The sequence below is a fragment of the Tamandua tetradactyla genome, chromosome 13 (assembly GCF_023851605.1).
Source record: "Tamandua tetradactyla isolate mTamTet1 chromosome 13, mTamTet1.pri, whole genome shotgun sequence".
NCBI lineage: Eukaryota > Metazoa > Chordata > Mammalia > Pilosa > Myrmecophagidae > Tamandua > Tamandua tetradactyla.
Window position 1 is genome coordinate 16943761 of NC_135339.1, and position 142858 is coordinate 17086618.

A 142858-nucleotide genomic window follows, 5' to 3' on the forward strand; every position below is an offset into this window, starting at 1 on the left:
TTGGTTACTGTCCTTGTAACCTGAAGTAAAGGCGGCGGTCAGCCTACACTCCCCACTTTCTGAAATGAAGCCATTAATGCCTCTACCCTACTTGTAAGCTCTAAAACAGTCATTTTAGAGACAGCTGGAGAAGAGCAAAGTGAGGTGGTGTACTTCAGAAATGGGAGCTGCAGGAACACAGGGAAAGGGGAGGAAGAGGCGGGATTTGAACTTAGGCTTTTCGGGTTGTGACCCTGAGGGCGGCAGCGGGTCAACCTACTGGGTCCTGTCTGTAAGCACTGACCTGCAGTACCTCATCTCAGACACCAGGGGGCACTCATGCACTCAGCTGGGACCTCTATCCCTCAGCACCCTGCCCCCGCCTCGCCACCCTTTTGAACAGGGGGATGGAGAGCTGGCTCTAGGCCCACAGCCTTCTACCTCACAGGGGCTTGAGCCCGTGAATACGGTCTAGAGCTGCGGTTTCCAGACCTTCTGTGCATTGAGATTGTCTCATCCATACTCCAGGTTTCTCAAAGTGTGGTCCCTTGGGCCCTGGCCCGGGAATCATTTGCATGGGAACCAGCTTGTTGAATCTGCAGATTCCTGGGCACTGATTTGATTTGGATTTCTTGTCGGAAAGGCCCAGGAATCTGCATGTTTAATACTCAGCCCGCATTCCTCTCATACACAAGAATGACTGAGAACCTCAGATGCAATGTTTTCCACGAACTGATCCCCTCACACCTCTCTCCCTTTTTCTCCCCTTTACTCCGTAACGGTTTCTGAGTAAAGGGTCTGTAATCTGTTTTGGGTAACAGCATATTTGATCACTGGGGACTTGGTGTTAACAGTCCCCAAGTAAGGAAGCCTATATGACTATGTTGAACTTAGCATTTCTCCAAATTATTTGACACTGAACCCCCTTTTCCTTTGTTAGCAACTTAACATCACACATAGCACATCCTGGGAAAGTTTTCCTGAACATCTTCAGGCCTGACCCAAATCTTCCCTCCACAGCCCCCCCAGACACTTCCTTTTGCCACTTCTACACCACCCCCTCACTCTTGCCCAGGCATAGGGGCTGTAACTTGCCAACCCACCTCCTCCAGGCTGTCTTCCCAGATCACTATGGCACACCCAGACTGGGGCTTCATGGGACCCTACCTTATAGTCCATTTTTGTCACATATTGGATGCATTTTAGTATAACAAAACCTCTTTCCTCCCTTTATTCTGGGGAATTACAGGGGACAGCATCCCCAAGATAGGAAAAGACAAGACTCCTATCCTCACATGTCTGGCCCATTCAGCAGCTTGGGTCTCAGGAGGTCTTCCCTGGTCCCTTCCAAATTCACCATCTCATCAATCCATGCTACCTGGTGCAGCCACTGTCCTGGGCTGAGAAGGTAACTGCACATGCTTAGAGAGGACAAAAAGTCATCTTAGCTGAAGTCAGAGGCCACTTGGATTTCCATTTTCCATCCATTTATATCACGGGTTCCCAGACTTTTGGATTTCAATGGTTTGTAAGCAAGTCCTGCCCCTGCCTCCGTGCCACCAAGCATATAAGGGCCAAATAGTTTCCCAACTTTTTACTTTGCTAAGAATCCCATTAAAATACTTGCTGAGCTGCACTTCAGTTTTCCCAAAATGTGGTTCCTGGACACTTTGAGTGGGAATCTCCTATCATTTTATAAAATAATTTAAATGCAAATATTTTTAATATCAATATTTTGATTTTAATACAAAATGAGAAAATGAACTGAATCTCAGAATAAAGGAAAGTCCCTAAAAATTAATAAACTTAACTATATGGAAGCTCACTATATTGTCCTCATTAGACTATTCTGTATAAACCAGTGAAAACTTCACCGCAAGCCATCTTGTGTCTGTGGGCCAAGTTTGAGGAGGAAGCCAAGATGGCAGGCGTACTCTGAGCCCTGCTCCATGCAGGGGGTTGCGCTGTGATTGCCACCCCAAGGCAGAGTGTAAATACTAGGCCTTCAGGACATATTTCACATATTCTCAAGACCTGACATTTTATGTGAAAGGAAGATACTGTTGCTATTATTTTCTATCCTTGTGCCCCATGCCATTCCAAGATTTGCGGGCTTAAGAAAATGTAAGAAAAAAATACGAATTCCAAGCTGCATACCTGGTATCCACGTTGAGGGTTGGACTAGACCAAGGGTTTGCTGGCATGTGGACGCCCTAACCTTCAGCAGCACAATCAGGACGGTAAATGTTGGGGACTCAGCATGGTGGAAAGAATGAGGCAGGGGGGCTGGAAATGCCTGTCCAGAAAGGTTGTGATGTCTCTGAAGGACTGGCCCAGGAAGCAGTGAACTGCCTTCACTCTCCGAGATTCCGGAAAGAAGCATGAGTTCAATGTGGAGAAGTTACAGAGAGGCAAATTTAAGCTTACTAGACAAATTCTAGGAATCAGAGATGCTTCTAAAGATAAAGTGAGCTTCTCATCACTGGATGTGTGAAAACAGAGGCCGGACAGCCATCAGTCTGAGAGGTGATGGAGAGGATTACCACACTTAAATAAAAATAATGAAAAGGATAATTTTATCTTTATAGCACTTTACATGTAGCAAGTTATTTTGGTAGAACTGAGTTTCAAAACAGCCTTGAGAGGTAAATCAAGATTCTGACTTCAAATTCTAGAGGGCAGATTAAGGACACACAGCAGGAAACAAAATAGACAAAAACCCCTGCCCTTGTGGAACATGCAGTTCAGAGATTCCATATTTTGTATTATCCTTGAGACATTGGAAGAACTTAAGGATGGTGTGAGCAAGAGTAAAAAGAAAGGCAATCATAAACTACAAGGAAAAAAAAGGGCAAGAAAAGCAATGTATTCATGACAAACTACCGATTACATAGTGAACAAAAGTTACATAGCATGGAAGACTAATGATGATTAAAGAATAGAACATAGATATTAACAATCTTGACAATATAAAATTAAATGCATAGCTGATGGAATTCTCAAGTTAAAAGGTGAAAAATTAGAAGAAAGGGTAGAGGAGTTAATAACTTAATCCTCATATGGGTTTTTAAGATATTGAATAGATTTGAAAAAATAAGAAATAGAAGTACAAGAACATTATCTAAGTGTTCAAATATAATCAATGGAGGACATAGGTAGGTGATATAGATAGATGGATGGGTGGACAGATAGATTAAACAGAGAGGAAAGAGAGAGTTTATATGAACTAAATTCTCATTTTTCATACCCATAGAAACAATAGATACTATTTAAAGTCAATAAATCATATTATTCTTTAATTTAAAAACTATCTTCCCCATTAAACAGATGAAGAGACTGAGGCTCAGAGAGGTGAGTGGCTCTGTTCAGGTCACACAGCTCAGAAGAGGAGGGACCAGGAAAGATGTCCTATTTCCTGACTTCAGGAACTCGGAGATGAATGGGGCTGCTCCAGATAACCCTGAGAGCTGAGCCCTTGCTCACCTGCCTTCCTGATTCACCAGCCTTTCAAGCCACAATGCCTCTGTGCCTGCTCTTTCCTATGCCAGGTGTGTCTCACTCCCCACCCCACCCCCACTGCCCCCTTCTTTCCCTGGTATGTGCCTATTCTTTTTTTCTTCTTCTTTTTTTTTAGAATATGGCAAATCATTTTTTTTATTAATTTTTAATTTTTTTAAATACCAAAAAACACCAAACAAATGCAAACATCCATAACTTTTGATTATTCCATTCTACATATATAATCAGTAATTCACAATATCATCACATAGTTGCATATTCATCATCATGATCATTTCTTGGAACATTTGCATCTATTCAGAAAAAGAAATAAAAAGAAAACAGAAGAAAATTCGTATATACCATACCCCCACCCCTCCCCCTCACCGATCACCAGCATTTCACTCTAAATTTATTTTAACATTTGTTCCCTCTATTATTCATCTTTATTCCATATGTTTTACTTGTCTGTTGATAAGGTAGATAAAAGGAGCATCAGACACAAGGTTTTCACAATCACACGATCACACTGTGAAAGCTATATCATTATACAATCATCTTCAAGAAACATGGCTACTGGAACACAGCTCCACATTTTCAGGCAGTTCCCTCCAGCCTCTCCATTATATCTTGACTAACAAGGTGAGATCTATTTAATGCAGAAGAATAACCTCCAGGATGACCTCTCGACTCTGTTTGGAATCTCTCAGCCATTGACAGTTTATTTTGTCTCATTTTGCTCTTCCCCCTTTTGGTAGAGAAGGTTTTCTCAATCCCTTGATGCTGAGTCTCAGCTCATTTTGGTGGTTTTCTCAATCTCTTGATGCTGAGTCTCAGTTCATTCCAGGATTTCTGTCCCACGTTGCCAGGAAGGTCCACACACCTGGGAGTCATGTCCCATGTAGACAGGGGGAGGGTAGTGAGTTTGCTTGTGTTGGCTGGAGAGAGAGGCCACATCTGAGCAACAAAAGAGGTTCTCTTAGCAGTGACTCAGGCCTAATTTTAAGTAGGCTTGACCTATCCTTTGTGGGGTTAAGTGTCATATGAACAAACCCCAAGATTGGGGGTTCAGCCTATAGCTTTGATTGTCTGCACTGCTTGTGAGAATATCAAGGATTCAACCTGGGGAAGCTGAATTTTCCCCCTTTCTCATCATTCTTTGCAAAAAGACTTTGAAAATACTTTTTTTAGAATATGGCAAATTATAATGGTCAAATTGCTGAGCAATTTCAATGAGTAAATAAGAATAAAAAGAGGTGAACATTACATGCAGGCTGAGAGATTTACAATACACATCTACTAAAAGCCACAAGGATACAGTTTGATCCCGGTTACAATCAAAGTGTCTTTAAAAAAAAAAGAGCACATCTTTTGAGACAATTGATAAAATTGAATGCTAAAAGATATATTAAAATATTTTTGTGTGAGGTTATTTGATTTATGACGTTCTTACATTTAGAAATGCATATCGAAGAGATTCTGCATTAAATGACATGAAATGATGTTTGAGATTGAAAGAAAAATAACCTTGTTGTATGCATGGAGGTATATGATACAAGATCCACTAGGAAATCACCAATAGTGATGTAATAATGGAGATGGGTTCATGTGGTTTAATGAACTTTCTTTTCCATTTTTGGATATATTTGAAAATAGCCATTACAAAAGGCAGAGTATGTTCATGTATCACTAATTTTGTATGTTGAGAGGATGAAATAAAAAAAGGGCAGGAAAATGCTTCTGGAGTCAGAGGCACAAGTGTGTATTCAGACATCAAAAATGTACATTTAAATACTTGGCGTTTAAGTCAATTCACCTCCATTTACCGGTTAAAAAGAAAATTTCAAAACTGTAACTTTCTAATCATTTTACTGTATTTTATTATTATCTATAATTTTGGGTTATTTGCAGCTACTCTATCAGCATAATGGCAGCATGTATAACTCCGTGCTTAGTAATATGATGGCAATTTGACATGGGCCATAGCAAAAAGATTTGCACCAGGAAAATCGGCAAACACTAAACTATGACCTTGTTTATTTATTATTGTATGTCCACTCTTAAGAAAGCGGTGGAAAATATGTTAACACAGTTTAAATAGATTGCACGATGTATATTATGGATAATACATTGTGCATAACCCGAACAATGAGGAACAAACCCTGAGATATTTAATTGTTAATGACAAGGAAAGTAGCCAGAATTCACAAAGAAGAAATTAGGCAAAGATACGAATAGATATTTTACTAAATATATATGCAAAAAAAAAAAACAAAACAAAGTTCAACATTATAAATCCTTAGAGAATGCAACTAAAACCACAGTGAGATACTGCTACACAGTTACACAGCTGGTGGGAATGCAGAAGGGACCAATCAATTAGGATCACAGTTTGGCAGGTTCTTAAAATGTTAAGTAATCACCTACCCTGTGACTCAAGCACTGCCCTCTGAGCTACCAACATAAGAGATATGATGCATATATTCGTAAAGAATGGTACACAAATGTTCATAGCTACTTTCTTTGTTAAAACCAAAATCTATAAATAACTCAACTATCCAATACATTGTTATGCACAATGTATTGAATAGTGGTATATCCACAGAACAGAACATTACTCAGCAATTAAAAGAATGAACTACTTATGAAAGCCTCACCGATGAATCTCCAAATAATTATACTGCATGAGAGAAACCAGAAAAAAGAGAGGTTGAACATTTATGATTCCAGTAATATAAAATTCTGGAAAAGGCAAACTAATCTACTGTAAATGAAGGTGAATCAACAGTTGCCTGGAAGGCTGAGGAAAACAGGGACAGAGATAATAAAAAGGCACAAGGTAAATGAGAGTGACCAATATGTTCATTTCTAGGACTATCATGGTTTCAATGGGTTTACACATGTCAAAATGTATCAAATTGCATATTTTAAAAAGCAGACCTGTATTGCATACCAATTATACCCTCATAAAGCTTCAAAGGGTTCCAAATCAAAATCTTGATCTACTTTTTTTCTAGAAAATCACGTTTCGCCACCTTATATTGACCCACCATCTCTCTCCTCATGCCCTGGGAGGACCAGCCTTTTCTCAGCGGCAGGTGAGGCGTGAAGACCGTGTGCATTGCTGACCGGTCACAAAAGCAACATCTCTGGACTGTAAGTTCTCCCTCTGCTCTATCCTTGTTTTCTCTCCTGGGCAGCAAGAGTCCAAAGCCCAGCGAGACCACGAGTGCAAAGTTCTCCAGCATCACATCACAGTACCCGTGTCTCTGGGCCTCATCAAGGAGTCCCCACTTCTCCCAGGAGAAGCACACGCTGCATCCGTGAAGGTCACACTGCCCTGGAGAGGCGGGGGGCGCGGCGGGGCCGCAGGGGGCGGTAGGGGCTCGGGCACCCGCGCGGTTCGCCCTGGACTGCGCCGCCACCGCTCAGGCCCGTCTCTGTGCAGCGACAGCGGCTTCCCCACGCCTGCCGCTCCCGGTTCTTCGGTCCGACCCTTCCGCTCCAGGCCTACCGAGCGGTGATGCCTGCTCATTTTTGATGACCCAGCTCAAATGTCAATTCCTCCATGACAGTGATTCTTTCTTTTGTCCTCACCTTGTACTTTGTACCTGCTTCTATTGTTATGTTTATTTTGATCCCACCAGGTCGGAAACATTTGGCTTTCCATCTGCCTGTCCCTCTTATGGTCTCGTTCTGGGCAGTGAACCCCTCAAGGCAGAGATTCGTGTCTGATTCAACATAGTACCCCAGCTCCCTCCCCCATGCCTGCCACTGATGGACATTCAGGAGTGCTTAAAATTTGTGAAAGGGTGGAGTGCATGTTCTTGGATGCCAAGAGTCAGGGCTGGTGGCCCAAGGCCCCAAACTCTGGCCACAGGCCTGACAGCTGTGGCAGAGGCCGGCCCATCAGATTTAAACTCATCCCTAAGGGGTTCTCCCACCGCCAGCCTTGCTATTCTGTCACCCTCCTGTTTCCTTGCCCTCCCCCCTCATCTCAAGCCTTATCTGCACATCTCAGCACTCCCCAAGGCGGGCTCTAAGAGAGCAGCCTTCCATCTGGATTCATTTAAATCACTGACAAGAGTTATGTCCCCAAGTCAGCAGGAGCTGCAGGAAGGCTTTGGGAAAGGGAGGAGACCTTTTCCCCTTAGGGGTGTTAACTCAGAAGAAAACTAACATGCTGGCAAGAGCTTCCTAAAGGGGCAGATGCAGGGAGATAGGATTGAGCAGCTCTTGCTGACTGTGTGTCTCCAGGCAGGTTCTCAGCGTCTCTGGGCCTTTGTTTTCTCACTTGGAAACAGCTTCAGGGTCAGGGGATCAGAGGAGACAAAACACAAGGAGGTGCCCAGAGCAGTACTGGCCACTCACTGGTGCTCTGCGCATGTGCAGGCTTCCATTCCTTGCTTATTCTTTTTCCTTTTCTTCTATTTTTGTTCTTATTTTTATCACAGTTGCACATGCACATAAAGAGTATGTTACAACAATACCAACTTCCTACCCTGCCCCCACTATTTCTTTTTCCCCAGAGGCAACCACTTTCAATTCTCCTTAGCCATTCTTTTGGTATTTACCTTCATATCTTGAGATAACTTGCTTTTATTGCCGCTTCTTGAATTTTCCATTTTAAGCCTTATCAATTGATTTCTTACTATGGAAAATGAGGATCTGGTCTTTTTGACATGCTTCTCTCCCCAGCCTCAGCCCCCACCCCCATATACACACACTCTTCCTGGGCCATGCTCCTTTAATCCGTTTCTGTGGGGGCAGATCTGTCATGGGTGGGAAACTTCTGATTAGATTGTTGCAATTGGGATATGACCCACCTAATGCAAGGTGTGTCTTAATCCTTTCACTAGAGTGCTTTATGAGAGGATAAAATGCAGAAAAAGTTCCCAGAGGAACTGAGAGAGAAAAGCCCCGGAGATATTAAGAGAGGAGCCACAGAAGCTCACAGAGGAGGCCACTAGAATCGGGAGCTGAAAACAACAGAACCCAGGAGAGAAGGACCAGCAGACACCAGCCATGTGCCTTGCTTTCCAAAAGGAAACTAGGATGTCAGTGACTTTTCTTTAGAGACGGTCTCTACCTCTTGATACCTTAATTTGGACATTTTCATAGTCAAACAACTGTAAATTGTAAGTTAATAAATCCCCATTGTAAAAATCAACGCTTTTCTGGTATGTTGCATCACAACAACTTTAACAAACCAAAACAGATTTTGATACTGAAGAAGTGGGGATATGTGAGATGCAAATACCAAAAAAAAAAAAAAAAAAAAAAAGCTGAAACAGCTTTATGAATGGATAAGGGAAAGATTCTGGAAGAATTGTGAGTATCTTGATAGAAAAGGCTTAGATTGCTCTGAAGACACTGCTGGTAGAAACATGGACCCTAAAGGTACTTCTGATGAGGACTTAAGAGAGAAATGATGAATGTGTCATTGCCATCTGGAAGAAAGGCAGTCCTTGTTTTAAATTGCCAGAGAATTTGCAAAATCGAGCCTTGGTGTAGGATGGAAGGCAGAATTTGAAAATGATGAGCTTAGATATCTAGCTGAGGAAATTTCCAATCTAAATGTGGAAAATGCAGCCTGGCTTCTCCTTGCCAATTATAGTAAAATGTGAGAGGAAAGGCATAAGCTGAGAACTGAACTCTTGGGTACAAAGAAATAAAAAATTGACTGTTTGAAAAAATTCTGAGCTTCCAGAAAGTGAGCTCCCATAAGCTAGTACCCCATATGAGGATTTAACCAAATATGGAAGAACCAGTGAGCTATTTCAGTGCAAGTCAAGCTTGGAGATGGAATTAACCAGAAGGGATTTGTGAAAGCTCCTGTTATCTGATGGCTGGGACCCCTGGGTGCTGCATGTAAAACCAACAAATTTTTTTTGCAAGATCTGGATGAACAAAACCACTGCCAGCCTGGATTAAAGTGGAAAGAAAAGGGACAGATTGAAGGGAAAATGACTTCAAAAGCAGAACCATGGAAGCTGAGGTCTGGAGCAAAGAAACCATGAGCCAGGAGGGTGAACCCATTCATGTGCGTGGAAAGGGTGAGTTTGAAGAAGGTGGGGCTTTTTACCTATTGTTCAGGAAGAGTGCTGCCACCCCAGGCCTCAGAGAGGGTGAAGCACATATGTTGGGGATTGGGGAGAGCCTGGCCACCACCACTGTTTTGAGGGGGTTGAAAATCTTTCCCAGAGATGGCAGAGAGTCCAGGTGCCACTCAGATGTTTGAGGAGTGTGGGGCTGAGAACAGTGTGCAATCTCCTCAATGCCTGGAGATCTTAGAACCCTCACCCCAGTGTATGGAGAGAGCAGGGTCACTGTGTAAGTACTTGGAAAGGGTGGGACTGCCACTCTCTCAAGCTCTGAGGATACAGTATCATTCTATAGATGACTTTCAGACCTGGAAATCTAATGAACTATGCCTTTCAGGTTTTTTGGAACTGTTTGGGACCCATGACCCCTACTTCCAATTTCTCCCTATGGGGATGGGAACGTTTATCCTATGATTGTCCTCTCTTTGTATATTGGAAGCAGGTAACTTTTCTAAGTTTCACCGTCCCCTAGGCAGAGGGGAATTTTGCCTTATGACAGACCACACCTGATGATACTTTATACTTAATACTGTTACTGAAATAATTTAAGCTTTTGTAGTATTGTGATGGAATGACTGTACATTGCATGTGGAAAGAACATTACTTTTTGAGGTTCAGAGAGTGGAGTGTGCTGCTTTGAAGCTGTTATGTGCCCCAGAAAAAGCCATGTTCTTTTTTTTTTTAACTTTTTTTTATTGTATAATATAACATATATACAAAGCAAAGAAAGAAAAAAGCAATAGTTTTCAAAGCACTCTTTAACAAGTAGTTACTGGATAGATCCCAGAGTTTGTCATTGGCTATCATATGATCCTCTCATAGTTTTCCTTCCAGTTTCTCCAGAATATAGGAGGCTAGAAGAAATAAATACTTTTTTACCATCACAATCAACTTTTTTTTCTTTTTTGTGAAAAATAACATATATACAGAAAAAAAGCAATAAATTTCAAAGTACAGCACAACAGTTCTTTGTAGAACAGATTTCAGAGTTTGGTATGGGTTACAATTTCACAATTTTAGGTTTTTGTTTCTAGAGGCTCTATGATACTGGAGACTAAAAAAATGTCAATTTAATGATTCAGCAATCATATTCGTTTGTTAAACCGTACCTTCTGTGTCTAACTCCACCATCACCTTTGATCTTTCTATCCCACTCTTTAGATGTATTTGGGTTATGCCCAGTCTAACTTTTTCATTTGGAAGGGGCTGTCAATAATATTGGGTAGGGAGATGAAACTAGCTGATGTTCTGGAGAGGCTGGGCCCTCTAGGTTTCTGGACTTATCTGGTCCAGGGACCCATCTAAGGCCATGTTCTTTTTTTAAAAAAATTTTTAATTTATTTATTAATTTAAAAAAATTAACGAACAAACTAAAACATTAATATATATAATCAGTAATTCACAATATCATCACTTAGTTGCATATTCATCATTTCTTAGAAAATTTGCATCAATTCAGTAAAAGAAATAAAAAGACAACAGAAAAACAAATAAAATGAAAACAGAAAAAGAAAGATTATACATACCATACCCCTTATCCCTTGCTTTCATTGATCACTAGTATTTCAAACTAAATTTATTTTAACATTTGTTCCCTCTATTATTTATTTTTATTCCATATGTTCTACTCATCTGTTGACATGGTAGATAAAAGGAGCATCAGACACAAGGTTTTCACAATCACACAGTCACACTGTGAAAGCTATATCATTATTCAGTCATCCTCAAGAAACATGGCTACTGGAACACAGCTCTACATTTTCAGGCAGTTCCCTCCAACCTCTCCATTACATCTTGAATAACAAGGTGATATTTACTTAATGCATAAGAATAACCCCCAGGATAACTTCTTGACTGTGTTTGGAATCTCTCAGCCACTGACACTTTGTCTCAATTCACTCTTCCCCCTGTAGATCGAGAAGGTTTTCTCAATCCCTTGATGCTGAGTCTCAGCTCATTCTAGGGTTTTCCTCAATCCCTTGATGCTGAGTCTCAGCTCATTCTAGGATCTGTCCCACGTTGCCAGGAAGGTCCATGACCCCTGGGAGTCATGTCCCATGTAGACAGGGGGAGGGTGGTGAGTTTGCTTGTTGTGTTGGCTGGAGAGAGAGGGCACAGCTGAGCAACAAAAGAGGCTCTCTTGGGGGTGACTCTTAGGCCTAAATTTTAAGTAGACTTGACCTATCCTTTGTGGGGTTAAGTTTCATATGAATGAACCCCAAGACTGGGGGCTCAGCCTATAGCTTTGGTTGTCCACACGGCTTGTGAGAATATCAAGGATTCAACTTGGGGACGTTGAATTTCTCCCCGTTCTCACCATTCCTTGAAGGGGGCTTTGCAAATACTTTTCCACTCACTGATCGAATCACTCTCTTCCAACTTTCTTATACATCCTCCTCTTATTTTTAATGTCTTTTATGTATTGATTTGCTGGTCAGGCAAATAAAAGGATTTCTAATGTCTTTGCTATAATTTCTATGGTCTTTGGGAGAAGGGCCAGCCAGGGGTGTGACCTGAAACTAGAAGACCACACATTTCCTCTCCTGGGGTTCAGTTTTGAAGGATCGAGTAGCATTGCTTCAGCCCCTAAACCTCCTTCTGATGAGTACACATCCACCTTCTTTGGAGAAGGCAGTTTCCCAAGCTCCCACAGAGCAACAGCTAAGGGTAGCTTCGAGTTTATTTTAAACTATTGCCCTGTATCTTTAGCTCACCACTCACTAGGGTTTAAGAACAGCCCCTCAGCTCTGTGATGACTCCTGATTTCTCCTTTGAACGATACACTAGAAGTTCTGTTCCCATGGAAAGGATGGGATGAAAATCTGTTGCCCAGGATGAGTCCGTAGTTTTTCAAACAATTACCAGGGAGTTCTGTGATGTTCTCACCATCCCCAGACTTGTGCCAATAAACCTTTCCTTCCTGCAGCATAGGGCCCAGTTGCATCTTTTCATTAATGCCTCTCATCATCTGCAGCATTAACCTTATCTTGGGGCCATAGCAGAGAAGTAAGGAATGCAGGCTTAGCAACCAGCCTGCCTGGATTAGGATCTGCCTATGCCACTTACTTGCTGTGAGACCTTGGGCAAGTTACTTAACCTCTCTGTGCCTCAGTTTCCTCCTGTGTAAAGTGGGGATGTGATATTAGTATGTGCCTCATAGTTTTTGAGAAGATTAAATGGGTTAATACATGAAAAAGATTCATGGCTACATGAAGTACTCAGAAAGTGCTCTGTAGATGGAACCTACCACCAGTACCTCCTTCCCTCCCCAAGATAGACCCCCCTCCCCCTCCCGATGGATTGGGCGTTCCCTGTTCCCTTCTCCATCTCTGAACTTTTTTCACTAGTGCTTTCAAGGACACAGATTAATTCCTTCTCCTTTTTTCTTCGTTCTCCTTTTCCTTCTTCTATTATTATGGTAACTGTCATTTGTTGAACACGTGTTACATGCTAGCTGCTTTTAAATATTATTTTTTCAATCCTCATGATAGGCTTGTAATATTGTCTTATTCTATAGATAAGGAAACTAAGTCTTAAAAAAAACTAAGTGGCTCAGGTCACCTAATTGCTTTATCAGTCACAGTTCTCCAGAGAAAAAGAGCCAATAGAGAGTGAGAGATAGAGTGACAGAGAGACATATACATGTAAATACATATATATATATACACATAGATGTATGATTTGTTATAAAGAATGGCCTCACACAACTATGGGGGCTGGCAAATCCACACTCCATAGGACACGCTGCCAGCTGGAAACTGATATAGGTAACATAGAAGTTCTTAGTCTGAATTCCCCAGGGGAAGCTGGCTGGCTGGAAATTGCAGCAAGAGCCAATTCTGAAGTTGAATGAGAAATTCTTCTTCTGACCTCTGAAACCCTCCGTTCTGGCTTTTACAACCTCTAACTGATTAGGTAAGGAGCCTCCCCATATTGCTGGGGCAATCTCTTTTATTGATTGTAGATGCAATCAACTAAATTGTAGATGCAAATTCCATCTATAAAATGCCCTCACAGTAACAAAGCAGGCCAGTGCTTGACCAAACAACTGACACACACATAAAATTAACTGTTCCAATTGTTAAGTGGCAGAGTTGAGAGTTTAATGGCATCTTGTTCTCCACAGCAGGCTGCTTCTCCCTGTCTGATTATCGAACACTCCCTGCCTGCCACACCAACCTGCAAGGCTGGGCTTGGGGCCCTCCACATTGCAAGTTTCATCACTTAAGATGCTTTAGGTTGCAAGTAATGGAAAATCAAACTCAAATTGGCTTAAAGTAGAAACAGAATTGTTACAACAGTGAGGTGTCCAGATGTAAGGTAGACTTCAAACCAGGGTGGCTTCAGCAGCTCCCCTAGGGCCCCAAGGACCACCTTTTCATTTCTCTCTGCCTTGCCTTCTTCCGTGGTCTTGGTCTCGTCTTGGTTTCATGGACTTAAATCATCAGTAAATTGATTGGATCCATGGCTGATTACATCTATAATCATCAAAGGAAAGCATCTTCCACAATGAGAGACATTTAATCCAATCAACTGAAGGCTTTGAAAGGAGAAGTGAAAACTTCAGCAGTCAGAAGAGAGAATTTTCATCTCTACTTAAGCCAGCCAGATTTTCCCAGGAATTTGTTGAAAACCTTCATGGGAGTTGCCAGCTTGCAGCCTGCCCTGTGGAATTTGGATTTTTGCATCCCCACAGTTGCATGAGACACTTTTATAAAAATCTCATATTTGCAGATATCTCCCGTTGGTTCTGTTCCCCTAGAGAACCCTAAATAATATGAGGGGTTTATTTGGAAAGTGATGCCAGGAAACACTGGTAAGAAAATGGGAAACTGGGATGGAAAAGGGACACAGCCCATAAGGGGTTATTGAGAAAATTACCTCTGGAAAACCAGAGTGCAATCCTATTGAGGAATTTTGGGAAACAGTGTACAACCTTGTGTCAGAGTTACCCCACCAAGGGGCTAGGGAGCTGGGCCCCTGGGGTATCTGGCCTGTCCACAGGTCAGGCAGAATGGGCTCCAGTGGCCAGAAAAACCTCAGGCAAAAACAACAACAAAAAAAGCAAGCACTGACGGTTGGAAATGGGACAGGGGATACGGATGGGCATGGGGAGAATCTGGTGGGTGCTTCCTCCTCATGGTCTATGGGGTGGGGACACTCCTTCCCGCAGCCATCCCATGAGAGCCCTGGCCTGCTGGGATGTCAGAAAAACCTGCGTCCAGACACATACCATGCCCTGTCTGCCTTAGTTACTGCCCATCCAGCACCCAACCACTGTGCCGAAAGAGGGGCTCTTGCCGATGCGTGAGACAAACCATGGCCTCCCCACTAGTGCTGGAGCCAGTCCCTCCAGAACTGCCCGCAGCTGTTCCCAAATGCTAGGAGGGTGGGAAGGAAGCTGGGAAGTGAATGGCAGCTTTCGTTGTGTATATACTCCCTAAAACAGAAGGTAATAGAATGGAAATAAAGCAGGGAAGAGGAGGGATACAGAAGCCTGGGAGCTCAGGGCTTGGGGAGGATCTTGAGTATCGCATAGCCCAGTGCCCCCAGGCACCTTCCACACCTGTGGGGAGTGACGTCAGTCTCAGCTTGCACGCCTCCTGCAACAGGGAGCTCATGGACTCACAGAGTGGCCCGCATTTATTCCAGAGACACCTCTAACCGCTCAAAGTTTCTTCTTGAGTGGGGTGGAATCTTCCTTCCTGTGTATTTCCCCACGGGGCCCAGCTCTGCCCTCTGGGATTTCCAGGACACATCTGCTACATCTGCCCTAAATCCGAGCCCTACAGGATTTTGTAAACAGCTACTGCATTTCCCCAAAACGTCTCTGGAACAAAACTACCTCTCCCAGGCCTATTGCCTTGAGATGTGGCCACAGAAGGGCCCCAACATCTGGCGTGGGGGTGCTGGGAAGGTCTTCAGGGCCGGTGTCCTGGGTCTGGTGGGCACCAGATGAGCTCCTTCCTGGGAAGCATTGGTTCCCCTCCAGGTCAGCTGCAATGTGCGGTCGGAAACAAATGGCCTCAGTCACAGGGAGGCACCCCCGCCCCTAAAAGATGTGTTTATTTGAAGGACATGACCTCTCAGATATACGAGCACCCTGCTTGCCCCTCACCGCATGAGGCCCACAGGACAGGAGGAGCTCCGGGATGGCCACATGCCCTCTGGCTTTAGTCCCCAAGCTCGAGGCTCTTACCATCTGGCCACATGCATGCAGCCCCCATGCGCTGCACTAACCCACCCCACCGCCTCCACCGCCACCTCAGAGGTCTGGAAAGGATGAGGCAGCACATGGCAATGGGGGGAATCTGAGCTGGAGCCAGAAGTTCTCTGTTGGATCCTGGCTCTGCTGGGATGAGTGACTTGGCCTTTCAGAGCTTCAGTTTTCCCTATCTGAGAAATGGGGATATGCTCGCAGAGGTGCTCTAAGGATGTGAAAGTATCGGGCAGACAATAGGTTCTTTTATTTTAACTTAAAATATATATATATATTTTTACTGAGAAATCTCTGCACACACACATACAGTCCATACATAGTATACAATCAAGGGTGCACGATATCATCACATAGTTGTGTATTCATCACCACAATCATTGTTAGAACATTTGCATCAGTCCAGAAAAAGAAATAAAAAGAAAAAGGAAAAAACTCATAGATACTATACCCCTTACAGCTCCTCTCATTGACCACTCGTATTGCAATCTGCCCAATTTATTTTACCCATCTCCCCTCATTATTTATTTATTAATTTCCATATTTTTTTACTCATCTGTCCACATCCTGCATAAAAGGAGCATCAGACACAAGGTTTTCATAATCACACAGTCACATTGTAAAAGCTATATCATTATTCAATCGCCTTCAAGAATCAAGGCTACTGGAACACAGCTCAACAGTTTCAGATACTTCTCTCCAGCCACTCCGATACACCGTAAACTAAAAAGGTGTAAAATATACACACCTATATATTGCATAAGAATAACCTCCAGGATAACCTCTCAACTCTGTTTGAAATATCTTAGTCACTGACGCTTTATTTTGTCTCATTTCTTTTCCCCCCTTTTGGTCAACGAGGCCTTCTCAATCCCCTGATGCCAAATCCCAGATCATCCCAGGAGTCCTGTCCCATGTTGCCAGGGAGATCTAAACCCCTGGAGGTCATATCCTACGTAAGGGGGAAGGCAGTGAGTTCACCTGCTGAGTTGGCTTAGAGAGAGAGAAGCCGCCTCTGAGCAACAAAAGAGGTTCTCTGGGGGTGACTCTTAGGCATAATTATAAGTAGGCTTAGCTTTTCCTTTGCAGAAATAAGTTTCATAGGGGTGAACCCAAAGATCAAAGGCTCAGCCTATTGAATCAGTTGTCCCCACTGCTTGCCAGAATATCAGGAATTCCCCAGATGGGGAAGTTTAATATTTCCTCCTTTCTCCCTAGTTCTCCAAGGGGACTTTGCAAATACTTTTTTATTCTCTGCCCAAATTACTCTGGAATATGTTGGGCATCACACTAACCTGTACAAACCAACAAGGTCTCATGCCCTATTCAAGATTCCTTGTAATTTTGGGGTTCAAATACAAGTTAAATTAGATAATGCACTACCCAAAAAATAAATTTTGCACCAAATAAACATCCCTTCCTTTGGTCTCACACAGAAGTTGAAGTTTTAAAATATGGACCATATTATCCTTTACCCTTTATGCTGATTTGCTTTAGTACTATCCAAATCAGCTTCATTCATAACTCGAGTTAAAGTCTGATCACTTTTTCAACTTTTTAGACAGTTGCTGTATGGGGAACTGCTGATTTTCATAGCTTTGGTGCTCTAACTCAGGTGTCACATACATGAAGTGTCGGGGAATGACCAAGTTATACACAAATAGCTCAGTATCTCAGAATTTAGAAATAACAGTTACAACTCCTGCATATACGTGACTGCCGTAAGAGTTTAGGAAGATGATAGGTTCTTAACAGGTGTGTACATTTGGGTGTTTTATTGGTGAAAGCTTCGCTTGGGGCTCTCCCGGTTATTGGAATCTGGTGGGAAGGTTACAAATTCCAAGTTCTAGCAATCCTGCAACTTCGAAGTTCCCAAATGGTAACTCTCCTATCATAGAAATCCTCCTGAAACCCTGCCTTCTGTTAGGAAGCCCTTCCTTGTTGGTCAGATAGACTAATAAGCCTATTGGCCCCACCCCTCTAACTTCCATAGACCTGGTAGATATCTGTAGATCTGTCATTCCCTCCCTCTTCTTGGGTACTACCTCCACCCCCTTCACGTGACTGTAGAGAGAGCTGCCTTGCTGGGTCTCTGTTGGCTGGCCCAGGACTGGACTTTATCCCCACCCCAGTGACTTAAGCTAGGTTAGACCGAGTGAAAGAATCCTTCCTTCTGGCACAGGGCGAGTCAACCTAGAAGTCGGACTGTCCTAATCTGACTCTCTTTCCCAGGAATTTAGAACTGGAGCATGGAGTGTCAGGGCCAGATATTCGTCAGGGCTGAACTGATGAGGTAGAAGACTGAGTCTTACCTAAGCAGAGAGGAGAAGGACAACCCTGGATCCTCAGGAGGAAGCCTGGAGAGCGATCCCTTTTTGCTCAGGCTACTTTGGGAAGTCTCTGCTCCAGGCCCCTGACTGTCCCACTCCCTAAACATCATCCACGACTGAAGGCAACAAATGAATCTGTGATCACCAATACTGGGTGCTGGAGAATGGGTCTCTACATCACCAGAGGTTTGCTGTCTTTTTTTTTTTTTTTTTAAATCAAGATATAATTTACATAACATAAAATCCACACCTTTAAAGTATGCAATTCCGTGGCTTTTAGTGTATTCACAGAGTTGTGCAACCACCATCATTATCTAGTTCCAGAACATTTTCATCTCCCCCCAAAAGAAATCTGCATTCTCTAGCAGTCTCCATTCCCTCCCCTCTTAGTCTCTGGGAATCACTAAACTACTTTTTTCCTCCATGGATCTGCCTATTCTAGACGCTTCATATAAATAGAATCATATAATATGTGGCTTTTTCTGCCTGGCTTTTATCACTTAGCATGATGTTTCCAGGGTCCATCTACAATACATCATGTATTGGTATTTCATTCCTTTTTATGGCTGCATAAGATTCCATTGTATGGGAGGCCACGTTTTGTTTATCCATTCGTCTGTCATGGACATTTGGGCTTGTGGTGGTTTGAAGCTGTTTGTACCTCAGAGTGTTCTTAAATTTAACCCATTCCTGTGTGTGGGAACCCATTGTAAGCAGAACCTCTTGATGAGGCTCTATCAGTTACCGTGTGACCCTCCTCATTCAGGATGAGTCTTTTTTCTTACATGGGCAGGCACCAGGAATCAAACCCAGGTCCTCGGGCATGGCAGGCAAGCACTCTTACCTGCTGAGACACCGTGGCCCACCCTCAGGATGAGTCTTATTCCTATTACTGGAAGTCTCTATAAGAGAATGAATACAGAGAGAGAAAAAGAAGGCCAAAAGGCAAAAAGCTGAAATCAGCCAAACCTAGAGAAGGGAGAGAGCATAAGACAGGAGAACCAGAGACTGACGGTAGCCTATCTTTGGGAAGAAAGCATTGCCTTAATGATGCCTTGATTTGGACAATATCTCAGCCTCAGAACTGTAGGCAAATACATTCCCACTGTTTAAGTCAAACCATTTCATGGTATTTGCTTTAAGCACCCTAGGAATCTACAACGGAATTGCCTCTGCCCTTAGCTGTTGAGAACAGAGCTGCTCTGAACTTCACATACAAGTATTTGCTTGAGTACTCCTTTTCACTTCTTTTGGTTATATACCTAGAGTGGAATTGCTGAGCCATATGGTAATTCTATGTTTAAGTTTTTGAAGAACCGTCAAGCTGTTTTCCACAGTAGCTGCGCCATTTTACATTCCTATCAGCAATGTATGAGGGTTTCAATTTTTCGTCTTCATCGACACTGGTTATTTTCCATTTTTACTTAACTTTTTAAATTATAGCCGTCCTAATGGATGTGAAGTGGTATCTCATTGTGGTTGGATTTGCATTTCCTTAATGTCTGTAAAGGAATGATTTTTCCTTAATGAATATTTTTTTCAGGTGCTTATTGGCCATTTGTGTATCTTCTTTGGAGAAATGTCTACTCAAATCCTTTGCCCATTTATTAGTTGGGGTATTTTTTTTTTTAAGTTGTAAGAGAGTTCTTTACACATTTTGGATACTAGTGTCTTGTTAGATACATGATCTGCAAAATTTCTCCCATTCTATGGGCTGTCTTTTCACTTTCTAGATATTGTCCTTTGTAGCACAAATGTTTTTAATATTGATGAACTCCAATTCACTGATTTTTTTTCCCTTTTGTTGCTTGTGCTTTGGTGTCATATGTAAGATAGACTCAGGATTTTTACCTTAAGTTCAGATTTTTTCCATCTGCGGATTTCTGACTCTGCCTGATGTTTGCAGGTGTCTTTTCGACTGCTCACATTTTGTTTAAGTCTCGCTGTGTCAGATTACAAATTTCCCCAGGGGCAGCAACCGACTCTGAACCACAAGCCCACACTGTGCAATTCATTAAAGCTTTTAATGATGATCATGATAATGACCCAGGGGTCAGTAAGTCCTCCCTTGGGTCTAACCTCATATTGCAGAACACACTGTTTCCCCTGATTGTGTGAACACAGTGGAGGGAGTTGGGGAGCTGCTCACTGCCTGGAGTATGACCACCAGAGGCAGGAGTTTCCATTCAGCCTGGCTTTCCACCAAGCCGAGGTTAGCGGTTTGTGCTGGGGCAGTGGTGGGGGCTGGGAGTTGGCACTGCTCCTCCAGTTCCAAGAAAGAGAATTGTGATGCCTGGGCAGGATCAAGTCCCTGGCGCTGAAAGCTCCAGCAAAGGGTAGAAACAAGGGTAAGGCCGGCAGAAAGCAGGGAGCGAGGAGGGCAGCTCAGCCCCTGGCCTCCAGAGACACTCTCTGTGGGCTACAGCCCTTCGTGGTCAGCTCAGATTCAGAGTCCAGGCTGCCCACTACCCACGGGCTTTGGCAGAGCTTACTAGCACATTCCAATCCGTCATCACTTAAAGAGCTCCTACTGTGCGCCTGGGCCGGGCTCCACAGACCCCTCTCCTGGGCCTCAGGGTTGGGCCTGGCACACTGTGCGTGTTTGGGTTGGTACTTGAGAGTGAGATGTCCCTGCTGGACTCAGAAGCCATGGGCGTTGGTGTCAGAGTGGTTTGCATGTTGGATTACCACTGAGTCCAGTGTGATTTGGGGCCAGTTACATAACACTCTGAATGCCACTCCCACATCTGGGAAAATGATGCTACTGGTGTCACAGGGTGGCTGTGGGTGCCAATGAGGTAAGGTAAATAAGTGTCTAGGTCAGTGCCCAACTGCGAACGGACTTGATAAATGGAAGATAATGTTGTCATGAACCCCAGAGCCAGCTTTCAGTCCTGATACTGATTTAATATCGTCTATCACCACTTAACACAGCACTGCTAGCCCAGATCTCTCACCCGAAGACTGGAAATCAGTCCCAGACACATCTATCTGGGGGTCTTGGTGCACCCCAAACTCATCACACCCATGCCAAACTTCTCCTCTGTCCCTGAACAGTTGTTTCTGCTCCTGTTTCCAGTTTCAGAAAGGCCCCGACATCTAACCAGAAGGCTGGGTGTCGTCCTAGAGCTTTGCCATCAGTTGCCAAGCCCTCCTCGATATCAACTAGTTCTTCCCTTCCCTCTCTGCCTGTACAACCCTTGCATGGTACAGGCACCATCAGATCTGTCATTATTGACTCCCTCTGCAGCATCTCCCCACCATCTCCCTTGTACCAACTCCACTGCTTCCCCTAAACTGCTCTCATCAAGGTCACCAGTGCATCCACGATGGTCAATTCAATAGCCAGTTCTTAGTCCTCGCCTTCCCTAACCCATCAGCAGTGTTGGGTACAGTGGGTGACCTCCCTTGTCTTTGAGATACTTTCTTCGCTTCGTTTTCTCCAGGACACCTCCTTGGCTTGACTTCTCTCCATCTCTTTTGCTAATTCACCCTCATTTCCCCAACTTCTAAAGGTTGGCATTCCTTTATTCACTCCTATTTTCTAAGTATACCTACTCCAGTAGTGAATTCATCTTGTTTCATGGATTTAAATGCCATCCATATGTTGACGGGGTTTCCACCTCTGTCTTGAATCTGTGGGTCTGACTGCCTAGTGACTCCATTCTAAGAAACATCTTCAATGAAACATCTGCAGATGAGCCCCTAATTTTTCCCCCAAACCTACAGTCTGGCTTCTCCATCTCACTTAGTGGCAACACCATCCTTCCAGATGCCTTGTTAAAAAATTATAACAAAAACAAAAATCTTAGTACCTTCTCTCATACTTCACAAGAAATCTGTCAGCTCCACTTTCAAGATATATCCAGAAGCCAACCACTCCCAAACACCCCTGTTGTTTTAAGAGACAGTCACAGGAAACTACTAGAGGAGTCATCAGTACAAAGAGGGTCACTGGAACAATAAGAGTGAATGAGGCTCCCCAAGGACAGTTCAGCATCCTGCTGGACAACACTTACATCTGGGAAGAGAAAAACCTATGAAGGAGATTGCCAGGCAGCTGCCAGAGAAGAAGAAACCACAGTGGCGATGGTGAGATGAGCTATGGTGTCAAATGCTTCTCAGTCACAGCTGAGACTGGCTAGACTATTGAACCATTTAACATCGTGGAGGCACTTTTGCCTTTCACCGGAGCATTTTTAGTGAAGTGGCAGGGTTAGAAGGGAGACGACAGAGGATTTTGGAGTAAGTAGATGGCTGACTCGGGGAAACAGCAAATGTAGAAAACTGGTGCAAGTTTGGTTGTAATGTGATGGAGACAGAGTAACTAAAGTAAAGCAGAAGAGTTTTCTCTAGCTGGTAGAGACTTGAGGATGCTCAAAAGCATCACGAAGGAGATTGGAGAGAGGAAGAGGTTGAAGATGCAGGGTGACAGCAAAGGGAAGGTAAGGGTACCCAAAGTACCAGAAGAGGGTCACCCCTTCCATTGTAACAGAGCGTTGGGAAAAATGGATCCCAAAGCAGGTAAATCTGTGGGTTGGGTGGCAAGATGTTGATGGACCATCCATCCAATGACTTCCATTTAGGTTCTGATATGAAAAAGAAGCTCACCTTCCTAGAAGGAGGCAATTATGGTACGATAGGAGGTTGCAAAAAAGGGAAGGAGGTTTTAAATAGCCTTTGAGCAGCATGAAGAGAGAGATAAAGGCTTGCTAAACTCTTTTGAGGGTAGGTAGAGGCTGGAGACCAAGAACTGAGTGGCCTCAGCCTGCGTGAGTATACAAGGTTCTCTAGCACCCCTTGGCAGCCCAGGCCTGGTCCTGATGGAGGACGAATCCAGGCAGGTGGATGTCAGGCCAATGGAACTATGGGATGCTAATGAGAGTGATTGACTAGATGTACCAAGGCATGTTAGGTGGACGGGGAAAGAAAAAGAGAAGGGAGTGAGAGAAGCTGGGTAAGAGAGTTGGCAGGGAAGAAGCTGGGGTCCAAGAGAGATGCTTGCATTTTTCAACATCAGAGGTAAACAGTTTGGAGTGGCATGGCTCAGCCTGGGACCAGGGGGTGTGAGGACTGGAGCGCAAGAAAGTGATGGTCCTGGAGGTGAAAGGAGCCACTGCTAGTTTATCCTCCACATTGGAATAAAAGTCATGAGCCTGGGCTTTCCAGAGTTAACAGAGACATAGGGTCATCTTAATGGTTAACTCTCAGGAAGATGACTGGCCTTGGCAGAGAGAAAAATATGGCACCCTGGTGTGGAGCCATCGGGAACTTATCAGAAGTGCAGGCGGGTGAGTACGGAGTCGGGGGAGAGGCTCAGCAGGCAGGGGCAGGACCCAAGGTGGGGAGACTTTGCTGGGTGGTGGCGGTGAAGGATGCAGTCCCCATCTCTGGGCCATGTCGGGATTGCTAAGCAGAGAAGGAGGCTCGCTCGACCTCATGTTTGGTTTGCGCTGTTTTGGACGTTCTCAAGCAGTTCCTTTTCCCAGCCTCATAACTCTCTTGAGAGTTATCTATTGTGCTTCCCGTTTTCAGAAAGTGAAACTAAGGCCAACTGTGGTTTAGATTATTGACCCGAGGCTGCAAACTGAGGAAGCTCCAGAAATAGGGCTGCCAGACAAAATATGGGGTGCCAGTTAAATCTGACTTATTTAATGCTAACTTCAAATAAGCATTAAATAATTTTTGAAGTATAGGTATGTCCCAGATATTGCATGGAACAGACTTAGACTGAAACAATATTCATTTTATCTGAAATTTAAATTTAACTGGGAATTTCCTCTTTTTTTTTTTTTGTTTCTGTTTTTGTGGTGTCCTGTGCTCTGTTTTGCTAAATCTGGCAGCCCTTTCCAGAAGGAAAGGGAGCAGGCCAAGGGGCTTTATAATTAGGGGCCTTAGGACTGTAGGGGTGGGGGCAGAACCAGGTCTGAGCATGGCTGAGAGCGGGGTGCCAGCCTGGAAAGATGCTCAAAACCACGTCTAGTGTGGAAGGCCTGAGAGCCTGGCAGGGCCAGCCTGCTCCCAGCAGGACTAAGGGGCAACTCTGGCTTCTTGCCCGTAATAGCAGCACTTGACATGTTGCAAATAGAGTCAGGGAGCCCACAGAGGGTATTCATATCCGTTATTTTAATTGGAGCCTGACCCGGCCCTGGAAAGTAGGCACAGAACAGATTCCTAGGTCCAAAGCACGGATGAGGAAGTTATGTTCTGGAAGGTTTTGCTGAGGTTCTGGAGTGGGAGCCCACAAAGCAATAGGTCTTGAGGAAGGACACTGGTGCCCAGGCAGGGGGGCAGGGGGTGGGGAGGCTATGCCCTGGCAAGACGCTGAGCAAGACTGGCCTTTCTCCCGGTAAGGGGCGGGCAGGGTGCTGGGGGAAGGGCGGTAGGCCTGAGAGAGCCTTCATTGGGGAAATGGGAGGGAGGGAAGGGCAGGGAAGATAAATGACCAAAGCTCAGGATCGGCTAGTAAATCATTAGCCTTTGCCAGAACACATGACGCTGGATGGACTGTTATAAAATAATGAATTGATATGTAGTAAAATAATAATACAGTATTGTCAAATAAAATAACAAGACAGAACGGAATAGAAAGTGCCAAACCATTGGGTGAAGGTACAAGAGATCCAGAAAATCCTGCAGGGCTAGGGATCGGTGACCCCAGGGGCAGCAGGGGACAGTGGCATCAGGCTGCACACCCCACCCTGCCATTCCCTGCATCTGTGACCTTACGGCAGCTATTATCCTCCTGGGCCTCACTCTCCTCTGACATAAAAGGGGGCCAAACTAGATAGCAGTTGGCAGCCTGGGTTCAGCTCATTTGCAATTGTGAGGGGACACACATGCTCTTTCTCCAGGTGTTGGGTTCAGGGCATTCATTCACCAGCAAGCACCAGTCCCCTGCTGCGTGCTGGAGGAGAAAGACGCAGTCCCTGTTTCCATGGGGCTTGCAGTCTAATGCAGGTGGAGGGAGAGAGACCATAAGTGAGTGAACAAGAAATGCACAAGATGCTTTTAGATGCTATCAGGTGCCATGAAGGAGAGAACTGTGTAGTCAGAAGTGGCCAGAAGGTGAGGGGCTGTTAGGAAAGGCCTCTTTTGGAGTAGGGGGGGGGCGCGCACAATGGAATTGAAACCTGTGAGATCTGTGTGCCCAGGCATATATTGGGGGCTGAAGGGTCCAGGCAGTGGGGACAGCTCATGCGGAGGTCCTAAGGGGTGAACATGCTAAGGGCATTAGAAGAACAAAAAGGCCAGTCCCTTCTCTCTAAGCCAACTCGCAGATGAATTCACTGCCCTCCCCGCTACATGAAACATGACTCCCAGGGGTGTAAATATCGCCTGGCAACGTGGGACATGACGCCCAGGGATGAGCTGGGACCTGGCATCATGGAGAAATGAGACAAAATAAAGTGTCAGTGGCTGAGAGATTTCAAACACAGCTGAGAGATTATCCTGGAGGTTATTCTTATGTATTATACAGATACCCCTTTTATAGTTTATGGTGCATTGGAGTGGCTAGAGGGAGTACCTGATACTGCTGAACTCTGTACCAGTAGCCTTGATTCTTGGAGCCTTCCCCAGATAGCTTCAAGAACCAAATAGCTTTTACAATGTGACCATGTGACTGTGAAAAATTTGTGTCTGATGTTCTTTTATCCAAGATATGGCCAGATGAGTAAAAAAATAAGGAAAAATAAGTAGATAAATAATAGGGGGGATAAAGGGTGAAAAAAATGGGTAGATGGAAATACTAGTGGTCAATGAGAGGGAGGGGTAAGGAGTTTGGGATGTATAAAGTTTTTTCTTTTTATTTCTTTTTCTAGACTGATGCAAATGTTCTAAAAATGATCATGGTGATGAATATACAACTATGTGATCGTATTATGAGCCATTGATTGCACACCATGTATAGAATGTTTGTGTGTGAAGATTTTTCAGTAATAACATTTAAAGAAAAAAAAAGCCAATGATTGGAAAGAGCTCAGAGAGGGAGGCCTGGGGCTGACATTGTGGGGTCTTGTGGATTAGGTAGAGTCCAGATTTTTTCCACGTGTCGTGGAGGCTATTGAAGGATTTGGAGCCCAGGAGTAATAGCATCTAATGCATATGTGTGTGTGTGTGTGTGAGTGTGTGTATATATATATATATATATATATTTCAAAGTACATTGTAGCAATTAGTTGTAGAATAGATTTCAGTTGGTATGGGTTACAATTTTAAGTTTTTATCTCTAGCTGCTCTAAGGTACTGGAGGCTAAAAGAAATATCAGTAAAATGATTCAGCACTCATATTCATTTGTTAAACCCTACCTTCTCTGTATAACTCCACCATCATCTTTGATCTTTCTCCCACTCTTTAGGGGAATTTGGGCTTTACCCAGTCTAGCTTTTTCATATTGGAAGGGGCTGTCCAATATGAAATATGTGATAGGGGAATGGAACCAGCTGATGCTCTGGAAGGGCTGGCCCCTCTGCATCTAATGCATATTTTAAAACCGTAGCCTCACACTACACCCGTAGCAGGGCACACCATGTATATATACATGTGTATGCTTCCTGTAAATGAAGCAAAGTATCACAAAACAAATACTTTGTGTAATATGTTCTGCTATTCTCAATTCTTCCATTTCATTAAAATAAAAATCAGGTCATGATCAATTGATTTCACAGCCCACCAATAGGCTGTCGCCATCAGGTTGCACGGCTGTAAGAATATTGCTCTGGGCCCTGTGGTAAAGCAGTTTGGGAGGGGGTTGGGGGAGACAAGAAAAGCCACTGGAAGACCTGTGGGGAGGATGTTACCAGGCAAAAGAGGATAGGGGATCGGACTCGAGCAGTTACAGGGGGCAAAGGCAGGTGGACAGGTACGGGATATATTTCAGAGGCAGCATGGAAGGGATTTACTAATGAATTAGATGTAAGGGGAGAGAGAGGGAAGAATTAGTGATGACTTAGATTTTGACAGGCTTTCCAGGGAACAGCAGCATGCCGAGTACTGATCTGCCACAGCCTGGAGAAGGAACAGATTTGGGCCGTGTCAATTTCAGGCCTATTGCATCTATTTTAATTGTGCCTGCTCTCTGCTCAGGGAGGTTAGAGTCAGTGGAAGAGAAGGTGCATGGAAGGGAAAAAGCAATCCCACAGTGAAATAAATTAGGAGAAACAAATAATTTACTGCCTAGTCATGGCTTGTTCTGTCAGGCACTGTACTAAAAGTGCTACATACATTCATTTAATTCTCAGAATGACCCTAAGACATAGGTGCCATTATTATTTACCCTTTTTTTTAATTTTTCTTTTTTTTTTTTTCTTTTTACATGGGCAGGCACTGGGAACCGAACCTGGGTCTCAGACATGGCAGGCGAGAACTCTGCCTGCTGAGCCACTGTGGCCTGCCCCATTATTATTAACGCTTTATAGAAGCAGCACAGAGAGGTTATTTCCCCTGTCCTCAGTCACACAACAAATAAGTGAGGCAGCTGAAGATTTGAATTGGGTGTACTTAATTGCAAACCCGTAATACAGCTCTGTCAGAGGAAGAGGTGCCAACCTCCTGGAGAAGGAGCTATCTTTTTTGTTGTTGTTGTTACATGGACAGGTACTGGAAAGTGACCCAGGTCTCCAGCGTGGCAGGCAAGAATTCTGCCTGCTGAGCCACTGTGGCCCACCTGAAGGCGGTGTCTTAACTTGAGAAGAAGTCCATATTACCTTGCAAAGCTGAATAAGAAAAGCAGGTTTCAGATCATAAACAGGACATGCAGTTTAAGATCTGCTTTTATAATAAAGTCATGGAATTGGCTACTGGAATCATGCATATCACAAAGTTAACAGTGGCTATCACTGGCTGGTGGTTTAATTTTTGACAGGGATATGATGCAGCCTTGTAAAATGATTTTTTTAAATTAACGAAAAGAATTGAGACCACGTCCTGTGCGTCTCCTACCTGGGGCGTGTGTGACATGTACACCCAGAGAAAAAGGGGCTCCTGGAGGACAAGGGAGGGGTGAGTTGTGACCTCTGAAGACCCAGGCTCTCATCCCAGCACTACCTGTGACTCACTGCGTGGCCTTGGACAAATCTCAAGCCCTCTCTGGACCGTAGGGTAGCTGGTGTGCTGGCAAATATTTAACAACCAGTTCTCCAAAAACAAAATGCAATTTATAGCACTGGCAGATTTCCGTGGTGTAAATACTCCTACTGATTTCAAGGTACTTACATGACAGACACAGATTGGGAAAAGCTGTGCAGCAGCAGAGCATTATATAATATCTCTACCACACAAACTCAATGGACATAAATCCCTTCAAGAGGAAAGATAATAGTAAAATATAGTAAAACAATTAGGACATGAAAAGATTTGAGTATTTATTACTTTTGTTTTTAACTTTTTTTTAATTTTCAATTTTTATTTTTTTATTTCTATTTTTTTTTTAAACATAACAACAAAGAAAAACGAACATTCTTACCATATGATCATTCCATTCTTGGTACATAATCAGTAATTCACAGTATCATCACATAGTTGTATATTCATCACCATGATCATTTCTTAGAACATTTGCATCAATTCAGAAAAAGAAATAAAAAGAAAAAAGAAAAAAACTCATACACACCAGACCCCTTACCCCTCCCTCTCATTGATTGCTAGTATTTCCATTTACCATATATTTCCATATATTTTAGCCTTTGTTTCCTCTATTTTTTTTTCTATACCCCTTACCACTCCCTTTCATTGATTACTAGCATTTCAATATAACTTAACTTCTAATATTGACTGTTAGGTTACCAAATTCCTGAAACTGCAGCAGTTGGCTCCAGCGGGTGGTATGAAGCTGGCTTGAGCACACCACTTCCCAGGAGCGTTTTGGGCTATGACAGTCTGAAGGTCCAAAGTCAAGAAGGTGTTAAAAACCCTCTGAGGCAAACTGAAGGTGAGAACCCCAACTTCTACTTGGTCCACACCCCTACAAGTCGTCTTAGCTCGACTCATTCCGGAAGGTGGGAGAGGAAGGAGCACAGGCAGAGAAGGACTCCAACCAGGAAGGGCTGGCGGCATTAGTGTTATCACGGGAGCTGATTTTCTCTGTCTTATCAATGGCAGAGAGCGGGGAAAACAATACTCCTGACTCTCATATCAGGAGCCAACAGGAAAGCCCCCCCACCACGTGGGTCTGTGATGGCTCGGCCCATCCGAATGGGCTCGGAATCCTGTCCCAGCTCTGATCTCCTATGTTCTGTCTGCTTGTCTTTCCATATTTCAGCACACTGGTTACACAGCTCTGAGTCTCAGCTTTTCATCTCTGAAATGGCCCTACCTGCTGGTTGCTGAGACTTCAGAGGGCGCAGCTGCCTGCTGCTCTCCTTGAAGACCACGGCAGCGTAAGTCCAGAGATCCTGCTTCTTGGCTCTGTGTGCCCCACGTGGACCCCACTCATTTCCTGGGTATCTTCCCTTTGGGAGTTGTGTAGATTCTGGGAGTATTACACCCTCCTGCCGATTTGGAAACAGGCCCAGAGAGGCCAGGGCAGTCTGCAAGAATAGTCAGAGGACTAACTACACACACATTTGGCAAAACTAAAAAGTCTAATGATATCAAGTGTGGGAGAGGGAGTGGACCCACAGCATCTCTTATGCATTGCTGGAAAACACCTGGAGGCAGACCTCATAAGTAGACACAAGTTATCACCAAGGTCCCAGTTCTTATGTTGGCTGATTCCTTTGCAGGAGCTTATTACATTAAAAAACAAACAAACAATGGTATTATGAGCTGAAGGTTTGGGCTAATGCCTTTCCACACGCTGGGACTGAGAGAGATGGAGCAGGTCGGCACAGGGAAGCAGGAGACTCAGGCTGCTGCCACCAACCCGTTTTTAGGGGACAACTCAAAAATCACAGAAGCGGACACGAGGTGATTTTCCCCTTTTAAGCCTCAGTTTCCCTATCAGTGAAATGAGGTTTTTAGATCAGATCATCTAGGAGCCCCTTTATGGATTGGTGGTGGAACTTAGGAAGGTTTATTTCTGAAAGGTTTAGGAGGCGAAAGGGTGAGAAAGAAGGATGGTAGACCGGGAAATTTAAAGCGGGCAGGTTTATTTCTGCGCTCTCGGGTTGAGCTCACCAAATCCAAGATGGAGGGAGGTGAGTGAGCACCTGGGGATGGTGTGGGCGGTTTTTAAGCAAGGGGGTCAGGTGACTTCTGGAAGGGGTGGTTCTCCGGAAGTCAGGTGCCCCGAAGGGGCGGTTCTCCAGAAGTCAGGTGTCCAGAAGGGGCGGTTCCAGAAGCCATGTTGGGAGGGGCAACACAGCCTCCACAGCTCAAGTTGCAGTGCTCTTCCCGGTTCCCCCGACCTAACAATTTCTAGCCCTCTTCACAGTCCAAGAAGGTGTCCTTGTCAACTGCCCTCCAGGGCTGATATAGGAACCCAGCCTTTTCAATCTTTCAGACACTCTTCTAGTCTCAAGAATGGGAGAGAGAAACCATGCAGAACCCATTCCCTACCCCCACAACTACCTCCCCCATCAGAGACGCTGCTTCTACCCATGTTCCTACTGCTGAGTAACTTGGCCCCAGCCCTCCTGCAAGGAAGCTGGGAAAGGAAGGGAGGGCAAGCATCGGCTCTCCCTGCCAGAGCCCCCTCCGTTTCTGTAATCCTCTGTGTCTCTGAGTTGTCCCAGACCAGATTTGACAGTGTCCTATCTCTGGGCCCAGAAACCAAAAAGACTTTTCTGAGTTCAGTCATTCCTTAAGTAAACAGAGGCTCTGCTTTGTTCCAGCTCTGGAGTAAGCAAAGGGGATCCCTCCTGCTCAGGACTAGCCATTTTGCCAATTTTTATACTTTCCCTTCCATTAACTTATTTTTAACTTTTTACTGTAGTAACATGTATATAACTCAAAATGTTCCATTTTAACCGCTTTCAAGTGTATCGTTCAGTGGTATTCATTACATTCACAATATTCTGCTACTATCACTAACATCTATTACCCAAACTTTTTCATCACTGCAAGCAGAAACACTGCGTCCATTAAGCAATAATTCCTAATTCCCTTCACCGCCCTCCCAGCCCCTGGTAACCTGTAAGCTACCATCTGTCTCTATTGATTTGCTTATTCTAGGTATTTCCTATAAGAGAGATCATGCAACATATGTGTTTTCATGTCCGACTTATTTCAATTAACGAGATGTCTCCAAGGTTCGTCCATGTTGTCGCATGCTTCAGGACTTCATTCCTTTTTATGGTTGAGTAAGATTCCACTCTGTGTATGTACCACATTTTGTTTATCCATTCATTGGTGAATCGACACTTGGGTTGCTTCCACCTTTTGGCTTTTGTGAATAATGCCACTCTAGACAATGGTGTACAAATACCTGTTTTAATTCCTGCTTTCAATTCCTTTGGCTCTATACAAAGAAGAGGGGCTGTCAGTTTGGGTGGTGACTCTTTGTCCACCTTACTAAGGAATCACCAAACTGACCTCCACTGCGGCTGTACCATTCTACGCCACCACGAACAATGCATAAGGGTTCCAATTTCTTCACCTCCTTACCAACAATTGTTATTTTCTTTTTTTTTATAATGGCCATCGTAGTAGTATTTCTTGTAGCTTTAATTTTTATTTCCCTGATAACCAATGATGTTGAGTGCCTTTTTGTGTGCCTGAGGGCCATTCATATATTGTCTTTGGAGAAATATCTATTCAAGTCCTTTGCTCTTTTTTTTTTTTTGTATGCTCTATGGCCAGGGTCACATTTCATTCTTTTTCCATGTGAGTATCCCATTATTTCAGCACCATTTGCTGATTTTTTTTTTTTTTTTGAGGGGAAGTGCATGGGCTGCGAATCAAACCTGGGTCTCCCATGTGGCAGGCAAGAATTCTACCACTGAACTACCCTTGGACCCCTTTTGCCTATTTTAAAATTGGGTTATTTGTCTTTTTGTTGTTGACTCATGGCACTTCTTTCATAGATGGCTCGTTTATTATTTTAAGAACAGTGGATGTGAAATTGGAAGGAAGGGAGCAAAGTCATTACCGCCTGTGGCTCCTGGGTGGAGAAGGACCAGCTCCCCCCCCACCACTTCTGTGCCGGCATTCCTCCAGTTCCTTCCAGAACAGAGGACTGGAGGGGTTTGCCATTTTGCCCTAGACCACACGTGAATGGCTGGACCCTGACATCCAGGCCTGTGTCCAGTCTTAAAGTGAGCACTTCCTGAGGACCTTCAGGAGAATGGGGCCAAAAGAGCATATGCTGTCTCCCTGTACTCTGGGAGTCACACAACAGCAGAAACAGTCCAGGGGGGAAGACTCAACTGGCTGATGTCACACTGCTAGGTAGAGGACTATCTCCAAAAGCCCTGCCTTTTCCACAGCTCAGAACCTGCACGGAGTGGCAGGATGAACTTAAGGTTCAGGGATCCACTCACTTTTTGGGGGCCCCTTAGGGGTTAGCCGATGGACTGTGGGTGCAGCCTGGAGGGGTCAGGCTGCTCTCCAGTCTTACTGTTTGTGCATTCTGCAGAGACATCTGGGGTGACTGTGGGCTGAAACCTAGCAAGTGTTCACCAAGCTGGATGTCCTGGAAGGGGCTGCATCTATAGGAGAGAGTGCCTTTTCTGTGTGTGGGCAAAGGCTAGTTCTGCACAAATCACCATATAGGTTAGAGAGCACCTGGGAGGATGGGTATAGGGCTGGAATGGTAAATAATTTTCATCTTTTCGGCCAACTCCAGCTGATTGTTAGTGGCGACATGGAGGGCTGTGTTGAGAAGGAATCCGAAGTCTCATCTCTGCTCAGTGATGCCTGCCATGGGTGGGGGGTGGGGCAGCGGTCCGTGCAGAGAGAGCTGAGCGTTTGCCATTTTGCCATCTCTGCTGTAAACTGACACCTTCCCTGTCAACACGTACTGCAAAGGAACCCAATCCCAGCCCTGGCCCAGAGGAGAGAGAAATCCCAGCCTTCCCTCAGTGTCCTTTGCTCTTCATTCCTGAGGTATGCAAGCAGGTGGGTGGGTTCAAGATGGTTTGGGATTCCTTTGCACCATAAATTACCTTAAAGAACTTTTTAGAAATTGGCAAATTAATTTGCACAGAATTGTGAAGGCCTGCGTTCTTCCCCGGTGTTCTCTGCCTGCGTTTCAGGCCCAATTGAAGGCTGATGTCTCCAAGCACATCCTCTGTTTGCTTCTCTCTCCCAACTTTCCCCTGTGTCTCTGAGATGGGAGATATAGACATGAAACTCAACCAAACACCTATCAGACTTGTTGCCGGAGCAACTTTAGGGGCAGGACGTGCCACTACGTGTTCCCCATCATCCACCTGGCTCCAAATAAAGTGAACGAATATTGAAATTATCAAAACCCCTGCTCCCCCATGACCATAACTCATAGCTAGCAGAACACTTTCCTCTTCTTGTCCCCATTTGTCCCTGTTATGTACGTAGAAATCGATAGGGATGGGATCAACATTCCCATTTTATAGCTGGGAAAAAGACCTGCAGAGAGGGGAGAGACCTGTCCAGGGTCACTCAGCCAGGTTCCTATTCTCTCATTCCTGTATTCTTTCCATTATCCCAAGATGAAGGCCATGGGGTGGATAGAGCCACTGTCAGGGTGGGGCAGGGGTACCTAGGAGCGCCTCCCCCTCCTGTCCCGACTGCCAGAAGGGCTCTGACAGAGTGCCTAGAGCAGGAGGGAGGCTTGGCCATCAAGTTTACTCTGTGAGCCTGGGCAAGTCCCTTTTCTTCTCTGGGCCTTGGTGCCTCCTCCTCTGTAAAGCCAGGGCTCGAACTAGGAACTCTGACATTTTTTTTTTTAATTGAGAAAAATGTTTTCTTTAATTTGAATTATTGGACAAATTGCAAAATAATCCTTTCTGTTTTATAGATTTGGAAATACCAATGAGCACTTAAAATTGATATTGTTCCATTTTGAATGTGACTAGGAACTATCTAAAAATCAGTGTGTTTGCTTTTGATTATCTAATCAATTGATTAACCCGAAGCCATTTTCAAATAGGGGTGGCAATATCAGATCCCTTCTTTAAAAAAGAGTCCAGTAATTTAACTTTATCGTACTACTACTACATTTGAACTACTGGTGGCTTATGTTCTTGAACAACAAAAAAGGTGACTAAGGATTCCTTCTCTGATTCCTGAGAAACTAACCAAATGAAAGTACTCTTTGTTATAAGCTAGTGATGTTTCTAAATGTTTTACGCTTTAAAACCCTATTTTCTTCATGGTAGATAACGTGTCTGTGGGAGCAAAAATTAAGACAAATCAGTTTAGATTATTTATTTGCAAGTTTAAAATGAACACAATTAATTGCAGGAGTCATAAAACTTGGATATTTATTCTTTTTTTAAATTTTTAATGTTTTAATTTTATTTTTTTAAATACCAAAAGACACAAAGCAAATGCAAACATTCCTATTTTGATCATTCCATTCTACATATATAATCAGTAATTCACAATGTCTTCACATAGTTTCATATTCATCATCATAATAATTTCTTGGAACATTTACATCTATTCAGAAAAAGAAACAAATGAAAACAGAAAAAAAAAATTATACATACCATACCACTTATCCCTCCCTTTCATTGATCACTAGCATTTCAAACTAAATTTAACATTCGTTCCCCCTATTATTTTTATTCCATATGTTCTACTCGTCTGTTGATAAGGTAGATAAGAGCATCAGACACAAGGTTTTCACAATTACACAGTCACATTGTGATAGCTATATCATTATACAATCATCAAGAAACATGGCTACTGGAACACAGCTCTACAGTTTCAGTCAATTCAGTCACTCTAGCCTAATACACCTTACTCCAAAAAGGGGATATCTGTATACTGCATAAGAGCAATCCCCAGGATAACCTCTCGACCCTGTTTGAAATCTCTCAGGCACTGACACTTTATTTTGTCTCATTTCACTCTTCCCCCTTTTGGTCGAGGTTTTCTCAATCCCTTGATGCTGAGTCCCAGCACATTCTATGATTCTGTCCCTTCTGTCCCACGTTGCCAGGGAGGTTTACACCCCTGGGAGGAGTCATGTCCCATGTGGAGAAGGGGAGGCTAGTGAGTTTGCTTGCCTTGTTGGCTGAGAGAGACATAGGCCACATCTGAGAAACAAAAGAGGTTCACTGGGGGTGATTTTTAGGCCTAATTTTAAGTAGGCTTAGTCTATCCTTTGTAGGGATAAGTTTCATATGAGCAACCCCCAAGACTGAAGGTTCAGCCTATTGATTTGTTTGTCCCACTGCTTGCGAGAATATCAGGAGTTCTCCAAATGAAGAAGTTGAATTTTCCTCCTTTCTCGCCATTCCCCCAAAGGGACTTTGTAAATAGTTTTTTATTCACTGTTCATATAACTTTGGGATTTATTGGGGCATCATTCTGAGGTTTATCGGGACATCCCTCTGGACAAACCTACAAAATCTCATGCCCTAATCAAAGTCCCATGTACTTATGGTGTTCAATTAAACTGTCCATATAAGTTATATTAGGAAATGCACTAGTTAAAATATAAATTTTCTACCAAATAAACATTTTTTTGCTTTAGTCTTATATATAAGTTAAAGTTTTAAAATATGAATTACCAAAAAAAAATTACTATTTTCAACTATCAATTCTGATATTCCTTCTGATATTGTTCCTCGTGCAAAAACAGTTTTTTTTTCTTTTTAAAAATATTTTTATTGAGAAATCTTCACATACATACTTTCCATACATGGTATACAATCAGTGGCTCACAATATCATCACATAGTTGTGTATTCATCACCATGATAATTTTGTCAAACATTTGCATCATTTTAGAAAAAAAAATTAAAAGAAAAAACTAATACTTCCCATACCCCTTACCCCCCTCATTGACTACTAGTATTTCCATCTACCCAATTTATTTTAACCTTTGTCCCCCCTATTATTTATTTTTTTATCCATATGTTCTTACTCATCTGTCCATACCCTGGATAGAAAGAGCATAGGACACAATCACACAGTCACATTGTAAATGTTATATCTTTATACAATTGTATAAAGATTGTATATCTTTATATAATCATCTTCAAGAATCAAGGCTACTGGAACCAGCTCAACAGACTCAGGTACTTCCTTCTAGCAACTCCAACAAACTAAAAAGGGATATCTATATAATGCATTAAAATAACTTCCAGGATCACCTCTCAATTCTGTTTGAAATCTCTCAGCCACTGAATCTTTATTTTGTCTTATTTCTATCTTTCCTCTTTTGTCAAGAAGGCTTTCTCAATCCCTTGATGCTGGGTCCCAGCTCATCCCAGGATTCTGTCCAATGTTGCCAGGGAGATTTACACCCCTGGGAGTCATGTCCCTCATAGATGGTAGGGCAGTGAGTTCAACTGCCAAGCTGGCTTAGAATGAGAGGCCATATCTGAGCAACAAAAGAGGCTCCCTGGGGGTAATTCTTAGGCCTAATTTTGAGTAGGCTTAGCCTATCCTTTGCAAGAATAAGTTTCATAGGGGTGAAACCCAAGATCAAGGGCTCAGCCTATTGATTTGGTTGTGCCTACTGCGCAAAAACAGTTTTTAATTCGTACATTTAGTGACTATCATTGTACACTCTCGGCATTCCTAGATTATACTATCTCAGTCTTTACCATCTACTTCCCTTCTGGTTTCATTTGCATCTCCCACCCTCCTCCCTCTATCGTTCTCATATTCAGGTTCATTTGGTGTACTAACATTATGGTGCTACAATTAGGAAATACTGTGCTATCCATTTCTGAATTTTTATAATCAGTCCTGTTGTACAATCTGTATCCCTTCAGTTCCAATTACCCATTATCTACCATATTTCTATCACCTGATGGCCTCTGTTCTTAACTGAAATTCTCCAAGTTCATTCACTAATATTAGTTCATATCAGTGAGACCATACAGTACTTGTCCTTTTGTTTCTGGCTAATCTCACTCACCATGCTACCAATTTTTTTTTTAATTAAACATACCAACATATAAATACAAACATTCTTACCACATCATCATTTCATTCTACATATATAATCAGTAACTCACAATATCATCACATAGTTGTATATTCATCATCATCATCACCTCTTAGAACATTTGCATCAATTCAGAAAAAGAAAAAGAAAACAGAAAAAAATTCATACATACCATACCCTTTACCCCTCCCCTGCATTGATCACTAGCATTTCAATCTACTAAATTTATTTTAACGTTTGTTTCCCATATTATTTATCTATTTTTAATCCATATGTTTTACTCATCTGTCGATAAGGTAGGTAAAAGGAGCATCAGACACAAGGTTTTCACAATCACACAGTCAGATCGCAGAAGTTATATCATTATACAATCATCTTCAAGAAACACGGCTACTGGAACGCAGCTCTACATTTTCAGGCACTTCCCTCCAACCTCTCCATTACACATTAACTAAAAAGGTGATATCTATATTATGTGTGAGAATAACCTCTAGGATAACCTCTCGAGTCTGTTTGGAATCTCTCAGCCATTGACTCTTTATTTTGTCTTATTTCACTCTTCCCCCTTTTGGTCGAGAAGGTTTTCTCAATCCCTTGATGCTGAGATCCAGCTCATTCTAGGATTTCTGTCCCACATTGCCAGGAAGGTCCACACCCCTGGGAGTCATGTCCCATGCAGAGATGGCCCGAGGGCAGTGAGTTTGCTTGTTGTGTTGACTGAGAGAGAGAGGCCACATCTCTGCAGGTACTCGCCATTCACATCTTCACTTACAGAGGAGCGAAGCCAGGAAAAGGTCTCACCAAAGCTCCTTGGCCAGCGGGGTCCATGTCCAGGCGGCGGCCGGGCCGCAACCCGCGTCGGGGTCGAGGTCGCGGGCGCTATCGGAGCTGAACGGGCCCGCGTAGACCTGGATATTTATTCTTGAGGAATAAATGAGTATTCTATTCTAGATGACATTTATCCACGTTTTGGGTGAGTTTTCAAAAATTAAAATAAAAAAGCGTGGGTTTTTCAAAATTTTTACTACACTGGTTTTTAAAACCATATCAAATTTATTTAGTATTCTCATACTATTACCACTCTGGGGGAGCATAATTTGTCCATCTGTCCATCCAGTCATCAACCTAGTAAACATTTTTGGATACTGTGCACCTGGCCTTATGTAGAAAACATGGAGGGGAGGGAAGAAAGGGCCAGAAGCCATGCATGTGGCCACAGGTATGACAAGCACCCTTACAGCATCAAGCCCTTCTCTCTGCAATGGTTTCAAAGAAGGATATGGGAACCCCAGGGAAGGAGTCTTTTCAAACAGGCAAACTCGCAGCCTCAGGCTGGGACCTGTGACAGAAGTGTTCTGTGTGGCTGGCATGCTAGTTCTCCACAGCCTCCATTACTACCTGTGGCCTTATACTGGGTGTGTGGTTACCTGCCTGACCCCTGAAGGAATTTGAATTTGCAGCCTGAAGCAGGGGAAAATGCCAGCACATCAAAATAACAGGGCTTAGCCATCACCCAAAAGGAGTTGGGATGCAGAGATAAGAGTTCCAGCTTAGGGTCTCGTTTGGCCCCACCTACTGCCTGCCGGTGTCACTGGAAGATGCTCCCTCTCTGAATAGCAATTTTCTCTAAAGAATTGAGAGGAAGCCTAGATCAGTGCTCTAAGTCCTAGCCCCATCCTCCACCTAGGAACCTCAAGGTAGTAGCAGAGTCCCAAAGATGACCCCAAATATTTTCAAGAATGAAATGTTGTCACGTTTATTCCCAACAGATGTGTACCTTCTCGTGAAGCAAAGTGGTTCAACACTGTTTAAAAATAAAAAGGGTGTTCCCATAGACACGTTTTTTGCTGAAGAAAAATAGTAAGATAAGATGGGTATATGCACTATCGTTAGTGGAAATAATTGCAAATTGTTTGATAGACAAAATCTTTGAAAATGTGGAGATCTTGGCAGGAGGAAAATCAGAGGGATTCTTGATCACGGTGGGAAACGCTTTCTGGTTCAAGCGTCCAGAGATGTACCTAGGAGTCCGACGTGGAGCAGGCAGTGGGGGACGGGGGCCTGGCACTGGTCTTCTGATTTCCAAGCCCAAGCTGGTGAATGCACAGACATCGCCGCAGGTAGGTCGGTGGCTGTCCCCACTCGGGAGGAGGAAACAGGCCGGCTCGCAGAGGTTGGGCGCCACGCCGAGGTCACTCAGTTGGAAAGTGGCCGAGCTGGCGCTTGACGTCGGGCAGAGGGCTCTTCAGCCAGGTGGGAGATGGGCGCGGTGACTCGGGTCCCCGCTGGCCGCAGCGCAGGCGCCCGATAACCACTCCGAGACCGAGAGGAGGAAGGACTGAGAGTTTCGGAGAGTGTCAGGAGGGGGCGGGAAGGCTGGGGCTAGCGGGGCCGCCCCGGGCGGTGGGTGGGAGCCGCCTTCCCGCGCTGGGTTCCTGGCGATCCGCCGAAGCACCCGGGCACCCGGAGAGGGGCGGGCGGGGGTCGGGACGGAGGGGTGGGTCAGGAGGCGAGGCGGGCCCAGAGCAGAAATAGGAGACGGGAGAGGGGGAGGGGGCGGCGAGGGCAGGGGGCGGGGAGTCCTTCCTGGGGCAGGAACCTGGGCCCCCCCCTGGGCGCAGCCAGCCCGCCAAGCGATTCTGCAGATGGAAGGAATTAAGTGCGAGGGGGAGGGTCTATGGTGATAGCGGGAGAGAGGGAGAAGTGTGCGCGCGCGGGGGCGTGCGTGTGTGTGAGAAAGTGTCTGGGGCGGGGGGGACAGACAGACACTCTGGACGAGATGGAAAGAGACTGAGCCAGGGCCCTCGAGAAAGACGATGAGGCGAGGGGCACAAGGAGACCTTAGTCTACGAGAGAGGGGAGGGCATATGAGAAAGGAAGGAGACGGGAAAGGAAGAACGAGAAAGAGAAATGAAATGCTGGGCGAGGGCTTTGGAAGAAAAGCGAGTACACAGAGGCCGTCCGCAGTGCGAGAGGATATTGCTCAGGCTGGGGCGCCTTGGAACTGCGGGACAGCTGGGGTTGCTGGGGCGGCCCCCGGGGGGCGGGTCGCAACTGGGCGGGGTTGGGCGGCCAGCAGATCCACTCTCCAGAGGCCGCATATGTAGATGAGCTTTCGTTTCCGCCCTCGCTCCGCCCCCACTGCTCCATATTCAATGAGATGGCCAATGGAAGGCGAGGACGGCACCAGGCGGGGCGGGGCCTCAGAGGACCCCACCCCAGGAGCGGCCGCGGGTGGGTCTGTGCTGAGACAGATAGCGGATCGCCGGGCAGGGCGGGGCGGGGCGGGGCGGGGCGGCGCGGGGGGGCGGGGCCAAAAGTTTCCTGCCCAACTTTCGCTGCCTCCTTCCAACGCCGGCGCGCGCCCGGGCAGCAGTCGGGGGGAGGCGGCGACAGCGGCTGCGGGCAGCGCGTGGGGCACCGGGCGCGGGGCGATAGCCGTCGGGGCTCGGGCGGCGGGCAGTGGGCGCAGGCTCCCCGGTGCCCGCCCCTCCGCTGGGGGGGGTGGGGGGAGGGCGCGAGCGGGCGGCCGGGGAGGGGCCGGCGCTGCCGCCGCAAAATGAGCCTGCTGTCGGCCATCGACACGAGCGCCGCCTCGGTGTACCAACCGGCCCAGCTGCTCAACTGGGTCTACCTGTCGCTGCAGGACACGCACCAGGCGAGCGCCTTCGAGGCCTTCCGGCCCGAGCCGCCCGCCGGCGCTGCACCTCCGGAGCTGGCCTTCGGCAAGGGCTGCCCGGAGCAGCTGGGCTCGCCCCTGCACTCCAGCTATCTGAACAGCTTCTTCCAGCTGCAGCGCGGAGAGGTGGGTGCCCCCACGCGCCCTCGCCCCACCGCGGCGGGCCCTTTCCTATCTGCCCCGCTTTTCCGGGCCCGGCCCGGCCGTGCATGGCCCGGCCCGGCCCGGCTTGGCTTGGCTTCTGTCAGCTATGCCAAACTCGCAGCCCGAAGTTCCCGGGGCGCTGGGAGCGCGTCACCTCCAGGCTGAGCCCGGCCCGGCGCAGCTCGGGCCGGGCGGAGCCCTCTCGTTCCCTCTCCCGGGGCGCCCGGCTCGGTGGATACGAGGGGGCCCCTGCGGGGCGGGGACTCCGGCTTCTTTCCAGACTGCCGGGACGCTGCCAGGACGGGGAGCCCCTTCCAAGTGTCCTTCCCACGCCCAAACCCATCCCCCTCCGGCCGCGGCTGGCTGGGACCGAGAGTGCGGATTCTGCTGCGAGTTCTTCGGTCGGGGGGGCCTGAAAATCTGTTTTCTCCTCCGACCTCGGCGGTTCCCGACCTGAACGGCACCCTGGAGAATTAGTGATTTGCTCAGAGGACTTTTCCTGCTGTACTCACACGGGGACCCCCAGATACATCCTCCAGCTGCACGCCCTCCCCCAACCACATAGGAAGTGGTTTTTGAGGGCTTGACCCCGCAGACTGCGCTGTCCCCCGCCCTCCCAGCCTGGAAGGAAATGAAAGGGAAATCCTCTTGAGCTCTTGGAAGGGGGGCTCGGTGAGGGGGGAGAGGTTCCAGCTGCCCAGCGCCTTCTCCAGAAACCTGGGCAGGCTGCGTTGCGAAGTCCGCCTGTTCAGTGGATTCAGTTACAAAGTCGACGGGGCCTTGCCTCCTCCCCGGCTGGATAAATACGCAGGTTTGCCCTGCCCTCCCAGCCCGTTTAGAGGGGGTCTTCTCCAGAGCCCCTTTCTCCCTTCAGCTGGACTTCTCCTTCTCCCCCACCTCCACTCACTCCTGCTTCGTCTGAGAATTGCAGACTCCCTTCCGTGCCCTCGCTCCCAAGCCGGCACCTCTCTGCAGAGGTGCACGGTGGGGCAAGGGGAGGACACCCATGGGGTTCACTTTTCTTCTAGACCTGGACACATGGGCCTGTTTTAGAATGAACTGGGTGGGTGAGAAGAGAAGGAGAAGGAGGGGGAGACTCGGGAGGAACAAGCCTACATTCCACTCTGCCGTTATTTACTAAAACTCCTACTGTGTGCCAGAGCTGGGATTAGTGTCCTCCAGATGTTCCCTTTGGGGTGTGGGGTGTGGGGGTGGGCTGAGGGGCATATAGTCCACTGGGGGAAGGCCCGGAGGTGAGCCAGCTCCAGCCAGGCGGAGAGAAGAGCGGGTTGGTGGAATGGATAGAGCTGGGGTGAGGTGAGGTGGAGCACGGGATGTGGTTGAGGGAGCTGAGCCTGGAAAGGTACCCTTTGGGGCCAGGCGGAAGCATTGGATAGCCAAGCTCTTTGAAAACTGTAAAGTGGCAGTTCTAAGTGAGGAATGGTTCTTGGCTGGGAATCTTTTGTAAGAGACTTTGCTGCCTCTTCAGGGAACTGGCTTCAGGGGACCAGGACCTTTGGAGGACTGCTTGCTGGGTGTTTGTTTAGGGCCTGGTCTTTTTGGTTGTTTTTTTCTTACTGAGCATTTCCTTGGGTTGGTGAGTCCCTGGGCTTTTCAGGGTCATGGGCCGTAGGGGCCACAGACAAGCAGGATGATGCAGTGTGAATGGTGATTTGATGGGGGTCCCTCATCCAAGGAGGAGAGTGACCATGGCCACAGGTCAAGTAGGGTCCCAAATCAGCTTCTACGGTCTCCTCTGCCCCTGCCCTGTAGTGGCTTGTTTCCTGCAGGGGGAAGGGGTTCTCCACTGAGAGGGCCTTGGAGGTTTTGATTATCAAGAGTCCCCAGTTCCTGTAGGAATTGGACATTGTGCCTCTTGAAAATTTCTGGCATCCAGGGTCCCATCTGGGTCTCACTTTGTTGCTGCTTACATCTGTTTCCCCATGAAAGGGCACTTTCTTTGCTGGGGCCAGTGTAGAAGGAGCTGGAAAAGTTTACCTGGAGCAATGGTGGGAAAAACTTCTTGCCCCCTTGACTTTGGAGAAATTCCTGTTTCTCTCTGGGCCTCAGTTTACCCATCTGTTAAATTTAGTGTCTACTTGCCCCCAAGGGGATGCCTATGAGAGCTGTACAAACATGAGAAGATCTGCCTCCGGACAGACTGTGTCAGAGGAGGCAAGAGGGGCTTCTCTTATGTGCTCACTGGCCAGTGGCTTCCTTGGCGGGCCAGAGGGCAGTGCTTGCTGACTTCCGGAAGGCTCTTTTGGCTTCAGGCTCACTCACTGTCACCCCCCCCCACCTGCTTTGCCTCCTAACCCCTCTAGGAGCCCCAGCTGTGTTCCTGGGGACAGGCGTTTCCTGCATTCAGGGCTTAGCCAGTGACCTAATATGGCCCCAAAATAGCAACTGGCTGAGAAGGCAAGAAAAAGATACCCCCCACCTTAAAGCTGCCGGGGGGCTGGTCGGAGAGGAAGCAAGTCGTGTGTGGGCCGGAGAGGACTCTACAGGGGGACCCAGGGGGCCCAGGAGTGTCGCCATTCTGTGCGAGGCTGGCAGGCCCGGTGGCAGTGCCTGCGGATGTGACTTGAATGCTGACCGCTGACTGCGGCCTGCCTGTGACAGCCCCTGTGCCAAGAGCCCACCTCCTCCTCCACCACCCCCAGGCTGCTCCCACCACAATTGCAAAATACCATGAATGCAGCTGGGTTTTGGGGGTGGGGTGTGAGGACGTGGGGGCACAGAAGCCCATTGTGCCCCTGGAACCTCGGCTCTGGAGGCTGAAGATAAGCCAAGGGTTCTGAGTGGAACGCTGGCTGGGGAGAGGGACGAAGGGAGATGTCAGGGCTCGCATGCATGTACAGCAGCAAGCACCAGGAGGTGGCGTGGATGCTTGTTGGAGGTCCTGGGGTCGTAAGGGTGCCATGCCAAAGCAGGTTCCTTATACAGTCTTGAAAGGTCACTGGGTCTAGAAACTGGGCCCAGGCCTCATGGGTCCCCCAGAAATCCTGCTGTCTTTGGCCCTGGTCTCAACACTTGGGGTCCCAGATCCTCTGCGAACTGTCGAAAGTTGTAGCCTTCCCCCCAAAACATGCCTGTACATACCGACTTGGCACATTATTTCAGGGTGACTGTGAACTCCAGATTCAGACCCTCACCTGTGGCAACAGCTATATGTCCTTTGAGAGAGACCCCTAAGACCTTTGGGGGCGCTCCCCCTCACACCCCGCCGCTCCAGGTACCCGAAGAAAGCATTTCTTAGAGGAAGAAGGGGTTGGGCCAGGTAGAGGTCTCATCTTTTCTGCCACTTTTGTTTGTACTGGCAATGCCCTGCATTGTGGGGCTGTGGGATTCTGCCTCAGGAAAAGTAGAGCTCCCTCCCTGTTGTGCATTAGCTCTTGGGCCCCGTGGAGGGTTGCCCAGAGCCCACCCAGGGCAGTCCCTAAACCCTGTTGGCAGGAGCCGTGACTGACCCACTCCACTCAGGCTCGATTCCTGGAGCAGTTGTTTGTTTTACCCTCTTCCTCAAGGGACAGCTGTGGCTTAAAGATGTGACTCTACTGTCAAAGGTTGCTTTCTGGAGGGTAGAAAGGGTTTGGGGTCAGATTAGTTTGGAAGCACAGTGTACCATCCTTTCTTTGAAAATATGCGATGCTCACTAGCACACCAAAGGCTCTGAGAAGTCCTGCAGTGCAAAACCTGGTAACTTTTTTCAGCCCAACGTTTCCCACACCTGTTCGACGAGAGAAGGAGTTTTTGGCACAGAAACCTGCCAGTGTGCTTCAGAACGTCTCCAGGCCTGGGGACTGCCCCTTTCTCTTCGAGTCTGGTTCCAACCCTTAGGAAGCTCCTCCTGAGCTGTTAATTCAGGTGGTCAACCTGGGTGCTGGCCCTGTCTGCCGCAGTGCCAAACACCCCCTCCAAAGGGCTGTGGTATACCCTCTGGAGATTGGAAAACAGCAGCAAGGGGGTCACGGAGCTTAACAGACAGCCCCTCTCCAGGCCTCCAGCCCTTCCTCACGGGCATGGCTGTTTGAACCCTCAGAGGAGCCACTGGAGTGTCCTGCCCTAAATAGTCCCCAGGTCCAGACAGTTCTCTAAGGTTTGGACGTGTTACGTCCTCGATGGGTGTAGATGGACCTGACCAATGTGGAAGGCTAGAATAAGCCCCAGTTCTGCTCACCAATAGGGTTTGCTTCACTGAAGGTGATGCTAGCTCCCATCAGCTTTCTCTTGCATAGCCTGGATGGAGTTCAGGGGGTAGCCCCAGTCCTGGGAGGAATGGCCATCCTAGCTTAGCCAGGAGTTTGGGAGGATGCCCTCAGCCCCTTTTGCTGAGCTATGACTTCCCAAGGGAAGCTGAGTTATGACTCAGGCGAGGAGGACTTCTATTTGAGAGTCTGTTGGCCATTTGGCCTGGCCTTCCCTCCATCAGATGAAGTTAACTGGGTGGGCCCTGGGCTTAGGGTCCTTCTAATTCAGGTGGGAGGGAGGAAGAAGGCTGTACTGGCCATCAGTAATTAGCAGGAGAGAGCCAGGAGTGTTAGCACCAAGAAGAGGGGCCCCAGGGAGGAGGTGACCCTTCAAGTCCCTTACTCTTGCGTGGAGCATCATTCTTGGCATCTGTTTCCTCATAGCTCCCATTATATAGAGGAGAAAGTGGACGACTGACGAGTTATCCAGCGAGCCGCTGCAGAGCTGTGTCAATGGCCCTTCTGGGTTCCAGCTACAATTGTCACTGGCCCGTCCTGCAGTGGGTCCCCAGCTTGGCTCTCAACTTGGTCGTTACCTGGGCCGCAGGACAGGCAGTAACCAGGGCCATTCTCTAGAGCCTCTGGGCCTCTGGAGTTTTGGCCCTGATCCCAAACCCTTTGAGGAGCATTGGTCGTGGCTACTAGGTTTTCTCCCACCAATGCCTCTGCTCCAGCCACTCCTCAAAACCCTGGTACGGGGCTCCTGAGACGTGAGTCCAGAACTGGCCTGGCCTGAGAGAGGCAGAAGGGGAGGGACACTGAGTGCTTCTTAGAGCTTTTGTCCCGTGTGTGTAGCACCTCTGTTTTCTAGATGGGGGAACCTAAGGCCCTTTAAGAGGAGGATGATACATTCAAGGAACCTGGCAGAACGAGACTCTTATCTAAAGTTGAGGATGCTTGAGCTCTTCTATGTGTGGCCACAGCTGTGTGTGTGTGTGTGTGTGTGTGTGTGTGTGTGTGTGCGCCTCCTTTGGCCATACTGGCCTCCTTGAGGTTTCTGAACATCACACGGTCCCACTCCTCCAAGCATCTGTACTTGCTGTTGCTTCTACCTCAAAATGCCATTCCCTGCCTGGACAACTGACAGGTTCCAGCTCACTTCTTTTTGACCCAGCCAGATGACGCTTCTCTGAAAAGCTTCGCTTGGTTGACTTGGGGAGCAAACCTCTCTCCATTTTCTGTGTCCCTGTAACAAACAAGTTGTACGTGCTTCTGGTAGGCATGGCCCAGTAATTGGTCTTGCTGTGTCATCTGCAACACATGTGTCTGTCTTGAGAGCTCAGTTGTCAGCACTCTGAAAGGAGGAATCTTGCCATCCCCCTCCTTAGGAGTCCTGGTATCCGGTGCTTAGTCAGTGCCTGGGGCAGTCTGGGTGCTCAGTTAACATTTATTGGATGGATGGTGTTTTAGTTTGTTAAGCTGCCAGAATGCAATATACCAGAAATGGAATGGCTTTTAAAAAGGGAATTTATTAAGTTACAAGTTTACAGTTCTAAGGCCATGAAAATGGCTAAATGAAGGTACCAACAACAGCTTATCTTTACTCAGTAAAGGCTGATGCCATCCGGAACCCTCTGTCAGCTGGGAAGGCACATGGTTGGCATCTGCTGGGGTCTCTGGCTTCTGGACACCTCTCTCAGCTGGGAAGGCACATGGCAAAGTCTGCTAGCTTTCTCTCCTCACTTCATAAGGCTTCCCCAGGGGTTGTTTTCCTTCTTCATCTCCAAACGTCTGGACGGTCTCCTATTGATTCTATTGTCACTGAAGCTTTTTCCAAAATGGTTCCCTCTTAAAGGGCTCCAGTAAGCAACCCCACCTTAAATGGAAACCACCTAATTAAAAGGTACCACCCACAACTGGGTGAGTCACATCTCCATAGAAACAATAAAAAAGATCCCACCCAGCAATATTGAATACGGATTAAAGAACTTGGCTGTTCTGGGGTACACAACAGTTTCCAGCATGGATAGATGGATGGATGGATGGATGGGTGGGTGGGTGGATGGGTGGGTGGATGGATGGATGGATGGGTGGGTGGATGGATAAGAGCTCTACTGCCCTCTTCTGTCTCTGGGCTTTTGGCTATGAGAACTCTCTCCTCAGTCTCTTAGTCTTTTGTTTCATCTCCCAGGAGACATATTGACTGATTCCTTAATTCATTGGAATGGGGTGACTTGAGAGATAATGAATCCCTCATCCATAGAGATGTCCAAGCAGACGCTTAGATGTGTTAAGGTTTGGGACTGTTTTTAGTATGGACCCCTAAGAATTTGAAGATGGCTAGAGTTCTTCTCTTCAGCAAGATGCATGGAGCACAAGATAGGTGTCAATGCACACACACATTACCACATGATTTTGGGGGGCCAGGGACACCTTCATGTCTCCAGCAGACCCCAAATCGAGGCCTCCCTGCTGTAGAGATTGCAGGCCTCAGTGAGAGCCCAGACTGGCCAAATCTCAGGGTTCCTTCCTATCCTGAGATTCCCAGATTCCTGCTTCTGCATTCGTTCAGCGGATGTATTCTGGGAGCTTGGGGCTGGTGCCTGTGCTTCCACGGGGCCAGAGCGGGCATTTCACTGTGAACCAGGAGCACGGGTCAGGTGAGTGGGGGTGGGGGGAGGCCAGAGGTCTTCCTGGCATCTCTTCTGTGTTGTCCCATCACTGTGTGCTCCTCCATCCTCTTGCCCTTTCTCCATTTCTCTCCACTCACTCCTCTACTAAAATGAATGTGGACTTTTTATTTCAACTTAAGCCCACCAGCACCGGCTGTGTGCAGGGACCTGTGATTGTCAGGCCGTGCGTGAGTAGGCCTGTAGGAATCCGGGGCCCCTGGGGTGAAGGGCTGCTATCTCTGCATTGGTCAGCTCTCTAGCCTTCCCAACCCACAGGTCAGCTTCGGACCTCGGAAACGGGAGCAGGGCCCGGGTCCGACCGTGGCTGGGGAAACCCTCAGTCAGGTAGTGGCTTCCACTTTCTCATCGGCCAACTTCTTGCCTTGTCCACCAGTTGTCTCCTTCTCTCCCTCCCAGTCCACATGTGCCTCCGTTGGTGTGTGTGGGGCGTGTGTGTGTTTCCTCCAGGGGCTGACTCCCCAGATAGCCCCAGGCGGGGAGAAAGTGCTAATCACTATGGGAGAAGTCGTGGAGTCATCTTCCAGATGAATGGTTTCTTGTCCTGAGCAGTGTGAGTGTGTGGGTGTGTGGGTGTGTGCATGCGCATGTGTGTATGGGGTGGTAGGAGATTGGGGTGGCTTTTGGGGATAAGAAAATAGCTAATGAACCCCACTCTCCTACCCCAGAGCTGGGGACTAGAATCAGAGATTTCTTTCCCCTGGGCCAGTTCAAGATTCATTTGCTTTTGCCAGGCCTCTCAGGGCTGCCCTGTCCAGTGGCACGGCCCAACTCCATGGCCTTGCCTGCTGTCATGTCCTCTGCCTGTGGACGCTGCTCCCCATCTCTGCCTCTCTTTGCTTTGATCTCTTCTCCCTCTGGGCTGCCCTCAGAAGCTTCTGCCTATCTTCTCGAACTCTCACCTGCCCCCTCTCCTCCTGTCCTAGGAGTAAAGGGGAGGGGAGGAGGGGAGGAGGAGCACGGCTCGCTCCTGGGAGAACTGGAGTTGGCCCTGGAAATCTCTGCCTCCACATCCGAAATTCTTCAGCAAAACCACCAACCCCAATGCCCACACCCCTTCACACAGCCCAAAGAAGCCAGCGCTTTGTCTTGCCAGGGCTGAGGGGCTTGGCAATATGATGTCCCAGGGCCCTGTGCCAAGGTGAATGGTCTATGTCTGGCATTTTCCTGTGGCTCCCCTTTCTGGAGGGAAAGCCAGGCCTGGGTGACTGTGTTGAGGCTGAAATGCGACTTGCCAACAGATCTGGATGTGACTTTTAACTCTGTGCTTGCTGTGTTACCTTGGACAAGTTACTAACCTCTCTGGGCCTTAGTTTCCAGCTCTATAAAAGGGAGCCAATAATGCCCATCTAAATAGCGTTCTTGCCAGGTGCAAGGGGACTAAGGAAGGGAAAAGATCGAGTCACACATACGACACACAATGTAGGATCAGAATCAGCTTCTGTATATTCCCGTCTATGTCCCCTGACAGCCAAGCCAGAACCTTGGAGAAGTTCCTGCGATACGCAGGAGTCTAAAGTTCAGTCCCTCAGGGATGGAGTCAGGGTCCCATGCTTCCTGCTTGTGCTGGGGCCACTTTCCAAGGGGAGAAGGACAGCTGGTCTCTTCCCCTAGGCTGGCGATTTGGGCCTAGATGGTCCAGAGGCTGCCCACCCTTGACGCAAGTGGGGCCACCCTCCAGTAGTGCCCAGAGGAGCTTCACTGGCGATGGGACCTCTGAGACCCCAACCTGAATTGTCTAAGGTGTTGGGGTGTCCCTTACCTCACCTGTCCCTGGGCTCCCAGGCTTCCCTGCTGGTGATTAGATGCCCTGGACAGTAAGGGACCAAGGAACAGCAAAAACTGTCTGGGCTCTAGGGCTGCGGACGGCTGCGGAATCTTTGCTTTCGGGGTGGCCAGTCCTGTGGAAGAGATGGGGAGCAGCACTTGTACAAAGAGATGAGAGAGAGACTTCAGCACCCCTTTAGGCCCCTGCAGGAGGTGTCTCCCTGTGGTCCTGGCTGCCACCCAGGCCACATGGCAGAGGTCAGCAAGGGTCCAGGAGGAGACCAGAGCCCTGTGACTGGCCGGGCCCTCAGGGAGCCTCTGAATCAGGGCTCATCACACCTCCTTGCAGCCTGAGGCCATGAAGGGGCAGAGGTGTCCTTGAGGCCACAAAACGAGGGTAGAGCTATGTCTGGGCCCAGAGCCTGGACCGAGAGAGAAAGACTTTGGGGTGGGGGCGGGGGCGCAGGTAGAAGAGCAAGCGCAGAGCTGGAGGGAGAACGACTTGGGAGGATGCTGGGAGGAGCGGCTTGGCTGCTGCAGAGCCTGGGGGCTGACTGGTGCAGCTCTGTCCACCAGCTACAGACTGAAGGACTTTTGACAGCTGGCACCCACACTTCTTACATGCCCCTGCACCACAGACCCTGGGAGTGTCTTTTCTGTACCTGGTGTCTTGACCTTAAGAAAGCAGGAGTTTGGCAACCATCACGTCGGCTCCCTTGAGAGGCCAAGCTCCAGCTCTGCAGCCCGGGAGGAAGGCGCGCTGGGCCCCGGCCTCTGCTCTGTCCAGGCTGTGGGAGCGGTGGGGAGCGTGGGGGCATAGACTTGCCTTTCACCTCCATGGCCGGAGCTCCTCTGGGACTTGGGAGAGGAAACAGCTCACTGCCCCACCCGCCCTTTGCTGTGGGCCAGCAGGCAGGAGTCGGGCCTGCACGCCTGGCCAGGTGCCCGGGCTCTGTGTCCAGGACCTCAGTTTTTCCGTCTGTAACGTGGGGATGAATTTGAATCAGCTACCCGCTCTCTTCTTTTCAGCTCTGGAGTGGTGGGCATGTTGAATTGGAGTTGGAGGAGGGGGACAAGGAGCAGCCATTAGGGACAGACCAGGGGACACTGGAGGTGGGGGGGACAGTGGAAGCAGGAAGAATTCTGGCTTCACATCCCTCACATTCATGGAGCTGCCTGTCGGACGGGGCAAAGCTGTGGCCCTCACGACGTCGTGGTGGGGCTGCTGAACTGCCAGCAAGGGGACGGCCTGCTCAGAGATGTCCATCTGCCCAGGGCTGCCCATGGGACCCTATGTGGGTAGGGGGCATGGTCGCAAGACGGGAGAGCCGTTTCTCTGGGTTAATTAGTATGCTTTCTGGCACCCACCAAACTTCCCTTTCCTCTTGACAATTTACTGCCAAAACAGCTCTGATTCCTTTGGACTTGCTTAAATCTTATCCAGAAAAAAAAAAAAAAAAAAAGAAAGGAAAAGAAAAAAAAAAACAAAAAGATGGTTGTTATTTGTGAAATTGCATTTCCCAGCCGTGAGGGTGAGACGCCATTTGGAGCTTCGGGTTTCTTGTTTGGATGAACTTTTCTTGGGAGGCTGGGGCGGGGCAATCCTGCCCTTCCCTGGGGCCAAACTGGGAGGGGAAAGGGGTTTCCTGGTTTGGGGAGAATCCTAGATAGCCAGGAGAGGAGAGCTTAGTGGTTGGAAAGTCCAGGGGTTGCCTCAGGCCAGTGGGGCTGGGCTGGCTGTAACAGAACTGCTTGGGAGAGCTTTAAAAATGCAGATTCGAGGCCCTCAGTTCCTAAGAGGCTGCTTTGGTAGGTTCTAGGCAGGGCCTGGAAATCTGTATTTGTGAAATGTTTCCTGGTTCATTCCATGCAACTTTGGACACACTCACCTAATCTGGAAAATAGGGACCGTGATTCACACGGTTGTAGTGAGAACCATCTGTCTTACACTATGTCAGGTTTCCAGTGCCTGGGATTTAGGAAGCATTCAGAACACATCCCTATCATTTCCTAATCAAGTTTGCATCTGAATGCTCCCTGAGCCCGGTCAGGTGTTCCAAAGCTGGCTCACTTCCCCCCACCCCAGCACGGGGACCCCCTGCCTCTCCAGATGGGGTCTAGGTTGGGGTCTTCTGAAAACTGGAGAGTCACGCTCAGCCCAGAGGCAGGTTTGCATCGCATCGTCTGTTGGTCCTGTATTCCCCCAAATCCTAGAAAGAAGCAGGCCAGGTAGAGCAGAGACGGCTGCTAGGAACTATCGAGCTCTGTCCCCCTCACCGTAGGCCAGCTGCCTGCTTGGGCTGGGCTCTCCCACATGCAGTGTTTGAGTCTTGCCCTCCAGGTCCCGGCCTCCAGGTTCAAACCTCCACCTGGATATTCAAGTGAACAGAGGCCCAGAGAGAGGGCTGGCCTGGGGCGTGAGACAGGGCATCCTGGGGTGCTGAAAACAGTGGCACACACCAGCCAGGAGGAACTGACTGTATCTGTATTTTAAAGCTCTCCCAAGCAGTTCAGATACAGAGGAGGGTTGGGTGTACATGTCTGAGGAGTGGGACTGCCCAGAGTGAGGGGGCACAGAAAGAACTGCCCCCACCCTGGGCTCCTGCCTGTCCTGCCGATGAGAGAGAGCCCTTCCTTGCAGGAGCCCTGCTTCCTCTCAGCCTGGAGACTCCCTATCCTACCCAAGCCTCTTCAAGGCCCCTAGTTCCCTCCTGGAGCTGGGGCCAGGGAACGCCCAGGTCTGCTACTGACCTGGGGAAGCCACCTCCTTCCAGCCCTGGTCTTGCCCCCACTAAGGGGAGCCCGCGGCCATTCCTTTCCCGGTTCCCCGTGGGCCCCTTCTTTGCTAAATTCCGGCGTGCTGGCTGTGGGGCCCGTGACTCCTATAAATAGAGGCTGCATGCACCAGGAGGGGGCCTGGCCACGTGTCTTCTGTGAAGCCAGGAGAGACGTCTGGTTCCTGTCATCTGGAGGTGGGAGAGGTGGGTACCCTAGAGGTGGCCTGGGCCTGGCTTTGGGCCCCGGACACAGACTGCATGGGTCCTGTCCTGCAGGAAAGCTGCTGAGGCCTCCCGAGGACCAGGTGAAGGGCTGGACTTCAGTTCTCTTTTCTGTAAAAGGGAGACAATGCTGCAGGCCCCTGCTCCTCCTCCTTACAAGATGGGGAAACTGAGTCAGCTCAGAGATAAGGGACTTGTCTAAAAGTCACACCACCAGTAAGTGGCAGAGCCCCTTGATCTAACAGACTCCTTTCCACTGTATTTTCCTATTTCGTGGCAGTGTATAAAGAACCATCATTATCATCTTCTGGAAACCCGATGCGGTAGCCGTCATATACCCATTTCACAGACGGGACCACCAAGGCCCAGAGCAGTTAAGCGATTTGCCCACGAATGCACGGTTAGAGTCAGGATTTGGGCTCAGGCCCAGTGTGATTGCGTGTGTGTGTGTGTGTGTGTGTGTGTGTGTAATTTCCTCCATGCCGTAGCTGCAGGTGCGTGTGCCCAGGCCTGCTGAGCCCTCACGGCCTCTGTCTCCCCCAGGCGCTGAGCAGCGGCGTGTATAAGGCGGCCTCGCCCTTCGGCTCCCTGAACAACATCGCCGACGGCCTCAGCTCCCTCACGGAGCACTTCTCCGACCTGACCCTCACCTCCGAGGCCCGCAAGCCCAGCAAACGGCCCCCGCCCAACTACCTGTGCCACCTGTGCTTCAACAAAGGACACTACATCAAGGACTGCCCCCAGGTAAGGTGGCCTGGCCCGGGCAGGGGCTCTTGGGCTCCCTTACTGAACTGAGGACCCCCTTCTGTGGGGAGGGCAGGTGGAGCTCCCCCCACCCCCACCCCAAGGGCCCCTTCCATGGCCGCCTGGACACCGCCTTGTTGTCCTCTCTGTTGTTTCCGGGGCAAGGCTGGCTCGGATGGGCAGGACAGGGCCAGCTTGGGTCCGCGCTGGGAAGCCAGCAATCTGGGTGGGGGATTCTGGACCCAAACTGGACCTCGAGGCTCTGGGTCTGCTGCTGGGGTGGGGCCTGTGACCACAAGCGGCCGCCTTTCTCCCTGTTCTCCGGAGGCCGCGTCTCCTCACACTCACGGGGAAGGAATGCCGGCCCTGGGCCGGGAATCCAGATGTGCGCCCCTCCCCCAGACCCCACCTCTGCCTCCTCAGCGGCAGCCACGTCCTTCTTGGTCTGTCTGCTGTGGGGGAGAGGGGGAGCCCACCCCGACTCTACCCCCAGAGAGGGCCGGGTGGAGGCCTTGGGCCCTGGACGGCTGGGCCAGGCCTCTCTCCCTTGGGGCTGGAGGAGGTCAGGCAGCCCCCAGTCTCTCACCCAGGGCTTGGCTGTGATGAGGTGGGAATTCTGGGGCAGATCCCACTAATGGGATATCCTCCCAACTCACTTTGGCACCACTTTGAGATCCTGAGGAGAAAGGTTAGCACGTATTTTAATAAGGTTGTGAGATGCTCAGTGATTTCTCGTCCCCCTACCATGTGGCACATTTTAATTTTAGACATATGATGGAAATGGATTCTGGAAACCCCTCTAATACCCCTGTAGCCTTTCCCTCCAGATGTTGGAAGCTGAGGGCATTGTTGGGTGGAATTACGGTCTTCGAGGACCAGTAGGAGACCGAGAGGTCATTGTCACCCACCCCCTGCCCGAGCTCTCTTCTCGGGAATGGCCCTGCCATCTTAGGTCCTTGCCGCTTAAACTGTGGCCCAGGGACACCTGCATGGGCGGCACCTGGGAACTTGTTAGAAATGGCAGAATCCCAGGCCCCACCCCAGAACTGCATTTTAGTAAGACTCCCAGGTGATTCCTGTGCACCAGTCACCTGGGCCCGCCCCAGCCCTGGGCTGGATAACGTCCTCTAGATGCCTACCCCTCGGTACACCCACTGAGAAAGGGACCCTGGGCAGGAGGCGATCTCAGCAGAGGGGGTCCCCATCCCACGTGTTCTCTGGATAGGAAGAGGGACAGATGGGCAACTGAATGCGTTTATTAACTATCGTTGTTTTGCTGTAGATTTTTCAGGTTTGTCCAGATATGAGATCACATCATCTGCAAATAGGGAAAGTTTTGCTTCTCCCTTTCCAGCGTGGATGCCTTTACTTTTTCTTTTCTAATTGCTCTTGCTAGAACTTCCAGCACATTATTGAGTAAGAATGATGACAGGGGGCTTCCTTGTCTCGTTCTTGAATTTAGAGGGAAAGCTCTCAGTGTTGCACCATTAAGTATGTTAGCTGTGGGCTTGTCATCTTTGCCCTTTATTATGTTGAGGAAAGTTCCTTCTATTCCTAGTTTTCTAAGTGCTTTTATCAAGAAGGGCTGTTGGATTTTGTCAAATCTCTTTTATGTATTAATTGAGACGATCGTATGTTTTTTTCTACTTTGTTCTCTCAATGTTGTGTATCACATTAATTGATTTTCTTATGTTGAACCACACTTGCATCCTTGGGGTAAATTCTACTTGATCATGGTGTATAGTTCTTTTAATGTGCTGTTAGATTCTGTTTGCTAGGATTTTGTTGAGGATTTTTGCATCTGTATTCATAAGACATAGTGGTTTGTAGTATTATTTTCTTGTGGTATTTCTTGAGATATGAGGGTGATGTTGGCGTCATAGAATGAGTTAAGGAAGGTTCCCACCTCTACAGTTTTTTGAGAGTTTGGGCAGGATAGATGTTAATTCTTAATGGAATATTTGGTAAAAAATTCACCAGTGAAGCCATCTAGTTCGGGGGTTTTCTTTGTTGTGGTGGGGGTGTTTGATTCAATCACTTTACTAGTAATTGGTTTGTTGGGATCTTTTGCTTCTTGAGTCAGTTTAGGTAAGTTGTATGTTTAAAGAATTTGTTCATTTCACCTTGGTTGTCTAATTGATTGGTATACAATTGTTTATCCTCTTGTAATTTAAAAAAAATTTCTATGGGGTCTGTAGTGTCCCCCCTTTCATTTCTGATTTTAGTTATTTGCTTCCTCTCTCTCTTTCCATTTTATTTGTTTAGCTAAAGGTTTGTAGAATTTACTGATCTTTTCAAATAACGAACTTTTGGTTTTGTTGATTCTCTCTACTGATTTTAATTCTTTATCCTATCTATTTCTGTTCTAATCTGTTATTGCTTTCCTTCTGCTTGCTTTGGGTTTAGTTTGCTCTTCTTTTTCTAGATCCTGTAATTGTGAATTAGTCTCTGTTTGAGATCTTTCTTCTTTTTTAATGTAAACATTTAGAGCTATAAATTTCCCTCTCAGCACTGCCTTTGCTGCATCCCATTTGTTTGCTATGTTGTGTTTTCATTTTCATTCACCTCAAGATATTTTCTAATTTCTGTGATTTCTTCTTTAAACCATTGATTGTTTAAGAATATGCTGTTTAATGTTCACATTTGTGAATTTTCCATTTCTCCCTCTGTTACTGATTTCGGCTTCATTCCATTGTGGTCTGAAAAGATAATTGTATGATTTCAGTAATTCTGAATTTATTAAGACTTGTTTTCTGACCCAGCATGTGGTCTATCCTGGAGAATGACCCCTTGTGCACTAGAGAAGAAGATGTATTCGGCTTCTGTTGGATGACATCTTTTATGTTTGTCTGTTAGGTCTAGCTGGTTTTTAGCCTATTGTTCAAGTCTTGCATTTCCTTATTGATCTTCTGTATAGAGTTCTATTCATTACTGAAATTGGTACATTGAAGTCTCTTAGAATTAAAGTAGAACCATCTATTTTTTCTCTCAAATCGGTCAATATTTGCTTCATATATTTTGGGTCTCTGTCATTAGGTGCAAGATATATTTATAATTGTTATGTCTTCTTATTGAATTGACCCCTTTATCAGTATACTGTGAATTTCTTTGTCCCATATAACAGTTTTTTACTTAAGGTTTTTCATCAAATTGTAATATAACTACCTCAGCTCTCTCTTGTTTACTGTTACATGGCATAGTTTTCTGTCCTTTGGCTTTCAACTTTCTGGTGTCTTTGAATTTAAGGTGAGACTCGTATAAACAGCATATAGTTAGATCATCTGCTTTTATTCATTCTGCCAATCTAGGCATGTTTTTTTTTTAAGAGTATTTTTTTTTTTTAGCATGGGCAGGCACCGGGAATCGAACCTGGGTCCTCTGGCATGGCAGGCGAGCATTCTTGGCTGCTGAGCCACCGTGGCCGGCCTGGCATGTTTTTTTTTTTAATTAGAGAAGTTGTGGGTTTACAGAATAAACATGCATAAAATACAGAATTCCCATTCACCTCCCCACCACTGATTCCTTGCCTTGGTGTGAAACATTTGTTAAACTTGATTGTAGCACATTTTTATAGTTGTACTATTAATTAAAGCCCATGGTTTAACTTAGGGTTCCCTGTTTGTGTAGTATAGTTCCATGGATTTAAAAAAATTTTTTTTTCTACTATCATATATATGATATAATATTTCCCCTTTTAATCATATTCATATATTTATTTCAGTGCTGTTAATTGTGCTCATAATGTTGTGCTCCCATCACCACCATCCATTACCTAAACATTTCCACTATTCCAAATAGGAACCCTGTACGTTTTAAGCCTTGACTTCTTATTACTATCACCATCCCATCTCCTGGTAACCTATATTCTGGATTTGACTCCCAAGAGTTTGCTTATTCTAATTGTTTCATATCAGTGAGATCGTACGATATGTGTGCTTTTGTGTCTGACTTTATATGCTGTCATCAAGGTTCATCCATGTTGTCTCATGGATCAGGACTTCACCTTTTTTTTAACATCTGAATAATATTCCGTCATATGTATATACCACATTTTTATCCATTCATTGGTTGATGGACACTTGGGTTGCTTCCATCTTTTGGCAATTGTGATTAATGCTGCTCTGAATGTCAGTGTGCAAATATCTGTTCAAGTCCATGCTTTCCATTTTTGGGGGTGTGCATATAGTACTGGGATTGCTGGGTCATATGGTACTTCTGTAGTTAGCTTCCTGAGGACCTGCCAAACTGCCTTCCATGGTGGCTGTACTGTTTTACATCACTACCATATCCTTTCCAACACTTCTTATTTTCCTTTTTTTTTTTTTAAATAGCAACTATTTTAATGGGTGTGAAATGGTATCTCATTGTGGTTTTGATTGCATTTGATGACTAATGCGGTTGAGTATCTTTTCATGTGTTTTATGGCCATTTGTGTGTCTTCTTTGGAGAGATATCTGTTCAAGCTTTTTTTTTCTTTTTTGCCCATTTTTAAATTGGGTTGTTTGTCTTTTTGTTGTCCTTTATTGAAGGATTTCTTTATATATTCTGCATATTAATCTTTTATCAGATATGAGGTTTCCAAATATTTTCTCCCATTGTGTAGATTGCCATTTTAGTTTCATGGTAAATTCCTTTAAGGCACAAAAGTTTTTTTTTTTTAATTTTTATGAGGTTTTTCTAATCTATTTTTTTCTTTTTGTTGCTAGTACCATTGCCTAACACAAGATCCTGAAGATGCTCTCTATGTTTTATTTTGGGAGTTTGATAGTTCTAGCTCTTACATTAGGTCTTTGATCCATTTTGAGTTGATTTTTGTATATAGTATGAGGTAGGGATCCTAATTCTTTCTTTTTTTTTTTTTTTCTTGCCAATGGAGATCCAGCTTTCCCAGAATCAGTTGTTGAAGAAACGTTGTTTCCCTGATTGAGTGGTCTTTGTCACCTTGTCAAAAATCAATTGACGATAAATGTGAGGTTTGATTTCTGAGCTCTCAATTCGATTCTGTTCATCTGTATGTCTGTGCTTGTGCCAGTACCATGCTGTTTTTAGTCTGTGGCTTTGTAATAAGTTTTAAGATCGGGAAGTGTGAGTCCTCCAACTTCATTCTTTTTCAAGATGACTTTAGGTATTTGGGACTCTAAACCCTTCCATATAAATCTGATGATTGGCTTTTCCATTCCTGTGAAGAGTGTGTTGGAATTTTAATTGGGATTGCATTGAGTCTATAAATGGCTTTGGGTAATATTGACATCTTTTTTTTTTATAAATATTTTTAGTGTAAAACCTTAAAAACAAACATACAAACATTCGTAACACACAAACATTCTATACATGGTGTAGAATCAGTGGCTCACAATATCATCACATACTTGTGTACTCATCACCATGATCTTTTTTTTTGAACATTTGCATCACTCCAGCAAAAGAAATAAAAAAGAAAAAACTCATACATACCATATCCCTTCCCCCTCCTTTTCATTGATCACTAATATTTCAGTCTGTTCAATTTATTTTAACCTTTGTTCTCCTTATTATTTGTGTATTTTTTATCCATCTGTCCATACCCTAGATAAAAGGAGCATCAGACACAAGGTTTTCACAATCCTACAGTCACATTGTAAAAGCTATATCACTATACAATCATCTTCAAGAAACATGGCTACTGGAACACAGCTCTATAGTTTCGGGTACTTCCCTCCAGCCACTCCAATACACCATAAACTGAAGAAGGGGATGTCTATATAATGCGTAAGAATAACCTCCAGGATAACCTCTCGACTCTGTTTGAAATCTCTCAGCCACTGACACTTTATTTTATCTCATTTCTCTCTTCCCCCTTTTAGTGGAGAAGGTTTTCTCAATCCTTTGATGCTGAGTCACAGCTCATCCCAGGATTTCTGTCCTGTGTTGCCAGGGAGGTTTACATCCGTGGGAGTCATGTCTTGACTTATTCTTTTTTCTTTTTTTTTTAACATGGGCAGGCACCGGGAATCGAACCCAGGTCTCTGGCATGGGAGGAAAGCATTCTTGCCTGCTGAGCCACCGTGGCCCGCCCTCTTGACTTATTCTTGATCTTACAGGAAAAGCTTTCAGTCTTTCACCATTAAGGAAGCTGTTAGCTATAGGCTTTTCTTATATATCCTTTATCATGTTGAAGTTTTCCTTCTATTCCTAATGTTCTAAGTGTTTTTTATCAAGAAGGGGTGCTGGAAGGAGAGGCTAGGCGTACTGATAATTATGCTTAAGAGTCACCCTTGGAGGGGTCAAGATGGCGGCTTAACAACGTGCGTGTTTTAGTTCGTCCTCCAGAACAACTACTAAATAACTGGAAACAGTACAGAACAGCTCCTGGGGCCACGTCAGTGACCGGACCGAGTCTGGACCAGCTGGACCGGCTGTGAGCACCCCCCAGAACTATGAGTTCCCAAAGCTGCGGCGGCCAGCGCTCCTCCCCCACAGGCCGCTTCCCAGACGGGAAAGGAAAGGACTTTACCAGCAGCAGGGACTGGGGACAATCAAACACCAATTGTGGAACTAATTAACAAATTCTGACTACTAAAAATAGGCCCCCAACTTAGGTGAACCTGATCAAAGCGGAGGTTGCTCATTTTTGCCCCAGCGCCAAGGGGGCAGGACTGACAGAAAAAGGGGAAAGAAAAAAAGAAGGGGACAGAGGTTTTTGTGGCTTGAGTGCCTCTGGATACAGTGGCAGGATTTTTCAGGCTGCAGCTGCCCCAGGCATAGGCAAAATGAGCTCTTTTGGGGGCTTATCTGGAGCCTGTGCCTTCCCCAGGGGAGCGGTGAAGGCCCACCCAGGTGGAATCCCTCCATCAAGGAATTCAGACACCAGGGCTTGGTAATTTGAAGCCATTAAACCCAGCCTACAACCTCTCCTCTGTCTCCACCATGCCCCCAGCAGGGAGAGTCTGCCAAAGTTAAAGGTACCGCATCATCTTATGCTGGTGGGACCTGCAGTCAGACAAGCGCCACATACTGGGCAGGATAAGAAAAACAGAGTCCAGAGACTTCATAGGAAAGTCTTTCAAGCAGCTGGGTCTCACCCTCAGGGAAAACCGATGCAGGTGATTCTTTCCTCCTGATAGGAGGCCAGTTTGGTCTGGGAAAATCTGGCTGGGGTCTATAATATCTAAGTAGACCCTCCTAAGTGTGTGGGGGGAAAGGCACCACACAAGCAGGGCAAGAAACAAGAACTGAAAAATTCTCCTCTGTTAAACAAAACTTAAGGTAAAGGTCCAGATAAAGCTGAACGGAATGTCAAAGTACAGATAGACAACAAATTCATCCAGCAAGAAAACCCTAGGTAAAAGAACTGAAAGCAATCTCCAGAATAAACTAATTAAGGTAGTTAAATGCCTAGACATCAGCAAAAAATAACAAATCACACTAGGAAAATTGAAGATATGGCCCAGTCAAAGGAACAAACCAACAATTCAAATGAGATACAAGAGCTGAAACAATTAATTCAGAATATACGAACAGACATGGAAAACCTCATCAAAAACCAAATCAATGAATTGAGGGAGGATATAAAGAAGGCGAGGAAAGAACAACAAAGAAGAAACTGAAAGTCTGAAAAAACAAAACACAGAACTCATGGGAATGAAAGACACAGTAGAAGAGATGAAAAAAACAATGGAAACCTACAATGGTAGATTTCGAGAGTCAGAACATAGGATTTCTGAACTGGAGGGCGGAACATCTGAACTCTGACAAGAAACAGAAACTATAGGAAAAAAATGGAAAAATATGAGCAGGGACTCAGGAAATTGAAAGACAATATGAAGCGCACAAATATACGTGTTGTGGGTGTCCCAGAAGGAGAAGAGAAGGGAAAAGGAGGAGAAAAACTAACGGAGGAAATTATCACTGAAAATTTCCCAACTCTTATGAAAGACTTAAAATTACAGATCCAAGAAGTGCAGCGTACCCCAAAGAGAATAGATCCAAATAGACATAATCCAAGACATTTAATAATCAGAATGTCAGAGGTCAAAGAGAAAGAGAGGATCTTGAAAGCAGCAAGAGAAAAGCAATCCATCACATACGAGGGAAGCCCAATAAGATATGTGTGGATTTCTCAGCAGAAACCATGGAGGCGAGAAGACAGTGGGATAACATATTTAAATTATTAAAAGAGAAAAACTGCCAACCAAGAATTCTATATCCAGCAAAATTGTCCTTCAAAAATGAGGGAGAAATTAAAACATTTTCAGACAAAAAATCACTGAGAGAATTTGTGACCAAGAGACCAGGTCTGCAAGAAATACTAAAGGGAGCACTAGAGACAGATACAAAGACAGAAGAGAGAGGTGTGGAGAAGAGTGTAGAAAGGAAGACTATGAGTAAAGGTATAAAGAAGGAAAATTAGATATGACATATAAAATCCAGAAGGCAAAATAGTAGAAGAAAGTACTACCCATGCAGTAATAACACTGAATGTTAATGGATTAAACTCTCCAATCAAAAGACATAGTCTGGCAGAATGGATTAAAAAACAGGACCCATCTATATGCTGTCTCTACTCAAAGGACACGAGGCCAAGGACACAAATGGACATTTACACACCAATGTTTATAGCAGCATTATTAACAATTACCAAGAGATGGAAACAGCCAAAATGTCCATCAACAGACAGTTGGCTAAACAAACTGTGACATTTACATAAGATGGAATATTATGCAGCTGTAAGACAGAATAAAGTTATGAAGTATGTAACAACATGAATGGACCTTAAGGACATTATGCTGATTGTGATCAGCCAGAAACAAAAGGACAAACACTGTATGGTCTCACTGATATGAACTGACATTAGTGAATAAACTTGGAATATTTCCTTGGTAACAGAGACCATCAGGAGATAGAAATAGGGTAAGATATTGGGTAATTGGAGCTGAAGGGATACAGATTGTGCAACAGGACTCAATATAAAAACTCAGAAATGGACAGCACAATATTACCTAACTGTAATACAATTATGTTAAAACACTGAATGAAGCTGCATATGAGAATGATAAAGGGAGGAGGGCTGGGGCATAAATGAAATCACAAAGAAAGATAGATGATAAAGATTGAGATGGTGTAATCTAGGAATTCCTAGAGTGTATAATGATAGTGACTAAATGTACAAATTTAAAAAATGTTTTTGCATGAGGTAGAACAAAAGAATGTCATTACTGCAGTGTGCTGAAAATAGATGGTACTTAGTAGTTTAAAATTTCAACCAATGTGTGAGACTAAAGCAAAAAATGTTTATTTGGTACAAATCTATACTTTGACTAGTGCATCTCCTGATATAACTTATGTAGATAGTTGATTGAACACCTTAAGTACATGGAACTTTGTATAGGACATGAAATTTTGTTGGTTTGTCCAGGTGATGCCCTGATGAATCCCAGAGTGATCTGATCAGTGAGTGGAAAAGTATTTGCAAAGTCCCCTTCGGGGAATGGTGAGAATGGCGGAAAACCCAACTTCCCCAAGTTGAATTCTTGATATTCTCACAAGCAGTGTGGACAACCAAAGCTATAGGCTGAGCCCCCAGTCTTGGGGTTTGTTCATATGAAACTTAACCCCACAGGGGATAGGTCAAGCCTACTTAAAATTAAGCCTAAGAGTCACCCCCAAGAGAACCTCTTTTGTTGCTCAGATGTGGCCTCTCTCTCCAGCCAAAACAGCAAGCAGACTCACCACCCTCCTCCTGTCTACGTGGGACATGACTACCAGGGGTGTGGATCTTCCTGGCAGCGTGGGACAGAAATCCTAGAATGAGCTGAGATTCAGCATCAAGGCATTGAGAAAAACTCTAGAATGAGCTGAGACCCAGCATCAAGGGATTGAGAAAACCTTCTCGACCAAAAGGGGGAAGAGTGAAATGAGACAAAGTGTCAATGGCTGAGAGATTCCAAACAGAGTCAAGAGGTTATCCTGGAGGTTATTCTTACGTATTAAGTAGATATCACCTTGTTATCCAAGATGTAATGGAGAGGCTGGAGGGAACTGCCTGAAAATGTAGAGCTGTGTTCCAGTAGCCATGTTTCTTGATGATGATTATATAATGATATAGCTTTCACAGTGTGACTGTGTGATTGTGAAAACCTTGTGTCTGATGCTCCTTTTATCTACCTTGTCAACAGATGAGAGGAACATATGGAATAAAAATAAATAATAGGGGGAACAAATGTTAAAATAGATTTAGTTTGAAATGCTAGTGATCAATGAAAGGAATCAGTAAGGGGTATGGCATGTAAATGTTATTTGTTATGTTTTTCTTTGTTATGTTTTTCTGTTGTCTTTTTATTTCTTTTTCTGAATTGATGCTAATGTTCTGGGAAATGATCATGATGATGAATATGCAACTATGTGATGATATTGTGAATTGCTGAGTGTATATGTTGGGAATGTTTGTGTTTCTTGTCATTTTTTTTAATTAGTAAAAAACTAAAAACAAACAAAAAAAGAGTCACCCCTGGAGAGCCTCTTTTGTTGCTCAGATGTGGTCTCTCTCTCTAAGCCAACTTGGCAGGTGAACTCACTGCCCTCCCCCCTGTGTGGGACATGACTCCCAGGGGTGTAAACCTTCCTGGTAATGTGGGACCTGACTCATCGCGATGAGCCAGGACCTGGAATCATTGGAATGATAAAGTCTTCTTGACCAAGAGGGGGAAGAGAGAAGTGAGACTAAATACATTCTCAGTGCCTGAGAGATTTTGAACAGAGCTGGAATGTAACCCTGGAGATTATTCTTGCGCATTGCATAGATATCTCTTTTTAGTTTGTGGTGTATTGAAGTGGCTAGAGGGAAGTACCTGAAACTGTTGAACTGTTCCAATAGCCTGATTCTTGAAGACAACTGTATAACTATATAGCTTTTAAAATGTGACTGTGATTGTGAAAACCTTGTGGCTGATGCTCCTTCTATCCAGGGTTTGGACAGATGAGTCAACAATAAATAAATAAATAAAGGGGGAGATAAAGGGTAAACGGATAAATTGAAATACTGTGGATCAATGAGAGGGAGGGGTTAAGGGGCTTGGGATGTTTGAGTTCTTTTTTTTTTTTTCTTTTTTTTCTGGAGTGATGCAAATGTTCTAAAAATGATCATGGTGAAGAATATACAACTATGTGCTAATATTGTGAGCCACTGATTGTATAATATGATTGGACTTTATGTGTATAGATATTTCTCAACAAAAATATTTTTTGAAAAAGAAAGGGTACTGGATTTTGTTAAAGGCCTTTTCTGCATCAAGTGAGATGACTTTCATTTTGTTAACATGGTGTATTGCATTAATTGATTTTCTTATGTTGACTGAATCTTGCGTACCAGGGGTAAGTCCCACATGATCATGGTGTATAATTCTTTAAATATGCTGTTGGATTCAGTATGTTAGTATTTTGTTGAGGAGTTTTGCATCTATATTCATAAGAGGTATTGGTTTGTAATTTCCTTTTCTTGTGATATTGTTATTGGGCATTGGTATAAGGGTGATAGTCAAAGAATGAATTGAGGAGTGTTTCCACCTCTTCAATTTTTTTGGAGGAGTTTGAGCAGAATTGGAGTTAAGTCTTCTTGGAAAGCTAGGTAGAATTCCCCTGTGAAGCCATCTAGTCCTGGGGTTTTCTTTGTTGGGAAGTTTTTGATTACCGATTCACTCTATTTACTAGTAATTGGTTTGTTGTGATCTTCTTTTTCTTCTTGAATCAATTTAGGTAACTTGTGTGTTTTAGGAATTTGTCCATTCATCTAGATTATCTAATTTGCTGGTATACAGTTGTTCATAGTATTTTCTTATAGACCTTTTTACTTCAGAGGGGTCAATAGTAATATCCCTCTGTCATTTCTGATTTTAGTTATTTGTATCCTCTCTGTCTCTTCTCTCCTTTGTTGGTCTAGCTAAAGGTTAGACAATTTTGTTGATCTTTTCAAAGAACCTACGTTTGGTTTTGTTGATTCTCTGTATTATTTTTTTTGTTTTCTATTTCATTTATCTCTGCTCTAATCTTTGCTATTTCCTTCCTTCTGCTTGCTTTAGTTCTTCTTTTTCCAGCTCTTCCAGTTTTGAGGTTAGGTCTCTGATTTGAAGTCTTTCTTCCTTTTTTTTTTTTTTTTTACATGGGCAGGCACTGGGAATTGAACCCGGGTCCTCTGGTATGGCAGGCAAGCATTTTTGCCTGCTGAGCCACCGTGGCCCACCCTCTTTCTTCCTTTTTAATGAAAACATTTAGAGCTATAAATTTCTCTCTCAGCACTGCCTTTGATGCATCACGTAAGTTTTGGTATGTTGTATAGTTGGTATGCTGTATGTTATGTTTCCATTCATCTCAAACCTAATTTTGCTTCTGATGTCCTCTTTAACCCAGTGGTTGTTTAAGAGTATGTTGTTTAATTTCCACATATTTGTGAATTTTTCATTTCTTCCTCTGTTAATTAGCTTGTAGCTTTACTCCATTGGGGTTGGAGAATATGCATTGTATGAATTCAATATTTTTTAATTTATTGGGACTTGTTTTGTGATCCAGCATATGGCCTATCCTGGTGAATGATCCATGTGCACTTAAGAAGAATGTATATTCTATTTTTGTTGGGCAAAGTATTCTATATATGTCTGGTTGGTTTAGAGTATCATTCCTATCTTGTATTTCCTTATTGATATTCTGACCAGATGTTTTCCCCATTATTGAGAGTGGGATATTAAAGTCTCCTACTAGCAATGTAGAACCATCAATTTCTCCCTTCAAATCTGTTGGTATTTGTTCCATATATTTTGGGGCTCTGCTGTTAGGTGCATATATATTTATTATTGTTTTATCTTTCTGTTGAATTGTCCCCTTTTTCAGTTTAGAAAGACCATCTTTATCCCTCATAACTGTTTTTTTAACTTATTGTCTATTTTATAGGGTATTAGTAGAGCTACCTCATCTCTCTCCTGGTTACTACTTGGATGGTATATTTTATCCCTTTTTTCACCTTCAACCTGCTTGTATCTTTGAATTTAAGGTGAGTCTCTTGCAGACAGCATGTAGTTGGGTCATACTTTTTTATCTATTGTGCCATTCTCTTCTTTTTTGACTGGAGATTTAATCCATTTTTTTTTGGGGGGGGGGGTCATGGTCCAGGAATCAAAGCATGATTCCACATGAAGGTGAGCATTCTGCCACTGAACCACATGTGCACCCCTTCCATTTACATTTAAAATTACTACTGATATTACAGATCTTTCTTCTGACATTTTGCTATTTGGTCTCTATAAGTTTTTTTTTTTAACTTTTTTATTGTATAGTATAACATATATACAAAGCAAAGAAATAAAAAAGCAATAGTTTTCAAAGCACTCTTCAAAAAGTGGTTATAGGATAGATCCCAGAGTTTGTCATGGACTAACATACAATCCTCTCATATTTTCCCTTCTAGCTGCTCCAGAATATAGGCTAGAGGGCTTAAATACTTTTTTATCATCACAATCGACTTCTTTTCCTTCTTTTTTTTTGTAAACAATAACATATATACAAAAAAGTTATAAATTTATAAGTGCAGCACCACAATTAGTTGTAAACATATTTCAGACTTTGACATGGGTTACAATGTCACAATTTTAGATTTTTACTTCTAGCTGCTCTAAAATACTGGAGCCTAAAAGAGATATCAATTTAAGGATACAGCATTCATATTCATTTGTTAAGTCTTAACTTTTATGTATAATTCCACCATCACCTTTGATATTTACATACCTCTCTTTAGGGGTGTTTGGGCTATGGCAATTCTAAATTTTTGCTATTGGAAGTGTCTGTCACTAATATGGGGTAGGGAGATGGAATTATCTGATGCTCTAGAGAGTCTGGGCTAGGGTTCAGGACTTATCTGGACCAGGGACCCATCTGGAGGTTGTAGGTTTCTGGAAAGTTACTCTAGTGCCTGGAACCCTTGTGGAATCTTATATATTGCCCTAGGTGTTCTTTAAGATTGGCTGGAATGGTCCTGGTTGGGGGTTGGCAGGTTATGATAGGTAGCAAGGTCTACTTGAAGCTTGCATAAGAGCAGCCTCCAGAGAAGCCTCTCGACTCTATTTGAACTCTCTCTGTCACTGATACTTTATTAATTACACTTCTTTTCCCCTTTTGGTCAGCATGGAACTGTTGATCCTACCGTGCCAGGTCTGGATTCATCCCTGGGAGTCCTCTCCCACGTTGCCAGGGAGACTTTCACCCCTGGATGTCATGTCCCACGTAGGGGGGAGGGCAGTGATTTCACTTGCAGAGTTGGGGTTAGAGAGACTGAGGTCACATCTGAGAAACAACAGAGGTCCTCCAGAAGTAACTCCTAGGTGTGCCTACAAGTATCTAAGCTTCTCCACTACCTACATAGGCTTCATGAGAGTAAGCCTCATGATTGAAGGCAGGCCCTTTTAATTTGGGTATCCCTAAGGTTTGACACAGTGTCAGGAGATTCCCTGATGGTAAGATTTAATAGTTGCATATTCTTTCTTCCTTCCCTTAGGAAACTTGGTCTCTATAAGTTTTATATAGCTTTTGTCCCTCAATTCTTCCATTAACGCCTACTTTCATATTTATTTTTTGTATTGCATCACTTGAGCCCCTTCTGATTTCTTTCTGTAAGTATTTTTCATATATTTCCTTTTTGGTTACCATGGGCTTAAATTTAACATCCTAAATCCATACAAATCACTTTTTATTTGATACTGACTTAACTTCAAGAGCATATACATACACTCCTCCTATACCCCTCCCTCCTCCCATATTTTTGTTGTACTTATTACAAATTGTATTTTTATACAATGTGTCCCAAACCATAGATTTGTCATTACTTTTTATGTATCTTCATTTTAGAACCTGTAAGAAGTAAAATTGGAGTTACATACCAAAAACTACAATATAATAGTAATGGCACACTCCTTCGAGTCACTCCCAGCTGTGCCATGGGGGCTTCCAACCTCCTTCTCATTGCACGTGGCATTTCCTAAGCCAGGAGCGCTGCAGTTTCTGCTTATTTTTAATTGTCTGTTCAAGGAGATACCATGAGCATGGACAATTGTGTATAAAAAATCGTAGTGGCATATGATTACCTTTACTTGGGTCATTTTTTAATGTCACTTTAGTCCTCTATCTAGTGTCCTTTTGTTTCAGTCTTAAGGACTCCCTTTAGTATTGCTTACAGGGCAGGTCTAGTGGTGATGAACTTCCCCAGATTTTCTTTATTTGGAAATGTGTTAATCTTGCCCTCATTAAAAAAAAATACATTTTTATTGATAAATCTTCACACACATATAGTCCATACATGGTATATACTCAGTGGCTCACAATATCATCACATAGTTGTGTATTTATCACCATGATCATTTTTTTTAGAGCATTTGCATCACTCCAGAAAAAGAAATAAAAAGAAAAAATTCATACATGCCATACTCCTTACCCCTCCCTCTCATTGACCACTGGTATTTCCATCTACCCAATTTATTTCACCACTTACCCCCCTATCATTTATTTATTTTTTATCTGTATTTTTTTTTACTCATCTGTCCACACCCTGGATAAAAGGAGCATCAGACACAAGGCTTTCACAATCCCACAGTCACATCGTAAAAGTTATATCATTATGCAGTTAACTTCGAGAATCAAACCTACTGGGATACAGCTGAACAGTTTCAGGTACTTCCCTTCTGCCACTCCAGTACACCATAAACTAAAAAGGGATATCTATATAATGCAAAAGAATAACCTCCAGGATAACCTCTTGACTCTGTTTGAAATCTCTCAGCCATTGACACTTTATTTTGTCTCATTTCTCTCTTCCTCTTTCTGGTCTAGAAGGTTTTCTCAATCCCTTGATGCTGAGTCCCAGCTCATCCTAGTATTTCTGTCCCATGTTGCTAGGAAGGTCCACACCCCTGGGAGTCGTGTCCCACCTAGAAGGGGAGGGTGGTGAGTTTGCTTGTCGTGTTGGCTGAGGGAGAGAGGTCACATCTGAGCAACAAAACAGGTTCTCTGGGGGTGACTCTTAGACCTAATTTTAAGTAGGTTTAGCCTATCCTTTGTGGGGATAAGTTTCATATGAACAAACCCTAAGATTGAGGGCTCGGCCTATTGCTTAGTTGTTCCCACTGCTTGTGAGAATATCAGGAATTCTCCAAATGGGAAAGTTGCATTTTCCCCCTTTCTTGTCATTTCCCCAAGGGGACTTTGCAAATACTTTTTTATTCACTGTTCAAATCACTCTGGGATTTATCAGGGCATCACTCTGAACAAACCTACAAAATCTCGTGCCCTACTTACGGTACCATGTACTTATGGTGTTCAGTTAAACTGTCCACATAAGTTATATTAGGAAATGCACTAGTCAAATTATAAATTTTGTCCCAGATAAACATTTTTTGTTTTAATCGCCCTCATTTTTGAAAGAATGTCTCTCTGGATATAAACTCTTTGGTTGGCCGTTGTTTTCTTTCAGTACTTTGGATATTTTATCCTACTGCCTTTCTGCCTCCATGGCTTCTGATGAAAGAAAGCTACCTAATCTTGTTGGAACTCCATTGTACAAAACATGTTGCTCCCCCACCCCCCGCAGCTTTTAGAACTCTCTTGTCCCTTGCTGTTAAAAGTTTGATGACCATCAACTAGTACTATCAGCTGGACATGATTTTCTTTGGGTTTCTCCTTCTTGGGGTTCTTTGGGATTCTTGAATGTGTACATTCATGTCTTTTATTAAATTTGGGATTTTTCTGCCATATTTCTTTGAATATTCCTTCTTCCCCTTTATTTCTTTGTTTTTCTCCTCGTACCCCCACAATGCATCTATTAATAGGCTTAATTGTGTCTCATAGGTCTCTTGGGCTGTGTATACATTTTTAAAGTTCTTTTTTAAGAACTCTCAGACTGAGTCATTTCAGTGGTCTTGTCTTTGAGACAAGCTTCAATCTGTTGTTGCCAGCTTCAGGCTTCAGTCTGTTGTTGAAATCCTGTAGGGAATTTTCCATTTCAGTTATTGTGATCTACACTTCCAGTATTTCTGCTTGGTTCCTTTCTAAAATTACTCTGTCTATTGAGATTCTCATATTTTTCACTCATTGTTTTCCTGATATCCTTTAGGTTTTTTTTCCATGTTTTCCTTTATCTCCTTAAGCATATTGAGGATCATTTTAGAAAAGTTTTTCTCTGGTATATCCAAAATCTGGTCTTCTTTGTTGATGGTTCCTGGATTTTTATCTTATGCATTTGGATGGGCCATCATTTCCTGAGTCTTTTTCTTTCATCTTTCGTTGTACACTGTACATTTTAACATTTGGAAGTGTCAAGTCTGTCCCTAAGATATTTCTTACGTTTGTGTACAGCTAGTGATATGACAGAGATTTCTTTAAGTGTCAGGATCTAACAAAAACAAACCAATGCAAAAAACAAAAAACAAAAAAACACAACAACATAGGTTTTGGACTCCCAATTCTATTCTGTTGACATTTATACCTCTCCTGTGCTCCTACCACATGTTTTTTTTTTCTTTTTCTTTTTATTCTCTCTCTCTTTTTTCTTTTTTTCCTATCACATTTTTGATTACTGTAGCTTTGTAGTATGTTTTGAAATCAGGATATATGAGTCCTCCAGAATTTTTTTATTTTATACAAATGTTTTTGTCTATTTCTGGGTCCCCTGAATTTCCATATGGATTTTGAGATCAGCTTGCCCTTTTCTATGAAGGAGTCATCTGCTATTCTGATAGGGATTGCTTTGAATTTGTAGATCGATTGGATAGTATTGCCATCCTAACAAGGTATAGTCTTCCAATATATGAACATGGTATGTCTTTCCATTTATTTAGATCATCTTTAATTTCTTTCAACAGTGTTTTGTTGTTTATACAGTATAAACTTTGTACTTATTTTGTTAAATTTATTCCTGAGAATTTTATTCTTTCGGTTATAAATGGAATTGTTTTCTTAATTTCATTTTCAGATTGTTCATTGAAATTGTATAAAAATATGATTGATGTTTGTATTTTGATTATTGATTCTTCAGTATTATATATTGATTCTTCAACTTTGCTGAATTTATTCATGAGTTATGATAATTTTTATTGGATTGCTTAGGATTTTTCTCTGTACATGATCATATCATCTACTTTGCTGCATTTCATAAATTTTGATGTGCTGTGTTTTCATTCTCATTCATTACAGGGTAGTTTCTAATTTCCCTTGTGATTTCTCTTTTGACCCGATGATTATTTTGGAATGTGTTGTTTAATATCCACATGTTTTTGAGTTTCTCAAATTTCTTTCTATATTGATTTCTAGTTTCATCCCACTGTTGTTGGAGAACATACTTTGTATTATTTAAGTTCTTTGAAATGTATTGAGATTTGTTTTATGACCTAGCCTATCTTCTGTTTGGGAGAATATTCCAGGTGCACTTGAGAATAATGCATATTTTGCAATTGTTGGTTGGAATATTTACATGTGTTAGATCTTTATGGTGTTCTTCATGCCTTCTGTTTCCTAGTTGTTCTATCCATTATTGAAATGATGCATTGAAAAATTCCAATTATTATTGCTGAGTTTCTTTTTCCCTTCATGTCTGTCACATTTTGTTTCATGTATTTTGGTTCTTTTTTGGGAGGAGCACATATGTTTATAATTGTTATGTCTTCCAGATGTATCTTTTATTTAATTATTTAATTTTTTGATATATATTATATATTCACTGTTCTAGTCTGCTAGCTGCCGGAATGCAATATACCAGAACTAGAATGGCTTTTAAAAAGGGAAATTCAATAAGTTGTTAGTTTACAGTTCTAAGGCCAGGAAAATGTCCCTGTTAAAGCAAGTCTATAAAAATGTCCAAATTAAGGCACCAAGAGGTTACTTTCACTCAAGAAAGACTGATGAGGTTCAGGGTTTCTCTCTCAGCTGGAAAGGCACGTGGCAAACATGGCGACATCTGCTAGCTTCCTCTCCATGCCTCTTGCTTCATGAGGCTCCTTGGAAACTTTCTCCTTCAACTCCAAAGGTTGCTGACTCGTGAACTCTGGTTCTCTCATCCTTCTGTTGTGGTTCTGCAACTCTCCTCATTCTCAAAAAAAAGTTCTTTCCACAATGTCTCCTCTTATAGGGTCCCAATAAGCTAATCAAGACCCACACAGAATGGATGGAGACATGGCTCCATCTCCATGGAGATAACCTAATCAAGTTTCCAACCTGTAGTACTGACGAGGGATTAAGAGAAACGTTACTCCTGCAAGATCGATTAGGATTAAAACATGGCTTTTCTAGGGTACATAAATCCTTTCAAAGGGGCACATTCACCTACCATGTAATCATCGAAAGTGTACAGTCAGTTCACAATAGCATCATACAGATGTGCATTTATCATCACAATTGACTTTTTTTTTCTTTTTTGTGAAAAATAACGTATATTCAAAAAAGCAATAAATTTCAAAGCACATGGTAACAATCAGTTGTGGAACAGATTTGGTATGGGTTGCAATTCCACAATTTTAGGTTTTTACTTCTAGCTGCCCTAAGATACTGGAAACTAAAAAATTTATCAATATAATGGTTCAGCATTATACTTATTTGTTAAACCTGCCTTCTCTGTATAACTCCACCATCATCTTTGATCTTTCTCTCACTCTTTAGGGGTATTTGGGCTATTTCCATTCTAACTTTTTCATATTGGAAGGGACTGTCGGTAATACGGGATAGGGGGTTGGAGAGGCTGGCCCCTTTGCATTTCAGGACTTTTCTGATCCAGGGACCCATCTGGAGGTTGTAGGCTTCTGGAAAGTTACCCTCATGCATGGAATTTCTGTAGAATTTGATATAATGCCCTAGGTGTTCTTTAGGATTGGCAGGAATGGTTTTGTTTGGGATTTGGTAAGTTATGATGGGTGTGCCATGTCTAACTGAAGCTTGCATGAGAGTGACCTCCAGAGTAGCCTCTCGACTCTATTTGATCTCTCAGCCACTGAGACCTTATTTGTACATTTCTTTTCCCCCTTTTGGTCAAGATGGCATTGTTGATCCCATAGTGCCATGGCAAGGCTCATCTCTGGGAGTCTGAGATGTATTTTTTATCATTATAAAATGTTCCTTTTTATTACTAGTAACTTTTTTGTTTTAAAGTCTATTTTGTTTGACATTCGTATAGCTATTTCAGCATTTTATGGTTGCTGCTTGCATAATATATCTTTACTTTCAATCTATTTATATATTGATTCTAAACTGGATCTCCTACAGACAGCATGTAGTTGGATCTTGGTTTTAGTGAATCTGACAATCTCCGTCTTTTGATCAGACTATTTAATCAATTCACATTTAATGTTATTATTGAGATAGTTGAATTTACCCGTGTCATTTCCTTTTTTTCTATTTTTCTCATGTCTTTTATTCCTGTATTTGTCTTTTACTCCTTTCTTTTGCATTAAGTAGAATTTTGTAATATAACCTTTTATTTCTTTAATGGTTTTCAAGTATATATATTTTAGTAATTTATTTTAGTTTATATTTAGTTATATATTTTAGTTATGTCCCTTGTAGATTGCCCTGGGGCTTACCTTATACATGTTAACTGATCAGAATCCTCCTCTGACTTCCACTAACTTAATTCCAACGAAATACAGAACTCTTACTCCTGTGTAGCCTTGTTCCTTTCCCCCTATTTTTGAAGTGTTGATGTTATACGTATTGCATCAACATGCTAAAAATCCAAAAATACCATGATATAACTATTGCTTTGTTCAGTTTTATTCCTTTTAAAGAAGCTGAGGGAAGAAAAAGAGAGCAATTATATAGTTAGCGTTTTTGCTGTAGTAGCGTGTCTTTGTTTCCTAGGACTGCCATAACATAGCTCCACAAACACAACAGAAATTTATTGTCTCACAATTCTGGAAGTTAGGCATCAGAAATCAGTCTGTGGAAGGGCATGCTCATTCTGAAGTTTGCAGGGAAGAATCTGTTACAAACCTTTCTCCTGGCTTCTGGTGGTGGCTGGCAGTTTTTGGCATTCCTTGGCCTGTGCCATACTTAACCTCTACCTCCATCGTCACGTGGCTGTCCAATCTCTCTCTACCACCACCCCCGCCCTTTCTCCAATTCTCCCCTTCTTATAAGGACACCAGTTGTATTGGATTAGGGTAGGCCTCGTTTTAACGTGTATCATATTGTTAATTAATAATACCTTGAACAATTCTATTTCCCAAATAAGATCACATTCATGGGACTGGATATTAGGATTTCAAGGTGACTTTTTGAGGAACACAATTCAAGCCATAACAATTAGCCTTCTCCTTTCTGGTTCTGTTCATTTCTTCCCGTGGATTCAAGTTACTATTTGGAGTCATTTCTTTACCCCAATACAGCTTTGCTCTGGTCTGCTTTCTTTGAGTTGTTATTATCAAATATATTATATTTCTGTGTGTATAGACCCAACAAGCAATTATGTGCATATGGTCTTTTTTTTTTTTTTTTTTGGCATGGGCAGCCTCACGGGAATCGAACCTGGATCTCCAGCATGGCAGGTGAGAATCCTGCCATTGAGCCACCATTGCACTACCCATGCATATGGTTTTATACAATTGCTTTTTAAATCAGTTAAGAGAAGAAATGAAATAAAAGATGCTTGTGTATTGTCTTTTATAACTTCATAATTAACTTGACCGGTGCTCTGTGTTCATGTGGGTTCATGTAACTGTCTGGGGTCACTCACTTTCAGCCTGAAGAATTTCCTTTCATGTTTCTCATAATGTGGGTTTGCTTGCTACTAATTCTTTCAGTTTGTGTTGATCTGGGAATGTCTTTATTTCACCTTCATTTTTGAAAGATAATTGTGCTGGGTGTAAGTATAGGATTCTTGACAGTATTTTTTCTTTGAGTATTTCAGATATGTCATCCCACTGCCTCCTGGCCTCATTGTTTCAGCTGAGCAGTCAGCTGTTATTCTCATTGGGCTCCCTCATAAATGGAAATTCATTTTTCTCTTGCTTCTTTCAAGTTTTCTCCTAGCTTTAACTTTCAAATTTTTCACTATGATGTGGCTCTTCATGGATCTCTTTGTGTTTAATCTTACTTGGAGTTTATGGATCATCTTAGATGTGTAGATGAACATTTTTCATTGGATGTGGTAAGTGTTCAGCCATTATTTCTTCAAATTATTTCCCTGCACTTTCTCTCCCTCTCTCTTCCCCCTCTTTTCCCCCTCTCTCCCTGTCTACCACCCCTTTCTTTCTCCCCTTCTTCTGGGGCAGTTCTTTTAAAATGAACTAAATGCTTTTTCAGTTTGAAATGGTGTAATGGGATGGAGGGTCCAGATGGAGGTCGTCCAGCCTTGCCTAGGTGCTGAAGCTGCTTCCATGGTACGCAGGACACCATGGGGGCCCAGGGGAAGGCAGCAAGGAGGAGGGGGCTGAAGCATTTGTTGCTGATAGCCCAGGTGGAGAGACATAGGAGCCAAGGGGTGGTAACCTGTTAGTCAATTATTTTCCGACCTTAGGAATAGCAGAGAGGTGCTCAGATTGACATGGCTTCTTTCAGGTGTCAGGGGCAGCATGAGGGGTATTGGGCTCTGCAGGAAGACTGGGAACCCCCAAAACCAAGGCAGAAATTGCTAGAGGCCAATTTCCAGTGTGTTGAAGGGCACAGGGTCTCCTTGTAGGCTAAGGCTGTGCTTGGTCCAAGATCCATCGCCAGCCAATGCCGGCGGCACAGAATGTCTGTCATTTGGTTCTTGAAAAGTCTGCACTTGCTTCTGTTCCCATACAATGTGCCTGGTTAGCAATATTAAAAACAACAATATTGATAATAACATTAACACTGTCCTAGTAATAGTGTTAACAATAATAGTAACCCCTAAGTATTGAGTGTACCACTGAGCATGGCATGTATATGCATCAGCTCATTTAATTTTCTTGACAACTCAGTATAAAATAGGCATTATCATGATCTCCAATTTCCAGATTGATAAAACTGAGGCTTAGGGAGGTGACTTGCTCACGGTCACAAGTGACTAACAAAGCTGATATTGGAACTCCGGTTTCCCTGATTCCAAAGCCCATGCTTTTCCAATTACATTCTGTTGTCTCTCTTAGCATCCCTACTTTGATTTCCACTCTCATCCCCAGAATGTCAGGATTTTTAAAAAGATGGGTTGTTGGGACAAGGACAGTGTGAGCAGAGGCTAAACCAAGCCTTGCCCTGGCCAGGTGGGTATGCTGGTAAATCTCACCACCAGTTCTGCCTCAGGGTGTCTGCTGTCCCAGTGTAGTCAGGGAGCCCAGGGGTGGGTTGGGGCTGCCAACTCCGGTGGCTACAGAAATTCTAGCTGGCTGCAGGAGGGGAGGGCAGAGCTGTCAGCTGGGCCAGCCTGCAGGGTAAGCCGGGCATCCAGAGTTGGCTTCTGCACACTCAAGGATCAGACCTGTGAAGACTTGAGGGGCAGCATCTTGGATGAGCCACCCATGCTTAGTACTTGCCTGCATGGGCTGTGTGTGTTGGTGGTGGGAGCTTGGCTCAGTGCCACATCCATGCCCAGAACACACAGTCTGTCCAGGACTGAGCCAGGCCCGAGATAGCCAACAATCCTCCAGCCCTTCCTGAGCTCCTGCTATGCGCCAGACCTTGCTAGAGGCTGGGATGCAGGGGTACATGGGCAGTAGAGGTCCCATGCCCGCCCGCAGTGGGACAGGCAGAAACGTTGTCAGGCACTCAGGGTGACGAGTGCTACATGAGGTTTGCAAATGAGGGACCAACTCTGCCTAAGCTCCGGGGGTGAGGTGGGGGGGTGGGGCCTGGAGTGGGGAACGCTTCCAAGCGGGTGTGTCGACAGCATGGAGCACACTTTCCGGGAACCGCGGGCCCTTGGCCGTGGCCGGCGCTCTGGATGCCTGTGGGGAGAATGGGAGGTTATTACCAGGAGCAGGTGGTGAGGGCTTTGGGAGCCTGGCGGCCTGAACTTGGACTTTATCCCGAGGGCAGTGAGAAGCCATCCAAGACTTAGGTGACAGGCTCGGATTGGCATTTTGAAAGATCAGGCCGGTGGCAGGTTGGAGGCTGGGTTGGAGTGGGCAGATCCGCAGAGGAAAGCAGCCTAGGGACGTGTGTAGGAGATGATGAGACCAGATATGAGGCAGGGACAAGCAGAAGTTGGGGGCAAGGGGACAAATTCTGGAGACAATGGGAAAGAACCAGCTCTGGGGCGTGGTGGCAGGTGAGGGAGAGCTGGAGAAGGCAGGCCGCCCACATCTCTGAGGCGGTGCCCAGGCACATGGGAGCCAGCAACTGGGGTACGAATACACCTGCCTATAGAGATGGGCCTTCTTTCACCTGTTCATTCAGAAAATATCTATTCAGCACTTACTGTGTGCCCAGCACACAATAGGCACCTGAAGATGCCACCGTGAACAAAGCAGGACAGGTTCCTGCTGGCTCAGACCTTACGTTTTAGTTGGTGGTATCAGGCAATAAGCAAAAATTGATAAGAAAACGGAAAGGGCAGATAAGAGGTGCTTTAAAGAAAATCAGAGGGTGCTTTGACAGCAAGTGCCAGGTCTGATTTTTGCATCGGAGTGGCAGGCCCAGTGCCAAGGGTCCACAAAAATTTTTTAATTATAATTTAATTTAAAGCCAGATGCAAGTTATGACTATAATAATAATGAATATATAATAACGAATCCAGCCTGGATTATATTGGTCATTATATCCATGCAGCCATAAAATATAATTTTTTATGGAGGAAGGGGCCCACGAAGGCCAAAAGTGTCTGGGGCTCACGAAAGTCATGCTGTGACCCTGGAGAATGTCTGGGGTTTGCTCGAGATTGGGGGGGCCGCCACGTGCCTCTCTGATGATGGACATGAACACTCCAAGTACTGCCTTTCCGCCAAAGCCCTGACAGTGTGAAGGGTCTACCTGCCAGAGAAGGGACCCCAATGTGGGTGAGAGGGTGTCTGTCTGAGGTCAAAGGACACCGCCTGATATTTGTAATCCAAAGACAGGAGTTCACGTTCCAGGTCCTCTGTGCAACTTTGGACAACTCAGTAACCTCTGGGCACCACCCGTCTCCAAAATAAACCTGTGATTCGGGGTTGGTGCGAGGCTTCCTGCCTTGATGACTCGGCAGCACCTCTAGAAGTGGAGGGGTGGGTGGGGATGGGGTCAGTACATCCAGGACCCGGCCTCCTTTCCCCAGCACCCTGTCCATGGTGGGCCGGCCTGGCCACACCTAGGCTGGCAGCCACTCATTGGCACTGAGCGGGGAGCAGAACTTCTCTAAGCTCTCCGCCTTCATCCGCTCCCAAGATGTTCCTGGGGAGCTGGTTAGCCTTCAAGGGAAGTCTGAGGGGTCTTCCCAGCTGTGCCTCCCGTGTCCAGCCAAGGACCGGGCACCGCGAGGGGTCTGGGGAGGGCCAGAGCCCAGGGGAACTGCCGTCCCTGAGTCAGCATGACCAGGGCTGCTAACGAAGTCCAGATGTCAGGCAGAAAACAGTCATCGCCCCCACCCATCTGGCAGCTCGGGTTCCTTGGAGATTGCAAAAGAAGGAAAATAGAGCAGGGGGAGAATTGAATCCTAGAACAGCTGAAACCTTAGAGCTGGGAGGTAAATGTTCCAGGGTCTTGCTGGGGGGAGGATCAGGAGCTGAGGGGAGAGAGGAGGCTGGCTCCACTCCCCTTCTCCTCCAGCCCAGCCTCTGTAGCCCCTGGATCCTGGGAGGTAAATGTTCCAGGGTCTTGCTGGGGGGAGGATCAGGAGCTGAGGGGAGAGAGGAGGCTGGCCCCACTCCCCTTCTCCCCCAGCCCAGCCTCTGTAGCCCCTGGATCCCGGCCTTGAGCCACCCCACCCACTCGTCCCCCAGGCCATGACAGGCTGGTGCCTGGAAGCCGTGGGTGCCCGAAGGAGGCAGGGAAGGGCAAGGCCACCCGCCCACGTGTGACCCCTGTGCCTGGCATGTCCGTCTCTCTTCCCAGCCCTGAGCTTGCTGCAGGACTAGGTTTACTCTGTGGCCGAAGTGGCCGAGCCTAGGGAGACAGGCAGGCAGAGAGGGACCGAGGGCGTGCAGCGGCTCCCCAGCAGAATCTCGGGCCCAGGACTTGGAAACCCAGTTTACCATCCCCCAGGCTTCTCCTCAGAGACCTATAACCAAGAGGTCAGGGTTTAGATGGTGGGGGTGGGGGTACAGCGGGGCAGCCAAGGTGCCTAGCTCCTTCCCTTCCCTCACACAGGCAGCTCACATATTGGGGTACGGCAAGGAAAGGATTCTCATTGACTCATTCGGACCTGTGTACTGGTGGTGGAGAAACAGATTTTCTCATAGCATCCAGCCCAAAACTGCGTGTTGTAAAAGTTCAATAAAGGGAAGAAGGATAGAAGAGAAGGAGAGAGAAGGAAGGAAGGACAGACAGCATCATTATATGAGCTTGCGGAGGCAGGACTGGGCCCAGGGGCTGGCAGGCAGGTGTGCACGGGGCAGGGAATGGACGTGGCAGATACAAACATTGTCGGGGGTTCAGCTGGGAGCTGGGAGGGGCCGGTGGGCCCAGCAGACTGGGTCCTGGCTTCCCAGTGCTTGGCCCGGCCCGTGGAATGCTGCGAGCACCTAGAGCATGTCAGCTGGGATGGGTGTGGTGGGGACGGCATGGTGCCTGCTGCTTGGACGTGAGGGTACACACCCAGCCCCAGCCTGCTGCCCCCCAGGCTCCCCTGAGATGCCCTCTCCATACTGGTAGGGGCGGTGACACAGCCCAGATTAGCTCCTCTCTCTATGCCTCAGTTTCCTGAGCTGCTGAGAGAGGACAGACAGCTGCCTCCTGGGATGCTGTGGGCATTAGTGAGCTCTTTTGTCAGGAGCGCTTGGAGAAGTGCCTGCACCTCGTGAGACCTTTTTAGGTGTTGGTTCTTTCGACTCAAGGAGTTATTGCCATCACTGTGACTCAGCTCAGCTGTGTTGAAGTGATTTGAGGTTAGAGAAAGTGCTTCAGGGCTGTGGGGATTCCTCAGATGGGGTCCCGGACTTCGCTCCCCAGGGGAGCTGCCTCTGGGATGGGCTGCAGAGGTGGTACTGGGAGACTGCTTTCTGGGGCGGGGGGGTGGGTGCAGGGGCAGGCTCTGATAACTTAGGGTCAACCAGCTTGGCTTGAGAAATGGGAAGGTAGGGGTTGGGTCCTAGAGGCCCCGTCTGCCTGGGGGTGCCCAGCGGGGAGGGGCATTGATGGGGCTGAAAGGTGCCCTGCCCTGTCTGAGGGCTGTCAGCTCCCCTCTGGCCCAGGCAGGGGGAGGGACCCACCGAGTGCATGTTCCCGCATAAGCACGGGGAGCAGCTGTGAGGGGTGGGTGGGATAGAGGCGTGGTACAGGGCAGGGGTGGCATGCGGATCACAGGACACCCACTTTTACATCCTTCCTGCTGTGCCGTGCCTGGCAGCAAAGCACCCAGGAGCACCCGTTTCACATCCTCAGCTGCCAGTTCTCCTTTTAAAAGGATCCCAGATGGTGATTCAGAGCCCCTGGTGGCCCCATGCTTGAGGGAGCCCCCAGGAATCTCAGTGGTTCTGTCGGCCTTGATTTGATTGGTCTCACCCTGGGCCCAGGGACAGGAGTGTTGGTAGAGCCAGGGGGCAGGTGTGAGCTGCGGTGGTCCTACAAGGCTGAGTGAGTGCAGCGCAGGAGCAGAGCATTTGTGTCCTTGGGATGAATAGTGCCTGGTGCACTTCCTCCAGGCAGCCGTCTCTGGTTTCCCTTGACCCTCCAAGCTCAAAGGAAGTTCCCTCCTCTGGACACCTGAAGGACTCAGGACCCCACTCTTTCATGCCCTCATTCACTTCCTTCCTTATTAATTCCTCACCCTTTGTGCCAGGCTCTTGGCCTGTACCTCCTTGTGGCTCACTTTCCTCCTGGGGCAGCTGCGGGAAGAGCAGGCTCTGAAGGTCCCATGGGAAGGTTCAGGCTGGGTCACCCCGTGGCCCCTTAGCCTCAGTGAGGATGACAGGAGTGCCCTGGGATCAGACCTCACCTCTGTCCTTCACCAGCTGTGAGACCTTGGCCCTGTTGCTCAACTCCCCCCAGGCGTTTGGAAAATAGGTTTGCCTACCTCTCAGGGAAACGTGTGGGCAAGGCCACCGATGCGGTGCTTGGCCGTAAGCTGTGGAGGCTCACACTGGGCCTCTACGGAGCCTTCTCTGCCCTCATTTGTAAAGTGAGGCCCAGGAGCCTGGATTCACAGGGTGGTGTGAGATGGACGAGAGGAGGCCCAGGGAGCACCGGCAGGGGTCCTCCCTTTCCTTTTTCCTGCCCCTCCTCAGCTGGACTGCTTACCAACACGTGTGCATACCTGTGCCCTTGTGTGTGCACCCATACATCTGGGGCTCCCCAGCTTCTCTGCGTTTGCTCATGCCATCCGGGATTTGGGGCCACTAGACCCGAGTTCTTGTTCCATGCCTGCCACCCAGACGCTGTTCAGCTGGAGCCAAGTTGACTTTGCCCTTGAGCCTCCACGCTCTCATCTGTGAAATGGGGCCAACTGTGAAATCTATCTCAGTTTCTGTGCGGTTCAGAGGAGGTCACACAAGAAGTGCTTTGGAAACCATGGCATTGTACTATGCTACACCACCCACTGAGCAGTCAAGCGCAGGCCCAGCGTATAGCAGGTACTCACTGAAGGCTTGCTGAAGTGATTAGAGGTGAGTGAGTGAGGAAGTTTGGGCTTCCGGAGCAGGTGTGAGCTTAGGGCCACCCTGCCGCTGCCCTGGGCTGTCCTGGGGCCTGGGGAGGTAGATCTGTGATGGCAGCATTTCCCCCTCGGCTCTCTGCGAACCTGCCCATTCCCTTCCCACTGTATCTGGTGGCGATGACGGGTGGGAGGTGGGCATGGGACAGAGCCTGTGTTGGGTCCATTCTGTACCAGTGGCTTTGACAGGCAAGGACCAGGTGGCTGGGTCCCAGCCACTGGGGTAGAGATTTAGCAACACTGACCTGACCTTCTGAGATCTTGACTCCTCCCCCAACAAGCCGCCCATTCCAAGGTTCGTGGCCTTAGAGAAATCAGGCAGCGAGTGCAGAGGAGGAACTCGCATGGAGTGGGCATGGGGAAGCTGGGAGAAGTCAGGCATCCCTCCTGCCCGGCTCTTTTTTTTTTTTTTTTTTTTAATTTAATAAAACCAATCAACATACAAACATGAACATTCTTAATGTATGAACATTCCATACTTGGTGTGCAATCAGTGGCTCACAATATCGTCACATAGTTTTATATTCATCACCATGATCATTTCTCAAAACATTTACATCATTCCAGAAAAAGAAATAAAAAGAAAAAAGAAAAAAACTCATACATCCCATAGCCCTTATCCCTCCCTCTCCTTGGCCACTAGCATTTCCCTCTACCCAATTTATTTTAACATTTGTTCCCCCTATTATTTATTTATTTATTTATTTATTTTTTTTAAAGGAAAGACAGAGAGAAGGAAGGAAGGATAGAAGGAAGGAAAGAAGGAAGAAAGGGAAACATCTTTAAACATTTTCTTGTTTTATTGTATTCTGTTTCTCCGTTTTTGTTACATGGGCTGGGGCCGGGAATCGAACCGAGGTCCTCCGGCATAGCAGGCAAGCACTTTGCCCGCTGAGCCACCGCGGCCTGCCCTATTTATTTATTTTTAATCCATATGTTTTACTCCTTTGTCCATACCATAGATAAAAGGGGCATCATAATAAGGTTTTCACAGTCACACAGTCACTTTGTGAAAGCTACATCATTATACAATCATCTTAAAGAAACATGGCTACTGGATCACAGCTGTACATTTTCAGGCACTTCCCTCCAGCCTCTCCAATATACCTTAGACTATAAAGGGATTGTCTATATAATGCATAAGAATAACCTCCAGGATAACCTCTCTACTCTGTTTAGAATCTCTCAGCCACTGACACTTATTTTGTCTCATTTCTCTCTTCACCCTTTTGGTCGAGAAGATTTTCTCAGTCCCTTGATGCTGAGTCCCAGCTCATTCTAGTATTTCTGTCCCATGTTGCCAGGAAGGTCTACAACCCTGGGAGTCATGTCCCACGTAGAGAGGGGGAGGGCGGTGAGTTTGCATGTCATTTTGGCTGAGAGAGAGAGGCCACATCTGAGCAACAAAAGAGGTTCTCTTGGGGTGCCCCGTAGGCCTACCTACCTGGCTTTTGAAGCACCTTCGTTCAGTTATCTCATTGGATTCTCAAAATAACGATAGCCTGGTCGTCGTCTGCAGTCTGTCTGCCCACTCTCCTCCTCTCTCTTTATCTCTCCCTCCCTTCCTCTCATCCTTCTTTTATTTGATAACAAGTGGCACAGCAGAGTAAGTAACCTGCCCACGGGCCTCCAGCTGGTAAAGACCAGCCAGGTCTGTCTGACCGCAGAGCCCAGCCTTCCCCACCTCCCTTCTCCACCCACAAGGATCGAAATACTCTATCTGACGTGCCCAGGTCCAGGCAGAAATCAGGCTGCAGGAGAGAAGCACCTACAGGCTTCCTCTCTGTTCTGTGTCCTCGCCATTCCCCACTTCTCATCTGGAGAGCAAGGTGTTACGCAGACTCTGAGTGTCTCCCAGTCCCCACACTGGGGTGATAGGAGGGGACAGAGGTCAGCCAAAGGGAAATGAGGACAAGTGGTAACAGCCAATCCAGAGGCCTCAGCTCCTCATCTCCCTTGCTAAGGAGTGTGATACTCAGGCAGTCAATCACCCCCTCCTCCAGCAGGCCTTCTGAGTTCTCCCCAAGAGAGCGAGCATTTGACAGAAACTTCCTTACTGTGTCCCAGGCCCGGCCATGGCTGTGCAGCCAGGACCAGTCCCGGTGGAGATGGCATCAGCAGTGTAGGAGCAACAATTGCAGGGAGCGTGCACTCTGAGCACTGTGCACATATTCATCTTTCTGCTCCTCACAGCCACCCACTGTGCTAGGCCCTTTTATTACACCCATGGAGGCACAGAGAGGGTGAGTGACTTGGCCAGGTTCACACAGCCCAGATGCAGTCCCAGTAGTCCTGCTTCAGAGGCTGTACTGTCTTAAGTATTGGACAGAGAACGAAGGAACCAGCCACAGTTTGGATGTGGGGAAGGAAAGAAAGACAGGGAGCGAATGTGCTACTGAACACCCTCCGTGTACCAATTATGGTGCTGAGTCTGTGCACATAGGTCTGTGCCCTATCCTCAGAGATGTCGGTATTTTCCCAGGGTCACACAGGAGCCAAGGACGCAGCTGGGATTTGAGCCCAGTGAACCTGGCTCTAAAGTCAGGCTGATTCCTAAGCCATGTCCTGCTGGCTCATGCTGTGGGGAGTCAGGTCAGTCACCATGTCAGTGCAGCAAGGACCCCCTGGAGGCCTCGGGGCAGAGGCCCCAGCCAGCAGAGCTGAGTGGGCAGGAAAGAGGCTAGGTGAGGCCCCTCATTGCTAAGCAGCCTGGGGGTGGAGTTTAGAGGAGAGAGCCTAGCCAGGGAGGCCGGGTGGAAGAGGGTGATCTTGAACTGGCCCCTTGCCCTTGTTATACCTCAGTTTCCCCTTCCCTCCGGCGGTGTGCATCCTTGTATGCCTCCCAGCACTGCTTTGTGGATCTGTCTCATGAGTTAACGAAGTTGGCGATGGATTGCAAGCCAAGCAGATCAAAAGTAAGGGGTTCTAAATGTTAAAATAAATTTAGTATGAAATGCTAATGAAAGCGAGGGGTAAGGGGCATAGTATGTATAATCTTTTTTTGTTTTGTTTTCATTTTATTTCTTTTTCTGAATTGATGCAAATGTTCTAAGAAATGATGAATATGCAACTAAGTGATGATGTTGTGAATTACTGATTATATATGTTGATGTTTTAGTTCATTTGTTAATTTTTTTAATTAATAAATAAATTTTTTAAAAAAGTAAGGGGTTCTTAGGAATAAAAAAATGTTCACTTATTAACAGCAAAAAGGCTCCTTCTCAAAGTTTGGTCCCTGGATCGGCAGAGGCATTGCTTGGCAACTTATCCAAAATGATGAACATTGTACCCTTCCCAGACCCACTGAATCAGAGTCTGTATTTTCATAAGATCCCCAGGTGATTTGAGGGCACATTGAAGTTTGGGGTGCTTTGGTCTAAAGAACGTCTGGGTTGTCACTTCCCCATTCTGGGACGCTGCCTCTTTGGCCTTCTTTTGGCAGCTTGCTAGGGGTTCTTGGCTGGAAATTCCCATCTCATTGGAGGAAACACTCAGGCCCAGCCACCCCCCTGCCCTGTTAGGCTGCTGAGGAGCTGTGGGCACATCAGAGTAAGTAGGCATCAAGCAGAGGCTCGGCGGTCCCTGATGAGGGCACCCCCATGAGTGAACGGGGGCGTAGGGTACACAGGGGGCTCGCTCAGCCAGGTTCAAGAAGGCTGGGGGTTTCCTCTGAGTAAGCAAAGGGCATTTGTGCCCAGAGTCTCCATCTTCATGCAGGAGGGCAAAGCACCAAAACTGCAGCTGAAATGTTTTGGGTTAGATGAAAGAAGGAACTTCCTAATTGGCCGGAAACAAGCCAGCACAGGGCACCAAACTCCCCATCTACTTATATGTGTGGCCATGTGATGTGCGGCCAAGAGGTGGAGCTGGAGGGACTCTCAGAGGTTCTTTGTGCAGCCTCCACCTCAAGGCCAGGATAAAGTCCATTCATTTACTTAAGACCATTTTAACCTAGAGAGGCCAAGTGACTTGTCGAAGGCAACGCAGCAAGCTAGTGGCATGGAAGACCGAAGCCCTAGGCTTCTGACTTCCAGTGCTTGGTGTCTCCCTGGAGGCTGGGGATTGACCTTAATGGCCTTTCACAGTGACCCTCCAGCTGCCCTGGAAACAAACCTGGAGGCCTTTGAGTATGTGGGTTGGGAAGAAACGAAGGGGCTGGTTTTGCGACCCAGCTGTCCTGTCCTAACCTACTTGATGCCCGATACTACCAGAAATACCCCTGGGGCAGGAGGCGCTGATCAGAGCCGTAAGTTGGGGCCTGGGCCCCCAGCACCATAGGGACCCAGGTGGAGGAAAGGCCAGAGGCCTAGGGGGCCCCTCCCTGCTTGAGGGCTGGGGATTGTCTGCTGGGTGACCTTGGGCCAGTTACTTGCATCCTCTGCTTCCCCAGCTCTAACTTATTTTCAGCTTGGGCTTCATATGAGAATCACTTGGGTGATTTTTTGTTTTCTTTTAATTTTGATGCTGGTAATTATGACTCAGTAGAGTAGGGCTGGACCATGAGGCCTAGTCATGGCATTTTTCTTTGCTCCCCAGGTGACGCTGATTGGCAGTGGGGCAGGGTGTGAGGCTCATTAGGTGTGGGAGAGGGCTCCGCAGGTGAGGTGAGCAGAGCCAGGCTGGTCCTTCTGTGGTCCTGGGAAAGCCAGGTAAGAAGGTTCTGTGGGATGCAGGAACGGACATTCCAGGGGCTCCTGCTTCCAATGGTGCTTGCTGTTCCATCCCAGATTTTTTAGATCGTGTGACTGCAGTTTTATTATTCAGGGAAATCAGGCTTCCCATATTTGATGATTCCGACATTTGGTTGTTCTGGATTTTCTGATTACAAGAGTCCGAGGTTGTATAATCATTCCAGACCTCAATTATGTGATTCTGAACCCTTCCACATTTTCTGTTTTCAAGTGTGCTCTTATTGTTGCTTTTTGATATGAAGAAGATTCTCCATGTCTGTGATGCTAACACTTTATTATTCTAAATGCTAGAGATTCCAAGAATCTAAGCTGTTATGGCACTAACATTTAAAAAATTCTAAATTCAGTAACTCTGCGATTCAATCATTCCATCCGGGCAGTTGGCCACCAAGGCCTGGGGCCTGGTCTTTGTCTCCCCGAGACAAGGTGGTGATTGTGTAAGCTTGGATGTGCACCCCTCCCTCCTTGGTCAGGAGCGCCTCTCTGGGGGACAGGGCGGAGTAGGCAGTGCAGAGACCCCACAGAGCTCTCTCTGCTCTGGCTCTTCTTCCAGCGTTGGCGACAGAGGAATGGAAGGTGGAGCAAGTGTGAGCAGCGCATAAGACGTACTGCATAAAACCTGCAGCAGGAGGGACTGCAGGTTACACGTGTAGAAGCATCCCTTACTTGCTCAGTGCATTCGTTTGGCCCATCCCGCCACAGAGCCATCAGTTCCTGGGATGTCAGACCATAGAGACTATAACATCCAAAGCACCCAAACACATTCACACACACACACATACCATATACTCTCACATACACACCCACCCGTCCAGATTACAGATGGAAAAACTGAGACCCAGAAAGAGGGGGTGACTTCTTGAATAGAGCTAGTGCTCAAACTCGGGTCTCCTAACTCCTAGCTGTTACACGTGCTCTTCCAGCCAGACCTTCCCCATCCTGGCTTTTTGTTCAGGCCTTCTAGGGGACCAGGTTGGTCTTTATGTCCCCCTAAGATGACAGAGACCAGCCCTGCAACTCAGAACTGTGCATTCGCAACCTGTAGCCTGGCAGATTTCACCAAGCCCAGGAGACTCTCTCCTCACTCCCTGTGGTCTCCTATGGCCATTTCCTGCCCGCCAGGATGCACAGCTTTTATTTTGCTCCCCCAGTTCTAGGACCCTCCGTGTACTGCTCAGGTGGGGGGTGGGACCCCAACGCCCACTCACTGTGTTACCTGAAGCAAGTCTCTTCACCTCTCTGGGCCTTCTTTGCTAAGGCTTGGTGGGTGGGAACTCACAGAGCTAGCCTGGGGATTAAACGAAAGCCCCTTTGGGAAAACCTGTCATGCTGGGAGAGGGCAGGGGCAGGCCTCGTTGTTGCCACTGGCTCCTTGCACTGATGTGTTTGTTCAAGGACACTGGTGGCCTTAGATTCACCCAGAGCATAAAATGATGGATTTCGGAGATGCCGCTGGGTTATCAGCAAGTTGGTGGGTCAGGCAGGAAGTTTTAAGTCCTTGAGCATCTGAGATAAGTATCCATATGATGAGAATGCTGGTGAGGGCGAGGGCAAGGGTGAGGGCAGCTACTATTTACTGGACCCACGCTCTGTGCCAACCGCTTTGCATATATGAGCTCATTAGATCTGCTCAACTCCCCACTGGTAGATATTATTATCTCTGCTTGAGTGATGGGAAAACTGAGGCTCAGTGAGAGTAAGAAACTTCCCCAAGTACTTGCAGCTAGAAATGGCAGAGTCAGGATTCAAACCCAGGACTCCAGGGCTCTCTTTCCCTGGGCACCTTGTTAGACGAGGTAATGTGGGGGCACAGGACACACTGTGGGCCCCTCTCTACATGGCCATAGGCAGCCCATGGCCAGGGATATAGAAATTTTCAGAAGTGATAAGAGTGGTTACATTTTTTCCTCCCTTGGCATGAGTCTCCCAATTTTCTGTGTGGTTGTTTTTATGATTTTTAGAAATCCAGAACTGCCTGTGGCTGCCCTACCCTGGAACTACCCACAGTGCTCTGGAGTTTGTGGAGTTGGGTCCAGGCTGGGGGCAGGAGTGCATGCTGGCACCCCCCCCACCCCCCCGCCTCACTGATGGGCTCCTGCCTGTGATTCGTGAGACTCGCACTCATGCCTGGAGCTCCATGGAAGCTCAGTGAACCCATCTACCTTGAGGAGTTTGGGTTTGGGGAGCTGTGCGCCCCACTTGCTTCCCTGCCAGATGCCTTAAAATGGAGCTGGCAGGTTGTCCTGAGGTGTGTACCAATGGGAAAGAGCACTGCGGACACAGAGGAGGGTGTGTGTGTGTGTGTGTGTGTGTGTGTGTGTGTGTGTGTGTGTGTGTGTGTGTGTGTGTGTGTGTGTCTGCAGACAGTGCTAGTAATTGGGCTCAGTTCAGTGCATGGCTTCAATGCCTCCTGCTGTAAGTAGAACAGGGAGGCTTTGCTTTAAGGGCCCCCCAAGCCAAGATTTCCCAGGTGCCCCATTACACTCCAGAGATGCTGGGGCGAGGCAAGTCAGGGAGAGATGATCAGGGACCAGCAGGAACACCTGTGGATAGGCTCCAGGGACCGGTGACAGTGGGCTTCCAGGGGGACTTGCCTGGGTCCCTGCATTGGGTTCTTTTCAGACGTCACCCCTGGGGACAATGACTGCTCTCCTGGCCATGTGGCTGGTGCTGGGGTGGATACAACCTCTCCTTGTGGCCGGGCATTCATTTGGGTTGGGATGTTCAGGTGGCATGATTGGGTCCCCAGGCTGAGGGTGCCCCCCTCCAAGAGCATGGTGGCTCCTGGAGGTGCCAGGAAGCTCCTTCTTCTCCCAGGAGGTATGAGTTCTGACCTTCCCCCAGTGGACTGTGGGATACTGGGAGGTCAGCTCAGCTGCTTGGCCTCAGTCCCCTCCCCGTGAAATAGAGGGCCGGTAGGGACACACGCGGAGATGGTGGAAGTCGAAGGGCTGAACCAGCAGGAGGGGCCGGGTGGTCTTTTCCCCTGGACTCCCGTCTCACCCTCTCCGTCCTGGCCTAAAGACTGAATACCTCTTCCATCACTCTCCCCTTCTTTGCTCTGCAGAATCCATTTGGGGCCTAAGAGGCTACTTGGAACAGTGGGGAAAGCCTAGGTTTGCTCAGGGGCCTGAGTGCACAGCCTCTTCCTGCTCTGAGCCTCTTTGCTCATTGAAGGAAGTGTATGTGTGTGTACTTGTGTGTGGCTACACCCCCATGCCAGGAGCCTGAGCCCGCCTCCAGATTGGCTGTGGACCCTTGCCTTCAGGGACACCCTTGCCTTCAGGGACACCTGCACAGGCACGAGCAGGACAGAGCCAGGCAGGTGGTTATCTCAGGCCGTCCATCTACCCTGCTGCCTGTGCCCCTGGATGGCCCCTTCTCCTTCCATCCAGCCCTGCTGCCTTGGGCGCTCCCTCACCATCACCCTCTCCCTGCACCCCCAGCCCTGACCGATTAGGAACCATGCTGTCACCAGCCAAGTGGGGAGCCCCTGGTCTGACCCCCACAACCATGCAGATTGGTAGAGGCCAGACTGCTGGGAGTTGTTGAAACCTTGCTCTCCCTCCCCCAAATCCTTATCCCTCCACCTTTCTTCTCCCCTCCTGCTGCAGCCCCAGATCATACCACCATTGCCCCTCACTAGGAATGTGGCAGCACCCCCCCAAGTGTCCCCACATCCAAACCCTGCCCCCCATTCAATCCATTTTCCACGCACAGCCAAAGAGATCTTTAAACCTCAGGCTGATCTTGCCACCCTTGATTTTAAAGACTTCCTTGGCTCCCCGTTACTCCTGGGCTCAAATCCAGCTCTACCCTATAGCCCCAGGGCTCAGCATAGTCTGGCCTCCAAGGCCCCCATGCCTTCTGCTGCTCCAGCCCTCTGCACACAGGGAGCTCCTCCAGTTCGGTTTCACCTGGTTCACACCTGCCCTCCCCATTGGCCCTTCCCCAGCCACCTCAGTTATGTGCTCTAGAGCCCTTGGCTCAGCATGTAGGTCAATCCTCCAGGCTGATACTTCTGTCTGCTCAATCCTTGCGTATTTATTGAGCACTTATTAGGTGCCCTGCCCCAGCCACTGTGGGCACACCACAGTGAATAAGAAAGACAGGAGGAAGGCTGTTCACGTTCTTGCAGGGTAGGCAGAGATGACATGGGTACAAACACAGGTTGTGCGAGGGCTATGAAGATGACCTCTTTCAGATAGGGTGTCGGGGACCACCTCTCTGAGGAGGTGACTGCTTGAATAGAGACACACGAAGCAGGAAGCAAACAGTGTGATGGGGGAGGAAGGGCATTCCTGGCAGCGGAAACAATAAGAGCAAAGATCCTAAATGAGACAAGGAGGTACCTGATCTGCTGGAAGAAGAGCAGGAGGGCCAGAGTGGACCCTCTGACAGCACGAACTCAGAGCCTGCTGGTTGGGAAGAGAGGAGCTGAGGCACAGGGGCTGCTGTCCCTTCCCCCACCTCCTCCCCCCAGCTGGGCAGCCCTCCTCTAGGGGACACAGATGGGCACTTGTCTTGCAGCCCCCCTTCTCTCTTCGCCCCTCTGAACGCTCGCTGTGGGGACAGGAAGTGTCGGGCCCGCGCCTTCCAGCTGCCCGGGTGGGATGCCACCAAGCTGGGCTGGTCTGCCCAGGGAGGGACAGAGGCCCTATTGAGCCCACTCCCTGGACCAGCGGGGACAATGGCCACACTGATGACCAGGAACATCGCTGGCATGCTTGTCCAGGAAGTCACCAGGCGGCTGTCCTCCTCCCTGCCCCCCATCTTGTGTCCCAGATCCCTCTGACTTTCTCCTCCAGTTACTTAACCTCAGGCTGATAGTAATGTCTGAAACGGTCACTTTTTCCTTCACCCCCACCCCCACTCTGAGTCTCCCTGCCCTGTGCTGGGCCCACGTGGTGCCGAGAGAATCAGAGCCCCTGTGGCTGAGGAATGAGCCGGGAGAAGGAAATAGAACCACAAACGAGGAGCCGAGCAGCCTAAGCGCTTATGGCAGAACTGTTCCAAGTGCAGGGGGCCCTCTGGGCGGTGTTCTGCAGGGAGGGCAGTTAGGGAAGGCTTCCTGGAGGAAGTGTCATGTTCTGAAGAGCTTCCACAGCCAGGGTCACATTTGGAAGGCACGATACCCACTTGGCAGGGTGAGGACCAGGGTCTGGTACAGGTCCCGAGGGAAAAGGGATGGCCTCTGCCTTGGGGCCCGTGCTGGGACTTAAACTCTCTGCTTCCCGATCCTGTGAGCCATCTGCTCATGGAACATTTGCACTGAAGTGACCTGTAGGGATCGCCTTGGCCAGGAATGCCGACACAGATCCCGTGTGCCGGCCACCCCCGCCCACAGCTGCGTCTGTGCAGACATCAATAAAGCCAAACCATTTTTGCCTGTTGAGCCAGGTGCAGCTGCAGAAATCTTCTTCACACAGTGCTCTGGTAGCACATAATTAGAGCAGACGCACAAGATGAAGTATTTGCCTTTCCTGGTTCTCCCTGACACCTTCACTGAGAGTTGGGGAGACAGACCCAGGTGGGGAAGAGACTTGCCCAAGATCACACGGCACACTGGTGTTACGAAGCGCCTCTGTAAAGCAGTTTAGGCTGTAAGGTTTCAGAGGCTAGGCCTGGCCCCAGCCCACCATGTGTTATCCACTCTGAAGGGGAGGGGTCCTGTTAGTCTCTGTCGTAGCGCCTCATTCCTTCATAGCTCCCATCACAACTTCAAGTATTTGAAAGAAATGCTAACTTTTTTCTTTCTATCCCACCTGGCTGTAAGCTTGCAGGAACTGGGTTCAATCTGTTTTGCTAACCACCCTACTCCAGTGTCTCAAATACTCAGAACTTATTTGTTGAGGTCTGAATAGAGAACTTGGGGGGAGGGTGGCGAGATAAGTGCTCCTGGTGACTATTGTCCCAGCCCCTTCCCCACTCCATGCCTGGTGGTTTGGTCTCTTCTGGCCTGGGGTGGGGCAGTGGGACCCCCAGGGCCAACTTGGTCCCAGGCCTGAAGCAGGTCAGATACATGTCAATACACACCCCAGTAAGTGGCCAGTCCACCCCACGTGGGGGAGCCACATTGATGGGCTAGGATCCTTGCAGACAGGGCTGGGTCTCCTGACTTCTGTCCAGGCCCCTGAGCACACTCACTGGCTGCCAGCACCCACATCTGTAAGGAAAAGGCCAGAAGCCTGACAACGAGGTCTGCTGGGAGTTGAGTGTGCGGTGATGGAGGTAGGGGATGGGAGGTGCCTGTAGGCCTTGCATTCCTCTGCTCCCCTAAAGAGACGGGGCCCGAGCCCCCAAAGCAGCCAGGCCTCCTGCTCTCTTCATTGTTCCCCGTGATGGTTTCCAGATGCTGAGGAGTCACAGGTTTGGGGCTGGGCCAGGGGAGGCAGGCCAGCCCTCCCCAGCATCCCGCCGTCACCACTGCCACCACCAGGGCTGCTTTTATAGAGAGTGGGCCCTGCTTCCTGTCCCCAGGCTGCTGCCTGTTGTGAGCCCAGCAGCCTCCCTGTCCTGCACCGCCCACCCCCTCAGGTCCTGGAGCGAGGGGCCCTGGACTCCATTCCTTGCTCTGACCTTTACTTCCTGTGTGGCTCCGACAAGCCACCTGCCTTCTCTGTGCCTCAGTTTCCTGGGCTGTAGAATGGACACGTGAGGGGCAACGCAGAGAAGACAGTATCGGAGGACACTCTTTTAACAGACATGATTGGTTCCATCTAGGTCAGCGGTTCTCAAAGTGAGGGCCCCGGGCCAGCAGCAGTGGCATCACCCAGGAACTCGGTGGTTAGAGATGTAGATTCTCAGGCCCTCCCAGACCCACTGAACAGAAACTCTGGGGGTGGGGCCAGCACTCGGTGCTATAACAAGCCCCCCGGTTGGTGCTCCTGCAAAGGTAAGTGTGAGGACCTGCACTCTAGAATTAGGAGCTTGGGTACCTGGAGTCAAGCAGACCAGGGGCAAAACCCGCTGACCAGGGTGTGGCTTTGGAACTGAGACTTATGTTTCCTGGTGAGTGAAATGGATCCGTCTTCCTGCAGCCCTGGAAAGTTACATGCTGATTAAATGAGACAGTTCGCACACGGCCTCGTCAGCCCGGCTCCCAGGCTGCAGCTCTTTTGGAACAAGTTCCCCGGGGGGCGGGTCCCACATCTGTCTGACCCAGCCACCAAGGCCGGCACTCTAAAGGAGCTGACCCGGAGCCATGGCAAACATGGGGTGTGTCTGTACAGCTGGCACACAGCAGGTGTGTGGTGAGCACGTGCTACCAGAGGGGCCTGTGGTACACGTGTGGTGAGAGGGGTCCCTGCAGGCAGAAGCAATCAAGAGAAGCTTCCAGAAGGAAATATGGCCTCATCTGGATTGGGTTGGGAGGTGAGAGTATTCCAGGTAGAGGGGAGAAGGGAGAGCATGTGCAGAAGTGAGTGTGGGAACAGTTGCCCACCAGCTAGGCCCTCTCCTCACCTCCATAATGGGACATGCTCCCTCTCCCTCCATCCCACCCCCCGGCAGTATCACTGTTACGCGGGACTGACAACAGTTAAGGGGGATAACGTGCTCATGCCAGCCCCAGAAGGTAGGAGCTGAGACCATTTGGACTCCGGCAGGCCTGGGTTTGGATCCCAGCTCTGCTACTTCCTGGCTGTGTGAGATCAGGCAACTCTCCAAGCCTCTCTGTGCCTTGGCTGGCCCCTCTTTAGGGGTTATAGTGGAGATGGAATGACTGGTGGAGGTAACCCTGCAGATAGGAGGAGCTCTGAGGGCTTTTACCACGGTGGGGAGCCCAGGGTAGGGAGGGGAACGGACAGCCCCTGGGCAAGACCCCTGTCACCTAGCCTCCCCTAGAGCCTTGCACCGAGCGTGCTTGCCCTTAGGGCCATGGGGGAGAGTAGGTTTGCCATGATATTTCCAGCCCCTGGGTGAAGATGCAGGATCAGCTGTATTCTGGGCTGCGGGGCTGGGCAGTGTCAGGTTTGCTTACTCCCTGGCGACCCCCTGGAAAAGTCATTAAGAGGGAGCAAACCTGGCAAGGTTTGCACTGCACTCTTGGTGCCCTGGGGGGGGGGGGGCTGTGAGAGGTGCATCCACACACATGCATGCATGCACGCACGTGCGCACACTCATGCACACGCCCTCCTTCCCAGGGTTCATTCTCAGATTTCCACTGCAGCCAACACTGTGAACCTCAGGACGAGCTGGGGATGCTTGGGCTGGCCTGCAGGAACCTGCCGACCCCCTGCTGTGCCCGGTGACAGGTGCCACTTGTGGCCTTGAAAGCAGTCCATGTCTTCTGGCCTTCAGATATCTCACGGGCCACTGAGGAAACTGGACGACAGTGTGAAAGGCTGGGATTCAAGGCCTGCCACTTACTTGCTTCATGACCTTGGACAGGTGACTTAACCTCTCTGGACCTCCATTTCCTCACGTGGAAACGGAGTCACAATGAGCCCACTTACAGGCTAGGGGCATGGCCCACACCGGCTCGCCGTGGCCTCAGCATGGTTGAGCTGTTGTCTGAGTTGTTGTGGTCTCCAAAGTGCCTCCCAGCTCCAACACTCACTGGCCAATGTCCTTGAAGCTGGAAAGCTTGCCCCTCTTTCTACCCCTCCATGGTCAGATGAGGAACTCCAGGCCCAGAGGAGGTGATTTATTTGAGGACAGAAGGGCTGTGGAAGTCAGGCTTGCAGCCTTCTCGCCAGGCAGCTGGTGGGAGCCCCAGCCCCGGCTCCTCCAGAATGGCTCCAAACTGCTGACTCCAGCACTTCACTGGCCAGGGCAGATCGGATTTCTTCTCTGGCATTTGGCCACCCTCCACACCCTTCCCCCCTCGCTATTTTGAGCTGGGCTCCCCCTCCCCTCCTCCCAGGGCTGTGGCCCTCACACCCAATGCCTCACTCCAGGCAGAAGCCTTTTTGCTCAGCGACACACCGCCTTCCCGCCCCTTACCCGCCCCCACCGCATCCCCATGGGATTTGTGCAGAGCCTGGGTTGGACACGTGAAGCCAGGGTTGTTGTCCTGTCCTGTCTGTCCTGGCTGCACCTGGGATGGTGTCAGCCATGGGGCCAGGGGTTGGCCGGTCTGTGGAGACGGTGCTGCTGGCCTGAGGCACCCCTCCCAACCTCAGGCGGTCAGCGCTGCCCCACGTTGCCATCTCCTGCATATGTGACCTCTGCCCTGTCCTTAACTGTGCCCTGTCCACCCATCCCACAGCCCTGCCTGCACATCTCACCACTTCACAGCCCCCGCCGGGCCCAGCGTCCCCTCCAGCCACCCGTGTTCTCAGCCCCCACCTTGGCTGGCCTGGTGTTCCTGGAGAAAGAGCTGTGGAGGGCCCGGCCACAGCCGCAGCGGGCTTAGAGTCCAGTGGTGGAAACGAAACAGCAGTTTGCGAAATTGCTTTAGATTCGAGATGAACTCTCTGAGGGAGGCATGGCGGAGGCCGGGTCAGGGCAGGACATGACCCGGAGCCAAGCCTATGGGGCAGACCGCACGTCCCCTAGGAGCTGGGGGGTGTAGGGCGTCCTCTGGGGGGAGGCAGCGGGAAGGGGGCAGGCAGTGGAGTGAGGACCCCAAGGAGGGCAATTAACCCTGTCTGGGACAGCAGAGATGGGAGGGCCTCCTTTGAGCTTGGCCTTGGGGGGTGCTGGCATGTCCATCACTTACAGGAAATTCTTATTATTTTTGGGTTTGACTATAAGTTTTCTGCAAGGGAGTAGCAGCAACGAAGAGTACAAGGTCAGCCAGGGCCAGAGGGGAAGGAAGGGTTTCGATGCCTTGTGTGTTTTTGTCTCAGTTCTGCAGATGATGGAGGCCCCGAGCCTAAGTGAGGGTACCTGGGGGAGATTCTGCCTGGCCGAACTGGGGTTGTGGCTGCAGCGGGAGAGGAGGCGCGTGCAGGCGGGTGTGTGTGGTCCGGCACATCCACCAGGACAAGCAGTTTTCAGTCACACTGGCACGGCTAGTTATCAGCAAACCACCAAGAAGCTGCAAATCTCCTGTCCAACCCTTGTGGTGACCAGCAATCACTGTCTCTGCAGTCGCACGAAGGGAGGAAACCCCATTTCTTTTGCAATCCCTCTGGTTCGGATGTTTTCCACCCGTTCGGACCGGCCCCTCTTCCCCTTCCCACTTACGCTCTGGTCTGTGCGGTTTGCTAATGGAGGAACGCTAGAAGCAGGAAACAGATAACTTAGGGAGTGGTTGGTCACGTGATGAAAAAGTCTTTGCTTTCCAACAAGTTTTGCCTGAGATTACTTCAGATTGCCTGGCTTTGGGGCGCATGTCAGGAGAGCGGGGTTTGGAGAGAGGATTTCCTGTGGCTTGACGGGCACAAGCCCAGCACCCTGAGACCTCGGGTTGGGGTGGGGCCTGGGGGTCTCTGCACTCCTCTGGCTCCTGGAGAGAGCTGTTTGCTCCGGGCGTCTGTTTCCTCTTTCCATTCTGGTTTATTGTGCCCACCAGCTCTCTCACCTCTCCCTTGTCCCTTCGGATCTGCCCTCACCCTCTTCTCTGTCTCGCTCACTCTCTCTGCTCCAGCCCCACCCCAGGCTTCTCTTCTTTGTCCGTTAGGCTGTCTCTCTCTCTCTCTCCCTTGCCCTCCTTGGGTCTCCTTCCTGCCTCTCTGCCTCTCCCCTGTTTTCTCCTCTGTCCCTCAGCCCCTTCCCCGCTGTCCACTCCCCCGCTGCATGCCCCCCTCCCCAGGGTTTTCCTGAGGCCTTTTCCTGTCACTGTGAAAGCTTCCATTGTTCCCCTGCACTTTGACAAACCCTAGTGTTGTGGAGTCAGGATGGCATTTTTGCGGTGGCTTTGGGCTGGGACCGGGGCGGGAGGGGTGCCGGGAGGCCGGGCTTTCTGGGTCCATGCTGGGCTGCGGCAGGAACCCAGAAAAGGGGAGGGGGCTGGGGCTGAGTCAGCGAGGACGCCTGTCCCCAGACAAGGAGGCTCTTGAGACCCCGCAGGAAGCCTCGGGTGGCCTCTTGCGGTGCGCAGCGTCCCCCAGCCCACCTGTCCCTCTCTCTGCTTCTTCTGAGGCCTCCTCCCAGCCTGCAGCTGTCTGGACCAGGCTGCGGGGGCTCAGGGCTGGCTCCTGGGCCAACGTGTGCCGACACGCGAGTGTGGGTGTCCTTGAAGGGTCCCCAGGGCATTGCCACGGTCTAGGCACCGGACCGACTTGAGTTCAAATCCCACTGCTTACTAATTAGGTGACTTCAGACAAGCCGCTTTCCTGGTCCCGGGCCTCATCTGTAAATTGGGATGAAAGTGCCGACCTCGTGGGCTGTGGCAACGGTGACGGAGGATTTCACGTCATTCGTAGGCCCAGTGCCTGCCACCCAGGAGGGTGTGGGTCTGAGGATGTGTGTCCAGGAGTGCCCCTGTGGGAGTGTGTACATACCCCTCCCCACACACACATGGCGTGTGGCTGGGAATGTGTGGCTGGGGCTGTCCATGATGGGGCAACAGTTGACAGAAGTGTCACAGCGCTGATTCTTCCTGGAAGGCAGGTCATTCTTCATCTGTCTTAACTTATTTCCACCTTCCTGGAGTTTGCCATAGAGCCTGGTGCAAGTGGGTACCCAATGAATGTTAGTTGGATGAATGAATAATTGAGGTGGTCAGGGGTCAGAGGTCAGGAGTGGGATCATGCTTCTAGAAGCTGGCGCGTTCTCTGATGTTCTCACAGCCATTTCTGAAGTGTGGTTTTGGAGTCCGCAAATCAGGTTCAGCTCTGGGTTCCGTGGCTGTGGTTCCCTGGGCAAGTTCCTTGGCCTCTCTGAGCCTCAGTTTCCTCTCCTGTCACATAACAGGGCTGTAGTGTGACATGTCAGAGTCCCAGCTCCTCCCTAGCATCCCCTTTGGGGCTCTGGGACTGGCAGGGCCTGGCTTACAGTGGGGAGCCAGGACTCAAAGCTGGCCTCTGACCCCTAACCCTGTGGGGCCACGGATGGGGGCGTCTGGGAGGGGTCACTATCTCTTCCAGGGAGGGCCCCCCGAACCTTCTCAAGCTGTCCTCAAAGAGCCAGCAAAGCCCTGCACAGCCCTGGGCCCTCAGTCCATGCGTCAGTCCCATGTCACCCCTCTGACATTCCCTGCAGTGGCTGGCCAGCTGCCCCTGCCCACTCACTTGGCCTCTGTCTCTTCGTCCATGGAAAGGTCATCGCAAACTGCTGTGACTCAGGGCTCCGCCTCTCTGCGAAGGTGGACTCAAAGCCAGGACCACCTCGGTGGCCGGGACGCAGGAGAGTGCACGACCCGGGTGGGGCTGGGAGCCGCGTGGAGCCATCTGTTCCTTATTTCCTCCCGCTGCCTCTCCGGGCTCCAACCCGAGCTTCTCAGCTGGACGCTGCCGTGGGGCTGGCCTGGTGCTCTGTGGGGGTGGCGCTGGGGCTGGGGGCTGCCAGCACCCACGGAGTGATGGGTCTCAGGGGTGAAAGTGACCCTGCCGAGTTGTCAGTCTCAACCCCTCACTCTGGAGGGGGAAACTGAGGCCCAGAGAGAGGAAGGGACACCCCCAGCGCCACTTGGACAATGACAGTAGCATCCCTTCTGTGTTGCTCACCTGCCGTGTCCTGGTGGTTCTCCCCTTCTTGTGCTGTCTGGGCGTAATGCATGGCATAGGGACGTGGGCCCAAGTCGGAAGGCCTGGGTTCAAATCCCAGCTCCACCAGCTTCCTGGTTACAGAGCTTTGGGCACATTCCTTAACCTCAGTGTCCATGCCTGAAATGGGATTAACCACACTTAGCTTGTACTGTGGCTGTGGCCCCAAAGAGGGGCTTAGCGCAGGGCGTGACTCTTCACCCCTGAGTGCTGGCTGCGACAGGGCTGCTCTCCTGGGCAGGTGGAGGGGGCACGGCTGGGTCTGGGTGTGAGACTGGGAGGTGCCCTGGTCACAGCTGGAGCACAGGGCGGAACCCGCCTTGGAGTCACAGCAGGGCCAAGGCCCGCCTCGGCCCCCTGCCCGCCACCCTCCCAGGGCCCAGGCCACCAAAGGTCACATTGCCATCTCTCAGAGGAGGCCTCCACAGTTTAAGAGGGGATCGAGCTGCACCCCAAAGGATGTTTCAGACAGGGATTTGGGGCAGCAGGAGCAGGAGGGGGCTGGGCGCCTGTGGTAGGGGGCAGCATGCGGCTCCGTCCTGTCTTCCCTGGAAACCGAGGAGGCAGATGGGATGTGGGGAGTGTGACCCCACTCTCCTAGGATGTCCTTTCGGGGCCTGGGCAGGGCAGCTGTGTGGATGGGCGGATGGTCCAGCAAAAGCAGCAGCCAGCGGCCGGCCAGAAGCCTGGCACCCCAGCCTCAGGGCCCACCCTGCAGGGGCGGAGGGCTCCCAAGTGTGCACAAACCCTCCCTCTCCGTGGGGTTCCCACGGCCTCGGGCAAGCGCAGGGAGCCCCCTAGTGGGCAGCAGGGAGGCGGCTGGTGAACCGTCGTCATCTTCACTCAAGTGACACCTGCTCCTCAGAGACACCCTGTTAATTAGAGCAGAGCCTAAGGAAATGGAACCAAAATCCTCAGCAGTCCCATCCCCTGGAAGCCAGCGCCAAACACGTCCGGCCCATGTCCTGCCTGCCTTCTACTTTTTTTGATCGGAGATGGGGAGAAATCTATCTTTGGTTGCTTATTCTGCTTTCTCTAGAAGCATTTCCCCACACCCTTAAAAAAAAGCTTCATAACTATTTTAATGTCTTCATTGTCTTTCATCCAATGGGTGTAACTTAATTAAGGGAACCTGCCGTCATCATTGGATGTTTGGCTCCTTCAGCTCTTCGCTGTCATAACCACCGCTGTGATGAACATCTTTACACGCCCCTTTGGCCTGCGGCTCTAATAATTACCCTCAGGTGGTTGCCCAGAAATGGCATTTGCTCAGGAAAGGGGAGCTGAAGGGAAAGGAATGGACATTTAAAAAAGATCAAAGGCTTCTTGCCAAGTTGCCCTATAGAAATATAGTAGGAGAGTACACCTGCCTAGCCCCCGCTTGTAGCAGGCTTGAGAGTGTCCCCTGCACACCTGACTGGTTGGCCCTTCAGCAGCTCCGAGCTGGTGACAGAGCACTGCAGAAGTGGAAGGGCTCTCAGAATCACTGGGTCTGACTGCCTGACAGGGGCAAGGGTTTCCTCGACAGCCCCTCCTTTACAGTTTGTTTATCCAAGTTCTGCTTACACACCCCTAGTGATGGGGAGCTCACTACCTTCTAGCTAAGCCTGAGCTGCTGGGAAGATACCTTGGAGCCATTTGGAGGAAGTGATCAAGTGGTGGCAGTATCAGCTACATCCTTCCCAAGCAGCCAGCTTGTCGGGATGGTTCCTCCAGCAACCTGCCCAGTCCTGCCCTCTCCCCTCCTGGGCCCTGATTCTCCTTCCCACCAGCCCCCTCTCCCCATTCCCTACTACCCAGGATTAACTCCACAGCAATTCTAGCCCTCTTCTGGAAGTCAGGGGACCCAGCTATGGGTCCCCTGTCCTCAATCCCTGGTCCACTGTGTGTCCTTAAGTAAGTCCCCTTACCTTTCTGGTCCCCAGAGGGCCTTCCTGTGCTACAGGGGCTGGTTTCCGAGCACCAGTGAGCTAGGCCTGGGTTCCTGGCAGACGTGATTCCCAGAGGAGTACGTGGCAGGGGCCTGGGTCAGGAGGGCCTGGTCAGACCTGGCACCCTTCCCGGCTGAAGCTGGCAGGAGGCCCCTTCAGAGCCCTCAACAGGCACCGCCCGTTTCAGGCTGACGTTTATGAGAAGAGGCCCTGCATTTCTGAGAGGAGGCAGGGGGACCATGTAGGGGGTAGAGCAGCCTTTGTTTCTTCAGAAATTGCTGCTGCCTTCAGCCCTGCCCTCGTTTATAAGCGTAAATAAGCCAGGAATAAGCCCTTCCAGGAAGGGGCTTCTCGTTGCTGAGAGCTGCCTGCTGTCCTGCCCTACCCTCCATCCATGGCCTCTTCACCCCTGCGCCGTAGGACACCTCTCCCCTCTAACCTGCAGGAGGACAAACCAAGGCCTGACTCAGCTGGGCTGAGCTGGAGGCCTGGGGACTGGGGGCTCTTGTCACTGGGTCCTGGGACATCTCTTTTCCAAGTGCAAGCCTCAGTCTCGTGGAGGGGCCCACTGGGGGGGTAAAGGACAGAAGAGGTGAGCCAAGTGTGGCCTTGTGGGGAAAAGTCCGCTCTTGGAGCCTCCAGACCTTGCCTCTTGCCCCTTGGACACTGGAAGCTCTTTGACAGTATTGCCTTTTCCCCGTGCTTCAGTTTTACCATCTGTTAAATGGGATGATATCTTCTGCCTCAGAGGGGTAAATGGGGACTAATAGGCTGTGGAGCCCTGAATACAAAGCCTAGCATACAGGTGGTGCTTACTAAATGTCAGTTCTCTTCCCTTTTCCTTTTGTCCTCTGCCAGCAGCATCTCTGAGCTTTTGCAGGCAACCTCTGAGAATTCCAGAAGGTGGAGACACCCTAGTGCTGCTTCTTCCTTTGTTTGCCAATCACTCTTCTTCCTACCCAGGCCTCCCTCCCATCCCTGGTACCTCCCTCCAGTGGTTTTGGCCCACTGGTCTCTAGCCTTTGGCATGTCCTGGGACCATCTGCCGTGTACAGGCCTGAGGAGCTAATAATGCTGAACTGCATGATATCCCTTTTTAGTGTTTTGCAGATTCTAGTAGGTTGTCACCAAGTGATGATAATATAGCTCCTGGGGAAAAGAAACATGATTATATAAAGAAGAAATTATCCTTCCTTAGGCCACTATTGTTCTGTATTAAAAGAAAAAAACCTGATATTCCTGCTTCACTTTCTGTGTACCAGGCACTGTCTGAAGTGTTTTGCTTGAATTGGGCTATCCACTGAGCTATTCATGTACCTTTGTGTACATGCATGTATTAATCTTCCCAACCTTGGGAGGCAGGCCCTTTATCACCATCTCTGGATTCCAGGTGAGGAAACTGAGGCACAGAGAGAGGTTGAATAACTTGCAGAGAGTCCCCCAGAGAGCCTCAGCTCAGCCAGATCGTGGGTGTCTGGCCTGAATCCACCAGCCAAGCCACGTCCCAGGCGAGGGGGTGTCAGAGCTGGGCCCTCCCTGTCGCCCAGCCTGTCAGCAGCTGTGGGAATGTTGTGCTGGGGCCGTCTGTGGCCAGCAGCTTATACTCCCTGGTGGACGGGCTCCAGGACGGCTGGATTTCTAATTACATGGTGCAGTGAGGCTGTCCGGCTCACCCCCTCGCTCTTCTCTCCTTCTCCCTTTGGTCCATACTCTGTGTCTCCTTTCTCTCTGTAGGCTTCTTTCCCATTCATTGTGGAGCAGAGGCTCTTTGGGAACTGAATTCTCAGTCTCTGTCAGGCCCTGCCCCATTCTCCACCCTTAGCTCTGCCGGGTGTCCCTGGGATGCCTTGACCTCTGCCCTTTGCCCCAGCTGTGTGAGGTCAGGCGCCAGATCCTGTCAGCAAACTGAACCAAGAGGGATTTCACTCCCACCTCTAGTGAGCATCCATGACTACTCCCCTTTCCCCCTTTAAAGTGTTGATGCATCTAAGAACAGGGACGTGGAAAATGAATTCGTTTTGTACACAGAGGCTGGGGCTGCTTGGAAACTGTGGGCCCAAGGTGGAGAGGAAGGTGTCTGAGGGCTTGCTGCACACCCATTACCTTCAGACCATCAGAGGTCGGAGTGCCCTCGGAGGCACACGCTGACCCCTCTCCTGCAAACTGACTGCTCCCTTGACATATCTGGCCTCCAGTGCTGAGAGCCAGCCCTGCCTCAGAGCTCACCCTGCACCATCTCCTCAGGGTATCACAGCCATAAGGAAGGCCAGTAAGGATCCAAAAGGTATAAGGCAGCAGATCCAAAGAACAGACAGTGTCCTCATCACTTTCTAAGTTTAGATTTACACACTCAGCACTTATATCCCTTTTTAGTGCTTTGCCTGAAATTCTAGTAGGCTGTCACCAAGTAGTGGTCATGACTCCTGGGAAAAAGAGACATGATTACAGCAGGAAGAAGTTACTCTTCCCTACAGTACTATTGTTCTATATTAATAAATAATGATCAATATTCCTATTTTACTTTCTATATGCCAGGCACTGCCCTAAGTATCTTACAGGATTGTCTTGCTTAATCCTCCATTTAGTCTTATGTGGTAGTCACTGTCATCTTCTGAATAAGTTACCCAGGATCACAGGGCTGGGATTTGGACCCGAGTGGTCTGGCTCCTGAGTCTGACTGTTAGCCAGCTACCTAGGGAGACATCACTGCAGGAACAGATCATCTCATGGCACAGTGCTTCTTAAATTTAATGACATCTGAGTTCCATGGGGCACTTGTTAAAGTGTGTGCTCTGATACGCACTGTAAGCGCGGGCTGGGATTTTCTATTTCTCACATGTTCCTGGGTCATGGTGACGCTGCTGGTCTGGAAGCCCCACTCTGTGTAGTCACAGTGCAGAGCCTGTGTTTAAGCCTGTCTCAAGTGCAAAGCCCATGGGGGCCAAGTAGGTGACCCCAGGGCAGGGAGCGGCTGGTGGGAACAGGTAACGTGGAAGCTGCCTGTGCTGTCGGTCTGATGGGGCAGCCAACCAACCACAACTCATGATCACCAGCAAGAATTCTGGTCCTTTGGGGCCATATTTTTACATGAAATCTCCCATTTCCAAATGTTGATGCAACAAATTCAGCTTTTTAAAATACTCTCTGCATTATGGGAAAAATTGCAAACCATGGGCTATAGTTAACAGTAATATTTTAATAATCTTTCATCAACAATAACAAATGTACTACACCAATACTATGGGTTAGTAATGGGGGGTGGGGATAAGGGATATGGGAGGATTTGGGTTTTCTTTTTATTTCTTTTCTGGTGTAATCAAGTGTTCTAAAATTGATCATGGGGTTGCATGCATAGCTATGTGATGAGACTGCGAATCAGTGGTTTGCATACTTCAGATGGTTTGTGCGTTGTGTGAATATATCTCAATAAAAACTGCATAAAACGACACCACCCTGCAGCTTGTACATGAATGCTCATAGCAGCATTATTCTTAGTAACCCCAAAGTGTAAGTGACTCAAATGTCTATCGTGTGGTGTATAAATAAAATGTCGTATATTGTTACCATGGAATAAAAAGGAATGATACATGCTACAACATGGGTGGGCCTTGAAAACAGGAAACCAAGTGAAGGGTGCTGCCCCAAAAGGTCATAGTGCATGATTCCATTTAACTGAAATGTCCAGAATAGGCAAATCTTTTAGAGACAGATATTAGGGGGTGGGGGTAAGGAGAGGGCAGTGGGTGAAATGTGTGATACGTGAATTATATCTCAGTAAAGTTGTTTGAAAAAAACCCTATGCAGACTAGAGAGCTAGTCTCTTTGGCATATAAAGTACAATTACAAGTCAAGAAGAAAAATACAAAAACCCCAACAGAAAGAAAAATTGGCAAAGGATGTGAACAAACAATTCACAAACACAGATGATTCTTAAATACATGGAAAAACGATCTTTTTCTCATCAGTATGAGATGTACAATCAAAGCTACTTTGAGATAGGATTTTTTACCCCTTAGAGCAGCAGTCATCATAACGTTTAATAATGTGCTTTGCTGGCAAAGCTGTGGGACTTTTAATGCCTGCGATGGAGGGGGTAGAGGCATGCCAATTTAGCATTATCTTTAAAAATTAAAAGCATGCCTCTCCACTGACCAGCCATTTTACATCTAGGAATTTATCCTACAGATGAGCTCACACGTGTGCAAAATGATTTATGTACAGTTATTCCTTACAGTGTTGTTTGTCATGACGAGTAAAAACCACCCAAATGTTCACTAGCAGTGTGGAAACAACTGGTCTGTTATGCGATGGGTAAACAGACCGCACTCAGCTCTGTTTGTATTGATGCAGGCAAAAACTCCAAGCTATATTAAAAGTTTTTTTAAAAAAGGAAGCTGTACAACCAAATGTGTCATCTGTTTCCCTTTGTGTGAGGGAAAAGAAAGAATGTGTGGACACGTGTAGATGGTGCAAATGCGGAGTCCATCCTTCGGGTGGTACAAAGGACCCCCAGTCTGCTGCCAAGGAGGGGGATCAGAGAGGAGCGGGACCTGCGTTATTCTGTGCCCCGTGCCTGCCGCCTCTTCAGTACCCGTCATCATGTTTATTACGACAGCCAGCTGCCCCTCCAGGAAGTCTGAGCTAAAGAAATAACCCCTGGCCGCCATATAGTGCTTCATTCCCTTAAGTCTAGAAGGGGCGCCGTCCACCGCCTCCTCCATTCTCGGTCCCCTGGAGCGGGTCTCCCCAGCCATGGGATTGGCGTGTGCGTTATGGGGGGACCCTGGCCTTCTCTGGATCGGACGCGAAGTGCCTGCGTATGGGGGCACGGGGCACTGAACACTGAGGGAGGCGGTCGTGGGGACCCTGTGGGGGCAGCGCCTTGACCTGGTGGACCTAATCCCCTAATCTTGCTTCCTGTCCTCCAGGCACGCCCCAAAGGCGAGGGCCTGACCCCGTACCAGGGCAAGAAGCGCTGCTTCGGCGAGTACAAGTGTCCCAAGTGCAAGAGAAAATGGATGAGCGGCAACTCGTGGGCCAACATGGGGCAGGAGTGCATCAAGTGCCACATCAACGTGTACCCGCACAAACAGGTGAGCTGGGGGGCCGGCCGGGGGTCCAGGGGCGGGGAGACAAGGGGAGCCTGTTCTCTGAGGGGTCTCTGGCCTTGCTTTGCTCCTTCATACCCTGAGGGTGAGACAGGCTGATCCATTTTTCAGAATTTGCCTGCTCGCCCTGGAAGGGAAGGAGGAAAAGGGCCACTGCAGCGAGACCTTGAAACTAGATACCCAGAGGGATTTTACAACCAATGAGCTGGGGTGCTCTTGTGAGACAGAGCAGGGGTGCTGGGGGCAGCAGGGAGCTGTGGACGGAAGAGCGTGGCTCATCCTACATTTCATTCGTGAATCCATCTCGTTGACAACTGTGCACGAAGCAGCTGCTGTGTAGGATGTGCCAAGGCAGACAGGGGCCTGCCCCGAGGGGAGGGGTTGAGGCAGCTCCCCCTAGGGGGGCCTTACTTAAGATAGGCTGCAAAAAGAGCTGCTCAGGAGAGGTGGCATTTACATCAGGACCTACGGGGGGAGGGGGGCGGGGAGGAAGCTAGCTATGTAACAAGTGGGCTGACAGTCATTCTAGGAAGTGGCCACAGCAGGTGCAAATGTCCTGAGGTTGTAAGGACTCAGTGTGCTCAAAAAGCTCAGTGAAGGAGCATTACAATGGGGCCAGAGGAGGGGAAGAGCTAAACAGCCATGGGGGGCACGTGAAGGAGTCCTTACGTGAGGGGGTTTTCTGCTTCATTTTAAGACAATTACTCTTAGTTTTGTATGGGGTTTAGTCTGGATGGGGGGTAGATAGAGAGTCAGAAGACTGGTAGGGAAGCCCATTGCCATAGTCTCCAGTGAGCCAGTGGGGACCTAAACTAAGGTGGCTTTTGAACTGGAATTGCACAGTGTTGCCAGATCAGATGTGGAAGGTGAGGGGAAGGAAGGAACCCAGGAGAACGATCTGAAAAGCTCAAGCACCTGAGTGGCTGGAGGTGGTGGGTGCCGAGGTGGGCAGTGGAGCTGAGGGGGGGTGGAGGTGGGCATGGGTATGCGAGGTAAGAGCAAGTGTTCTCGGGAGCTTGTTACAGTTGAGATGTTTGAGAAACCCAAGTAGAGGTGCCAAGAAGGTAGTTGGATTTGTTATTCTGAAATTCATAGGAGAAGTCAGGGTGGCTCCTATTTAACTGGTTGTCATTGACGTAAAGGCATGTAGGGAATGGGTGGGATTTGCTAGAGAAAGAATGTAGATGAAGCAGAGAAGGGATTCCCTAGATCAAGAGTCGTGGAATCCCAGCGTTCGGCACTCTCATACAGGGCACCGAACACCTGGGCGTGTGGAGTCCTTGGAATCAGGGGGAACAGCGTTTGAGAGGGGGTGGGTGGTGGGTGGGGGTGGTGCTGAGATGCCACGTTCAGTGACCAAATATAGCGCCCTGGAGATTTGGCAGTAGGGAGATGGTCCTTAGCAGGGCGTCGTTTTTTTGCCTGGAGAATCTTTCAACACAGGACCAAAGTGGCTGGCCCTGGGCGGGTCACATGTAAGGCCCAGAGTGGAGATATTGATTTACAGGTGACCTGTTGACCATGGGCAGGTCCATAGAGCAATGAGGAGAGAGGCTTGTTGGGATCAGGCTGCAGAGGGAGTGCTTTTTTTGGCCGTTTTTCAGGAGGGTTTGTAGAGAGAAGCTGTGCAGGGTGATGGTAGCTGGAGTGGGGAAGGTGGCATTGAGATGGGTTTGTTAGAGATGGGAGGGTCCAGAGCAGTTTGAAGCTGATGAGAACAGTCTGGAAGGAAACAAAAGGCTGATGATATAGGGAGAGAGGAGGGCTGCCTTATCCATCCATATAGGAGGGGAGGAACAGGAAGAGGGGATCTGGGGCGTGCATGGGTTTTGGTGGTACAGAGAAGAGGAATGTCACATCCAAGGCTTCCGTTTTCCCAGTGAGAAGAGGGACAGGTTTCTCAGCTAGAAGTGCTGCAGGCTCGAGGAAGGATGAGCGACGAAGCAGGCTCCTGGAGAAACCTGGCAGGACGGCCAAGCAGCATCCCAGGCCAAGAGGAGTCCAAGGCATCAGCCCAGGGCTGTGCTTTCCTCCAGCAGTGGTCACAGCTACAGCCTCGAGATGCTGTGGGGCTTTGCCAGGCGAGCGTTTCAGAGGGGAAGAAATTCAAGGGAGTTGCGACTCTTTGTAAAATGTGACGATAATGCATCCTCCTGGGGTCTCAGCTAGACGGCAGGGCAGGAGAGCCAGTGGGGTCCCCGTGGGGGCTGATCAGTCAGGTGGCATGTGTGAGCCAGTGGGCTGGAGGGAGAGTACGGACGGGACAGAGGGGTGTGTGTGTGTGATGGAGGTTTCTGAAGACTGAGGCCAGGGTGCGGCCACGGGAGGTGGTGGGAGAGAAAGGTCACTACTGGTGAGGTAGTCGGGGAACTGAGGAGGGGGGGTGGGGCATGCTCGCTGAGTCACCAGGAGAGGTGGCAGGAGCAGAGCTGGTGGAGGAGGCAGGAAGGAAAAAGGAGGGCGAGGAGGGTGGCATGAGCCTCCAGGAACAGGGAGGGTGGGCAGTAGTTGAAAGTGGGAAGAGAGCCAAAGGTGGGCACCTGCTCCACCTGCCCCCATCCTAAAGTGCATTGCGGGGGTGACAGTCCAAAGCAGAGGCCTGTGCTTGAGCCCTCGTGACACGCCTTCTGGCTGTGTGGCCTTCACCAAGCCCCTTAATTGCCCTGTCCCCAGCGGCTCAAATGCAGGGGCTTGGGGCGGGCTTCCCTTTCTAACCTGCAGTATTGTTATGTCAAGGAACTGAAGTCAAAGGTCTGTGAAAGTAAAGGTCTTTACTGTTAGATGTTTTTTACGTGTGACAAAGGAGGGAACATGATTTAATGCCTTCTAGAAGTAAGCTGCAAAAACCAAATCATTTTTAAAAGACGGCTTCTGAAAAGTAGGGTCAGATTGGCTATGGAAGTCCCATAGAAAGAGGAGCAGCTTTCCCAGCACAAAAGGGGGATGCAGGGACAGGAGAAGTACATCAGTAAGTGAGGGTTTCATCCTTAAAAGATGTGTGAGATCAGTCTGGCAACACTTTGCACAACTTAAGGGGTCTCTGCACAGAGTGACAGGGATACAAAGCAAATGTTTCTTAAAGCCAGGTGTTCTAGTTTGCTAGCCGCCAGAATGCAATATACCAGAAATGGAATGACTTTTAAAAAGAGGAATTTAATAAATTGCTACTTTACAGTTCTAAGGCTGAGAAAATGTCCCAGTTAAAACAAGTCTAGAAATGTCCAATCTAAGGCATCCAGGGAAAGATACCTTGGTTCATAAAGGCTGATGAAGTTCAGGGTTTCTTTCTCAAGTGGAAGGGCACATGGTGAACACGGCATCATCTGCTAGCTTCTTCTCCTGGCTTCCTGTTTCATGAAGCTTCCCGGGAGGCATTTTCCGTCTTCATCTCCAAAGGTAGCTGGCTGGTAGACTCTGCTTCTCGTGGTTATGTCGTTCTGCTCTGCTCTCTGAATCTCCCATTCTCCAAAATGTTTCCTCTTTTATAGGACTCCAATAAACCAATCAAGACCCACCCAAATGGGTGGAGACATGTCGTCACCTAATCCAGTTTAACAACCACTCTTGACTAAATCACATCATCCAGGGAGATGATCTGATTACAGTTTCAAACATACAGTATTGAAAAGGGATTATTCTACCTTTATGAAATGGGATTTTGATTAAAACATGGCTTTTCTAGGGGGCATACTTCCTTTCAAACCAGCACACCAGGCAAGTAAATTAAATGGGCTAAGGGAGCTAATATGTGAGAGAGAGAGAGAGAAGCAATAGGGAGTAGTAGAGGCTGTGGCAAAATAAAGCACGAACTTTTCAGAACCCAGGTCCAATGTGAGCTTTGTGAGAGACACCAGAAAACCTTATTTTTATGCAAAATGTCCTGATGTTTAAATATTAGCCACAGAGTCAGATTGTTTATAAATGTCATGTGAGCCAAACAAAACCATTTGATGGCTAGATAAGGCCCCTTGGGTCCTTAGTGTCTGAGCTCTGGGTGGACAGTCCCTTTTACTCGGGGATTCCAACTCATCCAGAATCGGGCAGGCTGGATGGAGAAGCAGCAGTAAGAGACTGATATGCCTGCATCCCTTGTGGCTTCTCCTCTCTGGGAAGCCTATGGCTGCCCTGTGAGCACGAGGCATGCAATACCAGAGGTTGGGAGAAGGTGGTGCTAGTCCTGATTTTGGACACTGGGCCTCAGCCTTCCCATCTATAAAATGGGGAGATTGAGACTTTCAGTAAACCAAATGCCTGCTCTGCTGAGAATTTGCTCTTTATCCTACTAGGAGTGACGAGAGGGAGCTGATCTGGCAGGCTCTCCTGGTTGCAACACTTTCTGATGTTATGAGTCTTCTGTTGGCCTCCCTTCCCTGTTGAAGACTTACCACCCCCTCCCCAACCCCCAAAGCCTCCCCAAACAATGACCCACCCTGTGGCCTGGGTGGCCCTGCTGAAAAGGGTCCCGTTAGTGGAGGGGTGGCCACACCCTGACCGGACTGAGGGACAGCCTGAGACCCTGAGGTGCCAAGACAGGCTGGGTGACTCCATCCCCCTGGGTGGGCTTAGGGCACACAGTGTTTCTCAGGAGCATGTTGGGGGCATGTGGACCTGCGTGAGGGGGAGCAGGGTATGGGCAGCCTGAAGGAGACACGGCATCCTGCTCCTTGAGAAGGTCTGGTATCAGTAAGGCCATCAGCCCAGAAATTCCTCCCTCACCGTGTCCAACGGTCCGCCCTCGACAGCCCCACCCTTTGAGCTGAATTCTGGTCTCCCAGGTATCCTTGGCAGGGCTGATTCATCCTCTCACTGGGCAGCTTCGTTGGGGGCTCCTCCTAGCCAGATCTGTGCAGCCACAGCAGGAAGACAAGTTCCAGGGGCTGCCAGGCTTTCCAGAATCTTCCTCTTAGACTGAAGAGACAGGAGTCTCTGTGGAAGCCGTTGACATTCAGAAAAAATCGCAGCCTGAATTAGAGCTGGGTTAACCCTCAGGTGCCAATCACAGAGCCCTGGCACACCCGGCCAGTACCTACTCCCCAGTCCACATGTCCCTTCTGCTCCCTTTCCATAGGAAGGAAAACCGCAGTCCCAAAAGGCCACATGGCCGTCCCTGGCCTCCAGGGGCAGGGGGACCTCACTGAGCTGAACCTGCATCTGTGCATGGGCCTGTTAGGAGCCGAGCCCTGAGGTCAGAGGACTCAATTTGGGTCCCAGCTGGGCCAGCTGTGAATGGGTGTGCTGGAGCGGGAGAGAAGTGGACTGAGCTCTAAGTACCTTATACCTCCTCTCAGTCACCCGTGAGGTCAGTCCCATTTTACAGAGAAGGAGACTGAGGCACAGGAGTGTATGTGATCTGTCCCAGTGTAGTAGAGAAGCTGAGATTTATGAACAGGGAACATGTGGGGCCAGGAGGAGGATGGAGAGCCCCAGAGGGGCAAATGTGTGGGCTGGGAGGGCAGAAGGACGTGGGGGGTCAGGTCACCTGTGGTGACTGGGAGAGAAGTGGGGACAGTGCATGGTTCTGTGGTGGAGTCTGGCTGGGCGTGTGGGACGCTCGGTCCTTACGGTTGTCACAACCCCTGTGTCCTAAGCTCCTGCCCCTGAGGCTCCAGTCTCCTCAGCCCCACTCTTCCCAACCTCAGGAACCTCAGGCAGGGCAGGCCTCCTCCATCATAGCCCCTTCCACCATGGTTGGAGGCATTGCTGGTTCAAGCCACCGGCCCCAGGCAGGGGATGGCCTCACCTGCCTCATCTGCCCCACCCAACAAAGCTCATTTGATGTGCAGCCGCCCTGACTACCCCTCTCCCCATCTCCAAACTCAGGAGCAGTGTCCCTGGGGGCCCATTCAGGGAGGGCCTTTCGTGTGGTTATGCTGTTCATCTCTCCCAGGAGGTCCACCAGGGTTTGTTGAGCACCTACTACATGCAGACTGAGGCTCAAAGAGAAGGCACTGAGAAAGGTCACTCAATTGGCCAGAGGCAACCGGTGCTGGACCCAGGTCTCAGCCACCACCCAGCCTCATAGGGCTCAGGGAGGTCAGAGGAAGGAGGAATGAGGGTTGGAGGGGCTCCTGTGCTCCCCAGCACACTCACTCAGGAGTCTTTGCAGACCTAAGGGCAGGCCCTTGGAGCCCCTCCCCTTAGCCCCCCACAGTGGAGAGGGGTTGGCTTATATTCCCTGCACCCCCGAGCTCCGACTTATTTGGCGCCCATCTCCTGAGAACCCTCTGCGTTCCTACTCCTCTCTCCCCTGCCACATCTGTTTCCCAGCCATGCTCCAGCTGCAGCGCTCCCCTGCCCGCCCTGCCCCCCACGAGAAGAAAACACAAATGGGCTTTGCCTCACTGTGGGGAGGAGGCCCTCAGGCGATCAGTCCCAGCTGCTCGGTGTTTTCCCTGCACCGAGGGGAGTCGTCACAACAGCTTCCCCAGCTCCCCTGCCAGTGGCTGGGCCCAGCAGGGCAGGACTGAGCAGCCAGGCCAGGAGCCCAGGGAGAGAAAGGGCACCCACAGGGTCACAGACAAGGAGGGGGTGCAGCCCAGCACACGAGGAGAAGGCTTAGATGAGCCGAGGGGGCATGGAGAGGATGCTGCAGGAGTTTCTGCAGGAACTCAGCTGGTTCCTGCTCCCTGTGCGCTCTTCATCCCAGCATAATTTAATATTACTATTATTGTTAAGGCTGACCAACACTGAGTGCTCCCTGTTTACCAGGTACTGTTCTAATCGCTTTGCATATTTAACTCATTTACTCTTCACAACAACCCTATCACTGAGGTACTCTTATTATCCCCCATTTTACAGAGGCACAGAGAGGTTAAGTGCCTTGCCAAAGGTCACACAACAATTACTAAGTCTTGCAGGGCTCCGTATGGTTTAAAGTATTTTAAGAATGTCTTCTCATTTGCTTCATCATGCACACACACACACGCACACTAAACCTATGAAAAAGGCAGTAGGTAGGTTATTAACCGCCTCCCCCTTCCTGCCCATATTATCCAACAGGCCTCAGCCAGTCGGTGGCTGAGCAGGCACACAAGGCTCTGTCTGACTGCAGTGGCACTGTGTCATAAGGAGACAGTGCAGAAGGCACCCAGCAGCAGACGGTTCCATGATAGTCTTCAGGATGAGCCTGGTCCCCCAGGCTCCCTGGAGGCCCCTCCTTGGCCTGATGAGCCTTCTCTGTCAGCCCTGGGAATGAAGACACAGAAGGCAGGGTGGGGTGCAGCAAATTCCCAGGAGAGAAAGCTGTAATTGTGGAGGGAGGCACCTCCTCTCCCCGACACGGGTAGAGTGGAAGCAGTGTCAGGGGAGGGTACTGCATTGGGGACCCAAAACCAGGGATCCTGGTACAGCTGGGAGAGAGTCCATGAAAGCGGGGATGGGCCTGGCCTCAGGGTGGCAGGAGGGTCACACGTCCACCACTTCCTTGCTGCAGGTCCCTGGACAAGGCCATATGTCTTGGAGCCTCAGTTTCCTCACTGTAATGCCAGTAGCAGCTCATCCCTCCCAGGGAGGTTATGCGGGCAGGGGGTAGGATTTAAGTGGACACACTTTGCAAATTGTAAGCCACAGTGGGCCGAGCCCACACCATGAGGGCCAGGGTGGCCTGGGACCTGCTTACTCCAGTTTCTCTGGCCCTACCTGGACAGATGGGTCAGGGAGGGGCCCTGGCCAGCACTGGTGTGTGGAGTGGGGCAGGGGAGAGATTTGGTTAGTAGGCAGGAGACGTCGGGACCCCCTCGTCACACTGCCCTTTGGGAGCAAGTGGAGGGTCTGTTTGGATGGACCAGAGTGCAGGGATACCCATTTCAGCTCAGGCTCAGGAAGCCCTTCTTAGGGACCCGATGATGAATTGCAACCTCGGCTTGGTCAGCAGGGAGAGCCCCGCCCTGGGGTAGGCAAGCCCAAACTGCTGGAAGGCAAGAAGGTCTTGGGATGTCTGGGAGAGCAGGGTCTCAGGGTGTCCGGGAGAACAGGATGCTGCTCCTGGCCCTGACAGCCTTCCTTCTACCCTCTCCTTTCCGTGTCCTGACCATTAGTCAGCGTCCGCGTTGGCATCAGCAGTAGCTTCTCTGTGCTGTGCTCTGTCTAGTGATTAGCTTCACTAAATTATTGCAGCAATTGTGGGAGAAAGGGCTATCCACGTTCCCATTTAACGGACGGGGAGCTGGAGGCTCAGAGATGTCAAAGCACTTATCCAAGGTCACACAGCTCATAGGGAGCAAAGCCCAGATTTGACATGAAGCCACATCTTTCTCTGCTCTCCTGACCAGAATGGAGTTCAGGAATTTTCCCAACTCAGTTGGATAGAGAAGTAGATCCTCAAAGCCCCTTGAGATGAGGCCAGGGCGCTTGTCCTATTTTCAGGCCTTCCCTTTGTGGCTTTGACAAGGAAGTGCAGGGATGCTCTTTATGACCCTGGATGAGTGGGGTTCCTGGATGAGTGGGGTCCCTCATGAGTGCCTGCCCTCAGCTCCCACCCTTGCCTTCTAGAACCCTCTGACTCTTTCACTCTCCAGACTGCCCTAGAGTGTCAGCATGGGGCCAGGCACTGCCTATTTAGGCAGAAAAGCCCATGTGCTACTTTCGAGCAGTTCACAGTCTGGCCAGGGGGCCACACGCTTATCCTCGGCCACCCTCCCCGGGCTGTCCTCAGGTCCTCGTCACTGACAGCCGGGACTTCCTTGCTGCATCCCAGGCTACAGGCCTCACCCCCTGTTCTTGCCATGTGGCTCCCAGCTGGCTCTGACCGGCTTCCTCTGAGTCCCCCCAAGCCCCCTCAGGGGTTCTTTCTGCAGGCAGGGGGTCTGGGCTGGAGCTGTGGCTGGAGAGAAAGCAGTGTCTCTGTGAGCCAGCCAAGAAACTGCCTGCCTCAGGAGGTGTGCCTAATAAATTTTCCAGGGAAACAAGTCTTTGCTGGCTTTTGAGAGCCGGGAAGGGAGGGAGAGAGGGAGCGGGGAAGTTCCCCATTTCACAACAAGGTGCTCACCCATCCTAACACCGCCCCTTCACCGAGCATCTGGACCTCAACCCGAACCCTCCCAATACCCAGCAAGCACTGTGAATAGCCCCACTTCACAGATGGGGAAACTGAGGCCCCCTGAGGTCATGAAGTGGGCAAGTGAGAGGACTTGGGAGTCACCTCACTCCTCTATGCCTCAGTTTCCCTGTTGATAAACAGATGATCCATTCATCTGGCTACTCAACAAACAGGGCAGGCACCATGCCATACTCTCGGGGTGCCAGGGAGTCGCAGCGCCCCCTGCTGACTTCAGGGCGCTAACCCGTCCCTTGTCCCCGAGCGAAGCACGGCAGCTGCATGCGGGTGATACTTTTCATTGACTCCTGAGGCTGCTCGGGCAGGGCGTAATAGTGACAAGCGGCCGGGGAAGAAGCGCTGCACTCTGGAACCCAGACCCACGCGTTTGTTTTCCTGGAATTCCGTCTTGCCCGCTCTGCCCCTCAGTTTCCTCAGCTGGATTAGGTCTTCGCCCCCCATCCTGCCTCCCTGCTGGGCTTTTGTAAGCTTTGGGTGGTGCCTGCCCTGAGAGTCCTGGGGGCGGGCAGGGTTGCGTAGGCCCCCCCCCCCCCCCAGCTCTGACCCCAGTTCCCCTGGGACACAGGCACTTGCACGCAGATGGGGCAGGAAGAGCTCTAGGCGCCTTGGCTGAGACAACCTCTGTGACTGCTGCCCTCTGTCCCTGTCTCCCTGGACCCCTCCCCTGTGTCTCTGTCTTACTCCTTTCTCTCTCGCTGTCTCTCTCACTGCTTCTTGGGGCTTCTCTTTGGTCTCCGTCTCTGTCTCTGTCTCGTTCTCCCTGCTTCTCTCCGTGTTTCTTTCTCCCTGCCCCACCCCACCCCTCCTGTTCCCACCCTTGGACCTTCTTCTTCCCTCCTCTCTGCAGAGACCCCTGGAGAAGCCTGATGGCCTGGACGTGTCCGACCAGAGCAAGGAGCACCCCCAGCACCTCTGCGAGAAGTGCAAAGTTCTGGGCTACTACTGCCGCCGCGTGCAGTGACCCTGCCTCCGCCCGCCCGGGCCTCCGCCCACCGCCAGCCGGGATGCCGCCTCCCCTGCAGCCCCCGTGTGGCTGCGTGTCCTCAAGTGCAGGCGGTGGGGGGGTGGGGGGTGGTGAGGGCTGTCTTTGCAGGCCGAGGGCTCTGGCCAGGGGTCTTTAGGGTTCTTGTCTCATTGTGTTACTGACATAGCTGCCCCTGCAGGCCCAGAAGCAGGGTCTCTGGGACTCTTTACAGGCAGGCCTGGGGTCTGCTTGGAGGGGACAAAGGTGAGTAGATGTCGGCTCCCAGGACCCCGAGAAGCCCCCGGTGCCCCCGCAGTCTCTCCTCTGAGACACCCTTTGAGGAGAGCAGCCGTGTATTGGCCACAAGTGCGCTAAATTTACTGTGAATCCCAAAGCCTGCAGGGGACCATTTCCCCAAAACCAGCCAGGCAGACCCCACCCCCTCCCAGAACCGTGCGGTTTGCCCTGTGTGAAAAGCCACTCTTGGAAAGTCCTGTTTTCCTGTCCTGTTCAACTCAGCAGTTGTGGCAAGCGAACATCTGTTCTGTCAACTGCTGGGCAGTGGGCATCTCTGCCCCTGCTCACTCTTAGCCCCCAGCTCTCACCCCTCCTGACATCACTGGCCTTGGCCCAGATGTTGCACCCTGGCCCTGGGGATGCAGACAAGCCAAGGTCAGGGGCAGCGGGCAGCACTCCGAGGTGGCACATCAGGTATCACCTCCTGCAATCCCTCGGCAGACACTTTTCCTGCTTTCTTGGATTTTGTCAACCCACTCCCATCCCTTTTCTTTTCCCTTCCACCCACGTTGAGGGGTCTCTACTTGTTTGGGGTTGTAGGGCCCAGTGCCGAAGCCACTTTGGCAGGAGGGATCCAGCCTCTGGCGTTTGGAGAGGTAGGTTCAAGTCCTGACTGCCACTGGCATGCCATGTAACCTTGGGCAAGGACTTCCCCTCTTTGGGCCTCCGTTTCCCCGTGGGTTAAGTAAGGGACCCTAGAGAGCAAAGAGGCCTGTTTCAGCTCCGGTGCTCTGGGACGGCTAGTGCCATATTTGGAGAGTTTCCCCAGGGCTCTTGGGAGAAACCTTCCTGGCACTCAGCCCTGCCACCATCACCTGTCAGTTAAGAAGTCAATCCGAGGGAAGCTGGAGACCTCCCTTTTCCCCATCTACAACCCCAGCCCTGCCTGTTGTCCAAGGTGGGACCCAAATCCTCACCCCAGCTAAAATGAAAACGAATCCCCTCTCTCATTGCCCCGGCCTCCTCGGCCCTCACACGGGGGCCGTCCCGAGACAAGCCACAGCCCCTCTCCGTAAAATGGGGCCGATGATTTCCTACCTCCCAAGGGAGCAGAGGGGCCTGTCCTGACTGATCACGGAGTCGCCTGGCCCTCTCGCCCTGACTGAGAAGGCCCATTTATAGTGTCATATCCTCCTTCCTTTCTCCAGGGCGAGGGAGAGGACTGGCTGGCAGGACTGGGTCACTTGGTTTTACCCCAACATTATGCCTCTATGGAAAACAAACATCAGACCAAGAAATAGGCCTGAAATTCAGTGTTTACCAAGGCTCGGGGACCCCCAACCGGGGCCCAGTAGCCTTTTGTTTTCAAATGAAAATGTATTGTACAACTGAAGAGTTACAGTGAAGTGTTAACCGGGGGTCCAGGGAGCAAGTCGGAAGAGAGAGAGGGGGTGTATTTGCAGCGGGAGTGTGGGGTGTGTGTTGCATGGTAGATTTGCAGGGGGCATGTCCTCTGAGCACTTAAAAATGGATGATTAGCTCCAGCCTGGGCCCTGTAGCTGCCTCCCTCCCACCCAGCAGGGACAGAAAGCTCGGTCAGTTGCAGACTGAACACACTTGCCACCCATCGGGGACTGCCACTTAGGATTTCCACCCCAGCTGCTCCCTGCCTTCTCCCAGGCATTGGGATGAGCCAGACGTGGCCCAGGCCCCTGGCTGTCTATCCCCGAGGAGAAGCTGTCCCTGTCAGTCACCTCCCCATACTTCTAAAGATAATATTTGCAGTGGTGGGCAGTGCTGTTGTCACCACCCCGCAGGCCAAGCCTTCTGCCCCCACCCTTCCGGAACCTTGGCGCGAGGATGCCAGGGGCCCGCCAACTGGCTGCAAAGACAGGGGAAACCCGTACCCTGCAGAGTCCAGGCTCCACCCCTTATCCAGCTGGCAGCCAGTGGCCCCTGCCACCTGTGCAGGGCCAGCCACCATGGGGGCTGGGCCCTGCCACCCGAAGCAGCCCCTCTGCACTCCCCCCTTGCACCACGTTGACCAAACATGGGAGCTCTGTGTGGTTGGCAGAAGCCACTGCTGTCCAGGTCAAGTGCTGTGAGAATTAAGTGCTCAGAGGGCCTGGGAGCCCAGCAGACAAGAAGGTTTATGGTTTTAGTGCATTCAAAAGGGACAATCGCTTGCAGTTAGCAGTTCGAGCAATCTAGCTGGAACATAGCAGTGTTTACCCCATATGAAGTATTCGATAGTTCTACTTGTGAATTTGTATTTATTTTGAGTTATACTTGACACAGAATTCCTTTTAAAAAATTACTATGTGTGTATTTTGAAAGAAATTTCAGAGATGTTAAAATTTCTGCATGGTTACCAATTTTTTTTTCTCACAACACTGAATTTTTTAGCTTCTCCCGAAAAGTCTCCACAGTGATTTTTGTCTGTATATATTTGAAGGCCTTTTTTAAAAAAGAAAAAGAAAGAAAAATAGAATTGCTCAATTTTTGAAATAAAACAAAAACAAAGAGAGGCATTTTCAAAACTTCAGAGCCTTCCGGAGGGCAATAGAATATCAAACAAAGATTTCTGGAAGTATTTTGCAAACCTTCTGGTTTAGCCGCAAGAAAATATTTATGGTGAGAACTTTTCTCTTTTTCCTGTTCGTTTTTTTTTTCTTTTCCTTTTTTATTTTACTATGCTTTGGTCTGTAAAAAGTGTGCAACTGAACTACATTAAGAAGGAAATATTGTCTACATAGAATATTATATGAAGTTGGTACATAATTCTGATGAGGAAAAAAAAAATCCTTGCAATTCTTTAAGCCATATTGTTGTTATTCTGTGTTGTTTTCCTTGGATGAAAATATCAGTATTAAGTAGCCAGCATGTTATTCAAATGCTTAGACTTATTAATATGTTTTTGTTATGTATTTATACATATGTGTATTTTGGAAAAGTATTGCATTTTTTAAGGGAACCTGTTCTTAGATGTGTTAGTGAAAAGGGGAATGGTGAGGATAACACACAGCATTGTAACCCATTCTCTCGCACCTTCTTATTATTACCTTGTTATTATGGTGATGAATTTAGTAGGGGGCGGGGGAAGAGGGGGGTTTTGACTGGCCAGCCCCTCGCTGGTCTGCCGGTTCCAGGCCCCTTTGACCTGGTCAGAGGTCCCCAGTCAGCAGGACCCAAGATGGTGTCCATCCACGCCCCCCCTTTGGAGCTTTGCCATCTGAGCCGTGCTGCAGGGCCTCATTCTCTTTGAACTTGGACTTGCCAACCAGAACCTTTACACCCGCCCTCCCCCCTCTAATAGACTTGAATCTTCTTTAAATGAATATTTAATCCAACATCACTACATTGTAGCCCAGTGCGACAACTAACCCTGAAAGTTCAGGAGGCAGTCCAGCCTCCACTGAGGTGACCAGGTGGTCCCCACCCCACCGTGGCATCCCGGGGGCTGGCAGCAGAGGCTGGGAGAAAGGGATCCTCTCTCTCTCTCTCTCTTCGGCCGGCCTCGCCAATGGACCAGCACCGGCCACACCTCCCCTCCCGTGGGGTCACCGGCCCCGTGTCTGTATCTGTCACTACGTGTGTGTCCAGCTAAAAAGACAAACAGAACCCGTGGGCCCGGCTCGGAGGGTCCGTGGAGAAGACTCCCGAACCGCTCCGAAGAGCTGTCCTCGGGATGGCATTCCGTTGTGTGCCTTATTCCGGAGAATCTGTATATGGCTTGCCTAGAGAAATAGAGCCTTCCCATGCTGTATTAAAAGGACGTTGAAAAGCAAGAGACTGCGGGGTTTCCTTGTTTACACAGGGCCTCGGTGGGCGAGGGGAGCTGGGGCGCCCGGCGGGGACGGACTGCTCCCTGCGCCTCCACGCCCCCGCGTCTCGGTTATTTTGTCCTTCCCCTGATTCCACGCCATCTGTTTGCCTCTTCCCAGCCCCTCTGCCCCCAAGTGGACGCTCCCGCCAGGGCGTGGGCCCTCCCTTGCTCGGGCCCCAGACGTGGGGGAGATTGTCTGCAGATTAGGTCACACGTTAGCCCAGCACCCGGCCTCCGGGTAACCATATATAGGCGAGAATCTTCCTCGCAGATGCAGGGCCCTCACTGCCCGCACTTGCCCTGGCGGCGACACCGGGATTTGGGCCCCAGACACTGGGGGTCACGTGGTTAGCCACCTGAAATGCCCGGGAGGCCCTGGGGGAGGGGAAAGGAGCCCCTCCACTGAGCAGGCCGGGCCAGGGCTGTCCTGGGGCGTGTGTGTGTGGGGGGGGGGGGGGGGGGGGGGGCTGCCGAGGGTCCACAGGCAGGAAGCCCCCAGCCAAGCAAGTCAGGGGCCACAGGCATGGCAAGGCCTCTGGCTTGTTCTCAGCCTCGCCTGCTCAGTGGGATCGCATAGAGGGTGCTGAAAAATGCTGGGGCTTAGGTGCCACCACAGAGACACTGATGAGCTGGTCCTGGCTGTGCCTTTGGATTTTTCAAGCTCCCCAGGCCAATCTAATCTGCAGCCAAGGTCCTGTCAAGCTATCCCCCTGTGGGTGATGTCAGTGGGGTGAGGAGGGGGCTCCAGCCCCAAAGGGAGGGGCACCTTCTCTTCAATTCCCTCATCTCACCTACATAAGAATACACTGCCTGGAGTGGGGCTAAGGAAAACTGGAAATCCAGGTTTTGATGTGAAATTTTCTTATTTTTTAATTTTGGCAACCATCTTACTGAAGTTGCAGATAGTGCCCAGATCAAACCATGTATCCATGGGCCAGCCCATGCCTCCTGTTTGCTGCCTCTGAGACAGAGCAGGGACAACAAATGTCAGTCCTTGGATCATGGGTGGGGGAGGAATGAAGGAAAGAGACAGGGACAGAGACCCCTAAGAATATAGAAGAAAGCCCCTTTGTTTTATTTGGGGTGCATGGTGAGTCCCGGGAGCTTCCAGGTCTTTTCCAACTCACTGGTATAAATGGAGTCCCTGTGAGTGGCTGAAATCACAGCTAGGGCAACCCTGTGCACAGGCGCATGTCAGCCTGGGGGACGGATGCGTGGCCAGGGCACCCCACCCCCAACAGGTGCAGATGAGAGACATGGGTGGGTGTCCACCAGGGACCAGGCACAGTGGAAGGCCCCTGCCTCCTGCCAGCAGCCCCGGGAAGGGTGTTGCACTTCCCTGTGCAGAGGTGAGGGAACCGAGCCTAGCTCTGTCTCGGAGACCCCGTTCTCTGCACGCAGCACCTGGCCGTGCCCTCTTGCACATTTCCTGCGGTCTCTCTGAGCCCAGTTTCTGCTGGGATATTGTGTGGGTGCAGTGGTGCAGGGATCACACAGTCCCAGTCCAGGGCTCGGCACCTGGGAGACGCCCAGAGAGTGGGGATCCCTCCCTCCCATTGTGGTTGGCACAAACTGCTTGCTCAGAGCGCACACAGAGAAGCCAGTAGGGGGGCAGGCTTGGAACCCAGGACCCCCTGGTACAATTGCCCACCCTACAGGCATTTCCTGACTGTGCCAGTTTCCTGGGCTGGGGCTTCGAGGGTCACGTTTGATTATTTGCCCTTGCTTTTTAGTGTGTGTGTGTGTCAGCCAGCGTGCATCTCTGTGTTTGTTTTGTTTTCTGTGGAAAGAAAACAAACCCAAAGCAGACAGAGCCTGTATTTCGACATCTCCCAGAGCTATGGAAACCAGTAATTCCCTTGGACAGGAAGGATTTCCGGTTGGACGTAGTGTCCATGTCCGGAATGCTGAGGGCCCAAGAGAGAGCAGAGTCCAGCTCAGAAGGGGAGTTGGGGGACCCAGAAAGGACAGCCTTGCTCAGGGCAGCCCCTGCCCGCCCTCTGAAGCTGTGATTGGTGCTAATACGCAACCATCCCATTTCTCTCTGGGCTGAAGCTGACATCTAGGTGGGCAGGTGGCAGAGCCAGGATTCGGTCCCAGAGTTCTTACCTTCCGGGGCAGTGTTTTAGAGGCAGAGCTGGGACTCAGCCCCAGGCAGCAGCCTCGGTCACAGCTGCAGAGGTGAGCCAGCAAGTGAGGGCCAGTGAACTGAGAGGGTGGGTGGGGGACCCCAGGAGCCAAAGACCAGGCAGGTAGAGGGGAAAGGGGAAGGCAGCTCCCACCCGCAAAGGACTTGGAGTCAGGAGCCCCTTTGGTGCCTGCCCCAGACCCAGGTAAGGGAGCCTAGGCCAGTGCTGCAGGCCTGGGGAGAGAGACGGCATCGAAGCCACCAGGAGCTCAGATGAGGCTCCCGCAGCACCCTTTCTCGGCATGTGTGACAAAAAGCCCCCGGCGTCGTCCTCTGTGAACTGGGGCAATCAGGCTGAGCTCTGGGGCTGCTGTGGAGACCTAGCAGGGTGACTCCGCAGGGCCTGCGGCCACAGGGGGGCTCCTGCAGTCCGGCCTCTGCTGCAGCAGTGCCACCAGGTGCCCAGGCCAGCCCTCGTCCTGCTTCCATGTGGCCCAAAGTCTCTCGAGGGGCCTCCGGGCTCCCTGACCTCATGAGTCCACCAGGAGCCGGGACAGGGAGCAACAGGCCAAGGCAGCAGGTGGAGAAACTGAGGCCCAGGGCGACTGAAAAGCGGTGCCCCGCCCCCCTCTCCCACCCTGTCCTCTCCCACGGCCATCGGCCTGCTGGCTTTGATCCTGATGAGACCTGATTTCCAGCATCCTGTCAGTCCTGCAGCAAATGGCTAAGGGGCCCGAGCTGCGAGCTGCGCTGGGCCACCCCCCAGGGCTCCTGCCGGACCCCACTCGTCCTGCCCCCTGGCTCCCCACGTAAGCACCGAGGCCAGAACGTCCAAACGCCACCCCCTAAGCGGTCCCCGGCCAGCGTGGCCTGAGCCGTGTCCCTCCCCTGGTGGCGGGGAGGGGAGGGGGGCAGCGAGGAGCTGAAAGGAGGGGGGATGGGCTCAGTCAGTCCTGGCTGTTCCCCCAGAACTCTGGCTGGAGCCAGGAACAGCCTGTCCTCGGGCGCAAAGGCCCCTCTAAACACCACCCCTGCTTACCCCGAGGCAGGACTCGGGCAGAGACGCCAGAGCCGGGCGCACCCCACCCCTGCCCCAACAACACTCACAGACACGTTTCCAAAGTCACACACACACATTCACACATATTCACACAGCCAGACATGCTCACATACGTATACTCACACACACGCTCAAAACACATTCATATGCACACAGGTACACACTCATATTCATGCACATACACAATAGTCAAATAGTGAAATATGCTCACACACTCAACACATACACATATACGCACACTCACAAATGCACTCAAGCATGCATACACGTGTACTTACACACTCACTCAAGCACTCACACACATTCTCACGCACACACAGTGGCCATGGTGTGGGAGGTCTGAACCACGGGGTGGAGGGGGCCTGCCCTCTCCTAACCCCTCAGGCAGACGTCACTTTTAAGGAAGAGGCGACCACGGCACAGAGGTAACCGCCTGGGCATAGATCTGCGGGTCTCCTTCCCCGAAGCCTAGGGACCCCTTGCCAGGCACCGGGGACCCCAGGACTGCTCAGGCAGTGACAGAAGCCAGGCCCCAAACCATCAGCCCAAAAGCTGGTCCTCATTCCTGAAACACTCGAGGAAAACATCCTGTCTTGTGAAGCATGATAATGGCTTGGGAACCCTGCCGATTAGATACTGGTGTGTTTACAGGTGACAGGAGACGGCGCCTGGGCCGTGTTGCAAATAATCCAGAATATAAGGGCGTGGGGGTGGGGTTGTTGAAACGAGATCATCAAAATGGTGATGGCCAAAGGGGGGAGACAGGAAACAGGGGGTCCCTTATCAAGGCCCTTTACCTTTGTGTGTATTTGAAATTTTCCTTTATGAAAAGCTTTTCGAAGATACTCTCTCTGAGGGCGCCCACCCGCCCCCGGGCAGGGGAAAGCAGAGCCCGGTGCCCCAAAGCAAAGCACACGCGTGTGTGTGGCGGTTCCCAACAGTGGTCCTGCACGACAAACCCTGGCTGGCGGTGGCCTGCTCCTCCAGCGGGAGCCCATCTAGAGGGTGCAGGCTGGCTTAGCCCTGCTTCTCCAGCCCCCAGCGTGGCCCAGCGACTGGATGTCGGGTGAGCGAGTGAGCGTTTCTGCCATTACCCACCTGAGGCATCTGGTGTGCCAGCTGCCGGGCCACGTGACTTACATGCGTCACCGTTCCCAATCCTTGCAGCCACCCTGTGAGGTGGGCGCTACAGTTAGGGCCATTTACAGATGGGGAAGCTGAGGTTCAGAGAAGGTGGGCGACTCATCTGAGATCACACAGCTAGTAAGAGGCCGAGCCCACCCCAAGGGGGCTGTGTCCCCTTCCGGAACCACTCCCTGCTCCCAGCCCCTGCCCCCTGTCCCACGCCTAGCCTGACCTCTGCCTTCTTCTGCCTCCTGCACCTGTGCTGCCCTCCCAGGCAGCGGGCAGCAGGGCCGGCCTTTTTCCAGCCCTCCACTCTGCCCTGGGCCTCCTTGCCTCCCTACAGTAACATCAGGCCTCTTATCATCTAGTACAGGCTCCATGGTTTTTGGAGGCCAGAACCCAAGCCCCAGCCACCAATCCTCCCTCCACCTCTGTCTTTGAAAAGTTCTCAGGGGTCCCTTGGGCCAGCAGTGAACAAGGTCAGGCATCTGTTCCTTCTCTCCCCTCACCTCCCCGCCTGACCCCCAAACCTCCCAGAGCCCTGTTCTGAGACCAGTTATCCTCCCACATCCTCAACCTGGCCCAGGAAGGAGAGGGGGTCTTTCTCCCCACCCCAAGCCCTCAGAGCTGGGAACTAAGTTACATCACCCCTTCCACCCTCTCAATGCCCCCCACCCCCAGCTCTGGTCACTCCCCGAGGCCAGGCCCAGCCCCGACAGCCCACCTCACCACCTCCTGCAGGCTGTGGGGCATCCCAGGGTCCAAGCCCTGCCTCGCAGGCCAAGGGCTGCTGTGCCCACCGTGCCCTCCACCTCTCCCACACCACCCTGGGCAAGGACTCGGGGCCCGGTGGACTGGACGTTGAACCTCTGGCTCCACTACTGATTGCCTGACATCTTAAGCAAGTCCCCTCACCTCTGCGAGCCTCAGTCTCCTCCCTTGTGAACTGCAAATGATAACATCTACCTGCCCGAGGGTCAGTAAGGATTTAAGTGCTTGGCACTTGGGACAGGCTCAAGAATTATTGTCTGAGCGGGCCACGGTGGCTCAGCAGGCACAGTTCTCGCCTGCCATGCTGGAGACTGGGTTAGTTTCCCGGGGCCTGCCCATGCATTAAAGAAAAAAAAAAAAAAGTATTGTCTGCTATGTGGGTCACAGAGGTGGTGAGGGTCTCCTGGGCCTGCACGACCTCTGAAATGAACCACCCCTCCACCCCACCCCCTGCCCAAGATTCCCTGGTCTGCTTCTACCTCCTACCTGTCAGCCCTGAGCTGGGCCTCCTTGCCTCCCTACAGTAACATCAGGCCTCTTATCATCTAGTACAGGCTCCATGGTTTTTGGAGGCCAGAACCCAAGCCCGAGCCACCAATCCTCCCTCCACCTCTGTCTTTGAAAAGTCGAACCTTCACCCCGACCTGGCCACAGGAGACAAGGAGCCCATGCCTTGCCCCTTAGGGAAAAGACTTGGATCTGTTGACTTTTCCCTTCCCTTCCCCACATACTCACACCCTGTTAGTGCAGTTTTTTGACTTGGCTTTTGCCTCAGTTTCCCTGTTGTGCTGAGACAAGGAGCCCCTATCTTGCATGGGTCCATCTCTCCCTGGGAACCTGTCTCCAGCTCCTTATGGTGGAGATTCTGCTTCAAATGGTGTAGCTTTCCTCTCTCCCCAAAAGCTTGCCAGCTCAGAATCCCCCAGCTTGTCTCTTGCAAAAATCAGCTGGTCCCCTGCTTCCCCCTAGTGGCTGAAGCAGAGAACCACCACTTCCTGCCCGCTGGCAAGCAGAAAGGACATTACATGCTAGGAAAAGGGTCAGTATATCAAGAATATATAACAATTTAAAACATATTTATACCTAACAGCAGAATACCGAATATATGAAGCAAAAATGGACATAACTGAAAAGAGAAATAGTTATAAAATAATAGTTGGAGATTTATTACCCCATTTTAAATAATGGATAGAATGACTAAACAGAGAATCATTAAGGAAATAGAGGACTTGAAAAGCGCTATAAACCAAACAGACCTAGCAGACATATGCAAAACTCTCCAGCAAACATCAGAATACACATTTTCCCAAGTGTACATGGAATGTTCTCCAGGATAGACCATTGCAAAACCTATTGCAATAATTTTCAAAAGACTGAAATACAAAATATCTTCTCCTAACACAATGGAATGAAACTAATAATCTATAACCAAAAGAAAGTTTGAAAATTCATCAGTGTTCATAGCAGCATAATTCATCGTAACCAAAAGGTGGAAGCAACCCAAGGGTCCACCACAGATGAATAATAGAAACAATGGAATATTACTCAACCATAAGAGAATGAAGTTCTGACACATGCTGCAACGTGGATGAGCCCTGAAGACAACATGCTGAGGGAAATAAGCCAGACACAAAAAGACAAATATTGTATGAACTCACTTATATGAAATACCTAGAATAAGCAGATTTCATAGAGACAGAGAGTAGCTTACATGATTCAGGAATTAAGAGGAACAGGAAGTTATTACTGATGGGTACAGATGTTCTGTCCGGTGATGAAAAAGTTTGGGCAATAGATGTTGATGATGATAGTGCAAAATTGTGAATGTAATTGATACCACTCAGTTGTTACTCTTGAAAATGGTTAACATGGGAAACTTTGAATTGTATATATTTTACTAAAATGAAAAGTTTTTTTTTAATAAAAAATAAATGCCATGTGAATAAGGAAAAAAATACCCGAGTGATTCTGGCATAAGATAAACATAGATCAATGGAATAGGACAGAGTTCAGAAATAAGCCCACATATCTACGGCCAATTGATTTTCCACAAGAGTGTCAAATCCAGTCAATGGGGAAAGAATAGTCTCTTCCAGAAGTGCAGCTGGGTTAACTGGATATCCACATGCAAAAGAATGAAAGAGTGAAATTGGATCTCTACTTCACACCATATACAAAAATTAGCTCGAAATGGGTCATTGGCTTAAATGTAAGAGCAAAGGACTTGAACAGGCATTTCTCCAAAGAAGCTGAACAAATGGCCAATAAGCACATGGAATGAGGTTCAATAGTCATTAGGGAAATACAAATCAAAACCACAGAGAGATACCACTTCACACCCACTAGGATGTCCATTATTAAAAAAGAAAAGAAAAGAAGTGTTGGAAAGGAGGTGGTGACATTGGAACCCTTGTGTATTGCTAGTGGGAATGTAAAATGGAGCAGACACTGTGGAAAATGGTGTCACAGCTCCTCAAAAAGTTAAACACAGAATAACTATATGATCCAGCAAGTCCACTCCTAGGATATACCTGAAAGTCTTGAAGGCAGGGACTCAAGATACATACTTATACACCAGTGTTCGTAGCAGATTATTCAACAATAGCCAAAGGATGGAAATAACCCAAGTATCCGTCAACAGTTGAGCAGATCAACAAATGCAGTTATGCATCTACTCTTTGTTAGCTAGGGCTGCTATAATAAAGTACCAGAAACTGGGTTGCTTAAAACAACAGAAATGTATTGTCTCACAGTTCTAGAGGCTAGAAGTCTGAAATCAAAGTGCTTGCACAGCTATGTTTCCTGTTAAACCAGTAGGGGAGAATATGTTCCATGCTTCTGTCTTGGTTTCTGGTAGTGTCTTGCCAAAAATCCCTGGAATTCTCTGCCTTAGCTGTCATATGTCAGTCTCCCCGCTGTCTTTTTCTTTGCTTATGTCCAAATTTCCTCTTCCTATAAGGACACCAGCTATGTCCTTATAAGGCCCACCCTAATCCAGCATGACCTCATTTTATCTTGCCTAATTCCATCATAATGACCCTATTTCCAAATAAGACCACATTCTGAGGTAGTGGGGCTCAGGACTTCAGCATATCTTTTTTGGGGGATGCACTTAAATCCATAACATCATACAATGGAATATTAGTCATCCATGAAAAGGAATAAAGTTCGAATGCATGCTACAACATGTATGAACCTTGAAAGCATTACATTAAATGAGATGAGCCAGATTAAAGGACAAATACTGTAAGATCCCACTTATATGAAATATCTAGGTTAAGTAAATTCATATTGATAGAAAATAGATTAGGGATTACCAGGGACTGGGATAAGGGTGATGAGAAAGTTTTGGTAATGGGTGGTGGTGATGGTAGCACAACACTGTGAATGTAGTTAGTGCAACTGAATTGTTGTATTGGAATGCTCTTTCTATAGATAGGTTGTGGCAAGGATGAGTGACACCAGAGATGTAAGAAATAGAAGTTCATTAGTACAGACAGGCCCTAAAACAGAAAGGAGTGGCACGCCTTACAGAGCCACACAGTGAAATGCGTCAGGAATTACGCCACAGCATTTATGGGGTGGAGCCGCAGAAGTGGATGCAAGCAAGAGTGGAGATTGGGAAGTTTGTATTTGACATGCGCATGGACATAAACCCAGGAAGGACACAGGCAGGAGACAGAAAAACTGCTTATCTTTTCTAAACAGGTGTCAAGTGGTCATTGAGAGATATAACGATGAGATCTAAGATGTTGAGGACAATGACGGTGCAAAAGCCCCTTATGTTACTACTGACCTTGGAGATGCCTGACCTTAGAGGAGGCACGATGATGTGAAAATTCCATATTTTATTTTAATTCAATGCCACTGTACATTTAAAAATGGTCAAAATGGAAAATTGACCATTGAACATATATATATATATATATATATATATATATATAAATAACCATAATAAAAAGTTTTTAAGTTCTTCAAACAGAAGGAAAAGGATAACATATTGAAATCTGGATTTACACAAAGGAATGAAGAACAGTCAAAATAATAAATATTGGACAACTATAAAATACAAGTTTTATTATTTTAAAATCTCTTTAACAGATCATTGACAATTTAAAACAAGAATAATAATGTATTTTGGAGTGTTTGGCATATGTAGAAGTAAAAAATATGACAATAGCACAAAGAATTGGAGGGGAGAAATGTTACAATATTTTGTATGGCTCTTACTCTATATGGGAAATGGTATAATGATTAGACAATTTATATTCTAAATAATGTAGTAACTACTAAACATATAAAATGAAGAGTTAGAGTCAATAAGTCAATCATAGGAATATAATGGCATCATATTTTATACAAACTAAGTCTAAAAGAAGGCAGGAAAAAAGGGAAGGGGAACAAAAACAGATGGGACAAATAAAAAACAAATAGAAGATAGTAGATTTAGATTCACTCATAATGATAACTATATTAAATGTAAATGGTTTAAACACTTAATTAAATGCCAGAGAGTGCCAGACTGGATAAGAAAGTAATGTTCAATGTATTACTTTCCCCCTTTATGCCCTATTTGTGATTCTGTAACAGTCTCCTGTGCCACCTGGGGATTATATTGTTTCATCAGTAGAGAGCACTGCAGAGACACTTCAGAGGTCTCTTTTCCCCTTTTAGGTAAACTCTTGCTATAGATAACTTTTATATTAAATTTTTTCTGTTTGAATTATTACATTGTTTCTGTCTCCTGTTTGGACACTTAACTATTAAAGAGTTGTGATTATACACAACTATATACCATGCAGTCCATGGTATATAGTGACAACACAATGAATCAAGTCACCATCTGGGGTTAAGTGACAAGTAAAATTAGTGTCTTGGGAGCATAGGTGATGATGCACTTGACCATTATGGCAGTAATAATGACCATAAGCACTGTGGAAAGGGATGTATTCATGTGCATATGCTTGATGTCAAACTCATGTCCCCTAATTCTCAGCTCAAGTCATAATCCAAGAACCAGAAAGCTTTCACAGCAACTCTAGAAGATTGTCCTATTGCTTGCAGACACAGGGTTGATATCATGTAAACTCAAATGCAAATTTTAATTGTGCAGGTTGTTGAGTACATTGTTTGAATTCAAAGTCTCATCAAGTTTTTCATGCAAAAGGGAATTAACAAAAAAGAATGGCATCCTGAAATTTGGAATGAGGTCATCTGTTTGGTTCTAAGTGAAAGTGACAATCTTGAACCCCAAGACACTCTGCAATTCCTTTACTGGTGGAATCAGCTTGCCCTCCTGTGCCTGAAAAGACTAGATTCCTTTGCTTGAAAACACTATGATAAGCTCACCTGGGACAGATAGCATTAAAGGGGCTATGTGGTGCCCATAACAATCACCCCATGATACCACCAGACCCAAAAGATGGTCAAATCTCAACCCTTTCCAGGAAAACAAGAGGGCCTAGAAGAAAATAGCAAACAGATCAAAAGAATTGTGAGACTTCCTAAGATGTATTGGCAGAAACCCAGGGAACATTTGTGGCAGTAGATTCTAAGGGTGTTAGACTAAAGAGTGTGGAATATAATACTAGATCAGACCAAATTCATTGACAGGTGTGCATTTAATGTGTTGGCTCACACAGCTGGAGGCGTCTTGCACAATAATTTACATGGTTGACTGAAATGTGAACTTAATGTTGACCTAATTTTAATGAGGATAAAATGCCAGAGTTTTTCCGTCATGATGTGGATGAGGGAATCCAAGGGCATAGGGAGATTTATCCAAAGGCTGAAGTGGATTTATCATGCGCTATCATCCCACAACCATGTTCCACAAGGAGGCTCAGAAGATGCTCTTTTCTCAAAAGCATTACATAGCTAATGGAGAAACTGTATCCTTGAAAAGTTCTGGGGCTGATCTCGCACGTAGATCAGGTAGGCCCATGGGGAATGCTGCCATTGAGATGGACTCTATCATTTCAAAGGGGATGGTGGGATCCCAGAGGAGCAGGCATAGGTAACAGCCAATGACAAGATGGGCACATTTATGGTATTGGGCAGCAGGGATATGCTGATAATCAGAATGCCTTGGCCAATGGGAATCTTAGGTGATGGCTAATTTATCATGGTGTCCCTGAAAGGGAAATAAGTGGGAAGCCTACTAGAGTATTGCTTACTCTATATTAAGAAAAAAAGTCCAGGTGAGGTAGTCAAAATCCTTACTTGAGTCACGATATTGGAGAGGTCATGGGGTCTGTAATAGTGTCCCCTCTTTCATTCTTGCCCCGGGAATACATGTCTCTTGTCTTTTTTCTTGGTCAGTCTGGCTAGAGATTTCTCAGCATTATCAATCTTTTAAAAAATCAGCTTTCAGTTTCATTGGTTTTTCTTTTTGCTTTTCTGTTCTCCATTGATTACTTCTATCATTTTTATTACTTCCTTCTGCTTGCTTTGGGTTTAACTTGCTCTTCTTTTTCTAATTCCTTAATGTAGAAACTTAGATTATTGATTTAAAATTTTCTTTGTGTTATAAGCATTTGATGCCATAAAATTTCCTTTAAGCATTGTTTATCAGTAACCCACAGTTTTTCACACGTTGTGTTTTCCTTTTCATTCAATTACAAATACTTTCTAATATCCCTTGTGAATTCATTTTGACCCATGGATTATTCACAAGTGTGTTGTTTAATTTCCAAATACTTGGGATTTTCTAGGTATCTCTGTGTTGTTGATTTTTCCTTTAATTCCATTGTGGTCAGAGAACATACTTTGCATGATTTCAATTATTTTAAATGTTTTGAGCTTTGCTTTATGACCCAGATTATGGTATATCTTAGTGAAAATTCCACAGGCACCTGAGAAGAATGTATATTCTTCCATTGTTAGGTGACGAATTAAAAAAATGTCAAATTGGGACAAGTTAGTTGATAGTGTGATTCAGGTCTTCTATATCCTTACTGATGACATGATCTACTGGTATCGGTTTCTGAAAGAGGAGTGCTGAAATTTCCAACTATTATTGTGGATTTATTTGTTTCTGCTTCATGGATTTTGACCTCTGTTGTTAGGTGGTACCCATCTAGGATCATTATGGTGTCATGGAGAATTGACCTCTTTGCCATTATGCAGTGTCCCTCTTTACCAGCGGATTTTTTCCTTGTTGTTGCTCTAAAATCTAATTTATCTAATATCAATGCAGTCCCTTTAGCTTTCTTTTTTTATTGACATGAAATCCATCTCAGTCAAGCCAACCATAGTAAGTGTATAACTCAGTGGCATTTAGTATATTCACAGTGTTTGTTGTTCAACCACCACCTCTCTCTAGCTCCAAAACTCTCTCATCACCCTGAATGAAAACTTCATTCCCACTAGCGGCCACTCACATTTCACCTCGCAGCTCCTGGCACCACCTGAGTGCTTTCTCTCTATGGATGTGCCCATTGAGAATATTTCATATAGCGAAACCAGGCAAGTGACTTATTGTGCCTCGAGTCCTTCATTCAGCATAATGTTTGTCAGGTTCATTCGTGTTGTAGCATGTATCAGTGTTTCATTCCTTTTTATGGCCGAATGTACGGATAAGCCACAATTTATCCATTCGGCCATTGATGGAAATTTGTTTTATTCCCGCCTTTTGGCTATTGTGAATAGTGCTGTTATGAGCATATGTGTACAAGTATATATTCGAGTATCTCTTTTCAGTTTGGGGGGATAAAAATACTTAGGAGTGGAATTGCTAAGGTAATATGATAATTCTACATTTAACATTTCGAGGAACCACCAACTTTTCCACAGCAGGCGCGCTGATTTACATTCTCACCAACAATGTACGAAGTTTCCAATCTCACCACAATATCGCCAACATTTGTAATTTTCTTTATTATTATTTATTATTATAGTCATCCTAGTGAGTGCTGTTGTGTCTTTTAGAAAATGTTATTGTGGCAACATATATATATAACATAAAATTTCCCATTTTAACCATTTTTAAGTGTACAACTCAGCAGTATTAATTACACTAACGATGTTGTGTTCCGTTCGCCACCATCCATTACCAAAACTTTTTCATCACCCCAAAGAGAAACTCTGTACCCATGAAACACTAACTCCCTATTTTGGCAGCCCTTGGCAATCTCAAATCTACTTCCTGTCTGTATGAAAGTGCAAATACAGAAACATGTATCAATTATCACTATGACAGGATCACGGGGTGATTTTCATTCTGTATATTACACATTTAAGTAACATTTGAATTTTGACCAAGTGCAGTTTGGTTTGGGCAGCAGAAAAACGGCAGTGGAGATAGGATAACGTCACAGTCACAACAGCAGCAACGGCCACGTAATAGTAACGCGGTGCTCTTGACGGCCGCTGAAGGCTGAGACCAGTCGGTGGAACCCAGAGTTTTCCTGCTCATTCTGATCCAGGGGACCTCTGTTCTGGAGCCCAAAAGCCACTCACTGAGAAATGCCCTCCAGCCCGGGTCCAGCCAAGGAACCAGACCCTGAATGGCAAAGGAGGAGACACGGGGGCGGCCCTGGAGGCAATTCCAGCAGAGGCACCTCCGCAGGGAGAGGCGGGGGAGGCCATCTTTCTTGGTCCCCGGAAAGGCACCTCCGCACCCCAGCACCCACAGAGCTCCCCGCCCCCGCCACCTGAGTTACCAGCTGGGCGCCTCCATGGGGCGCCTATGAGGGAGAGTCTCACCCCAGGTTCCCAGAAAGTAAAAGTGACGCTCGTGGTAAGTCATGCTCTCCTCTTCCACTCTGGCCTGCCCTCAGACTCTCACACACGCGCACACTTACTTTACATTTCAATTTCCTAGCTCCCAACCTCAGAGATTTGTATTCACTGGTCACGACGGTGGCCCTGGATGCTTTTCAAGCACCCTGCAACTCTTGGGAAAATGATGTTCAGACCTCACCAGACCTGCGAACGTGTACAGAAATTCCTTTTCATGGAAAAGAATCCCGTTAGAAGCCAAAAGTGTGTTAAAATCTCACATGCTCTCACACTGCTAAGCTAAAGAAGCCAATCATAAAGAAGGAAATCTCGTATGATTCCATTTACATGAAGTTCTAGAACAGGTAAAACCATGGTGTTGGAATTCAGATCAATAGCCGCGAGGGAAGGGGTACGAAGGGAACATTCTGGAGAGAGGAATATTCTGTATCTTGAGTAGGTGATAGTTACTCAGTGTATAGACATTTGTCAAGTCATCCACCTGGAAATGTGTGAATTTTATTGTATGTAAATTATACCTCTATGAAATGATTTTTCAATATTGCATGTTGCCGCAGAAAACAAAACAATGCTCCAGATTTTTAAAACCACCGTGTTTGCACACTGTCACGTGATTATATCAGACGGGCGTGTGTGACACAGCTTTGTTCATGAATCAGGTATTTATGGAGTGCTTGCTATGTGCCAGCCACAAGACAATCCCTCACTTACAAGTTATTTAAGCTCCCACTTTATCCAGGAAAGGCTGGCAGGCCAGGCAGGGAATGGCCCCTGCCTTCAGGTAACTCAGTCATTAGACACTTTCTGCATACTGGTTCCATGCACCTCCCTCCCTCCAGACGCCTCTGGACACAGGGACAAACAGATGGACACGCACACACTCGGTGAGAAGGACATGCTTTGTGAACTAAACATAAGCCCCACAGGCCCTTGTAAATCACCACGGAGCTATTAAGCCCTACCTGTGGTCACCCTTCAAACTTGCAGTGACCCCCTGCTGCTCTAGAGTTCCCCAGGCCAAGAGGAGACCGCAGAGGATTGAAGTCTTGGCTTTAACCTGAAACCCAGATGAGTTTTCAGCATGTGCGACCTGAGGCTGGGCATACTCAAAGGCCTCCCGCAGAAACCCCTCTTGGTTGGCAGAGCCCTGGGTTCTTGCCTTCTGCCAAGTGACTTCACAGGGTGACCTTAGGCAGTTACGTCCCTTCTTGGGGACGTTTACCTATCTGTAAAATGGTGGACTGGATGAGCAATTTCCTCTTTATTTGGCTCAAGATCTCGTTCTTCAAACAAAATCCCTTGCAGAGCTCCACTTTATAAGAAAATTGGAGGCTGTTTCTGATGGAATACAAGGTTCTGGGGCCGGGGCCCCTTATCTCCTCCTTGTTCTCCTCTAGGACCCCCGATGCTCCTTAGAATTGTTTGAAAACTGCTAGCCCTGCCGCATTTCCGTGACTTCATGGGATCTCCTCGTGACTTGATGACCCAACCTCATGACCTCAGAACGGCTGTACCAACACGTGACCCACGAAAACTGACTCAGGGAACCCCAGTGTGAATGAAATCTATTAGACACACCAACCAGAGCCCAAATTCCTTCCACCTTAACTTGTCCAGCTGAGTTCCCACTTCCCTAGCTGTGCTAGAGCCCTTTCAGGAAGCTCTAAATTACTCTCCACCTTCCAATTCTAACAAACCGCTGTATCCAGAAACAGCCAGAAGTCAATTCCAAATGTATTAAGGGTAATAAAGCCCACTCTTCACCTTCCATCAGCCATGGCTCCTTAGGCATTTCTCTTCTTTTTTAAACCCTGACACATGGAAAATGTTGCGTCATCATCCTTGTCATTCCAGAATGCTTATTCAGACCATGTGCCAGGTACCCTGTGGCTTTCCATGAATCACATTCAATCCTCACCACACTGGGAGGAAATTATTGCTATCTCATTTTTGGGATGTGATAGCATATATATATATAGATAGATAGATAGATAACATAAAATTTATCATTTTCACCATTTTGAGTGCACAATTCAGTGCCATTAATTACTTTTACAATGTTGTGCTACTATCACCACTTTCCATTATCAAGATTTTTTCATCACCCCATACAGAAACTCTGCATCCATTAAGCAATTAACTCTCCCTTCTCCCTCTCCCCAGCTCCTGGTAACCTCTCATCTACTTTGTCCATATGAATATTTATCATAGATATTTCATATAAATGGAATCATACAAGATTTGTCCTTTTGGGTCTGACTTTTCATCCAGAATAATGTCTTCAAAGTTCATCTGTGCTGTGGCTTGTATCAGAACATCTTCCTTTCTATTATTTCCACCGCATTTCATTTATCCATTCATCTGAAGATGGACTCTTGGGTTGTATCCACCTTTTCGCAATTGTGAATAATGCTGCTTTGAACACTGGTGTGCAAGTATTTATTTGAGTCCCTGCTTTCAATTACTTGGAGTAGAGAAGTAAGAGTGGAATCGCCAAATCACAGGGTAATTCCAGGTTTAATTCTCTGAGGAACTACTGCTTCCCCATTCTGCAACTGAGGAAAACTGAGGATCACTAAGCAGCAGAGCTGGGATTCCGAGTGGACCCAGAGCTCACCCTGTGGGCTGTGGATGCTAAGACGGTCACTTATTTGTCTGAGCCTGTTTCCTCACTGTAAGCCAGAGGTGACAACTATACCATCGTGGACTGTTGGGGTGGCTGAATGAAATTGTCCACTAACAATTGCTGGCATGTTCCCCTCACACAGTAACTCAATTAAGGTTGGCTTCTTCCTAAAATCACAGGATGTTGGTTTGCTAAAGCTGCTGGAGTGAAATATACCAGTAACGGTTTGGCTTTTACAAAGGGAATTTATTAGGTTAGGAACTTAACAGTTCTAAGGCTGTGAAAAAGTCCAAATTAAGGTATCAAGAAGATACCTTGACTCTGAAGAAAGACTGCTGGCACCTGGGATTCCTGCCACATGGGAGGTCACATGGTGATGTCAGCTAGTCCTTTGCTTCCGGGCTCCGTTGCTCTCGGCCTGTTTCCAGTGGCTTTCTCTCTGAGTGTCTGTGGGTCCTTGCTTACTTCTCTGGAGACACCTTTCTGAGCTGTGTCCTGCGGGTCTCTTCTCAGCTTCTCCATGCAATCTCTCTCCCTCTGTATCCTTCACTTGGTTTCACCTCTCAGTTCTCTGTACTGGCTCTCTCCAAAAGGTCTCTGGGTGTTTCCTTTCTTCACCCTAAACTCCTGTGCTTTCTCTCATAAAGGCTCCAGGAAAGGATTAAGACCCATCTTAAATTGGGTGGGTCATATCTCAATGGAAACAACCAAATCAAAAGGTTCCATCCAACAATAGGTCTGCTCCCACAAGAATGAATTAGAAGAACATGGCTTCTTTGGAGTTCATAACAGTTTCAAACAAGCACACGGACACCAGACAGTCTTTTATAGAAAATAGATTTATTTTCACATTTAAGGTTGAACACAAATAAATGTTTCAGAAATATTTTATAAATCTTATCAGTAGATTTAACTTATTAAACAGAAAATCCAAGCCCACCAGAAAATATGCATTTTCTTTCTTCCAGAGCACATGGTACTCTCCCAGGCCACACTACTGTCCAAAACAGGGGGTTCACATTTGATTGGGCACAGCTCATGTTGGGTTTATTTCTGGGTCCTTCTGCTTCTATCACATGGACCCTTCTCAAAGACCATGGCCGCAAACCTCAGGGATTCACAGTTGTTGGGATGAGAGACCTGGGCCATGAGAATCTTCACAAAAACCCTGAGTTCTTTCCAAAGACCAAGCTCTGGGGTTCTGTGGCTTGTGCCACTGACTTAGGTCACACCACGGCATGGTGCAGTGTCACAGCTTCATTTCTAGTTAACTTCGTCAATTAAATTATCCCAACTAGGAAGGCAAAATTAAATACGTATCACAGCCCTTCTCCAACAACTGGCTTTTCCCCTTGGTGAAGGAAAAGGCAGAAAACCTCCACTTGCTGCTAACCCATCACCACCTCCAATGTCCAAGGCACAGAAGAACACGGGCTGGGAGATCCAGGGTGATGCTTGATGAGGGTGGGAGACACGAAGTCCACAGTGGATGTCCCAAGGGGAGCCGTGAGGAAGGATGGGTATGGCGGATGCGGTCAGCAGGGCTCTGAGATTCCTGAGAGGCCTTCCTCGAGCACTTAGTATGGTGGAACAGGCAGAAACTCTCCAAGTACCTACACTGAGAACCCGAAACACACCTGCGACCACCCTAGCACCTCTGGCCACCGATTAACTCAACTGGCCACAGTCTGTGATGACAATCTTCTTGGATGTTTTCCCACTCTTGGAGCCGAAAGATTCTATTTTCTTCACAACATCCATGCCCTCTTTGACGTGGCCAAACACAACATGTTTGCCATCCAACCTGGAAGACAGGGGAGCCAAGGGGGGCAGGAAGGAGAGGAGCACAAGGTCAACCAATGTCACGGCCACTTGGCAACGGAGTTATTCATCATAAACAGCAATTCCAAAAGGAACCCACACTGCACAGCTGGATCCACTCCCCTCAAGCTCTGGACTCCACCCTTGCTGGGCTCCCCAAAGGGGACCCCCAAGGGATGCCCAGCTCTCAGGACTCTCCCACCCTGTGACCTTGCCTCAGGCCACTTAAACTGAATCCTGGCAATCTCACCTATGAAAAGTGATTTATTCTTGAACTACTCAAGGAGATAATGGAGTGTTGAATTATTGTGAAGAAATCAGAAGTCTATATAAATGGAATTATTTTAAGTTATGAATTATGAGGTGAAAGTGAAGATAACAAGTGTGCTGAAATTATTTAAGTCCTGGAGGAAGGAGATGCTCTGAGCAGCTCTTAGTGTGAGAGATTCTCAGAACATAAAAGGCAGCTTAGCTCAGCTCCAGCGAGGCCAAGGCTGCTTACAGCCAAAGGCAGAACTGCAGGGTCCATTATGAGTTCCACAGAAGGAGCAAAGAGAAGGCAGAAGCCAGAAATGACCTGCCCAGCATGGGTTTCCACATCCTCCTGACTTGCAGGCTAGAGACTGTGGGCACACAGCCACACCCAGGGCTCCCTAAAACCCTCAGAATGGGATCTATTTCATCTTGGCTCCCAGCCTGCTGCTCTCTTCTTAACCCCAGATGCCCAGGGCTGGGACACAGGGGACTTGGGAGTGAAGAGGATTGGGATGGTGGCTATTGGCCATCTGGAAGTCTAATCTGTTCTGCAGTATTTCCCAAATGTATCTGGTAGAAACATTTCTTTGCAGAACACATTTTGAGAGAGAATAGCATCGGGAAGCCTCATTCCCAGAGGGCCTTGTGCCAGGAACGGGAACTCACCAGTCTGTCTTTATGGTGCAAATGAAGAACTGGGAGCCATTGGTGTTGGGGCCTGCATTTGCCATGGACAGGACACCTGCAAAACCAAGCGGAGGTGAGCCTCCCTGCCCCAGGACCCATCTCGCCTGGGAGGCCATTCAAAAGAGCAGGTGGCTGTCACCACATCAGAAGAGGAAAACCAGGGCCTAGTGACCAGCTCTCCCAGGGCTCATATGCCTTCAGTGCCCACTCAGTTATGACAGGACAGCCAGGACGGAGGAGAAGAGGGCCTTACAGAAGGTCTCAGAGACAGAGCCTGAGTGGGACCCCAACCCTGACCTCCATACCTTTCCACATTCCAACTTGGGATGGAATGTGGAATATGTAAAGTAAGTCGGCGTCAAGGTTTTGCTCAAAGGGCCTCTCCCCAAAGTTCCCAAAGGGAAATTTCTCTTTTAAATTGAGAGCTCAAAAATGACAAAGCTCTAGGAACACCCAACAAGGCAGAAGTGCTAAGCCGACCGAGCCGACCTTTTAGCGTGCAGAAGGGAGAGAGGCATGCGCTCGGACACTGAGCAGGGACGAGGCTGCAGCCTCCTGGGCCTGCCCAAGGTGGGGGCCCAGGCTGGGTCCAAGCCGTGGGGAAAGCTCTCTGTCTCCGGAGGAAGGGCAGGCCCCCCCTCACCTGGTCCCACGTGCTTCAGCGTGAAGTTCTCATCCGGAAAGCGGCTTCCATAGATGGACTTCCCACCTGTGCCATTGTGGTTCGTAAAGTCACCTGCCTGGGGACACAGACACTATCTGAGTGGACACCGCAGAGCTCCCAACCTACCCCAAGGCCCACCCGGCCAGAAGCCTCCCAGGCAAAGGGGTCCAAAAACATCCAATCAAATGAGGAATAATAAAATAAAGCTTTAATATTTCCTGCCATGAAAAGTACCCTTGGAATTATTATTCCAAATAATTCATTTCAATGCCCGAGCAAGTTTTAAATGATCCTCAAAGGACCTGAAGGCAGCTCTGAAATGACTGAGTGACCCAGAACTGTCAATCCTCAACTCCTGGTGGGGAGCAGGGAGGTGGCCAAAGGCTCCATTCCCAGGGCTGGTCTGGGGGACGGCAGAAGCTGCTCAGAACTAGTTCCTTCTGACGAACCCCCTGGCCACCCCCATCCCCCAACCCCCAACCCCCATCCCTCCCAGACTCAGCGGTTTCCCAGGGCCCCCCAGACCGGAGGCCAGAAATCCTAGAGCTGCTCCTACATCCAGTGCTGCCCAGCCCCAGGCCCCGGCCACAGCCACGGAATCCTCAGATGAGAGAGGGGACCTGCTCAAGATCCTGGCCCGGGCCTCCCAGTGCTGCCATCTCATGCCACAGAGCCCCCCAGCTCTGGCAGCCCCTCTCCACCTGCTGCGGCTCAGAGAAGTGTCCACCCAACAGCCTGGGGTGGAGCTGAGCCCCTTGGCAGCAGAGAAGCCCCAGGGTGGGGCCAGGCCTGTCCCCATCTCCTGCCACAGCACTTAGTGCCTCCCTGCTTTCACCACAGGGGACCGGTCTCACAGGCCATCAGCAGGTCCAACCCCAACCCACTGCTGCTCATCGTGATAGGATGGCAGCCATCAGGGCAGGGTGCAGGGAACAGAGGAGAGAATTCTGGTTGAACGAGCTGCAAAGGTCATGAGGGCCATGCCCCAGCCTCAAGGCTCTGTTGGCCCTGGGATACAGACCCCAGCATGGGTCCTTCCTAACAGAATCCAAGAAGTTCGTGCTGTCAACACCTGCCCCAAACCTCTGGCACAGGAATACCAAAGAACAGATTCATCTGGCTGAGAAAACTGTCCTTCCTGAGCCCCACCTCTGAAAGAAAAGTCCAGACGCATCCCGACGCGTGCGCTCTTGCCCTGTGCCCCAACACCCCCTCCTCCTCCCTCCTTCACTCTCTTTTCCTCCCTGCCACAATCAGAAGGGCATGGTCAGTGGTCACCCAGGGCTGTCTGATGATGCTGCAAGAGCCTGCCTGACGCACTACTCTGTCCCAACCCCCTCAGCAGGCTCACCCACCCCAGCCCCACGAGGCAGGCTGTCCTGCCGCTGCCTGTGGCTTAACCTCTGGGGCAGGAAGGACATGGTGGTTTCAGGGTAGTTACAGCTGCCCTCCACTCAGAACTCCCCACATGCCAGGCACGTGCTAGCTCACCGAATCCTTACAACTGTCCCTTGAGGCAGCCATTGTAACCGTCCCCGCTTACAGGAGAGGAAACTGAGGCACAGGGAGGGCTGTGTTACCTGGCACATGAAGGACGGAATCACCCTGTGGAAAGTCGAGCCTTTGTAGCCAAAGCCCTTCTCGCCGGTACACAGGGCTCTGAAGTTCTCTGAGGGGTGAAGGGAAAGGCAGGTGAGCAGGGCTAGGCCCACCTCGTGGGTGACACCCACCCCAGCGAGTATCCACTAGCCCCACCCACAGGGCAGCCAGGCCCAGGAAGACCCCAGGGTGCTGGGTCTGTTCTGCCCGACTTGCTGTGTGATCCAGGGCAAGATGCTTCCCTTCTCTGACCTCAGTGTCCTGAGCACTATGGCAAGAGCACTCAGTTCTGGCTGTTCTGGGACCAGGTCAGTGGGACACGGTGTCATAGGGGTGTGTGCCTAAGCACCCTCTCCCTTGAGAGGGGAAGGTTGTCTCTGTACAGGAAAAAGGATGGGGGGATTTACAGGATGCCTTCTGCTGGTTTTGAGGCTCCAAGTCACTATCAGACAGTTGGGCAAGGCCAAAACTGAGGCTCAGTGAGGGGTAGAAGGCTGCCCAGGGTGCCCAGCAGCTAAGCCACACACGCCACTCCCCTCTGGTCACGACTCCACTGTCCCACTGCCTCTCCCTGCTCTGGCTCCCCTTCCATCTAGACTATACTCAGAAGGCCCAGCCATCGTCTCACCTGCTGTCTTTGGGACAACATCTGCCTTCAGCTGTGGGAAGAGAAGGGGGACAAGAGAAGGTGATCAGTGCAGAGGCAGGCTGGAAGAAACCTACGCACCGCCCACCGTGGCCAGCGAGATGTGAGGCAGGTCTGCATGGCCATTCCATTACAGTCCCCCCAGTTCTCCCGGGCAGGCAGCCCAAACAGCTATCACTTCTGGCAGCTGCTTCCTGAACTCCAGGCTGGGAGGAGCAGCTTGGATTTCCTCATGTGGCAAAGGAGCTGACAGTAGCACCCC

General features: G+C 48.3%; 2 protein-coding genes and 1 long non-coding RNA gene across 3 annotated transcripts in view; 1 reads left to right on the forward strand and 2 right to left on the reverse strand.

The window, feature by feature from the left end:
* The first annotated feature begins 40638 nt into the window (after window positions 1–40638).
* Window positions 40639–120434, forward strand: ZCCHC24 (zinc finger CCHC-type containing 24). Its single transcript, XM_077124773.1, has 4 exons — window positions 40639–40921; window positions 53129–53329; window positions 106211–106375; window positions 116293–120434. Exons 1-4 carry the CDS (start codon window positions 40676–40678, stop codon window positions 116404–116406), a joined length of 726 nt encoding a protein of 241 aa, XP_076980888.1. The 5' UTR covers window positions 40639–40675; the 3' UTR covers window positions 116407–120434.
* On the reverse strand, window positions 100409–101392 carry LOC143653626 (uncharacterized). Its single transcript, XR_013161406.1, has 2 exons — window positions 101262–101392; window positions 100409–100634 (listed from the first exon to the last, which is right to left on the reverse strand). It is a non-coding gene; the product is annotated as an uncharacterized LOC143653626 (long non-coding RNA).
* Window positions 120435–137744: 17310 nt separating the features above from the next.
* Window positions 137745–142858, reverse strand: part of PPIF (peptidylprolyl isomerase F) — a 6366-nt gene continuing 1252 nt past the window's right edge. Inside the window, exons 2-6 of the mRNA XM_077124774.1 lie at window positions 142579–142609; window positions 141932–142020; window positions 140331–140427; window positions 139667–139742; window positions 137745–138728 (exon numbers count right to left, since the gene is read on the reverse strand). Of these exons, the coding sequence (XP_076980889.1) occupies window positions 138593–138728; window positions 139667–139742; window positions 140331–140427; window positions 141932–142020; window positions 142579–142609 (429 nt within the window). The 3' untranslated portion in view covers window positions 137745–138592. The remainder of the gene's footprint in view (window positions 138729–139666; window positions 139743–140330; window positions 140428–141931; window positions 142021–142578; window positions 142610–142858) is intronic.

What these genes read in the sequence shown, in the direction of transcription:
- ZCCHC24 (XM_077124773.1), top strand. Translation starts at nt 40,676, where the DNA reads ATGAGCCTGCTGTCGGCCATCGACACGAGCGCCGCCTCGGTGTACCAA. An exon ending in TCCAGCTGCAGCGCGGAGAG is followed by an intron (nt 40,922 to 53,128) that starts GTGGGTGCCCCC and finishes TGTCTCCCCCAG; the next exon opens with GCGCTGAGCAGCGGCGTGTA. An exon ending in ACATCAAGGACTGCCCCCAG is followed by an intron (nt 53,330 to 106,210) that starts GTAAGGTGGCCT and finishes CCTGTCCTCCAG; the next exon opens with GCACGCCCCAAAGGCGAGGG.